We start from the raw sequence: 129,723 nt of genomic DNA, 5'->3' as shown, positions 1-129,723 counted from the left end.
GGCAGAATCGGAAGCCTCAGTGTCTGACAAGACAGTAACAGAATTCCCTGTAAGTGTGTGGGTGATGTCTGAAGCTGCAGCTGGCCCCTCCAGGAGGGAGATTATATTCTGTAAGTAAATACTTAAAGCCTCTTGTAATTCACCATTGCCTTCTGCCATAGGGGAAAGGAGCTCTTTGAGTCCCTGTAGTGGACAAGTGGTGTGGTGGCTGCAAGCGGTGTAGTGACCACAGGAACCCTCTCTTGCAGCTCAGCTGATGTGTCTACTTTTGCTAGTTATTCCCAGAGCCAGCTGTAGAATGTTTCCATCTCCCTGTGAAGAGCTGGTTATTGTCAGAAGTAGTGGTCAGGGTGGCGAGAGTCCTGAATACCAAAATTACTGAACAGTATCAACGTGGCAAAGCTCATCCTGCACTGTTAGTTACCCCTGCATGACACCCGCCTCAACCCCTGCTGGCTGGGTCTGATCCCTTGGCCATCCTGCAGGCACTGTGTGATTGCACTTGCACAGGGAAAAAAAGGCTCCTGTGAGTTCCTTCAGGACGCAGCTTCACCTGTGTCCAACTGGGTCGTCCTCAGGGAGTCCAAGTTCCGTGGCCATGCTTTGGGAAGAGATGACCTACAGCAGTCCTGGAAAGCAAACGCTGCCTCAGCTGTGCTGCCCTGGGCTTAGGCAAACGGACTGAAAGGTCATGCCAAGGCCAGGAGGTAGCCCTCCCACAGTGCACAGCATTGAGCAAGCCTCATAGAGGCTTCCCGGTGGGTTTTCTCTAAGCACAGGCACCTCTCAATCACCTCGAAATGCTGGCCTGGGTCGCAACAGTGTGGCCAGCAGCAGCAGGGAAGGGACTGTGCCCCTGCACTTGGCACTGGCGAGGCCACACCTCAGGTTCGGTCTGCAGTTTTCAGACCTTTACTACAAGGAGGGCATGGAGGGGCTGGAGCAGGTCCAGAAAAGGGAAACAAAACTGGTGGAAGGGTCTGGAGAAGGAGTCCTAAACTGATGAGCTGAGGGAACTGGGATTGTTTAGTCTGGAGGAGACTCAGGACAGACCTCAGTGCTCTCTACAGCTCCCTGAAAGGTTGCAGTGAGTTGGAGGTTGAGCTCTTCTGCCTAGCTTGAGATGATAGAAGGAGAGGAAATGCCCTGAAATTGTGCTAGGGGACAATTAGGTTGGAGATGAGGAAAAATTTCTTCACTGCAAGAGTGGTCAGGGATTGGAAGATACTACCCAGGGAGGTGGTGGAGTTCCTTATCCCTGGAGGTGTTCAAGAAAGTTGTGATCATGGCAGCTGGGGACATGGTTTAATTGCTATTAACCACCCCACCCCCCTGTATTCCCACCAGAAATAGCTAGAGAGGTCTAGACAAAAGCCTCCTTTGACTAGAGTGGCCTCCTAAATTCAGCTGTGCTGCTGAAATGCCACTTTCTCTCAAAAACAACTCCACTATACAGCCAGAAACCACATCTCTACACTTCTGTGAAGCTTGTCAAGAAACTTACAGACTTTTGGGGCTGTTAAAACATTCAAGCTAAAAGTAGGAGAGAAAAATCTTTAAAGATCATAAAATATGATTCCATTGTTGGCAGTGGCTTGAAACTAGAGCAGGGTAGAGTTAGATTGGATGTCAGGAAGAAATTTTTGTAGTGAGGGTGGTGAGACACTGGCACAGGTTGCCCAGGGAATGTCATCACATTCTGTGATTCTGTGCTCCACAACCTCCCTGGAGGTGTTCAAGGCCAGGTTGGATGAGGCCTTGAGCAACCTCTTCTAGAGGGAGGTGTCCCTGCCTATGGTGGGGGGTTGGAACTGGATCTTTGATCACATTCTGTGATTCTGTGCTTCACAACCTGCCTGAGCAACCTGTGCCAGTGTCTCACCACCCTCACAGCAAAGAACTCCTTCCTAGCATCCAGTTTCAATCTCCCCTCTGCCAGCTCAGACCTGTTTCTCCTCGTCCTCTCATGACAAGACCTAGGGTAACCATCCCAGGGTGCAGAGAGAGCTGGCAGCTGAGCTGGCCAAGCTGCTCTCCATCATTTTCCAGCAGTCCTGGCTCACCAGAGAGGTCCCAGGAGACTGGAAACTGCCAACGTGGTCCCCATCCACAAGAAGGGTGGGATGGAGGAACCTGGGAACTACAGACCTGTCAGCCTGACCTCAGTGCCAGGGAAACTGATGGAGCAGGTTAGCTTGGGGGTGATAAGAGCGCACCTGAGGGATGGCAAAGGGCTCAGGTCCAGCCAGCATGGGTTTAGGAAGGGCAGATCCTGCCTTTCTAACCTGATCTCCTTCTATGATCAGGTGACTGCTTGGTGGATGTGGGGAGGCCTGTGGATGTAGTCTATCTGGACTTCAGCAAGGCCTTTGACACTGTCCCCCACAGCAAACTGCTGGCTAAGCTGTCAGCCCATGGCTTGGATGGCAACACTCTGTGCTGGGTTAGGAACTGGCTGGAGGGCCAGACCCAGAGAGTGGTGGTGAATGGTGCCACATCCAGCTGGCAGCTGTCACTAGTGGTGTCCCTCAGGGATCTGTGCTGGGCCCCATCCTCTTTAACAGCTTCATAGATGATCTGGATGAGGGCATGGAGTCAGTCATCAGCAAGTGTGCAGATGACACCAAGCTGGGGGCAGATGTGGCTGGGTTGGAGGGCAGAAGGGCTCTGCAGCAGGACCTTGACCACCTGGACAGATGGGCAGAGTCCAAGGGGATGGCTTCAATAGCTCCAAGTGCAGGGTGCTGCACTTTGGCCACACCAACCCCATGCAGAGATACAGGCTGGGGTCAGAGTGGCTGGAGAGCAGCCAGACAGAGAGGGATCTGGGGGTGCTGATTGATACCCACCTGAACATGAGCCAGCAGTGTGCCCAGGTGGCCAAGAGAGCCAGTGGCATCCTGGCCTGCATCAGGAATGGTGTGGCCAGCAGGAGCAGGGAGGTCATTCTGCCCCTGTACTCTGCACTGGTTAGACCACACCTTGAGTGCTGTGTTCAGTTCTGGGCCCCCCAGTTTAGGAGGGACATTGAGATGCTTGAGCGTGTCCAGAGAAGGGCAACGAGGCTGGGGAGAGGCCTTGAGCACAGCCCTACGAGGAGAGGCTGAGGGAGCTGGGATTGGTTAGCCTGGAGAAGAGGAGGCTCAGGGGAGACCTCATTGCTGTCTGCAACTACCTGAGGGGTGGTTGTGGCCAGGGGGAGGTTGCTCTCTTCTCTCAGGTGGCCAGCACCAGAACGAGAGGACACAGCCTCAGGCTGTGCCAGGGGAGATTTAGGCTGGAGGTGAGGAGAAAGTTCTTCCCTGAGAGAGTCATTGGACACTGGAATGGGCTGCCCGGGGAGGTGGTGGAGTCGCCGTCCCTGGAGCTGTTCAAGGCAGGACTGGACGTGGCACTTGGTGCCATGGTCTGGCCTTGTGCTCTGTGGTAAAGGGTTGGACTTGATCTATGAGGTCTCTTCCAACCTTGGTGGTACTGTGGTACTGTGACCTTGTCAATAGTCCCTCCCCAGCCATCCTGGAGCCCCCTTCAGATCCTGCAAGGCCACTCCAAGGTCTCCTGGAAGCCTTCTCTTCTCCAGGCTGCACAGCCCCAACTCTCTCAGCCTGTGCTCAGAGCAGAGCTGCTGCAGCCCTCTCAGCATCTTGGTGGCCTCCTCTGGCCTGGCTCCAACAGTTCCATGTCCTGCTTGTGTGGGGGCTGCAGAACTGCACACAAGTCCCCAGGAACAGGCCAAGGTGACCAGATGGAAACCACTCCACTTCTTAAGTGCTGTAGCTCATTTTAAAACGCTTGGTCAATGACAGTTCCTGCAGGATGGATCTTTGGTGGGACGTGACAGTGCATAGTGATCCTTCATCAAGCCTCGTTGCCTTCACTGTGTAACAGCAGGCAGCACAAAGAGCCCAGGAGAGCATCACATGCAGTTCATCTGCTGCTGCTGAAGTGCTGTGTCTCAGGACTGCCATGCTAGTAAGCGCAGCAATGCTAGCTCTGCTTCAGTGGGTTTCCTCCAGCATCTTGGAGCAGTGGTGCCACAAGTACATTGCACCAAAGCTATTCACATCCTTACACAGAATGATTGAACTTAGCATCGAGTTCCAGGCTGCTCTCTAAACTGTTCAGTCTCACCTATTACAGGATCACAGGGTGGTAGGGGTTGGAAGGGACTTCCACTGATCATCAAGTCCAACACTCTGCCAGAGCAGGACCAGAGAATCCAGTGCAGGTCACACAGGAACACATCCAAACAGGGCTGGAAAGGCTCCAGAGAAGGAGACTGCACAACCTCTCTGGGCAGCCTGTGCCAGGGCTCTGGGACCCTCACAGTGAAGAAATTCTTCCTCATGTTGAGGTGCAACTTCTTGTACGGCAATTTCCATCCCTTACCCCTTGTCCTATCATAGGGTGCAACTGAGCAGAGTTTGTCCCCTCCCTCGTGATCCCCAGCCCTCAGATATTTATAAACATTGCTCAGATGCCCTTTCAGTCTTCTCTTCTCCAGACCAAACAGCCCCAGGTCCCTCAGCCACTCCTCATAGGGCAGAGCTCCAGCCCCACTTAATGCTGAAGTTATAATAGAGGTATGCATGCTCTGCATAGGGCAGCACAAGTCCTGGCCAGCTTGGAGTTGTTAACCAGCCCTGCAAACAGCCTCTGCTCGTGGTTCCTGCCTCTGGCTGTGCAAGCAGCACTGTGAGCACCTGAGTGCAGCACGGCACGGACTGCTCCCGTGGTTCTGCCAACCCTTCTCAGCTCTCACACCTGTGGGTGAGTGCTGAGAAGAGAAGGAGGAACCCTCCAAGAAGAAGCAGCTGCTCTGCTGGTAATATTTATTAAAAGGCATCAAGCCAGTATTAGGCAAACAGCCCCAAGGACTTACCCTGCTGGGTAGAAGAATGTGAGCCTCAGAAAGAAAAACCTTAACCTCAGCACCATGCAGGGCAACCTGCTGAGCTCCACTGCGCTTCCCACCCCTGGCAGCCTTTGTGGAGTCAAAGCAGCAAGCGTGAGCTGTTCAACATCTTCATCAGTGCTATTGATGAGGGGACAGAGAGCCTGCTCAGCAAGTTTGCTGCTGACACCAAGCTGGGAGGCTTGGCTGAGACAACTGCAGGCTGTGAGGCCATCCGGAGAGCCCTGGGCACAGAGCTGGGCACAGAGGAACCAGATGAGGTCCAACAAGGACAAATGCAGAGTCCTGCACCTGGGGAGCAATAACAAACTGCAGCAGTCCAGGCTGGGAGGTGACTGCTGGAGAGCAGCCCCAAGGAGAGGGACCTGGGAGTGCTGGGGGAGAACGCACAGCAATGTGCCCTGAGGCACACAGAACTCCTCAGCTGTTGCTGTGTTGCCTTCAGTGGTGGGCTTGCAAAGCTGACAAGTCCAGCAAAAGCTTTGTTACTGAAGTGGAAGCTCTCAGAGGTGCCTATGTCCTGTCTGTTGGGCTTCTCATTTCCAGAGAACCATAGAATCACAGAATCAGGCAGGTTGGAAGAGAGCTCCAAGCTCACCCAGCCCAACCCAGCACCCAGCCCTGGCCAATCAACCAGAGCAAGGCACTAAGTGCCCCAGCCAGGCTTGGCTGCAACACCTCCAGGGGTGGGCACTCCACCACCTCCCCGGGCAGCCCATTCCAATGCCAGTCACTCTCTCTGGGAAGTTCTTCCTAATATCCAGCCTCAACCTCCCTTGGCACAGCTTGAAGCTGTGTCCCCTTGTTCTCTTGCTGGTTGCCTGGCAGAAGAATCCAACCCCACCTGGCTACATCCTCCCTTCAGGTAGTTGTAGACAGCAATGAGGTCTGTCCTGAGCCTCCTCTTCTGCAGGCTGCACCCCCCCAGCTCCTTCCTACTCATTTGGGGAAGTTAAGAGCTGTTTTCCTGTTGCCTGCTCAGGACAGGCAGGAGACACATCCAAGGAGAGAGTGCTCTGTAACTGGAGTCTTAGCTGATGTAGGCAGCAGGCCTTAGCAGAGTGCCTGCTGCTGTCACTGGGCATCACCCAGTGGAGCTGGCTCCAGCCTCCTGGCACTCACCTTTACATCTTTATGACCATTGGTTAGGTCACCTCTCAGTCTCCTCTTACCCTCCTCTCCCAGCAGCGCAGCCTCTGCTCCCTCAGGCTCTCCTAGTAACAGAGATGTTCCATTGCCTTTAGCACCTCTGTGGCTCTGTGCTGGGCTCTCTCCAGCAGTTCTATGTCCCTCTTGAACTGGGGGGCCCAGAGCTGGACACAGTACTGCAGATGTGGCCTCACCAGAGCAGAGTAGAGGGGCAGGAGATCCTCTCTCGACTCCCCACAGCCCTTCTAATCCACCCCAAAATGGCATTGGTCCTCCTGGCCACCAGATCACACTTCTGGCTCGTGGTCACCCTCCCATCCACTAGGACCCCTAGGGCCTTTTCCCCTTCTCTGCCTTCCAACAGCTCAGTCCCCAGCCCACAATGATCCCTGGGTTTGTTCTTTCCCAGGTGCCAGACCCTCCATTTGCCCTCATTGAATTTCATTCCATTTCTCCCTGCCCACACAGCCTGTCCAAGTCTCACTGGATGGCAGCACAGCCTCCTGCTGTGGCAGCCACTGCCCCCTGCCTGGGCTCTGCCCTTGCCCCTCTTTCAGGGGGCAGAGCCCTTCTCTGCTTCATGCTTCTGAGCAGCAGAAGGGCAACAGACACTTGCCTGGCTTTTCTAGTGAGCAGAGAAGCAGCAAAGCACATTTCCCTCTGTTGTCATCCTAAATGGTTGATGTTTAGGGTCAGGGAAGTTTGGTTGGGTTCCCCCCACACCTCCTTTGTTATTGGCCTTTGAAGCAGAACAGTCCTACAGGAGCCGCGCGCTAAGAGCACTAAGAGCTCCCCACAGCTCCACAGCCCCTGGAGGTGAACTCCCTGGAGGAGTCTTTCCTAGGGGCTGGCTGTCTGCAGTCAATCATTTAGAGCTTGGCTAATGCTATGGAACTTGTCCTGAAGTTCTTAAGCACAGCTGCCAAAGACTAAGCAGCCAGAGCAGCACCAGTGGGCCCTCCTGAGAGCAGCACCAACGTAATGGTAATCATTTCTTTGCCTTGCCAGCAGAAATTGTGCAGAGTGATGCCTGTGGTAGGGAAATAACAACTGCTTTGCAGGATCCATCCCTTCCAGGCCTCATATCTACCCAACAGAAAAATAAAAATGAAAAAATAAACCTTCTGAAGGATCCAGGAAGGGATCCAAGAGAGGTTCCCATGTTTGTTTTCGGCATGAGCTCATCCCACACCCCTCACACGTTTCCTTCCTTTCAGATTTGGAGGCTTGACACAGGCAACTGCTCTGACATTTCATGCTGGAAGCCTGCCTTCACGAACCTATTCTGTGTTCCTAAATGGCTGCTGGGCTGCATACACTTCAAGCCCATCTGTTTGGATGGCAGCAGGCCTGCTTACAAGGTGATCTGCCAGTTCCACTCCATTTCCCCTGTGGAGATGCCAGCCAACTGTAGGCACTTGGCACAAAACTCCTCCTGCCCTGGCTGGGCAGCTCCGAGCCCTGCTGGGCCAGAAGCACTGCTCCTGTGTTCTGTCAAATCTGCTGGCACTGGGTGGCCCTGGGCACCTGAGGAGCAGCAGAAGGGAAGTAGCTTTGTCAGCACTGGGAGGTGCCAAGGACACTTGTGGCTGTGGTCCAGGGGAATGTTTGGAAGAGCAGCAAGCTGCCACAGCAGGGGAATTGTGGCTGCAAGCTCTTGGCAGGCAGGAGGGCGAGGGGAGCAAAGCTGAAGACACAGGCCACAGACAGCTCCACTTTGCTGCAGTGGTGCCTTTAAAAGAGACAAACACTAGGACACGTTTGCTCTGCAGTCTCTGACTTAGCTGAGGTTATGGGCTGGTGGTTTATCCATGCCCTGAAAAATGCTGCCAGGCTTGAGGTGCTTCTCTGTGCTTCCCTGAGGTTCATGAAGCTCTTCCAGAGGAAGGGAGCATTTCTTAGCAGGCTTCTGCCAGGCTGGCCTAAACCCAGTGGTTCAGCACCCACCTCTTCTGTGCTGCTTGCAGGTACTTGCTGAGCAGGGAGGAGGCCAGGTGAGAAATCCAGAGGCTCAGAAAAACTGTGTAGGATGATGTCATCTGGAGCTCAGCCATTGGAACAGGCTGCCCAGGCAGCTGGTGGAGTCCCCATCCCTGCAGGCGTGGCCATGGCACTTTGGCATGTGCCTTAATCACAGAGTCATAGAATGGTTTAGGTTGGAAGGGAGCTCAAATCTCATCCAGTTCCAACCCCCTGCCATATGCAGGGACACCTCCCACTCATCCAAAGTGGCCTTGAACACCTCCAGGGAGGCTGTGGAGCACAGAAGCACAGAATGTGATCAAAGATCGTTGATCAAGATCAAAGTGATTCTGTGCTCCACAGCCTCCCTGGGCAACCTGTGCCAGTGTCTCACCACCCTCACTGCAAACAACTTCCTCCTAACAGCCAGTTGCAACCTCCCCTCTGCCAGTTCAAACCCATTACCCATTGTCCTGGCATCACAAGAACATGTCAATAGTTGATGGCTGGACTTGGTGAGCTTAGAGGTCTCTTCCAGCTGAAATACTTCTGTGATTCTGTGACTTGGCCTGGGCCAATAGCAGGATTCTACACTGACATCTCCTTAAGCTCCTTCTTGAGGCAGAGATGGAAGAGAGAAGCACTAAAGCAGGTTGCTTAGCTAGAAGAGCCAAGAGTAGTGCAGGGGTGCATACTACTGCTGCTCTCCCTCCTTCCACCCCCAGTAAGGCAGAGACAAGCAAAGGGCAGCCCAGCCCAGCCTAGCACAGCCCATCTAGCACAGCCCAGCCTAGCACAACCCAGTCTAGCACAGCCCACCTAGCACAGCCCAGCCTAGTGCAGTCCAAACTAGCACAGCCCAGCCTAGCACAGCCCAGCCTAGCACAGCCGAACCTAGCACAGCCCAGCCTAGTGCAGTCCAAACTAGCACAGCCCAGCCTAGCACAGCCCAACCTAGCACAGCCCAGCCTAGTGCAGTCCAAACTAGCACAGCCCACCTAGCACAGCCCAGCCTAGCACAGCCCATCTAGCACAGCCCAGCCTAGCGCAGCCCAGTATAGCACAGCCCAACCTAGCACATCCCAGCCTAGTGCAGTCCAAACTAGCACAGCCCGCCTAGCACAGCCCAGCCTAGCACAGCCCAGCCTAGCACAGCCCAGCCTAGCACAGCCCAAACTAGTGCAGTCCAAACTAGCACAGCCCAGCCTAGCACAGCCCAACCTAGCCCAGCCCAGCCTAGTGCAGCCCAGCCTAGCACAGCCCAGCCTAGCACAGCCCAGCCTATTGCAGTCCAAACTAGCACAGCACAGCCTAGCACAGCCCAAACTAGCACAGCCCAGCCTAGCACAGCCCAGCCTAGCGCAGTCCAAACTAGCACAGTCCACCTAGCACAGTATCACAGTATCACAGTATCACAGTATTATCAGGGTCGGAAGAGACCTCATAGATCATCAAGTCCAACCCTTTAGCACAGAGCTCAAGGCCAGACCATGGCACCAAGTGCCACGTCCAGTCCTGCCTTGAACAGCTCCAGGGACGGCGACTCCACCACCTCCCCGGGCAGCCCATTCCAGTGCCCAATGACTCTCTCAGGGAAGAACTTTCTCCTCACCTCCAGCCTAAATCTCCCCTGGCACAGCCTGAGGCTGTGTCCTCTCGTTCTGGTGCTGGCCACCTGAGAGAAGAGAGCAACCTCCCCCTGGCCACAACCTCCCCTCAGGTAGTTGTAGACAGCAATGAGGTCTCCCCTGAGCCTCCTCTTCTCCAGGCTAACCAATCCCAGCTCCCTCAGCCTCTCCTCGTAGGGCTGTGCTCAAGGCCTCTCCCCAGCCTCGTTGCCCTTCTCTGGACACGCTCAAGCATCTCAATGTCCCTCCTAAACTGGGGGGCCCAGAACTGAACACAGCACTCAAGGTGTGGTCTAACCAGTGCAGAGTACAGCCCAACCTAGCAGAGCCCAACCTAGCACAGCCCAAACTAGCACAGCCCAAACTAGCACAGTCCAAACTAGCACAGCCCAAACTAGCACAGCACAGCCTAGCACAGCCCAGCCTATTGCAGTCCAAACTAGCACAGCCCAGCCTAGCACAGCCCAGCCTAGTGCAGTCCAAACTAGCACAGCCCAGCCTAGCACAGCCCAGCCTAGCACAGCCCAGCCTAGTGCAGTCCAAACTAGCACAGCCCAGCCTAGTGCAGTCCAAACTAGCACAGCCCAGCCTAGTGCAGTCCAAACTAGCACAGCACAGCCTAGCACAGCCCAGCCTAGCACAGCCCAGCCTAGAGCAGTCCAAACTAGCACAGCCCAGCCTAGCACAGCCCAGCCTAGTGCAGTCCAAACTAGCACAGCCCAACCAAGCACAGCCCAGCCTAGCACAGCCCACTCTAGCACAGCCCAGCCTAGTGCAGTCCAAACTAGCACAGCCCAACCTAGCACAGTCCAAACTAGCACAGTCCAAACTAGCACAGCCCAACCTAGCGCAGCCCAAACTAGCACAGCCCAGCCTAGCACAGCCCAAACTAGCACAGTCCAAACTAGCACAGCCCAAACTAGCACAGCACAGCCTAGCACAGCCCAGCCTATTGCAGTCCAAACTAGCACAGCCCAAACTAGCACAGCACAGCCTAGCACAGTCCAGCCTAGCACAGCCCAGCCTAGCACAGTCCAAACTAGCACAGCCCAGCCTAGCACAGCCCAGCCTAGCACAGTCCAAACTAGCACAGCACAGCCTAGCACAGCCCAAACTAGCACAGCACAGCCTAGCACAGCACAGCCTAGCGCAGTCCAAACTAGCACAGCCCAACCTAGCACAGCCCAACCTAGCACAGCCCAAACTAGCACAGCCCAGCCTAGCACAGCCCAGCCTAGTGCAGTCCAAACTAGCACAGCCCAACCTAGCACAGCCCAAACTAGCACAGCCCAACCTAGCACAGCCCAGCCTAGTGCAGTCCAAACTAGCACAGCACAGCCTAGTGCAATCCAAACTAGCACAGCCCAACCTAGCACAGCCCAGCCTAGCACAGCCCAAACTAGCACAGCACAGCCTAGCACAGCCCAAACTAGCACAGCCCAGCCTAGCACAACCCAGTCTAGCACAGCACAGCCTAGCACAGCCCAGCCTAGTGCAGTCCAAACTAGCACAGCCCAGCCTAGCACAGCCCAGCCTAGCACAGCCGAACCTAGCACAGCCCAGCCTAGCACAGCCCATCTAGCACAGCCCAGCCTAGCACAACCCAGTCTAGCACAGCCCACCTAGCACATCCCAGCCTAGCACAGCCCAGCCTAGCACAGCCCAGCCTAGCACAGCCCAACCTAGCACATCCCAGCCTAGTGCAGTCCAAACTAGCACAGCCCAGCCTAGCACAGCCCAAGCTAGCACAGCCCAGCCTAGTGCAGTCCAAACTAGCACATCCCAGCCTAGCACAGCCCAGCCTAGCCCAGCCCAGCCTATTGCAGTCCAAACTAGCACAGCTCAGCCTAGCACAGCCCAGCCTAGCGCAGTCCAGACTAGCACAGTCCACCTAGCACAGTATCACAGTATCACAGCATCACAGTATTATCAGGGTCGGAATAGACCTCACAGATCATCAAGTCCAACCCTTTAGCACAGAGCTCAAGGCCAGACCATGGCACCAAGTGCCACGTCCAGTCCTGCCTTGAACAGCTCCAGGGACGGCGACTCCACCACCTCCCCGGGCAGCCCATTCCAGTGCCCAATGACTCTCTCAGGGAAGAACTTTCTCCTCACCTCCAGCCTAAATCTCCCCTGGCACAGCCTGAGGCTGTGTCCTCTTATTCTGGTGCTGGCCACCTGAGAGAAGAGAGCAACCTCCCCCTGGCCACAACCTCCCCTCAGGTAGTTGTAGACAGCAATGAGGTCTCCCCTGAGCCTCCTCTTCTCCAGGCTAACCAATCCCAGCTCCCTCAGCCTCTCCTCGTAGGGCTGTGCTCAAGGCCTCTCCCCAGCCTCGTTGCCCTTCTCTGGACACGCTCAAGCATCTCAATGTCCCTCCTAAACTGGGGGGCCCAGAACTGAACACAGCACTCAAGGTGTGGTCTAACCAGTGCAGAGTACAGCCCAACCTAGCAGAGCCCAACCTAGCACAGCCCAAACTAGCACAGCCCAAACTAGCACAGTCCAAACTAGCACAGCCCAAACTAGCACAGCACAGCCTAGCACAGCCCAGCCTATTGCAGTCCAAACTAGCACAGCCCAGCCTAGCACAGCCCAGCCTAGTGCAGTCCAAACTAGCACAGCCCAGCCTAGCACAGCCCAGCCTAGCACAGCCCAGCCTAGTGCAGTCCAAACTAGCACAGCCCAAACTAGCACAGCCCAGCCTAGTGCAGTCCAAACTAGCACAGCCCAGCCTAGTGCAGTCCAAACTAGCACAGCACAGCCTAGCACAGCCCAGCCTAGCACAGCCCAGCCTAGAGCAGTCCAAACTAGCACAGCCCAGCCTAGCACAGCCCAGCCTAGTGCAGTCCAAACTAGCACAGCCCAACCAAGCACAGCCCAGCCTAGCACAGCCCACTCTAGCACAGCCCAGCCTAGTGCAGTCCAAACTAGCACAGCCCAACCTAGCACAGTCCAAACTAGCACAGTCCAAACTAGCACAGCCCAACCTAGCGCAGCCCAAACTAGCACAGCCCAGCCTAGCACAGCCCAAACTAGCACAGTCCAAACTAGCACAGCCCAAACTAGCACAGCACAGCCTAGCACAGCCCAGCCTATTGCAGTCCAAACTAGCACAGCCCAAACTAGCACAGCACAGCCTAGCACAGTCCAGCCTAGCACAGCCCAGCCTAGCACAGTCCAAACTAGCACAGCCCAGCCTAGCACAGCCCAGCCTAGCACAGTCCAAACTAGCACAGCACAGCCTAGCACAGCCCAAACTAGCACAGCACAGCCTAGCGCAGTCCAAACTAGCACAGCCCAACCTAGCACAGCCCAACCTAGCACAGCCCAAACTAGCACAGCCCAGCCTAGCACAGCCCAGCCTAGTGCAGTCCAAACTAGCACAGCCCAACCTAGCACAGCCCAAACTAGCACAGCCCAACCTAGCACAGCCCAGCCTAGTGCAGTCCAAACTAGCACAGCACAGCCTAGTGCAATCCAAACTAGCACAGCCCAACCTAGCACAGCCCAGCCTAGCACAGCCCAAACTAGCACAGCACAGCCTAGCACAGCCCAAACTAGCACAGCCCAGCCTAGCACAACCCAGTCTAGCACAGCACAGCCTAGCACAGCCCAGCCTAGTGCAGTCCAAACTAGCACAGCCCAGCCTAGCACAGCCCAGCCTAGCACAGCCGAACCTAGCACAGCCCAGCCTAGCACAGCCCATCTAGCACAGCCCAGCCTAGCACAACCCAGTCTAGCACAGCCCACCTAGCACATCCCAGCCTAGCACAGCCCAGCCTAGCACAGCCCAGCCTAGCACAGCCCAGCCTAGCACATCCCAGCCTAGTGCAGTCCAAACTAGCACAGCCCAGCCTAGCACAGCCCAAGCTAGCACAGCCCAGCCTAGTGCAGTCCAAACTAGCACATCCCAGCCTAGCACAGCCCAGCCTAGCCCAGCCCAGCCTATTGCAGTCCAAACTAGCACAGCACAGCCTAGCACAGCCCAAACTAGCACAGCCCAGCCTAGCACAGCCCAGCCTAGCGCAGTCCAGACTAGCACAGTCCACCTAGCACAGTATCACAGTATCACAGCATCACAGTATCACCAAGATTGGAAGAGACCTCACAGATCATCAAGTCCAACCCTTTAGCACAGAGCTCAAGGCCAGACCATGGCACCAAGTGCCACGTCCAGTCCTGCCTTGAACAGCTCCAGGGACGGCGACTCCACCACCTCCCCGGGCAGCCCATTCCAGTGCCCAATGACTCTCTCAGGGAAGAACTTTCTCCTCACCTCCAGCCTAAATTTCCCCTGGCACAGCCTGAGGCTGTGTCCTCTCGTTCTGGTGCTGGCCACCTGAGAGAAGAGAGCAACCTCCTCCTGGCCACAACCTCCCCTCAGGTAGTTGTAGACAGCAATGAGGTCTCCCCTGAGCCTCCTCTTCTCCAGGCTAACCAATCCCAGCTCCCTCAGCCTCTCCTCGTAGGGCTGTGCTCAAGGCCTCTCCCCAGCCTCGTTGCCCTTCTCTGGACACACTCAAGCATCTCAATGTCCCTCCTAAACTGGGGGGCCCAGAACTGAACACAGCACTCAAGGTGTGGTCTAACCAGTGCACAGTACAGCCCAACCTAGCACAGCCCAGCCTAGCACAGCCCAGCCTAGTGCAGTCCAAACTAGCACAGCCGAACCTAGCACAGCCCAGCCTAGCACAGCCCAGCCTAGCCCAGCCCAGCCTATTGCAGTCCAAACTAGCACAGCCCAGCCTAGCACAGCCCAAACTAGCACAGCACAGCCTAGCACAGCCCAGCCTAGTGCAGTCCAAACTAGCACAGCCCAACCTAGCACAGTCCAAACTAGCACAGCCCAAACTAGCACAGCACAGCCTAGCACAGCCCAGCCTAGCACAGCCCAAACTAGCACAGCACAGCCTAGCACAGCCCAGCCTAGCACAGTCCAAACTAGCACAGCCCAGCCTAGTGCAGTCCAAACTAGCACAGCCCAGCCTAGCACAGTCCAAACTAGCACAGCCCAGCCTAGCACAGCCCAGCCTAGCACAGCCCAGCCTAGGGCAGTCCAAACTAGCACAGCCCAGCCTAGCACAGCCCAATCTAGCACAGCCCACTCTAGCACAGCCCAGCCTAGCACAGCCCAGCCTAGCACAGCCCAAACTAGCACAGCCCAATCTAGCACAGCCCAGCCTAGCACAGTCCAAACTAGCACAGCCCAAACTAGCACAGCCCAGCCTAGCACAGCCCAGCCTAGCACAGTCCAAACTAGCACAGCCCAGCCTAGCACAGCCCAAACTAGCACAGCCCAGCCTAGCACAGCCCAAACTAGCACAGCCCACCTAGCACAGCCCAGCCTAGTGCAGTCCAAACTAGCACAGCCCAACCTAGCACAGCCCAAACTAGCACAGCCCAAACTAGCACAGCCCAGCCTAGCACAGCCCAAACTAGCACAGCACAGCCTTGCACAGCCCAGCCTAGCACAGCCCAGCCTAGCACAGTCCAAACTAGCACAGCCCAGCCTAGCACAGCTCAAACTAGCACAGCCCAGCCTAGCACAGCCCAACCTAGCACAGCCCAGCCTAGCACAGCCCAACCTAGCACAGCCCAGCCTAGCACAGCCCAGCCTAGCACAGCACAGCCTAGTGCAGTCCAAACTAGCACAGCCCAACCTAGCACAGCCCAAACTAGCACAGCCCAATCTAGCACAGCCCAGCCTAGCACAGTCCAAACTAGCACAGCCCAGCCTAGTGCAGTCCAAACTAGCACAGCACAGCCTAGCACAGCCCAGCCTAGTGCAGTCCAAACTGGCACAGCCCAGCCTAGTGCAGCCCAAACTAGCACAGCCCAACCTAGCACAGTCCAAACTAGCACAGCCCAAACTAGCACAGCACAGCCTAGCACAGCCCAAACTAGCACAGCACAGCCTAGCACAGCCCAGCCTAGCACAGTCCAATCTAGCACAGCCCAACCTAGCACAGCCCAGCCTAGCACAGCCCAGCCTAGCACAGCCCAGCCTAGGGCAGTCCAAACTAGCACAGCCCAACCTAGCACAGCCCAAACTAGCACAGCCCACTCTAGCACAGCCCAGCCTAGCACAGCCCAGCCTAGCACAGCCCAACCTAGCACAGCCCAATCTAGCACAGCCCACTCTAGCACAGCCCAGCCTAGCACAGCCCAGCCTAGCACAGCCCAACCTAGCACAGCCCAATCTAGCACAGCCCAAACTAGCACAGCCCAATCTAGCACAGCCCACTCTAGCACAGCCCAGCCTAGCACAGCCCAGCCTAGCACAGTCCAAAATTGCACAGTCCAAACTAGCACAGCCCAGCCTAGCACTAGTCCAAACTAGCACAGCCCAGCCTAGTACAGCCCAAACTAGCACAGCCCAGCCTAGCACAGCCCAAACTAGCACAGCCCAAACTAGCACAGCCCAGCCTAGCACAGTCCAAACTAGCACAGCCCAAACTAGCACAGCCCAGCCTAGCACAGCACAGCCTAGCACAGTCCAAACTAGCACAGCCCAGCCTAGCACAGCCCAGCCTAGCACAGCCCAGCCTAGCACAGTCCAAACTAGCACAGCCCAGCCTAGCACAGCCCAGCCTAGCACAGCACAGCCTAGCACAGCCCAGCCTAGTGCAGTCCAAACTAGCACAGCCCAAACTAGCACAGCACAGCCTAGCACAGCCCAGCCTAGCACAGCCCAGCCTAGCACAGCCCAGCCTAGCACAGTCCAAACTAGCACAGCCCAGCCTAGCACAGTCCAAACTAGCACAGCCCAGCCTAGCACAGCCCAGCCTAGCACAGCACAGCCTAGCACAGCCCAGCCTAGTGCAGTCCAAACTAGCACAGCCCAAACTAGCACAGCACAGCCTAGCACAGCCCAGCCTAGCACAGCCCAGCCTAGCACAGTCCAAACTAGCACAGCCCAGCCTAGCACAGCCCAGCCTAGCACAGTCCAAACTAGCACAGCCCAGCCTAGCACAGCCCAGCCTAGCACAGCCCAGCCTAGTGCAGTCCAAACTAGCACAGCCCAACCTAGCACAGCCCAAACTAGCACAGTCCAAACTAGCACAGCCCAGCCTAGCACAGCCCAACCTAGCACAGCCCAGCCTAGCACAGCCCAGCCTAGCACAGCCCAGCCTAGTGCAGTCCAAACTAGCACAGCCCAACCTAGCACAGCCCAAACTAGCACAGCCCAATCTAGCACAGCCCAGCCTAGCACAGTCCAAACTAGCACAGCCCAATCTAGCACAGCCCAGCCTAGCACAGTCCAAACTAGCACAGCCCAATCTAGCACAGCCCAGCCTAGCACAGCCCAAACTAGCACAGCACAGCCTAGCACAGCCCAGCCTAGTGCAGTCCGAACTAGCACAGCCCAGCCTAGTGCAGTCCAAACTAGCACAGCCCAACCTAGCACAGTCCAAACTAGCACAGCCCAAACTAGCACAGCACAGCCTAGCACAGCCCAAACTAGCACAGCACAGCCTAGCACAGCCCAGCCTAGCACAGTCCAAACTAGCACAGCCCAATCTAACACAGCCCAAACTAGCACAGCCCAAACTAGCACAGCCCAGCCTAGCACAGCCCAGCCTAGTGCAGTCCAAACTAGCACAGCCCAGCCTAGGGCAGTCCAAACTAGCACAGCCCAACCTAGCACAGCACAGCCTAGCACAGCCCAATCTAGCACAGCCCAGCCTAGCACAGCCCAAACTAGCACAGCCCAGCCTACCACAGCCCAGCCTAGCACAGTCCAAACTAGCACAGCCCAGCCTAGCACAGCCCAAACTAGCACAGCCCAACCTAGCACAGCCCAATCTAGCACAGCCCACCTAGTACAGCCCAGCCTAGCACAGCCCAAACTAGCACAGCACAGCCTAGCACAGCCCAGCCTAGCACAGCCCAGCCTAGCACAGTCCAAACTAGCACAGCCCAGCCTAGCACAGCCCAAACTAGCACAGCCCAGCCTAGCACAGCCCAACCTAGCACAGCCCAGCCTAGCACAGCCCAGCCTAGCACAGCACAGCCTAGTGCAGTCCAAACTAGCACAGCCCAACCTAGCACAGCCCAAACTAGCACAGCCCAACCTAGCACAGCCCAGCCTAGCACAGTCCAAACTAGCACAGCCCAGCCTAGCACAGCCCAAACTAGCACAGCACAGCCTAGCACAGCACAGCCTAGTGCAGTCCAAACTAGCACAGCCCAGCCTAGTGCAGTCCAAACTAGCACAGCCCAACCGAGCACAGTCCAAACTAGCACAGCCCAGCCTAGCACAGCACAGCCTAGCACAGCCCAAACTAGCACAGCCCAGCCTAGCACAGCCCAGCCTAGCACAGTCCAAACTAGCACAGCCCAACCTAGCACAGCCCAGCCTAGTGCAGTCCAAACTAGCACAGCCCAAACTAGCACAGTCCAAACTAGCACAGCCCAACCTAGCACAGCCCAGCCTAGCACAGCCCAGCCTAGCACAGCCCAGCCTAGGGCAGTCCAAACTAGCACAGCCCAACCTAGCACAGCCCAAACTAGCACAGCCCAGCCTAGCACAGCCCAGCCTAGCACAGCCCAACCTAGCACAGCCCAATCTAGCACAGCCCAAACTAGCACAGCCCAGCCTAGCACAGCCCAGCCTAGCACAGTCCAAACTAGCACAGCCCAGCCTAGCACAGCCCAGCCTAGCACAGCCCAGCCTAGCACAGCCCAAACTAGCACAGCCCAACCTAGCAGAGCCCAGCCTAGCACAGCCCAGCCTAGCACAGTCCAAACTAGCACAGCCCAGCCTAGCACAGTCCAAACTAGCACAGCCCAACCTAGCAGAGCCCAAACTAGCACAGCCCAGCCTAGCACAGTCCAAACTAGCACAGCCCAGCCTAGCACAGCCCAAACTAGCACAGCACAGCCTAGCACAGCCCAAACTAGCACAGCCCAACCTAGCACAGCCCAGCCTAGCACAGCCCAAACTAGCACAGCCCAAACTAGCACAGCACAGCCTAGCACAGCCCAGCCTAGCACAGCCCAGCCTAGACAGCCCAGCCTAGCACAGCCCAGCCTAGCACAGCCCAAACTAGCACAGTCCAAACTAGCACAGCCCAAACTAGCACAGCCCAGCCTAGACAGCCCAGCCTAGCACAGCACAGCCTAGCACAGCACAGCCTAGCACAGCCCAAACTAGACAGCCCAGCCTTAGCACAGCACAGCCTAGCACAGCCCAAACTAGCACAGCCCAGCCTAGCACAGCCCAGCCTAGCACAGCCCAAACTAGACAGCCCAGCCTTAGCACAGCCCAGCCTAGCACAGCCCAAACTAGCACAGCCCGGCCTAGCACAGCCCAGCCTAGCACAGCCCAAACTAGCACAGCACAGCCTAGCACAGCCCAGCCTAGCACAGCCCAAACTAGCACAGTCCAAACTAGCACAGCCCAGCCTAGCACAGTCCAAACTAGCACAGCCCAACCTAGCAGAGCCCAAACTAGCACAGCCCAGCCTAGCACAGTCCAAACTAGCACAGCCCAGCCTAGCACAGCCCAAACTAGCACAGCACAGCCTAGCACAGCCCAAACTAGCACAGCCCAACCTAGCACAGCCCAGCCTAGCACAGCCCAAACTAGCACAGCACAGCCTAGCACAGCCCAGCCTAGCACAGCCCAGCCTAGACAGCCCAGCCTAGCACAGCCCAGCCTAGCACAGCCCAAACTAGCACAGTCCAAACTAGCACAGCCCAAACTAGCACAGCCCAGCCTAGACAGCCCAGCCTAGCACAGCACAGCCTAGCACAGCACAGCCTAGCACAGCCCAAACTAGACAGCCCAGCCTTAGCACAGCACAGCCTAGCACAGCCCAAACTAGCACAGCCCAGCCTAGCACAGCCCAGCCTAGCACAGCCCAAACTAGACAGCCCAGCCTTAGCACAGCACAGCCTAGCACAGCCCAAACTAGCACAGCCCAGCCTAGCACAGCCCAGCCTAGCACAGCCCAGCCTAGACAGCCCAGCCTTAGCACAGCACAGCCTAGCACAGCCCAGCCTAGACAGCCCAGCCTCGCACAGCCCAGCCTAGCACAGCCCAGCCTAGACAGCCCAGCCTAGCACAGCCCAGCCTAGCACAGCCCAGCCTAGACAGCCCAGCCTAGCACAGCCCAACCTAGCACAGCCCAGCCTAGGGTTTGGTCCCTGAGTCTTAGGGAAGATTACTCTCATCGGAGCTGTGGACAGAGCACAATTGTTTCCATTTCCCGTAATGCTCCTGGCAAATGTTCCTGCAATGTTACTGTAGGGAATGTTAAACCCAATGTAGCCAAGGACAGAGTCTCCCCAGTGCCAAACAACTGAGGTAACCTTTGGTTTTATCTTCTTCAAACTGAAATGAAACAGAAGGTAACCACTTCTGGCTTTGAGCCAGTTGTAAACAAGAAAGCACTAAAATAGCTACATTGGCTTCATTCTGATTCCCAATTAACACTCACTCAGAATCAATGTGCCCCAGGTTGGAGTGCCAAAATAAAAGATGTGATGGTTTGGGTGTTCCCTGCCCCCCCTCACACTGTGGAAGTCACCCAGACTAGACTCAGCAGCTCTGGGAGTTGAATGAAGCTTCTATTTACAGCTGGCACAATACACAAGCAGATAGTTACAGTACATACAGCTACAGACAGAAATAGGCAAGGGAAAAGGTAACACAGAAACACAGCAGCCCTCCCAGACACCTGAGTGCCCAGGAGGGGCTCCCAACTGCCCTTCCACCTTCTCCCACCCCTCTCTACCTTACCCCAGTCCCAAGGAAGAATGGAGGCTTGGCTGGGAGGTTAAGAAGCAAAGTGGATTAATCAGAGAGAAGGCAGAGGCTAGAGAGAACTGCAGCTCAGAGCTCCCAGGCAGAAGTGCCTTATCTATGTTTGGATTCTTGTTCTTATACCTCTCAGCAAGCCTATGAGTGAAGTAGACATCACCACTGTTTCTCTTTCACAGTCTGTGATCTAATCCTTCTCACCAAAACATTCCAGCTAGCTTCAAACTAGCACAGGAATCCTTTACTCAGCCCTTTCATCTGCTCAGATCTGCCTGCACATGCTGGCAGCGTGGCCAGGTGGTGCCTGCTATCAAAACCTGGCTGCTTCCAGCTCTTTCCTCATTCTGCTGCTCCTTGGGGAAAGGTGCACAAGTGGAGCCCTCCTGTCAGTAACAATGTCCAGTGAGATCCAGGGTCCTGTGCACCTGGGCAGGCTGTTGGAGAGGTGCATAGCTCAGAATCACAGCATGGTCTGGCTTGGGAGGGGCCCCCAGAGCTTAGCCAGTCCAACCCCTCTGCACTCAGCAGGGACACTCTCAACTAGAGCAGGTTGCCTGCAGCCCTGTCCAGCCTCACCTCCATCATGTTGTGGTGGCTCAGTGAGACCAAAGAAAAGTGCCACTGGTGTTTGTAATGGAGGCATGTTGTTGGAAGCCCAACATGAACTCTGATTTAACACTCTTGGAGCCAATTTGACCCTCATTATAGGCAATCGAGAGCCCCCTGGGGAAGGCGGTGGGCAGAAATCAGAGCTGGTGCTGTGACCTGGCAGGCAAATACCAACCTGCTGCCTGGGGAGTGTGAGGCCCCCTGCAGCCTAGAACCCTGATGCCTGGCAGCTCTGCAACACCAGGACTGGGGCACTGAGCTGCATAAATAGCAAGGAATGGACATGGAAAAGGCCAAGAGCTCAGAAGAGTTGCAAAATCTTTCAGTGAGCAGCGTCCTGCTCCTGGACACATCAGAGGTGTCCTTCATAGAATCATCACAGACTCACAGAATGTCAGGAGATGGAAGGGACCTTGAAAGCTCCTCTGGTCCAGTCCCCCTGCCAGAGCAGAATCATCCAGAGCAGATGCCAGTGGAATGCATCCAGATGGTTCTTGAATATCTCCAGAGAAGGAGACCCCACAGCCCCCCTGGGCAGCCTGTTCCAGGGCTCTGTCACCCTCACGGGGAAAAATATCTTCTTCAAGTTCACATGGCACTTCCACCAGTGCCCCTTGTCCTGGCACTGGGCATCCCCCAGCAGAGCTGGCTCCAGCCTCCTGGCACTCACCTGCACATACTTATAAACATGCCTGAGCTCAGCCCTTAATCTCCTCCTCTGCCAGCAGCACAGCCCCAGCTCTCTCAGGCTCTCCTCATAAGGAAGATGTTCAACTTCCATGATCATTTTGTGGCTCTGTGCCACTCTATCAGGGAGTTCTGTGTCCTTCTTGAACTGGGGGCCCCAGAACTGGGCACAATATTCCAGATGTGGCCTCATCAGGGCAGAGTAGAGGGGCAGGAGATCCTCCCTTGACCTACTAAACACAGCCCTTCTAATCCACCCCAGAATGGCATTGCTGCTCTTGGCCACCAGCGCACACTGCTGGCTCGTGGCCATCCTGCCAGCCACCAGCACTCCCAAGTCCATCTCCCTGTGAGGAAGGGGAAATTACTTAGTGTGAGATGGCACTCTCCAAAATGAATATTGTTTCTGAGTGCTGAAGTTCAGACCTCTCACCACCCCCCGACCACTGGCGTTAATAACCATTGGTTCTTGCACGGTCAGGGCAGCATTTCACAGGTAGCAACCAGCACAGTACAGAAACAGTAACTGAGCTGCAAGAGAAGGTTCCTGAGGCCCAGTGCTGCTCGCAGCCAGCACACTGCTTGCCCACTGCATGGGCTCAAGGAGCTCTTTCTGCTTGTGGCAGAAGGCAATGGAGAATTACAAAGAGGCTTTCAAGTGTTCACTCACACAGTTACTGTTACCCAACTCATGGGGCTGGTCACAGACCCAGACAGTGCCCCAGTGCTTTCAGGGGACTCTGTCTTGTCAGGCACTGAGACTTGATTCTTCCCAGGCTTCTGGGAAAAGGAGGCAGACAAGCTCTGGCCTTGCCTCCTGGCCACTCTGGACCATCTGTGTATGTCCAGGACATCTCATCTTGGCAGGAGACTTCCAGGTGCAGGCAGGGTGCGATGCCATGAGCACTCTCAGCACGATGTCATGCTGGCTGTGCAGGCAGTTAGAGCCTGGTCCTGGCAAACTCATGCCAGTGGAGTTTGCAGGCAGACAAGAAGGTAAGCAGTGGCAGCAGGCATGAGTAGCACAGCAGAGCACACTGCGTTTACCTGTGTGCTTCTTTGACCAGTGTGGGCTGAGATCAAAGGCCCTTTGGACACAGAGCAGCCACCCAGCATGGCAGTTAGCCAAGCCTGACCAGATGAGGCCAAGCCACAGGCTTGCTTTGCCCAAATTTGGGAACAGGGCAGGCACAAGCTGCGTTGTGTGTGTGCCTTGCTCAGCACAGCACAAAAGCATGCCTGGGCAAGCCAGTACAGGGATAAGCATATTTCTGGCCCATCAGACCTACCACAGCTCTCCCCTTCAGTGCTCTGCAGCAGGTCAGTCCCCAGCCTATGCTGATCCCTGGGGGTGCTTTTTTCCAGGTGCCAGCCTCCACCCTGTGGAACTTCAGTCAGTTTCTCCCTGCCCAACTCTCAGCCTGTCCAAGTCTCTCTGAATGGCAGCACAACTCTCCAGTGTCTCAGCCACTCCACCCAGCTTGGTGCCATCAGCAAACCTGCTGACAGTGCACTCTGTGCCCTCATCCAGGTCATTAATGCATTGAATAATCTGGTCCCAGTAGTGACTCCTGGGGAACTCCACAAGTCACAGGCCTCCATCCAGACTCTGTCCCACTGACCACAGCTCTCTGACTTCTTTCCTGTAACCAGTCCAATCCGCCTCACTGCTCCATCACCCAGACTACACCACCTCAGTTTAGCTGGGAGGATGCTGTGGGAGACAGTGTCCTCTTCAAGCAGTGGAGAGAACAGCCTGGAAACAGGGCAAAGAGAGCAGAGAAGAAGGCAGCTCTCCAAAGAGGAGCCTGCTGGAGTTTTGAAGACCTCTGCTTTACTGCCAGCTTAATCCTATGGTCATAAAGATGTGAAGGTGAGTGCCAGGAGGCTGGAGCCTGCTCACAACAGCAAAGCCCCCGGGGACACTCGAGGGAAGCCATGACTGAGGACCTGCCCCCAGCACTCCTCAGACTCTGCAGAGCTTCTCTGTGCCTTTGCAAGGCCCCAGCAGCCACGGCAGCTGCTCCTCTGCCAGCCCAGCACACAGCAAAGCAGGCTTGGTGGCCAGACTGGTGGTGGGGAAGGTGAAGGGGCAGCAAAATGTGTTTAAGGGGAAAAAAACCAACAGGCTGCTTCCTGGAGCAGGCACTGGAGATGCTCATGAAGAACAGAAAGCATCTTGCACTTTGCCATGAAGCAATCATGCCTAAGAGCTTGCCATGGCACTGATGCACCCACCAGACCTGGCCATGCCAGGGATCTGGTAATGGATCATGCACTAATGATGGCCCCAACCCAGCCATGTTCTTCTGGGGTGAACACATCCTCAGGCACTGCCTGAGAGCTCCACTTGGCTCTTGTATCTGGGAGCAACAAGAGAGACTAAATAGCCACAGTCTGAAGGAAAAGCAGAGGGTCACTGCCTGCCTTGTGCCTCTGGCAGAGGAGCCACTTCTGAGCCTCGGGCAGAGGAATCAAGCATAGGAAGGAGCGAAACGAATTAAGGTAGTCCCTGAGGTTAGTTACCAAAGCTTCCCTTGAGACTCATAGTGGCCTGAAAGCTCTCCCCAGCAATTTCTGTGAACAGAAAGCCAAAGGTTCTAGGGGCACAGGGAACTGCTGGAGAGAGTCCAAGGCAGGTTGTGAGGATGCTGAGGGGACTGAAGCATCTGTGTGATGAGGAGAGGCTGAGAGCCCTGGGGCTGCTGAGTCTGGAGAAGAGAAGGCTGAGAGAGGACCTGATTGATGTCTATAAATAGCTGAGGGGTGGGGGTCAAGATGAAGGTGCCAGGCTCTGCTCAATGGCACCCTGGGGTAGGACAAGGGGCGATGGAAGTTCCACCTCAGCATAAGGAGAAACTTGTTTGGTGTGAGAGTGCTGGAGCCTGGCGCTGCCCAGAGAGGCTGTGGAGTCTCCTTCTCTGGAGCCTTTTCAAGCCTACCTGGGCATGTTCCTGTGTGCCCTGCCCTGGGTGATGCTGCTCTGGCAGGGATTGGACTGGATGAGCTCTAGAGGTCCCTTCCAACCCCTACCTTTCTGTGATTCCAAGAAAGCTTCATCCTGAGAACTTTGTAAGCAGTGAGTTCAGGGCTTTTAACTGGCATTTGGCTGTGTCACATTCTGCAGTACCTGCACAGCTCTCCAAGGTGGAGGCACTGGGGGCAAGCTGGAGCAGAGGAGGTGCCATGGAAACAGAAGGAAAAACTTTTTCACTGTGAGGGTGGCAGAGCCCTGGAGCAGGCTGCCCAGAGAGGTTGTGCAATCTCCTGCTCTGGAGACATTCAAAACCTGCCTGGATGTGCTCCTGTGTGGCCTGCCCTGGGTGATGCTGCTCTGGCAGGAGGGGGGTTGCCCTGATCTCTGCAAGTCCCTCCCAACCCCCACTCTGGCTTGTCCTGTGAGTTCTGATGTCTGTAGGTGCAGTTACAGACAGCTGTGCTCCCTGCCATGTCACACAGGGTGGAGCTGTCGTGGAACGCAGTTGCAGGGGAAATCCCTGGGCAAACAGGCGAGGCTGGCTTGTGAAGGGCAGGTGATGTACTGCTGAAACACGGAGCTCCCTTCCCCAGACTGAGTTCCCCAGGTGGATTCTGTGATGAGGCTGGAGTAACAGCTCAGAGAATGGTAAATAAAAGAGAGTCTGTGGTGTGAAAGCAATTTGAAGTTGTTCAGTGTTGATTTTAAGAGTTCCTCAGTCTACTCACAGGCACAGCAGCTCAGCAGGGTTTGGGAGCACTATTAGGGCGTTGTCCCTTTTCCCCGGCCAGGATCGGGCCCAAGCAGTCTCACGCCGAGCTGAGGCTGGAGCAGGCTGAGCAGTGGGAACGGGCCGTAGGTTGGGGGGTGGTGGTGGTGGTGGTGATGGTGGTGGTGGTGTTGGTGTTTCCGAGCGAGGCAGACACCACTTTGTAACGTTCCAAAGAGCAGTGCTCACCAGTTCCGACGACTTTGACGTTATTTGTGCAGATGGGTACTAAGTTATCATTAACCTGCACAATTGGGCAATTCTTACCAAAACAATCTGCAGGACCACCCAAAGCTCGGCCCCTCAGCAGGTGGTCAGAGTGCATGGGAACCAAGGCCGATAGCTGGAAAACACTGGCCCATGTTTGCCTTTTCTCCTCCCTAGGGAGTCAACTTCTCATAGGACTGGAAGATTGTTTTGGCTTTACGATGCTTTTGGCTTAAAATGTGAGACACTGTAACCTACGTGACATGGGTACCTTCTAGGGGCTTTGCCACCCTCCATGACATACTCCACCCCCTGGCTCACATTAAGCCAGGAATCGGAAAACAAGATGAAATACAAATTACACTCAACCATTATATATATATAATCAATATAACTAATACATAAGCATAACTATAATCTAAACCAGCCTAAGACAGATTAATTCCATATGCCCACCCCCTGAATAACACACAGCTTTATTGGATATTTACAAGGCAAGAAAACCTGGTATGTGCAAAAGCAATTCAGCAGTCTGGGAGAATCCATCGTGCACTGATGCAATGAGTTTTCCCACTTACATCAGCTGCTTCCCATGCATACAACCCATTTGGTTTTGACAGGGTCATAGGCACAACTCCAATCGAAGGTAAGTTTACCATTACTGGTTGTCCCACCTGTAATCTGTGTAGTGATTGTTGAGGGTGTTGAGACTTATCTGGTGGATGGTTGACATTCTCCACTGGCTTGTCAGGACAAAATGCTCTTATCTTAGGACTACCATAATTACCCCATCGGTTATTCACGATGAAGACTGCATATGGCAAACGTTTATCCCAGTTACCTTTGGATACAATAACATGTTTCTTATTCAGAGCATTTGTTCTCTCTACAATACCATCAGCTTGAGGATAGTAGGGAGTGTGGAATACCCATGTGATTCCCTCACCCTTAGCCCAGTCTTGTACAGATGACACTGTAAAGTGAGATCCATTATCACTTTGGATGTATTCTGGCATGGGCAGAATACTAAACCACTGCTTCAAAGCTTCAGTAGTCTGAGCTCCTGTGGCAGCACTAGTTGCTGTAGCCATGACTAATCCTGAAACCACTTCCACCCCCACCAGTATATATTTCTTCCCATGTGAGGGTTCAAATGGTCCCACATAGTCGACTTGCCACGTGCTCCACAATTTCTTGTCTCCTCTGATGTGTTGTGCTGGTGCTAGGTTGGGGTGATTGGCTTTCAGCCTAATCGTGCACTGTGGACAAGCTGAAATGATTGCCTCACAGGTGGTCATAGAAATTGGCCATCCTCTGGATCTACATTCGTAGTAGAGGTCTGCCTTTCCTGAATGACCTCTTTTAATGTGTAGCCATTCAGCCAATCTCCACCACTCATCCTTTTCATCATTGACCATGTTTATTTTTGCTAGGTAATCTGCCTGATCATTCCAGGTTGCAGCTGGAGTTTGCTGTTTAGAGTGCCCTTTAACCCAGCCTACTTTAAGGGGTCTGGATCGGCCTATCTCCAGTAGCCTTTTCCAGTCATCAGCCCTCCAAACTTCTACGTTTGAAACTTTCCACTGATTCGCTTCCCACTGGCAAATCCACTCAGTGGCACCTTTGAACGTGGAGTAGGAATCAGTGTAAATGGTTGTTGCTCCATGCTCTGCTGCTAGCATGAGAGCACGCAGTTCCTCTACCTGTGCACTGCCATCACCCTCCTCAGTGATGGTTTGGCCTGTGCTAATCTCCAAGGCAGGGGCTTTGTAATGCCACCTGAACCCCACCCTCCAAGAGGATGCATCTGTAAACCACACTCCTGACTTATCTGAGTCTGCGGTCATCTCTGGGGCCACCTAAATAGGAGAAGGCTTATATGGCTGACCAAGCAGTGCTTCATCAGGGTTTATGTGTTGCTGTAATTTGGATACCTTTGTAGGTCCTTCTCTCAGCGGCATAAGCTGTGAGATTCCCTCCAGGTAAGCATACCACTTTCTTACAGTGGCCTTTTGGGCAATCCCTCTGGTGGTGGAGATCCTTTAAGGATGGATTTCAGCAGTGGGAATGAGCCTTGCACTACAATGTCTTGTGTAGTGCGAAGCTTCTCTGCCTCTTTGACAGCTCGAGTTAGGGAAAGGAGTCCCTTTTCCCATTCCAAGTACTGTGTCTCGGTCTCTTTGAGTGTTGTTGAGGAAAACAAAAGAGCTCTGCTAGGACCATTGGGTCCCCTTTGAAATATTCCACAGTATGAGGCATGCTCGGAAAAACCCCATTCAGCCCTTAGGGCATCTTGTGGGTGTAAGGGCCCCAACTTCTGATAGGCCTTTAGTTCATCCTTGAGAACCCTCAGGCTCTCAGAATATCATGGAGTCCAGTCCCAAACTTTGTGCTTTTTAAGCAAATCATACAGAGGACGAGCACTTACGGAGAAACCTGGGATGTGTTTTCTTCAGTAGCCCAAGGTGCCCAATAATTGTTGCAGCTCCTTTCTGTTTTGGGGTATTTGGCCCTTTTCAATTTCCTGAAGGGTATCATCTGGTACAGACACTGCACCTGCTACCCACCAGGATCCCAGGAATTTAACCTCCTGACTTGGACCTTGGCACTTTTCCTTTGGCATAGTTAATCCTTGGTCAGTTAACAGTTTTTGGATATTCTCAGCTACTGCAGCAACTTGTTCTTTGTCATTCCCTCCCACCAAGATGTCATCAATGTAATGATACACTTTAACATCTTTAGGATGCTTAACAGTGTCAAGCAAAGCTGCAAGTGTGTTATGTGCAATAGTTGCATTGTGTTTGTATCCTTGTGGAAGGCTGTTGAATGTGTACTGAATACCTTGCCAGGTGAATGCAAACTGCGGTTTGTCCTTTTCTCTCAATGGCACCATGAAGAACATGTCTTTCACCTCAAGGGTTGCCATCCAAGCATGAGAGGCTGCTTGAATGGCTGTCACTGTGGATGAGAGACTTGGGACTGCTGCAGTGAGAGGAAGAGTGTTACTATTAAGTTTCCTGAAATCAATCGTTAATCTCCACCTGCCGTCTGGTTTTCGGACTGGCCAGACGGGTGAATTGTAAGGAGAATGAGCTCTGGTGACAATCTGTCTCTTCTCCAGATCAGCTATCACTTCAGTGATGCCCAGCTGCTGCTGGCAGTGGATACTGTGCAACACAGGTGATGTGTGACTTTGGCAATGGAGGAGCGGTTTGCAACAATCGAACACGAGCATGGGCTGACCTTCACCTCTTACCACTCACTCCATAAGTACCAAAGCTCCACAATGTTCCATCAGGAAGATGCCATCTTCTACCTGCTAGAACATCAAATCCAAGAATATTATGTTGACAGGTGCCTAATGCCACTTCTACCTGGGTACTTCTCTTCTCCCCGAGTAACCACAGCTTTGGTTTGGCTAAATAGCACGTTTCAGGTTGCCCTGTGACACCAGTTATTTTTACCCTCCTCCTACATGGCAGGATTCTTAGGCGTTTTGCCAGTTGCTCATTTAGCACTGTAATTTGTGCACCTGTATCTAGCAGGTACTTAACAGCAGTTCTGTCTGATCCTGTTGGAATCATGATATAGGGTTCAGGTTTCTCAGACCATTGACATGCAGAAACAAAGCGATGAGTGTGGCCTGAAGCATTCATTGCCACCCCTAGTTTTTTGGTTTGCTTTTAGCCCCGTGCTGATCAGACTGACCTGACTTGTTAGGAGGTGGTTGCAGAACTCCTTTTGCGGTCCTGTCCTACCTAATCTTCATCCTGGCTTTTCAGTGCCTGTTCTAACAACTCTTTCACCATCTGATGCACATCATCTCGTAACCCACCAATGGATTTCCTCATGGCACTGAGTTCAGCCTTCATAGGATCGTGCTCCACCTGTCTTCTCTTAAATATATCACAAGGTTTTACCCCATACTTTTGCTCTTGTATCGGGATTATACCCGGCCCATAACAGGGACTTGGTATCCAGGTCATACCAGAACTGAAGCGACGATTAAGCTCAGGGCTCCCTCTGGGACTTGATCGTGGGCTTGATTCTGGACTCCCTTTAGGGCTACCAGATGTTTTAGCATGTCACACTTCTTGTTTCTTTCCTCGTGATGCAGGGCTGCTCTTGCTGCCAGACTGCCTCTTCTGAAAGGCAGGTGCTGGTAAAGGTGGCTCGGTATCATAACCCAATACTCGCCCTAGACTAAATAATCCGCCGAGCAGCTCTCTCCACGTAGTGTGATGGAGTGAGCTCTGTCCTGACTGCGTGTTTTTGAACATGACCTCCTCAATTTGCACCTTTCTTCTATAGCATTCAGCTTTTAAAATGACCGGCAAACCCTTTACCAGAGGTCCAAGCCTATGTGGCTCTATCGGGGCATCCATAGGGTTTGAGTATAGCCCCCTCTGACTGACGGCTTGCATACACGTGATCTTAGTGACTGTTTCATTTAACTCATGAGCGTCTGTGACCCAGAATGTTGTGGGTTCATCCCTATCTAAAGGATCATAAGAACCAGCCCAATAAAAGATTCTAGAACTCAGTGCAAGATTTCCCTCAGGACCATCCCCAAGGAACACTTCGGGTCCCCAGCAGCTTCTCCCCACCTCTTCACGGGACAAGATGATCGCCTCGGCACCACTCTCCACCACCCGGCATACATAGTCAGTGATGGTTTCATGAGGCATGCGGGAATAGATTTCCCTAAGCTCACGCATCTGTAGCACCGTGTATGGTGTAGTCTTCGCGGCCGCGGTTTTATTCCCTCGTTGGCCTTGAACGGTTTCGGACGTGAAGAGAGGGTTTGCCGAAGAGGTTCTCACGCCTCCGTGCATCTCTCCCACCTCCGTGTCGCTGCCGGTAGACGCGGGGCCGGGCTGCGGCCCGGGATGGCGCTGCGCAGGCGCACGGCCTCCGCCGCTCCGTAACGGCGGCCCGGGGGGGGGGCTGCGGAGCCGAGCGCGGCTGGGATGGAGCCGAGCGCGGCTGGGCTGGCACCGCCGGCGCTTGCTGCGGGAGCGGCCGCACAGGCGGCTGTGGGGCTCGTCCTGGCTGCGCAGCTGATGGCAGAGCTGGCTGAGGAGACGGCATCGGCGCTGGCGCGGACTGAGGCTGGATCGACTGCTCTGTTTGCGTCTGAGCCGACACCCGGGTGGGCACAGCCGGCTGCGCTGGCGGCAGCGTGTGTCGAGCCGAGGTACGCGGCAGAGGGACGGGTGTAGACCGTGCCGGGAGCTGGCGTGGCTGGGGCGCTTGAGATAGAGTCCCTAAGTCATACAGCCCCGAGGCCGGCGTTTGGGCACGGGCCGGCGGCGGCGGTGAAGGCACTGGAACAGGTTGCGGCGCTTGGACCGGAGAAGGAGCGATTGGCAAAGCCTGGTAAGCTCCCGACTCTCTCCGGCGGACCGCGGGCTGCGGCGTACCGGCCATGGGCCGCGGCTGTGATGGCTGAGCCGTTTGAACAGGGCTAGAGGACGGCACACCCAGGGCAGCTGTCGGTTCCCGGCGGCGGGCCGCGGGCTGCGGCGTACCCGCACACGACCCAGCTCTGGACTGTGCCACTCGGGCTAGCACTCTGTCTAACTTTTCCTCCCTCAGTCTCATCCTGCCTTCAGTCACCGCGGGTTCCGCACGACAGCCTGTGCTCTGCCGGGCCGCCTCTGCGTCTCTCAGGGCTGCATCCCTCTCCTTTCGGAGCACCCTGACCTCTCGCTGGGCAGCCTCTAAATTCACACCGCGCCGGACATTTTCCACTCCCAAACTCCTAACCTCCGCTCTCAGCTCCTCGTTCTCCCGTCTCACCCTCTCGTTCGTCCGCTCCCAGTACCTTCGCTCTTGACGGACATAATCCTCTAACTCCTTCGAATCGTCTCTCAGCTTTCCTAATCTAAACCTAAGGTTAGCACATTCGCTGTGAGCATGAACCAGAAATGCCGCCAACTGCACAAAGTTCTCAACGTCCACTCCTTCAGCGTCCTTAAAGGCCACGTACAGCGCAATGAGCGCATCTGCTGAGTTATGGGCAGCTCGGTCTAAGCCAGCACCGGCAAACATGTCCACGGCTGTCCGTATATCAGAAGGCTCAAAGACAGATACGAACTTGGAAAGCAGATCTAATCCTACCGCTCCTGCAGCCTCTGCTGCCGCAGCCTCTCCTCCCTGTGCCATTATGAACTCTCTGCCGTTACTCTGTGTTTAGCCCACTACGGCAGTTTGTCGTGGAACGCAGTTGCAGGGGAAATCCCTGGGCAAACAGGCGAGGCTGGCTTGTGAAGGGCAGGTGATGTACTGCTGAAACACGGAGCTCCCTTCCCCAGACTGAGTTCCCCAGGTGGATTCTGTGATGAGGCTGGAGTAACAGCTCAGAGAATGGTAAATAAAAGAGAGTCTGTGGTGTGAAAGCAATTTGAAGTTGTTCAGTGTTGATTTTAAGAGTTCCTCAGTCTACTCACAGGCACAGCAGCTCAGCAGGGTTTGGGAGCACTATTAGGGCGTTGTCCCTTTTCCCCGGCCAGGATCGGGCCCAAGCAGTCTCACGCCGAGCTGAGGCTGGAGCAGGCTGAGCAGTGGGAACGGGCCGTAGGTTGGGGGGTGGTGGTGGTGGTGGTGATGGTGGTGGTGGTGTTGGTGTTTCCGAGCGAGGCAGACACCACTTTGTAACGTTCCAAAGAGCAGTGCTCACCAGTTCCGACGACTTTGACGTTATTTGTGCAGATGGGTACTAAGTTATCATTAACCTGCACAATTGGGCAATTCTTACCAAAACAACCTGCAGGACCACCCAAAGCTCGGCCCCTCAGCAGGTGGTCAGAGTGCATGGGAACCAAGGCCGATAGCTGGAAAACACTGGCCCATGTTTGCCTTTTCTCTTCCCTAGGGAGTCAACTTCTCATGGGACTGGAAGATTGTTTTGGCTTTATGATGCTTTTGGCTTAAAATGTGAGACACTGTAACCTACATGACATGGGGACCTTCTAGGGGCTTTGCCACCCTCCATGACAGAAGCTGTGCCAGAAGCTTTAGTAGAGCAGAGCTGCAGAAGTCTTCAAAATGTGCACAAGAAGTGCTGGGGGCTGAGATGCACAAATCCTGAACCCCTGCCCAAAGCAGTGAAGTAGCCTGCTGGAGTGATGGGGGCGAAGCATGGAGAGCAAGCAGGCAGAGCCCGCTCTAAGGGCTGAGGGCACCCAACCTTCACACTGCCCCTGCCAGCACGTGGGGGCTGCAGACCTGCAGCACAACACTCAGCAAACCCAGAGGGGAGCCCCAGGGTGCGCCTCCAGGGTGGGCCTGGTGCCTATGCCAGCAGCTCGGTGCTTGCTGGCAAGCATGCAGCCTGTCTGCAGGCGGCAGAGGCACCAGGGGCTGTGCTGCAGCGGAGGAGGTTCTCCTTCCTGCTCTCCAGCCCTTGCACTTCCTAATGGCTTCTACTGCTGTACCACTTGCTCCGGAGCTGCACCCAGGCCCACCTTGGCTCCTTTGCCCTGAACTCATCCTCTGCCTTGGGAGGAAGCAGATGGGTTGGAGCAGAAATGACAACTGCCTGAAAGACAGAGCGTGCTGGTTTGGCCCTGGCTGGGGGCCAAATGCCCACCCAAGCTGCTCTATCACCCCTCTTAGATGGACAACGAGGAGGGGAGAATATAAGCAAAGTCTGGGAGAAGGCAGAAGCAAAGCAGCAGCGAAGGCTTTGTGCAGAAGCAGGAGCAGAGCTGCTCCTCTGTGCTGCCCAGCACCCTGCGCTCGGGGCCTGGGAGCAGGGCTCCAGTGCAGTGCTTGCTCTGGAGGACAGACACCAGGGACTGACATCCCCACACTGCCTTCTTTCACTCACTGTATACATCTGAGCTGACACCACCTGGCATGGAGCATCCCCTCGGCTGCTTCGGGTAAGCTGGCCTGGCTCTGTCCCTCCCAAGACCGTGCCCACCCCACAGCACACTCTTGGGCTGGGCTCTTCTCACAGGTAGTGACAGAACAAGGGGGAATGGCCTCAAGCTGAGGCTGGGGAGGGTTAGATTGGACACTAGGAAAACGTTTTTCATGCAGAGTGCTCAGGGGCTGGAATGAGCTGCCCAGGAAGGTGCCGGAGTCACCCAGACTGGATGTGTTTAAGAGTGGTTTGGATGTGGTGCTTGGGGCTATGGTTTAAGGTGGATCTTGTAGAGCAGGGCTCTAGCCTGGGGCTTGGCCAGCCTGCATGCTGCTGTGACTGTGTGAAATGCTGGCAAAGCACAGCCTGAGCACTCCTTCAGGAGCAGCCAACCCCCAGCTCCAGCACTGCACACACTGGAAGCACTGGGAACAGCAGGGCCTGCAATCACAGCTGGATGCCAGAAACTGCCTTCCAATGTGTGCTTGGATTTTCTTTCTTTTTCTAAGATGCATTAAACCATGCCAGAAGTTATCTTTTGATGCCTGTTTGGTTTGGTTTCCTTTGCTTCCTGAGATGTGTTCAGATCGAACCCTGCCATGAGACTGAACAAGGCCTAGGGCAGAGTTCTGCACTTTGGCCACAACCCCAAGCAGCACTGCAGGCTGGGGACAGAGTGGCTGAAAGCAGCCAGGCAGAGAGGGACATGGGGGTGCTGGAAGAGAGTACCTGAAGATGAGGGAGCAGTGTGCCCAGGTGGGCAGCAGAGCCAATGGCATCCTGGGCTGGCTCAGGAGCAGTGTGGGCAGCAGGACAAGGGAGGTTCTTGTGCCCCTGTGCTCAGCACTGCTCAGGCCACCCCTTGAGTGCTGTGTCCAGTTCTGGGCTCCTCAATTCCAGAGAGATGTTGAGGTGCTGGAAGGTGTTGAGAGAAGGGCAGCAAGGCTGGGGAGGGGCCTGGAGCAGAGCCCTGTGAGGAGAGGCTGAGGGAGCTGGGGGGGTGCAGCCTGCAGCAGAGGAGGCTCAGGGCAGAGCTCATTGCTGTCTGCAGCTGCCTGGAGGGAGGCTGTAGCCAGGTGGGGTTGGGCTCTGCTGCCAGGCAAGCAGCAACAGGACAAGGGGACACAGTCTCAAGCTGTGCCAGGGCAGGTTCAGGCTGGGTGTTAGGAAGTTCTTCACAGCAAGAGAGATTGGCATTGGAATGGGCTGCCCAGGGAGGTGGTGGTGCCGCCATCCCTGGAGGTGTTTAAGAGGAGGCTGCACGAGGCACTTAGTGCCAGGGGCTGGTTAATCAGAAGGGTTAGGTGATAGGTTGAACTGGATGATCTCAGAGGTCTTTTCCAACCTGCACATCTGTGATCTCTAAACCAATGGTTCCTCCTTGTCACCTCAGAGGCAGCCAATGAGTTGAATCCAAACCAAACTCCAACCAGCACATCATGATCCAAGGAAAAGATTTTATTTTAGGGCTAAGATGTTGATAATAAATAAAGGAAGAGAATAATGTCATAACAGAGGCTCTCATGCACGTAACACACAGTAAGGCTGGCAGACACTGCTTGCTTGGGCAAATTGAGAAGAGGTATTTGGCAATCTTGTAAGTTTGAGTAGTTGAAAGGTTATAGACAAGGAACCCTCCCTGCTGCTTTTACATTTCTCTTGCAAAAACTCAACCACTCTTCAGACACCCACTGCCCCTCTGCCTTTTCTCTCACTCATGACATGCCTACAGCCAGGCCACAGTACACACAGCTGCCGAGAAGAGGACTTAGCAACTGCACTTGGTAATGCTCCTGAACATGCATCATCCTGCTGGCACCCTGTGCAAGCTCCTCAGGGAAAATGAGAGCTCAGGAGAAACTGCAAACCAAAGCTCCACTCATTCATACCCACCCCTGAAAAGGCCAGGCCAGGCCACACCTTAAGGTCCTGGGAGTAAGCAGGATCAGTTCGATAACCAAACAGGCCCACGCGGCTCAGAGGAAGCTGAGTCTGTTCTCTGCTTTAAGGATCTGACTGCAGACAATGCTTCAAGGACCTGATTCTGCAGACTCTGATCCTGCAGACAATGCTTCAAGGACCTGATTCTGCAGACTCTGATCCTGCAGACAGTGCTTCAAGGACCTGACTCTGCAGACTCTGATCCTGCAGATGTTTTAAGGACCTGATCTGCAGATAGCGTTTGAAGGATCTGATTCTGCGGACTCTGACCCTGCAGACAATGTGTTAAGGACCTGATTCTGCAGACAGTGCTTTTTGGATCTGATCTGCAGATTCTGCAGCCTCAGACACTTGAGATGGCAAAGCAATGCTGAGTGGTTGTGTGGTGTGGGGGCACTCAGCTTCCCAGGACCACAGCAGCCAAACCAAGAGACAGAACTGCTGTAATAGAAATCAATCTGATTAAAAAATTAAATATTCCAATTAACACTGAAAAAGTGTCGGTAGTCATTATTTACAGCTCGGCAGGGGCGGCAGAGGCGCTGCCCCGGGCCCCCTGCAGGCTCAGTTGAGGGAGGGGGAGCGGTCGGTGCTCCAGAGCAGCTCTATGTGCGGCCACTTGGTCTGCAGGCAGCGCTTCACGGGGGTGTCGTCCGTCTGCAGCAGCGGCTCCTCGAAGCCCATCACCACTGCTGTGCCCTCCACGTACATCACCTGCCAAAGCAAGGCCCTCTGCTCAGACAGCCTCACAAACTCGGCCATCAGGCAACTGCTCTCACTGTGCTGGAGGGGATTTGTGATGTCCAGTTTCTGCTTAACGCCCAAACCCCAAAGCTGGCAACTTCTGCACTGCTTGGCCTTTGCTTGCTTTCGGTTTAACTAAAGTGCAAGCTCCTGCAGCCGAGGCAGGGCAGCCTCAAGCACAAACCCAGGCTGGGTAAGCAGTGCCTGAGAGCAGCCTGCAGGAGAAGTGTCAGCTGGTGCCAAGGTGCCCAGCAGCCAGCAGTGGTGGCTGCAGCCCAGAGCCAGCTGTGTGCTGGCTGCAGCCAGAGCAGGGAGAGCAGCAGCACAGGGAGGGGATTCTGCCCTTCCAATCAGCTCTGCCCTCACCTGCAGCACTGCCTCCAGCTCTGGGGAACCAGCACATGGAGGACCTGGAGCTGCTGGAGAGGGTCCAGAGCAGGCCACAAAAATAATCAGAGGGCTGGAGAACCTCCCTTGTGGGGACAGGCTGGGAGAGTTGGGACTGTTGAGCCTGGAGAAAAGAAGGCTCCAGGGAGACCTTACAGCAGCCTGCCAGTGCCTGAAGGGGCAACAGGAGAGCTGGGGAGGGACTTCTTACAAGGCCTGTGAGTGACAGGACAAGAGGGAATGAATTGTGTAGGGCAGATTGAGAGTGGAGATGAGGAAGAAATTCTTCCCAGTGAGGGTGGTGAGACACTGGCACAGGCTGCCCAGGGAGGCTGTGGATGTCTCCTCCCTGGAGGTGTTCAAGGACAGGTTGGATGAGGCCTTGAGCAACCTGGCTGGTGGGAGGTGTCCCTGCCTGTGGCAGGGGAATTGGAACTGGATGATCTTTGAGGTCCCTTCCAACTCAACCCCTTCTATGAATGGAGCAGGAAAAGCCCAATCTCTTATAGTCCAGTGCCTGAAAATCCTGCCCAGGCTGCCTTCATTTGTCTCTTTGCTTCAGTAGGCAGGAAAAAGCCAAAACTGAGGGAAAAAAACCCAACAATCCAAAATCTAGGGATCCATTTCCCTTTGTCCTTGTGGTGGACACTCTTGTAAAAAGTCCCTCTGTAGCCTTCCTGGAGGATCCCTTCAGGCACTGGAAGGCAGCTCTAAGGTCTCCCTGGAGTCTTCTCCAGGCTGAACTATCCCAGTTTGCTTAAGCCTATCCCCACAGCACAGCTTAAGAGAGGAGCTCAATCCAACCAACGCACTCCAGCAGCCAACACAGCACAGGAGCACACAGCAGTTTGCAACTCCAAATGCTACCATGTTGGGGAAAAAAAACTCCGACTGAACTCTTGAAGAAGGCTTTCACCAGAGCCAGCATTTGGTCTGCAAGCACACAGCACTTCTGCACACTAACTGCGACTGGGGCCAGAAACCAGCTCTTAATCCTTACCTTTTCATTATAGTTTGATTGCTTCAGGCCATTGTAATGGTAAACAGTGAACGACTCCGAAAGCCTGGAGTCCTAGGGGAAGGAAGACAGTTGAGCTCGGGTGTGACACTCTGTGCCTCTCCTCCTTACAACCAGAGTTAAACAGCAGGACTAAAGAAATGGTGCAGAAAGTTACAGTTTCTTTTAGCTGAAGATTTTGTTCACCCTACTGTTCCCACCAGGAAAAAACACCCCAGAGAAGTCAGTAAATTAATGGGCAAAGCCCACAAGAGCAGCTCAGCAGTTTTTGTTTTCATCTGGGTGCTCTGAACTCTAACTTCAGCACTGACCATGAGAGTGCTAATTCTCAGCCATACATCTCATGCAGCAGCCACAGCCAAGTCTATTGATGCATTTCTTCAGCTGTGTTTTCCTCCACCTGGGTCACAACAACCCCATGGGGAGCTCCAGACCTGGGCATATGTGGTAGGGAAGCTGCAGCTTGGAGAGGGCCCTGGGGGGTGTTGGTTGGCAGTGAGTGAACATGAGGCAGCAGTGCCCAGGTGGCCAAGACAGCCACTGGCATCACAGGCTCACAGGACATTAGGGGCTGGAAGGGACCCAAAGAGCTCATTGAGTCCAACCCCCCTGCCAGAGCAGGACCATAGAATTGAGCTCAGGTCACACAGCAACACATCCAGACAGGCCTTGAAAGGTTCCACACAAGGAGACTCCACAGCCTCTCTGGGCAGCCTGTGCCAGGGCTCTGGGACCCTTAGAGGAAAGAAGTTCCCCCTTGTGCTGAGCTGGAACCTCCTGTGCTGCAGCTTCCATCCATTGCTGCTTGTCCTGTCCCAGGGAGCAGTGAGCAGAGCCTGTCCCCCCCTCCTGACTCTCAGCCCTCAGAGAGTTATAGACATTGTTTAAATCCCCTCTCAGTCTTCTCCAGACTAGGCAGCCCCAGGGCCCTCAGCCTCTCCTCATCAGGCAGTGCTCCAGTCCCCTCATCATCCTCAGGGCCCTCTGCTGGACCCTCTCCAGCAGATCCCTGTGCCTCTGCAACTGGGGAGCCCCAGGCTGGGGCTCCTGGCCTGGCTCAGAAGCAGGGTGGGCAGCAGGGCCAGGAGGGGATCATGCCCCTGTGCTCAGCACTGGGCAGGCCACAGCTCGAGTGCTGTGCTCAGCTCTGGGCCCCTGGCTGCAGGAAGGACACTGAGGGGCTGCAGTGTGTCCAGAGCAGGGCAGCCAGGCTGGAGAAGGGCCTGGAGCAGCTGGGGCTGAGCAGGGGCTGAGGGAGCTGGGGGGGTGCAGGCTGGAGCAGAGCAGCCTGAGGGCAGAGCTCATTGCTCTCTGCAGCTGCCTGCAGGGAGGGGGCAGTGAGCAGGGGGCAGCCTCTGCTGCTTGCTGCCAAGGGCCAGGAGCAGAGGAGATGGTTCCAAGCTGCCCAGGCAGGGGAGGCTCAGGTTGCACCTTAGGGAATCTTTCTGCCCTGGAAGGCTTCTCAAGCATTGGCAGTGTCTGCCCAGGGCAGTGCTGCAGTGCTGCACCCTGGAGGTGTTGCAGCAGCCTGTGGAGCTGTGCTTGGGGCCATGGCTTAGTGCTGAGGCTGCAGTGCTGGGGGGAGGCTTGGGCTGGGTGAGCCTGGAGGGCTCTGCCAGCTGGATGTGCTCTGTGAGTCTGTGGCACAAGGTTAAACATGGCTCATCCTGGGCCCCTAGCACAGCAGCACCTCCCATGTTTTGTTCTGCAGCCAGTGAAGGTTCAACAGCACAGGCAGAGCTCAGTGGCTGGGACCCACAGGCAGCAGGAACTGGCTCTTGCTGGGCAGCCTTTGACTTACAGGGTCCTGCTTTGTAGCAGATGAAGAGTTTTTCACCCAGCTCTCCAGGTGACTGAGCTGAGGGTCTGCCCAGGATCCCAATCTGCCCCTCTTCAGTCAGTGATGCCCTTCAGCAGCAGAAGCTGAAGCTGTTTCATCCCCCAGCTGCCTCTGTACTTAGGCACAGCAATGATGCAGGTTGTGCTTTGCCTTTCCCAGTTTGTGGCCTAAAATGGAGCAGTGGAGCCTTCCAGATTTGCAAGTGGAACACAATTGTAAGAAGTGAGACTGAACTGGATTAAATTGTAAAGCTACTTCCATTTCTGGATATGGAAAGGAAAGGAACCTCAGAGAGGCTCCTGGTGGTAGGATGAGGCAGGGGAAAGTGTGCCAGGGCAGAGGGAGCAGAGGACAGCAGTGGCCTCTTGGTGATGGTGCCATTAAAATGTGACTGTGTGCAACAGACTGAGAGCCTGGCAGGTTGTGACTTCCTCCCAGGCTAAACCAGACCTGCATCCTGCCTTTTTGTGAGGCTGTCCAAGAGGTTACCTTGAGCTGGGGACAACAGCAGCAGGAAATGCCTACAGCCTCTCCCTGTTTGCCAGCAGTGCAGCTGCCATGTGGCACTTGCTGCACAGGGTGGTCAGCTCTTCTCAGAAAACCCAGCTCAGGTGAACTTTCTGAGCAGGGCACCAGGGCAAATTCACATGCAAAATGATGATGTATTTGCTGAAGTGAACTTCAGAGCTGGTGCTACAGTGGAGCTTCCCTGGAAGGCTGCAGTGTGTGGAGCAGTAGCAGGAGTGATTTCCAAGCATGCAACCCTTGCTGTGAACAGCAGCTGAGGGAGGCTGATGGGAGTGGGTCAGAAGAGAAGCAGCACAGTGCTCTGCAGCAACACTGGCACTGATTACCTGCTCAGGGAAGAACTCTTGCAGAAAGGGCCCCAGTAATATGATGCCCAGGCCTTCGGGGTCTAATTTGGTCTTCATGAGGTTTACACTAAGACAAGAGAAAAAAACAGCATTTAACACAAAAGCAGAAGTAAGTTTGGTTTGTTCTTGCCTGCTGAAGTTGTGCTGTGCTCCCACAGCACTGCCTGCTCTGTTTTCCAGGGTAAGTCCAGCTGCAGCAGGATGGCTTGCAAGGTGCCAAAGCAGCTCTGCTTTTAACCAGAAGTCAGCTAAGTGATAGTTCTGATCACTTGCAACCTATAGACTGTAAACCCAAAGTGAGAGCCCCAGAGGCCATTTGCTGCCTTGTGAGCACTCTTGAACTCAGACTCACAAAGCAGTCACCTCCAACCACAGCTCTGAGCTGCCATCCAGCCTGCTGCTACACAGAGACCTGCAAAGCCACCAAGAGTGTCTCAGCTCACTGCAAGAAAAGGAAGAGCCATTGATCACTTCCATGGTGTGCCTGCTATCAAAGCAGCCACAGCCAGTAAGGAACAATCCCCATCTGTTAGAGGGCAGGAGGGCCCTGCAGAGGCACCTGCACAGGCTGCACAGGTGGGCACAGTCCAGTGCTAGGAGTCTGAACAGGCTCAAGTGCCAGGTGCTGCACTTTGGCCACAACAACCCCAAGCAGCATTACAGGCTGGGGACAGAGTGGCTGAGAGCAGCCAGGCAGAGAGGGAGCTGGGGGTACTGGCAGAGAGGAGCTGAAGATGAGGCAGCAGTGCCCAGGTGGGCAGCAGAGCCAATGGCATCCTGGGCTGGCTCAGGAGCAGTGTGGGCAGCAGGACAAGGGAGGTTCTTGTGCCCCTGTGCTCAGCACTGCTCAGGCCACCCCTTGAGTGCTGTGTCCAGTTCTGGGCTCCTCAATTCAAGAGAGATGTTGAGGTGCTGGAAGGTGTTGAGAGAAGGGCAGCAAGGCTGGGGAGGGGCCTGGAGCAGAGCCCTGTGAGGAGAGGCTGAGGGAGCTGGGGGGGTGCAGCCTGCAGCAGAGGAGGCTCAGGGCAGAGCTCATTGCTGTCTACAGCTGCCTGCAGGGAGGCTGTAGCCAGGTGGGGTTGGGCTCTGCTGCCAGGCAGCCAGGGACAGAACAAGAGGCCACAGCCTCAAGCTGTGCCAGGGCAGGTTCAGGCTGGATGTTAGGAGGAAGTTGTTGTCAGAGAGAGTGATTGGCATTGGAATGGGCTGCCCAGGGAGGTGGTGGAGTCCCCATCCCTGGAGGTGTTTAAGAGGAGGCTGCATGAGGCACTTAGTGGCAGGGGTTAATCAGAAGGGTTAGGTGACAGGTTGGACTGGATGGCCTCAGAGGTCTTCCAACCTGGCTGACTCTGTGGTTCTGTGACTGTTCCCTGTGGCACTGCAGCCTGCACCCTCCCTCAGGCTCACTGCCTTCCTGCTGCCTGCTGCCCATGTCCTCTGAGGCCAAACACCAGGCAGTTATGCCCTGGCATGATCCCAGGCAACCCCACTCCAGGTGTCTGTCACCCACTCCCAGTCCAAATCCAAGATCAGTTCCCTGGCTGCTGATGTGCAGCTCACAGCCCAGCACTATGTAATTAAACCCAAGGCTGTCTAATCCTGTGTGCAACCAATCTGCAGTCACTGTGGTGAGACTTGCCTGCTCCCCTGTCTTGCAGCAACCTCTGCTGCTCTTCCACAGCAGATTTGGTATCTGGAATACTTCTGACTCAGCAAGACGCCATCATATGCATGCCTGCCTTCAAAGCCTCACTGCTGCCAGCATGAAGTCCAGAGTGCTTCACAAATTCTGGGAAGCTCCTCTCATTGCCTCCCTCCACTAAGAAAAACAAAATAGACTTTCCCCCTTTGCTCAGTTCTTTATCTCCAGGAGCACTGCTGCTCCCTGTCACTCTTGCCCAGGCTGCCTGTCCAACTGCTGCCCAAGCACTGCTCTCCACCTCTCACATTCTCCTGCTGCTGCTGCCTGGGCCACGGCAGCTGACAGAGGTACAAAACCTGAAAGAGTTCAGTCATTTCCTCTCTGATGTTTCTCAACAATAGAGGAGTTTCTACTGATCTTGCCACTGCAGTGTCCCAGTGACTCCAACCAACCCAACACAGGCTCAGGGAATAGGAGTCTCCTGCAGAAACTCCTGGCACAGGGCTTGGCTCAGTGCCCTCTGCCCTGGGTAACAAACTGGCTGATGGCTGAGCAGCAGGGAATGGAGCTAACCCTGGCTGGTGCCCAGTGGTGCCCCCAGGGCTCAGCACTGGGCCTGTCCTCTTTCATCTCTTTATCTATGACCTGGATGAGGGCACTGAGGCAGCCTCAGTAGCTGTGCAGATGGCACCAAGCTGGGTGGCTGTGCCCAGCTGCTAGAGGGTAGGGAAGCCTTAGAGGGGGACCTGGGCAGGTGAGAGCCATGGGCCAAGGCTCACTGGGTGAAACTGACGCAGGCCAAGGGCCAGGTCCTGCCCTTGGGTCACAACAACCCCATGGGGAGCTCCAGACCTGGGCATGTGTGGTTGGGAAGCTGCAGCTTGGAGAGGGCCGTGGGGGTGTTGGTTGGCAGTGAGTGAACATGAGGCAGCAGTGCCCAGGTGGCCAAGACAGCCACTGGCATCCTGGCCTGGCTCAGAAGCAGGGTGGGCAGCAGGGCCAGCACCCCCTGTGCTCAGTCCAGGAGGCTCCTGCAGAGCATCAGTGACAGTTTCCTGGTGCAGGTGGCTGAAGAACAAGCAGAGGAGTGATGCTGCATCCTGCACTGCCAAGGTCTGTCAAGAAGCCTGAGGCAGGCCTGTGTGGGATGTGAGATGTGTGCTTCACACTCGTGTTCCACAGGGAATGGAAGGCACAGCTGGAACCAAAGCAGGGCAGGAGTGGCAACCAATCCTTCCCCTGAAGAGGAGATGATTGGCTGAACACTCCATGGTCTGATCATGGCTGTGCAGCAGTGCAGCTCTGCTGCCTGCCTCTTCCTTCAGCAGCTCCCCCTGGCTGTGCTATGCAGAACGGAACAGCCCAAGGCAACGCCACAAATGTCACCACGTGGCAAGAGAGAGGCCTTCTGCAGATCCATTGGGGTGGTAGAACAAAATGCTTCTCTGAGGCACTAAAATGCTTCTTTTCTTTCCCTCCCTTTAGGAAAAGCAATCTCCTGCAGCCTTCACCTCTGACTGCCACCATCTGATGCTTTCCTGTCTTGTACTTGCTTTGGGTTTCGCTTCCTGCTTGGCTCTTGATTCCAGCTTTGGCTCCTGTTCTCCACACAGGCAGCTCAGGAAACTTAGCTGCACTTTTTCCCATTTGAAAGGGCAGCAAATGGCATCAATCCATCCTCAGATGGCCATGGAGGGCAAATTGCACTCCCCACTGACACTCTAAGGGAACCAGCAGTTTAGGCCCTGTGGAGATTTGCTGGTGACACCAAGCTGGGTGCAGTGGCTGCCACACACCAGAGGGTTGTGCTGCCATTCAGTCAGACTCAGCACGGCTGAGAGCTGGGCAGGGAGAAATGGGATGAAATTCAGCAAGGGCAGGAGGAGAGACTTGCACCTGGGAAAGAACAAGCCCATGGAGCAGTAGAGGTTGGGGACTGAGCTGCTGGAGAGCAGTGAAGGGGAAAAGGACCTGGAGGTCCTGGTGGATGGAAGGGTGCCCATGAGCCAGCAGTGTGCTCTGGTGGCCAACAGGGCCAAGGGCATCCTGGGGTGCATTAGAAGGGTTGTGGTGAATAAGTCAAGAGAGGTTCTCCTGCCCCTCTACTGTGCCTTGCTGAGGCCACATCTGGAATATTGTGTCCAGTTCTGGGCCCCTCAGTTCAACGAAGACCTCAGTGAACTGCTTGAGAGAGCCCAGCACAGAGACACAGAAACGATGGAGGGAGTGGAACATCTTCCTGTAGGAGAGCTTGTGGAGCTGGGGCATGGAGCTTGGAGAGGAGGAGCCTGAGGGCTGCTCTCACTGCTGTTTATAGAGATGGAAAGGTGAGTGCCAGGAGGCTGGAGCCAGCTCTGCTGGGGGATGCCCAGTGCCAGGACAAGGGGCACTGGTGGAGGCTGAGGCAGAGGAAGTTCCATGGAAACAAGAGGAGGAATTTTTGCCCTGTGAAGGTGACAGAGCCCTGGAGCAGGCTGCCCAGGGGGGCTGTGGAGTCTCCCTCTCTGGAGATATTCCAAACCCACCTGGATGTGTTCCTGTGTGACCTGCCCTGGGTGGTGCTGCTCTGACAGGGGGTTGGACTGGATGAGCTCTGGAGGTGCCTTCCAACCCCTGACATTCCATGATGAACTCCACCACATGTTTACCTTCTTCTGGAGGTGTCTGAGGGGGTTGGCTTCTACAGGTCACCACCCAAGCCAGAGCAATTTTCAGCTGAATACTATCATCCTTTGACTCCAAAGCCAACATGAACACCACCAGACCACATTCTGCACCCGGGATGCAAGCAGGGGGGAAAACAATCAATCAATCAATCACATAATCCCCACCCCCCAGGTGATAATTAACATTGGATTATACTTACTATTCAGGATCTGAAACAAGGTCCAGAGCCTTCATTACATCTTCTAGCAGAGTGTCAGGTATAAAACCATTATCTGAAGGAGGAGTGAAGTTTCTGGTTAGGAAAGAAGGCTAAATGCTTGCCAGAGGTAGAAATGTGATTCCAGAGTACAAATGCTACCAACCTTTAGCTCTCAAATCTGCAGTCAGAGGATAGGGTGCTGGGAGGATCAGAGTTTTCATGCACTTCTCTCTCACAGTGAAAGGGGATGAGGAGTGCAAGACAGAGATACTACAATGCTTTACTCAACTTCCCTCACTACAGAGTTCTCAGAACACTTCTTCATGTCACTACTGCACTGAAAATTCCTTAAGTGCCAAATATTTCACTCCTCTCTTACTGGTCCAGGATGGAAGGGACCTCCAAAGGGCATTCAAAAAAATCCACTGCAGTCTGAGCAGCACAATGCCCTGTAGCATGGAACTTGAGATGGGTTTGAAGTGCAGGATTTGGGAAAGAACAAGCCTATGGAGCAGTAGAGGTTGGGGACTGAGCTGCTGGAGAGCGGTGAAGGGGAAAAGAACCTGGGAGTCCTGGTGGATGGAAGGATGCCCACGAGCCAGCAGTGTGCTCTGGTGGCCAACAAGGCCAAGGGCATCCTGGGGTGCATTAGAAGGGCTGTGGTGAATAAGAGAGGTTCTCCTGCCCCTCTACTGTGCCTTGCTGAGGCCACATCTGGAATATTGTGTCCAGTTCTGGGCCCCTCAGTTCAATGAAGACCTCAGGGAACTGCTTGAGAGAGCCCAGCACAGAGACACAGAAATGATGGAGGGAGTGGAACATCTTCATTATGAGAAGAGCCTCAGGGGGCTGGGGCTTGGAGAGGAGGAGCCTGAGGGCTGCTCTCACTACTGTTTATAAAGATGCAAAGGTGAGTGCCAGGAGGCTGGAGCCAGCTCTGCTGGGGGATGCCCAGTGCCAGGACAAGGGGCACTGGAGGAGGCTGAGGAGGAATTTTTTCCCTGTGAGGGTGACAGAGCCTGGCTCAGGCTGCCCAGGGGGGCTGTGGAGTCTCCCTCTCTGGAGATATTCCAAACCCACCTGGATGTGTTCCTGTGTGACCTGCCCTGGGTGGTGCTGCTCTGGCAGGGGGTTGGACTGGATGAGCTCTGGAGGTCCCCTCCAACCCCTCACACTCTGCAATAAACCCCACCACACGTTTACCTTCTTCTGGAGGTGTCTGAGGGGGTTGGCTTCCAGGTATCACTACCCAAGCCAGAGATATTTTCACCTGAATCACATTTCAGTGTAACAACCTCTGGCTTCAGTCAGAAGCAGAGCCCTTACCCTCAGGGTCATAGGTCTGGAAAACCCTCCTGGCTTGTTCTGAAGGTGCTTCGGGAGCAACCAGGGCCATGTCCTTAGGGGAAACAAAACAAGAAGACAACTTTCAGAATCTCCTGAATCCAGGCAGAGGTCACTAAGAAAATAATTAGCCATGGTGCACAGGGTTGGACCTCAACTGAATGGAAACTTCAATGCAACAGAAGGAAAAGGAAGGAAACTTGGTTACAGGGATGTGAAACGATTGAGAAAGACATTAAAGGGTGTTTCACCTGCATCTTGGGGCACAAAAGGTACAAAGAAGAAGACTATAAAGTCTATAGGTGGAGATTCAGCTTTACAGCCTTCTTCTTTGTACCTGAAGACAGAGTTCTGAAGGCACAGCTCTTCCATAAAGAACTCAGGCCCTTCACTGGCTCAGGGCATGTGGACACAGTGAAGCCTCTCAGTCGACATACTCCTTACATGGGATTCACTGAACTGCTGCAGAGCCCAGCCCAGAGCCCCCAAGCTGCTGCAGGCAGTGGACAGGAGAGAAAACTTCACTGTGAGGGTGCTGGAGCCTGGAGCAGGCTGCCCAGAGAGGTTGTGGAGTCTCCTTCTCTGGGGCCCTTCCAAGCCCACTTGGCTGTGTTCTTGTGTGCCCTGCCCTGGGTGATGCTGCTGTGGCAGGAGGCTTGGGCTGGATGCTCTCTGGAGGTCCCTTCCAACCCCTGACATTTTGTGGTTCTGTGAATGTGTGACCCTGGGGAACAGTGAGCATCTCCCCTATGGAGACAGGCTGAGAGCCCTGGGGCTGTTCAGTCTGGAGAGGAGAAGGCTGAGAGGGGACCTGGTCAGTGTCTATCAGTATCTGTGGGGTGGGGGTCAGTGGTTGGGGCTGATCTCTTTTCAGTGATGTGCAGGAATCAGTCAAGGTGCAATGGGTACAAACTGGAACATACAAAGTTCCACCTCAACATGAAGAGAAAGTTGTTTGGTGTGAGGGTGCTGGAGCCTGGAGCAGGCTGCCCAGAGAGCTTCTGGAGTCTTCTCTGGAGCTTTTCCAAGCCCACCTGGCTGTGTTCCTGTGTGCCCTGCCCTGGGTGATGTTGCTCTGGCAGGGATTGGACTGGATGAGCTCTGGAGGTCCCTTCCAACCCCTACCTTTCTGTGATTCCAAGAAAGCTTCATCCTGAGGACTTTGTAAGCAGTGAGTTCAGGGCTTTTAACTGGCATTTGGCTGTGTCACATTCTGCAGTACCTGCACAGCTCTCCAGGGTGGTGTCAGTGATTTGTCCTGGAGCTTCAGCCACGACTCTGAACAAACACCAAGCAGGTGTCCTGCTGGTGCTTGTGCTTGCAGCTCCGGCCTGCAGCTGTCATGGGCACACTGGTGGTGTATCCCACAATGAGCTCTGGAGGTCCCTTCCAACCCCTAACACTGTGATTCTGTTCTATGCTACTGCTGCTCTAAGCCAGCCACTTCAGGTAGAAACTCAGAAGAGCCTTGGGGAGATGAGCAAGGGAACTGCACCCCTCATCTTCTGACTCTTCACCAAGACTGGTGCCAGGAAAACCAGTTCAAAATGGGAGCTGTTAATGCTGCTGGCATCCTTCAGCTTAGCATGGGATTAGTTTCCAGTACCCAGGAAGCCTTGGAAGCTCAGCTAGCCCATGTGTTTGCCTAACAAACCCAGACCTCAGCTGTCCAAGTTGACATTTTGTGCCAAAACATATCCCCTGCTCCAGCCTTATGAATTCTATTTTGATGTATCCCCACAGAGGAAAAGCTCCCTACAAGGGAATTCCATCCACAGTTATTTGTAGCAATTATTCCCAGTCCTAAGCACATGTCCCAAGTGATATTTGACTGCCTGGCTCCTGTGAGGCACAGACCACTCACTGCATGTCACTGTGAAGGTTCCCCTCAGCAGTTCTTATAAGACCTAATGTTTACCCCCAGAGGCAAAACAATCTCTTTTGCAAGTTTTCATCAAGACATTGAAAAGAAGCTGGGGAAACAACAGGGAGAAAACAAATTCCTGAAGAGCAGAACATAAATGGCTAAGTTGGACTGACATTTTGGCTAGGGATTGTTAGAGACCTGTTGTCCTTGAAAGCCAGAGCCTGTCTCCAGAGGGACTGCTTCTAGGGGCTGAGGCATGGCAGAATCACAGGCTGCAGCACTGCCTTTCTTCTTAAAGGTTTGCAGGCAGTGTGAGCTGGCAGCACAGAAGGCCAGGGGCAGTCTGGGCTGCATCCAAAGCAGTGCAGCCAGAGATGGAGAGAGAGGATCCTGCCCCACTGCTCTGCCCTGCTGAGACCTCACCTGCACTGCTGGGTCCAGCTCTGGAGTCCTCAGCACAGGAAGGACATGGACCTGGTGGAGAGGGTCCAGAGGAGGCCATGAAAATGACTGTGGAGTTGGAGCAGCTCTGCCATGGGGACAGGCTGAGGGAGCTGGGGGTGTGCAGCCTGCAGGAGAGAAGGCTCCAGGCACACCTAAGAGCAACCTGCCAGGACCTGAAGGGTCTACAGGGAGGCTGCAGAGAGACTGTTTGCAAAGGGCTGCAGGGACAGGACGAGGGCAATGGCTGCAAAGCAGAGCAGAGCAGATGGAGATTGGCTGTGAGGAACAAGTTCTGCAGTAGGAGGCTGCTGGAACCCTGCAACAGGTTGCCCAGGGAGGGGGTCGAGGCCTCATGGCTGGTGCTATTGCAGGTGAGGCTGGGCAGGGCTGGAGCAAGCTGCTCTAGTGGAGGATGTCCCTGCTGAGTGCAGAGGAGTTGGGCTGGATGAGCTGTGGAGGTCCCTTCCAGCCCAGTCCATGCTGTGACACTGTGATTCCTTTCACTAACACAAACATTGCCCAACCCAGCTCCCAGCACCTCAGGTGCCTTTCTTTCCTTCCCTGAGCACAGGCAGATACTGAACTTTGGTTTTAAGTAGAATCAGAGAATTGATTCTGTTGGAAGAGACCTCTGAGATCACTGAGTCCAACCTTCACCCTAAGACCACCACAGCCATTAAACCATGCCCCCAGGTGCCATGGCCACACTGCTTCCAAGTGTCTCCCTTACCCAGGTGTGACAGCCTTTGCCTCCCCTGTACCACACAGTTACTTTTTAAGCACATATCTAAAAGCATTTGCATAGGAAGATTCCCTAAGCAGCAACTGGCACTGCCCTGCTGCAGTGCAAATAGAGATGAGACACACCTGAATGCATTTCATCCCCTGTTTCAGGTAAGGCAGCCATCCGTGGGGGGAAACACACTTAGGCACTGCAGTGGGGTGAGTCTGTGCTCAGAAACAAATGGAAGTATCACTCAAATAGCTAATCAGATATGCCACAGAACCACAGCATGGGCTGGGCTGGAAGGGGCCTCTGGAGATCATGGAGTCCAATCCCCCTGCCAAGGCAGAGTCAGCTAAAGAAGGTCACACAGGAGCACATTCAGGTGGGTTTTGAATGTCTCTGGAGATGGAGACCCCACTGCCTTTTTGGGCAGGCTGCTCCAGGGCTCCAGCACTCTGAATCAAAGAAATTCCTCTTCAGAAGTTCTACTTTCAGGTTAAGATGTGAATGAATGAATTGAAAGTCTGAAAGGAGAAGGAGAAACAAACAGCTGAGGAGTAGGGAGTGGGGCAGGGACTGCCTATGGTAAAGAAGCTTTCAAATCATCCTAACAGAAGTGAAGCACATTTGTAGAATCATAGAAAGGTTCAGGTTGGAAGGGACCTCAAAGCTCGTCCAGTTCCAACTGCCTCCCACTAGAACAAGTCTCCCAACCTGGCCTTCAACACCTCCAGGGAGGTTGTGGAGCACAAAATCACAGCATGTGATGGAAGAGCAAAGACTGCATTCTGTGACTGCTCCACAACCTCCCTGGAGCTGTTGAAGGCCAGGCTGGGAGAGGCCCTGAGGGACTTGTTCTAGTAGGAGGTGGCCTAGGTTCTGGGCTTCTTAAAAAACTCTGCAGGGAAATGAGTGGATGAAAAGAGGCTGGACAAGGAACTTAGTGCCAGGGTTCAGCTGATTAGAAGGTGTCCATGATAAGTTGGACCCAATGGCCTTGGAGGTTTTTCCCAACCTAGTTAATGCTGTCATTTGGTGAAAATGTCTCCTTTAAAATTCCTTGTCTGGAATGACTGCATGAAGGTCACAGAAATCCAAATGGCTTTGGCTGGAAAGGACTTAAAGATGACCTAGTTCCAATCCCCAAGGAACAGGCAGGGACACCTCCTGCCAGCCTACAGCTAATCTTTAAAAGGCAGATAAAAGTTTCCTTCTGAGCCAGCTGGAATGCAAACTCAGCAAATGGAAAGTAAGCAAAGCAGGAGCTTGGAAAGCAAGCAGGGAGCTGGAATGTTGCAGATAGATGACTACCAGAGGCACTTTTCTCACCCTGTCTGCAGATGGCACCAAGCTGGGTGGCTGTGCCCAGCTGCTACAGGGTATGGAAGCCTCACAAGGGGACCTGGACAGGTGAGAGCCATGGACCAAGGTTCACTGGGTGAAACTGAAGCAGGCCAAGGGCCAGGTCCTGCCCTTGGGTCACAACAACCCCATGGGGAGCTCCAGACCTGGGCATGTGTGGTTGGGAAGCTGCAGCTTGAAGAGGGCCGTGGGGGTGTTGGTTGGCAGTGAGTGAACATGAGGCAGCAGTGCCCAGGTGGCCAAGACAGCCACTGGCATCCTGGCTCAGAAGCAGGGTGGGCAGCAGGGCCAGGAGGGGATCATGCCCCTGTGCTCAGCACTGGGCAGGCCACAGCTCGAGTGCTGTGCTCAGCTCTGGGCCCCTGGCTGCAGGAAGGACACTGAGGGGCTGCAGCGTGTCCAGAGCAGGGTAGCCAGGCTGGAGAAGGGCCTGGAGCAGCTGGGGCTGAGCAGGGGCTGAGGGAGCTGGGGGGGTGCAGGCTGGAGCAGAGCAGCCTGAGGGCAGAGCTCATTGCTCTCTGCAGCTGCCTGCAGGGAGGGGGCAGTGAGCAGGGGGCAGCCTCTGCTGCTTGCTGCCAAGGGCCAGGAGCAGAGGAAATGGTTCCAAGCTGCCCAGGCAGGGCAGGCTCAGGCTGCACCTTAGGGAATCTTTCTGCCCTGGAAGGCTTCTCAAGCATTGGCAGTGTCTGCCCAGGGCAGTGCTGCAGTGCTGCACCCTGGAGGTGTTGCAGCAGCCTGTGGAGCTGTGCTTGGGGCCATGGCTTAGTGCTGAGGCTGCAGTGCTGGGGGGAGGCTTGGGCTGGGTGAGCCTGGAGGGCTCTGCCAAAAGGGTGGTTTGTGTTGTCCTGTGGTTTGGGAGCTGCACAGGACACAAAGTGCATTAGCAGACTCTCAGCTGTTTTTTTTTCCCTAGGTTCATCTCTGTTCAGACAGTTCAGTGAGGAATATTTGGAGCAAAGGGCAGAGTCCCCTCCCTTGCCCTGCTGCCCACACTGCTCTTGATCTCTCAAAGCTAACCAGATCGGATCCCTGAAGAATTATTTTACACCAATTATGAGACCTCAAAGTGTGCCCTCTGCTCACTGGGACAAAGCAAACCTTCTGAGAGTGTGTGAGGCCTGGATCTGCCTCAGGTCCCCACGGAACCACAGCTAACATACCTTGGCAAAAAAGACTGTGAGGTGTGTTTCACTGCCAAGGATCCAAATGGGGAATTTTGGAGATTTCAGATAGGAGCCAACCTGAAAAGGAACAACAACATCAGAAACACAAAGCAAACCCAGAGAAGTCATCTAGCTGGTGATGGAAGTAATGACAGCTGGGTTTGGGGAGTCTCAGTTACTCTGCAAATGTGCCTAAAATGCTCAATACAGTGATGGAAGAAACATTCTGATTTGATCATGGACTGCTGTTTGATAGGGAAACAGGAGAGGTTGTGCTCATTAACTGAACAAAGCCATTAGTGAGCTGGTGCTAGCCACGGCCCTTACTTCAGCCCTGCAGCCCTGCTTCCAATACTGCCTGCCACTGACCACTCCTCTGCCTACCTGGAGCTGTCTGGAGGGGACTGGACGCTTAGGAAGGCAGAAGCCACTCGAGCTGTTAGCTGGTTTCTGATGAGTCGATTCAGAACCGACATTTACTTCACAAAGGAAGGGACAGGCACAGTCAGCTCACCAATCTGCCGTGAACTACACAATGCCCTTTCACCCCGAGCTAAGCTAAAGGAATTCAGTAGAGATCAAAAGCAAGCAAAGAACAGCCAAAGAAAACGCCTGGTGCCATTAAGAGCAGTGTTTCACCAGCAGCACTCCTGCAGCACAGCACTGCCCAAATAAGCTTAGACCAAGAAATCCTCTGTCAGAACAGGAAGAAACAACCCTGCCCAGGCTGCACTTCAGGTGCTGCAGACGAAGGCACTTCAGCTCTGGAGCATTCCACAGCCACAATGCATCTACTGAGCAGCACTCGCAGCAGCTCTGCCCCTGGCTGCTGATTTCAGATGGAACAGAAGAATAAAACTGCAACATTCCTCACGTGGGGACCTCACAGCCACCCCCACAACTTGCATGAAGCACTACTTGAGTAACCCCCAGCTCCTGACTTGCTTTACTCACTCGGGGCACACGGGTTCTGGTCAAATAGCACCAAACAACATCACTCAGGAAGATGAATCTAAGGCTTTGATGGTGTGGAATTAGTGTCACTTGGCATCTGAACACACTTTGGAAGCTCCTCACTATCTCCAGCTGCACACAGTCCTGTCAGAGAAGCCCACAGTACCTTCATGAAAGGATGTTAAATGGCTCAGAAAACATTTTCTTTACCTTACAGTATCTCAGAGACTCCATCAGTGTCAAAAAGCCCACTGTTGCCTGCTTGTGGATGCCAAGGAGCTCTGTTCAAAACAAGACACAGCATTTAGTCCAGGGAAATCTAAGTCATTCGACTTGCCTTCAAACTTGGACAAGAGCCAAGGGGTCTGACACTCAGGCAGTTTTAGCAGCAATGGCAAATTGGCAGAGTGGAGTGAAATAAAATGCTTATGTTTTAGCAACTCCTCTGTTTCTGAAATGCAAGTACCAAGGGCAAGGTCTGAGATGTTCACTGCTGCTAGCCTGGTTGCACAGAATCCTAGGATGGTGTGGGTTAGAAGGCACCTTGAGGATCACCCAGGTCCTGCCCCAGGCAAGGACACCTCCTACCAGCCCAGATTCCATGTTCTCAGCAACAACCTCCAATGCAGACAACTAATCATTAACATCTGCCAGAAAGATGCTTTGAAAGGCCTACAGGGGAATGAATGGTAGGGATTTAGAGAAACAGCTGCTGAGCTGCAGAGCAGATCAGCCCAGGGTAAGGAAAGATGCAGCAACAACCACAGACCCACAGAGCACATCCAGCTGGCAGAGCCCTCCAGGCTCACCCAGCCCAAGCCTCCCCCCAGCACTGCAGCCTCAGCACTAAGCCATGGCCCCAAGCACAGCTCCACAGGCTGCTGCAACACCTCCAGGGTGCAGCACTGCAGCACTGCCCTGGGCAGATACTGCCAATGCTTGAGAAGCCTTCCAGGGCAGAAAGATTCCCTAAGGTGCAGCCTGAGCCTGCCCTGCCTGGGCAGCTTGGAACCATTTCCTCTGCTCCTGGCCCTTGGCAGCAAGCAGCAGAGGCTGCCCCCTGCTCACTGCCCCCTCCCTGCAGGCAGCTGCAGAGAGCAATGAGCTCTGCCCTCAGGCTGCTCTGCTCCAGCCTGCACCCCCCCAGCTCCCTCAGCCCCTGCTCAGCCCCAGCTGCTCCAGGCCCTTCTCCAGCCTGGCTACCCTGCTCTGGACACGCTGCAGCCCCTCAGTGTCCTTCCTGCAGCCAGGGGCCCAGAGCTGAGCACAGCACTCGAGCTGTGGCCTGCCCAGTGCTGAGCACAGGGGCATGATCCCCTCCTGGCCCTGCTGCCCACCCTGCTTCTGAGCCAGGCCAAGATGCCAGTGGCTGTCTTGGCCACCTGGGCACTGCTGCCTCATGTTCACTCACTGCCAACCAACACTCTCAGGTCTCTCTCCAAGCTGCAGCTTCCCAACCACACACGCCCAGGTCTGGCAGGACCTGGCCCTTGGCCTTGTTCAGCTTCACCCAATGAGCCTTGGTCCATGGCTCTCACCTGTCCAGGTCCCCCTGTGAGGCTTCCCTACCCTGTAGCAGCTGGGCACAGCCACCCAGCTTGATGCCATCTGCACAGCTACTGAGGCTGCCTCAGTGCCCCCAGCCAGGTCACAGATAAAGACATGAAAGAGGACAGAGCATAACTTAATAATTCTGACTGAGCACAACCTACCAATTCAGACTGACAAATCATGATGTAAAAAATCCCAAAGAGAAAGTTAAAAATGCCCTAGAGAAGCCATGGATCAAAGCAGGAAAACTGCTTCCCACAGACTGCTGTTAGAAAGGAGGTTACTAACTCACAACCTTGTAGAGGAGTAGGAATGAAGGCGAGGACTGAGTGAGAACACATGACATGATACAAATGATGCAGAAGGCAAATGATACAAATACAAGGCAATTATTCAAAGCCACCTTTGCTTCAGCTCACAAAGAGCTAGAGGATGTGGCCCACTCAGGAAGGTTAACAAGAAGACAATGGTGTGAGCTACAGAAGAAAAAGGAACAGACTGGCAAACCCCTGTAAATAAGAGAGATGTTCTTAAGCCTGCAGCTGCTAACGAAGTCATTACCTTACACTTAAGTAGCTGAAAAATAAGTCCCTGATCCATTAATGACTCCCTCTAGTGTGAGAGAAAATGGAAGCCTCAGGAGATCAGGAAACAGACACCAGGCAACTGCCAAACCAAAACAACAAGGAAAGCCTAGAGGAAAAATCCAGGGGAAAGGATGATTCGACCTTCTAAAAGGTCTGGAAAGAAAGTAATCAATTTGCATGGGCAAAAAAGGGGGCAGAAAAAAGGGAAAGACAAAAAAGGGATTAAAAAAAGTCAGATAAGATAGCACAAAAAGGCACAAAAGGCAGAAAAAGAGGAAAAAAGGGAGGTAAAAAAAGGGCAATCAACTGGCAGGCAGCACTGGCTGACCCAGGGCAGACTCAAATAACCCAACCTCCACAGCCTGAGAAGCAGGCTACAGCCAGGGCTGGAAGAGTTGGACTCAACATGCAAATGACACTCTGGCAGTGCTGGAGCTGCAGCAGTCAGCTTGGAGCACAAGCAGGGAGAAGCCCAAAGGCTGTGGAAGGAGATCACATTGCTGGTCACTGTCAAACCACTCTGCTGAGACCTCACCTCCAATACCACATCCAGTTCTGGTGTCCCCACTGCAGGAAGGACACAGATCTGCTGGAACAAGTCCAGAGGTGATCCAGGGGTTGGAGCACCTCTGCTTGAGGGCAGGCTGAGGGAGCTGGGGTGTTCAGCCTGGAGAAGACTCCAGGGAGACCTTAGAGCTGCCTTGCAGTAGCTGAAGGGATCCTGCAGGAAGGCTGCAGAGGGACTTTTTACAAGAGTGTCTTCTAAAAGGACAAAGGGAAATGGGTTCAAACTGAGGCAGAATAGGTTTAGACTGGATCCTGGGAAGAAATTCTTCACTAGGAGGGTGGCAGCATTCTGGAATGGATTGTCCAGAGAGGTTGTGGGTGCCCCCTGCCTGGAGATGTTCAAGGCCAGGCTGAACAAGGCCTTGAGCAACCTGGGCTAGTGGAAGGTGTCCCTGCCCACCGCAGGGAGTTTGGCACAGGTTGGAATGGTTAAGGTCCCTTTCCAACCCAAACCATTCTGTGGTTCCCTGTAAGATGAAACATAAAGAAACCACAGGAGCTCCCTAAGCTTCCTGATGGCTCTGCACTGGACTCGCTCCATAATCTCACAGAATCACACAATGGTTTAGGCTGGGAGCTCAAAGCTCATCCAGTTCCTCCCTGGGCAACCCCTGCCAGTGTCTCACCACCCTCACTGCAAACAGCTTCTTCCTAACAGCCAGCTTCCATCTCCCCTCTGACAGTCCAAACCCATTCCTCCTCATCCTCTCACAACAAGACCTTGTTCTCCCCAGCCCTCCTGGAGCCCCCTTCAGATCCTGCAAGACCACTCCAAGGTCTCCTCCAAGCCTTCTCTTCTCCAGCTGCAGAGCCCAAACTCTCTCATCCTGTCCTCAGAGCAGAGCTGCTACAGCCTCTTAGCATCTTGGTGGCCTCCTCTGGACTGCCTCCAACAGTTCCATGTCCTGTTTGTGCTGGGGGCTCCAGAACTGCCAATGTCTTTCCTGTGCCCCAGACTGGACACAGCAGTGCAGAGGTGGTTCCACAAGCAGCACACAGGACAGAACCATCACTTCCCCTGCTGGTTAGCCTGCTCCTGAGGCAGACCAGGCTGCAGCTGGCCTTCTCTGGCAGCGGGCTCGCTGACAGCCCATGTGCAACTCACTGGCCATAAGGACCTTCAGTCCTTTTCTCTAGAGCTGCTTCCTAGCCAGCCAGTAATTATCCCATCCCAGACGCAGGACTTTGGTGAATCCCATTAGGCTCCTTTTGCCTAGCCTGATGTGGCTGCTGTGAACAGCAGTCCCTAACCTGCAGAATGCATTCCTGCCTATTAGGTTATCAGGCTCCCTGGACTTGGAAGCTGCAGGTGACATTCCTACATGAACTGCTCTCAGAGACTCTGAAAGTGTGGTTCACTTCCTTCTGAGGTCTGCTTGAATCAAGGGACAGTAAACAAGGAGAACATCAGACCAGAAACAGCATATTCCAGAGGTATAGCTTAGCACAGAGTCACAGGATTATGGAATCATGGAATGGTCCAGGCTGGAAGTGACCTCTAGAGGCCATCCAGTCCAGCCCCCCTGCAGACAGCAGGGACATTCCCACTGGAGCAGGTCACCCAGGGCCTCATCAAGCCTCACCTTGAATGTCCCAAGGAAGGGGGCTCAACCACCTCCCTGGGCAACTTGTTCCAGTGCACCACCACCCTCATAGTAAAGACCTTGTTCCTAAGCATCTCATAGTATGCACAAGTGATGAACAAACAGAAACTAAGAGCAACTCACTCATTCCTGAACATTCTCTGTCTCCATCCCAGACGTTAGAAACAGCATGGCCTGTCAGCAGCAGGTTGATCAAGCTTTGGCTGTAGAAGAGATAGAACCAGGCTGTTACAAGGGACATAAGCACTCTGCAGAGCTAAACTGTGTCTCTAAGCGCTGCCAAAGCTGCTGCATTGCTGAGACAACTAAGCAGGCACTCTCTAACTGCATTCCTTCCATGAAGCTGTCATTCAGTGCTGCTAAGACAGACTCCACTCTTTCAACAACAACCTGGTACACAAACACAGCCCTGCATTCAAGAACTGTTCCTCCAAAAGTCAGCAGTGACATCAGCCACTGCCTGCCAGCTCGGGCACCAAAGAGAGCGAGCAGTGAAGTGTCAGATGTTCAGGTCAGGTCAGAACTGAATCCTTCTCACAGTTAAGAGAAGGAGCAGCTACAGAACCACCAAAAAATGAGCCCACTGAGCGGCTGTCAGGGGGAGCAAGTCTACTTTGCAGCTTACCTGCCATGACCATAAACAGGATCTATCAATGGCTCAGTTGCATCTTCAATCTCATTCTTAATGTTTTCAATACCCTAGAGAAGAATGACAAAATGGTTTTGCTCTCTGAGGGACGAGCTGCCACCTTTCCAACAACAGCAGGCCCTAGCAAGACACTAGAGGCTGATCTTAGGCCAGCTGATAACAAAACTTTCCACTTCTTGCCCTTGATATGTTAGGTGTATACAAGGAAGGATGGTTCCAAACTGCAGTTCTCCCAGATTAGGACAATAAACCCCTGAGACCAAACCTCTAAACCTCCCACAGCTTTTGAAGTTTTTCTGCTGGCCATGGACCTGGCGCCGAGGGAAGCCACCAGCAGCCTCCACTTACCTCAGCTGGGCTCAGTGCAGTGTTCTCCTCTTACAGAGAAAGGGTCACAGGACCAAGCTGTCTCTTAGCAAAGAAACAAGCCACAGCACACACCACCACCAGGGCACCCACAAACCTTTGTCAGTATTACAGAATAGAGAAAGAGCAACACTCCAAATCGGTTTGTCCACACTGAGTACTGATCCCAGACCGCATCCTTCAGCTCAGGGAAGCTTTTGAACGCTCGCTTGCTGGAGAGGAGAGAGCCCAACAGAAGAGAGAATGCTTTTAGGGGAAGCATTAGAATAGAGTCACAAGCACAAACAACAACTGGTAACACCCAACAGGAAAGTGGTCAACTGAAAGCAGAGTAAATCTGGTGTCATATAGGGAGTGACAGAGCAGCTGGCCTGGAGTTACTCTAACTGACCCAAAGCTGTCAGTGTTTGCCCATGAGAAGAAGAGAAATAATTCTGGAGCAATGTGCAAAGAGGGACATGGCTTTTGTGTGCAAACACTGATATGGGACCAGGGAGAGAGACCATGGAGTGGAGGGACCTAGTTACATCCTTAACTGTGTGAGCACTGATCTGAGCATCATCAAACAGATAAACACAAAGGAGGTGGCGTAGCTTGATAGGGTCTTGAAACACTCTCGTGGTGAAGAAGAATACTGTGTTCAAAGATGAAAACATTGGAGACCCCAGCCAAGAACGTGACCCACAGCTGATGCCAGGTGGATGAAAGGTAGAGATGTCAGCCTGAGAAAGACATCAGCCTTCCTCTCAAAGACCCCAAAAGGTGACCACCAGGTGGCAATGAGCATGTGCAAAGAGGTGGGACAGGATGGAGATGAGTTCCAGGAACTGACTGTAATAACTCCACCTATTCCCAGATCTAACTGCACTAAGCCTACCCCTGTGCTGAACAGGTATGGACTTGTAGTAGGAGCACTTCACCTGAGCAAGCTGAAGCGGTGCAAGGGCTCTGGAGGATGAGCTCCCCTTGTCAGCTGATGAAACAACTCTCTCCTGATAACACTCTGCCTGTTGTGAGGTCTCATTCTCTGTAAGTCAACACCAACCACAGCCTTACATGGACTTGTGAAAGAGCCAAGAGGCTTGGAGCAGTAATTCTACACGACAGGCTGAGAAGGGACTGGATGTGAGCACAGCCAGCTGTTCTGGCAGCCACAGCTCATGGCCTGTGGAGAGCAAGCCCCTTGCACTTCAGCAGCTAGGCTGTCCCTCAGGCTGCCCAAGCACTCACCACATTCCACAGCCACTTGCATCTGGTGAGCTCTGGGCAAAGCAAAAGCTCAAACCCACGAGGGGTACATGGACATCTCACAGACTGCCTGGCTGTAAGCTGGGGCTGCTGCCTGCCTGGCTGCTGAGGGGCAGCAGGTGATCATATGTGACAAAAGGGAGAGTAAGAGCAGAGGGAAAGAAGAGATCCACCAGGATTCCACTGAAGCAATACACTTCTCACTTCTTGGGATATGTAGAGCCAAAGACTGCTTTCCAGAACAGACACCCAGCCGGAATGCCTTGGTGACAGCTGAGCTCTCTGATCACCCTACACACACTCTGCTCTAGTCTTTCCCTTTGGATTGCTTGCAGGCTCCAAGTCTTCACAAAGCAACACAACAAACCCAACCCAAACACCTGCAAAATCCCACCTGCAGATGTGGACTCCTCTGCAGATCTACCCATGCATGGGCCTTCCTCTGGAGGTCCACCCACAGATGGGGCTTCCTCTGGAGATGCACCCACAGATGGGGCTTCCTCTGGAGATGCACCCACAGATGGGGCTTCCTCTGGAGGTCCACCCACAGATGGGGCTTCCTCTGGCTAACACCTGAGAACATTAAACTGCTTTTGATGGTGGCTACAGAGCACAGAAGGTGTGCAAAGCCAAGCCAGCTCTCAAATCTTCCACTCAGCTTGTTCTAAAGCCATGTGCCAGAGTGCTCATGTCCAGCAAGAAAGACGGAAAGCCTGTCCTGGGTACCACCAGTGCCAAGATTGATGGGGTGAAGGTGAGGGAGGGCAGGAAAAGGCACCAAAAGTTGTCTTTCTGCTGTGACAAGGGGCTTGAAGAACAAATTCTGGCAGTTACACAGGAACCAGTTTTGTGTCAGTTCTAGTCAGCAAAATTGTCCTTCTCGAGCACTTCCTTGCTCCTTATTTACTCTTTGGGGAATTTCTTTGTGCTCTTTACATTCCAGCTGTGACAACAAAGGGCCTTTGCCTTCAGAAATGAGCTAACTACAACAGCAAGCCCCGGATTTGCATCCTACAAAGAGAGCAGTGCTGACAGCATGCCACAGGAGTCATTCTTGTCTAGGAAACCTCCTTAGAGGCATCTCCCACACTATTCCAATCAGCAACGATACCAGCTGACAGGCTGCAGTATACACATCAGCAGCATTCCAAACAGCAAGCTGTGAAGATTCTACAAATACTGAGGATCTTTAACTGATAAATATTGAGGATTAGCATCTTTAGTTCAGAAGCTCTAGAGGGAGGTGTCCCTGCCTATGGCGGGGGTTGGAACTGGATGAGGTTTGAGGTCTCTTCCAACCTAAACCATTCTAAACACTGAGGAGTAGCATCTTTGGTGCAGAAATACTGAGGATTAGCATCTTTGGCTCAGACACACTGAGGAGTAGCATCTTTGGTTCAGAAATACTGAGGACTAGCATCTTTGGTTCAGAAATACTGAGGATTAGCATCTTTGGTTCAGAAATACTGAGGGCTAGCATCTTTGGTTCAGAAATACTGAGGATTAGCATCTTTGGTTCAGAAATGCTGAGGATTAGCATATTTGGTTCAGAAACACTGAGGGCTAGCATCTTTGGTTCAGAAACACTGAGGATTAGCATCTTTGGCTCAGACACACTGAGGATTAGCATCTTTGGCTCAGAAATACTGAGGACTAGCATCTTTGGTTCAAAATATTGAGGACTAGCACCTTTGATTCAGAAATATTGAAGATTCTCATCTCTAATGTCTAGATGCTGAGGATTAGCACCTTGAATTTCAGAGTGCCTCTGAATTAGCTGTCTCCTGCAGCTGCAGTGCAGAGGTTCTTTGGCCAGTCTCACTCATTCCATTGCTCCAGTTTTATTTTCAAGGCTGACGCTCAAAATAAAGATTCATTTCCAAACAGCAAAATGCAAAAGGAAAACCAAATCCCCCAAAGCAACACCTGAAATCCACACTGCCCCTGATGTGTAACACACAGAAGCAGCTGAGGACTGGGAACATCAGTGCTAACTTCAAAAGGTTGTATTTGAAATGTGCCAACATATTACTTACTGAATTAACGCATGATACCGCTCAAAGCCAAGCTCTTCCACAGCCAAGGCAGCTATACACAAGAGACACTTTTCAGCACTACACATGGCAAAGAAATGACACAAGATACACACAGCAAGCCAGTAAACTTCCAAGCTTTAATCATACTGCACAGTTTTAATCCTCCCTCCACATTTTCCTTTTGCAACCGATTAGTACAAACTCATTCACTGCAATGTTTAAGACTCCACCGCGCAAACCAGTGAGAACAGTTCTGTTTGGGCTGACCAACTGACACTGGAGTGTGGAGCCTGGAAAGCATCTGTCAGATGCTGAGCTGCTGGGCTTGCACCAAACTCCTCAAGCACCTGCACAGCACAGGTATCATTTTGCAAGGCAACAAGAAGGCTCATTTGCCAGAAAAGCAAGCGTGGTTATTGGGATCACTACCAGTGTAGGCAGGCTGTATTCTCCCTTCAAACACCCATTCCTGTGACCAAAATGTTGCTGGGTTCCCCCCACCCTTTTTGTACTTATATATTACAAGATTGTTTTGCAAGGGGTTGCACATCCTGCTTGTAAAGAAATTCTCATTGCTTTCTTCTCAGAATAGCCAAACTGCCTTTCAAATGGGGGCTGTGTCCCAGGTAGCATTAGTGTCCTCCCACATTCAACACAGGCTTTATGCCTCTGCTCCCTTCACAACATTTCCAAACCAAGGAGCTGAAATGACCTTTAAAAAGATATATTCTTTAACCAACAAGAAGTTACACTTGCTCGTTGTGCAGTTATCAAACTGGATTAAAGCACTGAAATGTTAACCCTGCAGCAATCTTTAGTGCCCTCTAGGTCCATTGAGGTTTCACCTTCCTGCTAGTGGGATGACACAAAAACCAGAGGGGTCTGCTTCCTGAGAGAGGCCACTCAGGGCTGAGCATTTAACTCGTGTCTGGGCATCTAGCTCCTGGATTTCATAGAATCATAGAATGGTTTAGGTTGGAAAGGACCTCAAAGGTCATCCAGTCCCAACCCCCTGCCATAGGCAGGGACACCTCCCACTAGAACAGGTCACTCAAGGCCTCATCCAACCTGGCCTTGGACGCCTCCAGGGAGCCTGTGGAGCACAGAAGCACAGAATGTGACCAAAGATGTATCAAAGATCACGTTCTGTGCTCCACAAGCTCCCTGGGTAACCTGTGCCAATGATTTGGCAGCACATAGCTCATTAAAGATCTGCTGCTCAGCTCTTCCCACCAGGGTTCCAGAAAGGACTCTTAATGCCCATGCAGACTGCATTTGGAAAGATCCCTTGGTTTGCCTGGGTGTAGATACAACTGAGAGAATACTTCCACCTTCTACTTCAGCAAGAAGGCAGCAGCAGCTTCGGAGTGTTGAGTCTCTTGAAAACTACAAGCTGCTAATAAGAAGTTACTTAAGAGCAAAACTAGACTTAAGAAAATGTATTTCTAAGATGTCATAAAAAACGAGAGGAGAGGAGAGCAATGAACCTGAGTTGGAAAAATGCTACAGGAGCTCCCCCTGCTCCAAGAAGATGTTTCTGCAAGCAGAAAGTTAGAGGGACTAAAGCTTGTGAAGCAATCTCTGCCCCTGGGAGCTTGCACTAGTGCAGCATGGGCAATGCTCTGTCACTGTCAGACTCCACAAAAGCAGATGCAAAATGCTGCTGCGTTCAGTGTGCTCGAATCCACCTCTTGCTCCCACAGCAGGGGGACAGCCAGTTTCATTCTGTCACTACAGAACAGAGTGAAATGGAAGAGAGCTGCTGCTGGAAACAAAGGGAAAGAAACAGAAAGCCTAAAGAGAAGGGGAGGTATACAGAGGCCCAGCAAGACTGAACACAGGCAGTGTTTAGTGGAGAGGAAAAGAGCAAACAGAGCTTTACAAGGAGCACAACTGGACAGGAGCTCTTTGGGCTGAGAGCCTGGCACACTGTGCCTGATCACAGTTAATGGGGTTACTATGCACTTATTCCCATATTCCAGTTGCAAAGCAGCAGCCTGCCATGTGGAATTGTGCTTGAATCTCTTACATCTCAGTGCCTGTTTCTGTGGTTATTGATTACAGCAACCAAGCAGGGAACAGATCAATTCCTTTGCAGTAGCAAAAACAGAACTCTGCATTATGAACAATACCTTCACAGAATCACAGCATGGGCCGGACTGGAAGAGACCTCCAAAGGGCATCCAGTCCAACCCCCTGCACTCAGCAGGGACATCCTCCACTAGAGCAGCTTGCCCACAGCCCTGCCCAGCCTCACCGGGAGTATCTCCAGCCATGGGGCCTCAACTACCTCCCTGGGCAACCTGTTGCAGGGTTCCAGCAGCCTCCTGCTGCAGAACTTGTTCCTCACAGCCAATCTCCATCTGCTCTGCTCTGCTTTGCAGCCATTGCCCTCGGCCTGTCCCTGCAGCCCTTTGCAAACAGCCTCTCTGCAGCCTGCTTGTAGCCCCCTTCAGGCTGCTATTAGGTTTCCACATCATTGCCTCTAAACTAACCAAGCAAGAAGCTGCTCTGTAGTTGAATAGCTGAGCAGGAAAAAACCCAACAACAAAATGCCTAGCAAATGTCTGGCAGTCTACTGCATATTGTATGCAAGGTAAAACACTGTTTGAAGTGTGGACCTTATACAAGAGGTACATACAGGAATGCAGAACATGAACAACAAAAAGATTGAAGTTGCTGATGACAAAAGCAGATTGTTCATGGTCAATGTATCCTGCTCTTCATAAGCACATTCCATGGTACTAAGGACAGGTCAGGTGGATCTTGTAGATTTGGCCAGAAATACAAAAAATGGAGATATTAAACAGGACTAATTCATTCACTAAGTGCTGGTGTTAAGAGTCAGTGATAAGAATTATTAACTGTGTTTAAAATGACTTTCTGATGAGTATTTTCTACAGCTAAAAGTTCTTCAGGACACATCAGCAAATGAATCACCAGGGCAGTAAAAGCCTATTACTGATTAGGCTCTGAAGCTTCATAATATGAACAAGAGCTTTGCAGGTAACTGGAAAATCCAGAGCAGTCAGAAGTGTGAGGGTTACAGCTGCCTCGCCCCTACCCTGTCAAGGCAGATTTACTGTTAGTTACTAAACATCAAAGCTGCAGATACAACTTCCTGGGCCACATTCAACAAAACCCCCAACTCACTCACTCTGGAGGGAGCTCCTGTGTGGGCACCTTCAGCTTTTTCAGTTCAGTGGCACTGCAGTTATCACAGGCTCACAGAATGTTAGGGGCTGGAAGCCGGAGAGCTTCCAGTCCATCTCCTCTGCCACAGCAGGACCAGAGAATCCAGCACAGGTCACACAGGAACACATCCAGACAGGGCTGGAAAGGCTCCAGAGAAGGAGACTGCACAACCTTTCTGGGCAGCCTGTGCCAGGGCTCTGGCACCCTCACAGTTGAGAAGTTCTTCCTCATGCTGAGCTGCAGCTTCCTGTGCTGCAGTTCCCATCCCTTGCCCCTCGTCCTATGGCAGGGCACAAGTGAGCAGAGGCTGTGCCTGTGCCTTCCTTGCTGACCCTCAGCTCTTGACACATTGCTGAGATCCCCTCTCAGCCTTCTCCTCTGCAGCCTAAGGAGCCCCAGGGCTCAGCCTCTCCTCCTCAGGCAGTGCTGCAGTCCCTTCAGCATCCTTGTAGCCCTCCCTTGGACTGTCCTCAGCAGATCCCTGTCCCTCTTGAACTGGGGAGCCCAGAGCTGGGTGTGTAATTCCAGTTGAGGCCTCGTTAGGGCACAGTTATTATTGTTTGAGCTTTTTAAAGCACATGGAGCACTAGAGAGAAGTGGATGGAGATGATTTGTAACATGAAGAGTTGCAGCACTGCTCACTGCTGGCTGAGCACGTAGAGATCTACTTGTCCAGCTCTTACTTTGCAGTTCTGCCATGCACTGCCAACCAAGACACTGCTTCCATCAGAGCTGGCACCTGTATAAGCACCTTCTCATGTGAAGAGCCTTTCATACTTCGTAAGGGACACACTGGGTACACAAACTAAATGAGAAAGAAGCTTATCTTCTGCCTGTTAGATATCTCCTATGAAGAGATTAAGGTGAACATCTGCAGGAGCTTGTGTGCACAGGCAGACTCCATGCCATGGCTCAGCAGCAGTCTGATGTGACTGCAGCTTGGTGCCACAGATGATTTTCACCAGACCCTTGGGGTCAGTAACTAACAAAGGAATCAAGACATTTGCAAAGAGCAGGTAACCAAACAATGCTCATCTACAACCACGTTCTCTTAGGCTACCAGAATGTGACTGGATTAAGCTGCTTTGCTACAGCACAGAAGCAAAGGGGGAAAAGCTCCTTCTCCAGAACAGGGAATCCAGAAGATGTTAGAACAGACAAAGCTTTGCAGAATCTCCTACAAAAGCTCTTATGAAATTAAGCACCAAGTGAGAAGTTAAAACATTTTTGCAGTGCTAAGCAGCAGATATTTTCCCAAATTAAAGGTATGTCAAGTCCCAATAAATTACAAAATGGAACCAAAAAGCTTATGGCAATTGCTCAAACTCCAGTATGTTAGAAGTGCAGAGACAGCCAGCTCCTTCCTTTGGACAAAAGGGATCCCTGTCTCTAGTACAGGCAGAACTCCTTCTGCTGCTAACGGCAACCCCAAACAAAAAGCAGCAGGCCCCTCACCAACAACCCAGCCTTCAGCAGGTGATGGGCAACTGACCACAGACCCAAACTTACAGTGTGGCTCCTCCTGACGACTGGACTCAGCAGGGCTGTCAGCAATGCTAGCCGTTTCCTCTGCTGTTTTGCCTCTTATCCACGTTGCCAGAGAGTAGGAGTCAGAATTACCAGAGCAGGCCATTTCCAAAATGTCACACAATGTGTGACAGAGAAGGTTCTTCTGCTCCTCTTCTGAAAGACCAGAAACCTGCATCAGTTCAGCTGCTGCTAATCAACGGCGTAGAGAAGCCACCAGCATCTGTTACATACATGAAGGTTGTCTACAGACTGGGGTTTCTTCTCTTCACCCGCTCACAGTGTTACATTACATGCTATCTCCATAAGGGGTTCATTACCTTGACCAATTAATGCTAATTAATGCTGGGGTTTAAATTTTAAAGCTGATTTTTTTTAATTTAGGGCTGAATTTTAGAGCTGTGCTCAGGAAAATGTGTTTGAATGGGATTCGGATTCCCTTCCTCAGGAGAGATCCCACTAAGTACTTGTGAAACACAGAAGGAGCAGGGAGGAGCAGAGCCCGCCCAGACAGAGTACAGAACCATAGAGCTGTCTCACAGAATGGCACAGGAGCACAGCCAAATAAAAGGTAGGAAATACACTCGACTCTTCCCACTGGGACAGGCTTGACCAATAATTACCATGGAAAAAGCAAAGAGAAGAGAAAGATATCAAAGAGGTCTCAGTACCTGGACAGTCTCTCCAAGATGACTTTTCGCTGGTAAAAAGCCTCTTCAAGAGGAATGCCTTTGGGATCCAAGCAGAAGAGAGTATTAGAACACAAGACAACACCAACTGCCACATCTCTTAAGCTCACACCAAAGCAGTGCTGTGTCTTATTAGAAGGGTTTGAAGTTGCTCAAGGCTCAGTAAGAGCCTGAGTCCACACTGCTGTCCCATTTTTCCCATTCAAACTAACCATAGAGGTGGCCTCATACTACAGCCATAGAATCACAGAGCCAACCAGGGTGGAAGAGAGCTCCAAGCTCAGCCAGCCCAACCTAGCACCCAGCCCTGGCCAGTCAACCAGACCATGGCACCAAGTGCCCCAGCCAGGCTTGGCTGCAACACCCCCAGGGATGGTGACTCCACCACCTCCCTGGGCAGCAAAATCACTCTCTCTGACAACAACTTCCTCCTAACACCCAGCCTGAACCTGTCCTGGCACAGCTTGAGGCTGTGTCCCCTTGTCCTGTTGCTGCTTGCCTGGCAGAAGAGCCCAACCCAGCCTGGCTACAGCCTCCCTGCAGGCAGCTGCAGACAGCAATGAGCTCTGCCCTGAGCCTCCTCTGCTGCAGGCTGCACACCCCCAGCTCCCTCAGCCTCTCCTCACAGGGCTCTGCTCCAGGGCCCTCCCCAGCCTTGCTGCCCTTCTCTCAACACCTTCCAGCACCTCAACATCTCTCTTGACTTCAGGAGCCCAGAACTGGACACAGCACTCAAGGGGTGGCCTGAGCAGTGCTGAGCACAGGGGCAGAAGAACCTCCCTTGTCCTGCTGCCCACACTGCTGCTGAGCCAGTCCAGGATGCCATTGGCTCTGCTGCCCACCTGGGCACTGCTGCCTCAGCTTCAGCCTACTCTCCACCAGCATCCTTATGTCCCTCTCTGCCTGGCTGCTCTCAGCCACTCTGTCCCCAGCCTCTAGTGCTGCTTGGGGTTGTTGTGGCCAAAGTGCAGAACCCTGCACTTGGCCTTGTTCAATCTCATCCCATTGGCCTCTGCCCACCCATCCAGCCTGGCCAGGTCCCTCTGCAGGGCTCTCCTACCCTCCAACAGCTCCACAGCTGCTCCTATCTTGGTGTCATCTGCAAACTTACTGATGCTGGACTCAATGCCCTGGTCCAGATCATCAAGGAAGATACTGAACAGAACTGTTAACATGATGGAGCTTGAACCTCGAGTAGGCTTCAAACACACAGAGTCCTTACGCGCAGAAAGCTCTCCAGACTCTCTGGACTGAGGTCATGAAGGCACAAATATTTTGCAGTATACCTCAGAATAGTACAAGACAACTCCCTCTGGAAGTTAAAAAGCCCACATCTTCCAACCACAGCCACTCCTGACTCACAGAGCAGATATAGGGCACTAGAGGTTGAGGGGGAAGTGGGTTTGGAGGCAGAAGCATCACTATCTGGGGGGGGTAACTGAAACAAATCAGTTTCCCCCTCGCATCAGAACGAGTACCCAGAAGAAAAAGAGGAGGGTGATTGTTATTGGTGATTCCCTTCTGAAGGGAACAGAGGGCTCCATATGCCAGCCAGACCCCTCCCACAGGGAGCTCTGCTGCCTCCCCGGGGCCCGGGTCAGGGATGGTACCAGGAGGCTGCCTACTGTAGTGCAGCCCTGACTGTTATCCCTTGTTAGTTATACAGGCAGGGGCTGATGAGGTTGATACCAGAGGGCTAAAAGCTATCAAAAGGGACTTTGAAGCACTGGGAAAAGCAGTTGAGGGAGCAGGGGCACAGGTAGTCTTTTCATCCATACCCTTAGTCACAGGTTGGAATGCAGAGAGGAGCAGGAAATCAGCCCTGATGAACAAGTGGCTCAGGGGCTGGAGCCACCAACAACATTTTGGGTTCTTTGATCTTGGGGAACTTTATATGGCCCCAGGTCTGCAAGCAACAGATGGGGCACAACTGAGTCAGAGGGGAGAAGGACCCTGGCAATGAGCTGGCTGGGCTTGTTGAGAGGGCTTTAAACTAGAGGGGAAGGGGAGGGGGTTAAAGACAACAGCACTGGAGACAAACCAAAGGAGGCTGAGGGTGGGAGGCCAGAGCCAGGTAAAGGCAGCAGCCCAGCTGAAGTGTAGCACACCAAGGCACACAGCATGGGGGACAAACAGGAGCAGCTGGAAGCCCTGGTGCAGGAGGAAAGCTATGATGTTGTCACCATCACAGAGACGTGGTGGGACGAGTCACACAACTGGAGTGCTGTCATCAATGGCTGCAGACTCTTCAGGAGAGACAGGCAAGGGAGCAGGGGTGGAGGAGTGGCTCTGTATATTAGGGATGCTCTGGATGTCATGGAGGCAGAGATTAAGGAGGATCAGGTTGAGTCTCTATGGGTGAGAATTAAGGGGAGGGCCAACAAGGCTGACATCCTGGTTGGAGTCTGTTACAGACCACTCAGGCAGGAAGAAGAAGTTGATTTATTATTCTTTAAGCAGCTGGAGGCTGCCTGAAGATCACCTGCCCTTGTTCTTGTGGGTGACACAAACCCTATGAGGAGAGGCTGAGGGAGCTGGGGGTGTGCAGCCTAGAGAAGAGGAGGCTCAGGGGTGATCTCATTGCTGTCTACAGCTACCTGAAGGGAGGTTGTAGCCAGGTGGGGTTGGTCTCTTCTGCCAGGCAAGCAGCAATAGAACAAGGGGACACAGTCTCAAGTTGTGCCAGGGCAGGTCTAGGCTGGATGTTAGGAGGAAGTTGTTGTCAGAGAGAGTGACTGGCATTGGAATGGGCTGCCCAGGGAGGTGGTGGAGGCACCGTGCCTGGGGGTCTTCAAGAAAAGCCTGGATGAGGCACTTAGTGCCATGGTCTGGTTGATTGGATAGGGCTGGGTGCTAGGTTGGGCTGGCTGAGCTTGGAGGTCTCTTCCAACCTGGCTGATTCTATGACTTTAACCTGCCAGACATCTGCTGGGATTTTAACACTGCAGAGAAGAGGCAGCCTAGAAGGTTCCTAGAGTGTGTGGAGGACAACTTCTTATCCCAGCTGTTACGTGAGCCTAGCAGGGGGGCAGCCCTGCTTGACCTGCTGCTCCCAAATAGAGAGGGGCTGGTGGGGGATGTGGTGGTTGGAGGCTGCCTGGGGTCCAGTGACCATGAAATGATAGAGTGTTCAATACATGGAGAAACCAGGAGGGGATCAACAGAACCTCCACACTGCACTGCCCAAGGGCAGACTGCAGCCTATTTAAGGAAGTAACTCAGAAAGTTCCTTGGGAAAGAGCCCAGGCAGGCAGGAGCTGCTTCAAGAGAGAACTCCTGCAGGCACAGGAGCAGCTGTGCCATTGAGCAGGAAGGTGAGCCGAGGAGGGAGGCAGCCAGGCTGGATGGGCAGGGAGCTGCTGAAGGCATTAAAGATAAAGAAGAGAGTGTATCACCTTTGGAAAAGAGGGGAGGTGTCCCAGAAGAGTTCAAGGATGTTGCTAGGTCTTGTAGAGGAAAAATGAGAGGCAAAAGCTTAGGCTGCCACTGCTGGTAAGGAGAACAAAAAGTGTTTCTGTAAGTATATCAATGGTAAGAGGCAGGGACAAGCTCCAGTCCTTATGAGATTGAGAGGGGAACATAGTGACAAAGGATGAGGAAAAGGCAGAGCTGGGGGTGTGCAGCCTGCAGAAGAGGAGGCTCAGGGCAGAGCTCATTGCTGTCTACAACTACCTGAAAGGAGGTTGTAGCCAGGTGGGGTTGGGCTCTTCTGCCAGGAAGGCAGCAACAGAACAAGGGGACACAGCCTCAAGCTGTGGCAGGGGAGGTCTAGGCTGGATGTTAGGAGGAAGTTGTCAGAGAGAGTGATTGGCATTGGAATGGGCTGCCCAGGGAGGTGGTGGAGTTGCTGTCTCTGAGGTGTTGAAGCCAAGCCTGGCTGGGGCACTTAGTGCCATGGTCTGGTTGCTTGGCCAGGGCTGGGTGCTAGGTTTGGCTGGGTGAGCTTGGAGCTCTCTTCCAGCCTGGTTGGTTCCATGATTGTATGAAGTACCTCTGCACCTCCATGTCCCTTGCTTTCCACCAACACTAATGCTGCAGCTAAAACAACCACACAGATATGCTCCAAGTTAGGAACAAGGGAAAAACAACTTTGAGAAGCAGATTTTCCATCTCTCTATCTCTCTTAGGTGCTACTTCAGGAATTTGCAGCACCTTAAAACCAGCTGCATTCTGCATCAGGTTTCAGATCTCCCCTTACATCTCTCCCTGCTTTCCTGTCGCAGATCTTCTGCACACCTTCTGCAGTGATTCCAGCAGCAGCAGGCACTGCAGCAGCTGTCTGATCCCTTTCTCCTTCCCTAGCTGGCACTGGGGTCACTCTTAAACACGTTTTAACTCCTTCACTTCCAGGAAGCTGAACTACATATAAGGCTGGCAAAGCACTGTCTATAAGAACATTGGCTAGGGCCAACACTTCCCTCAAGAAGCCCACTGGTCTCTGCTCTCCTCACAGATCCAGAAATCAAACACTGGCAATTTTAACAGCAGAGGGCAGAGCTCTGTGCTTGGCTTGGTGACCACAGAGCTGGACAGAGCCAGGTTACAGAGTGCAGTCCAGAATGAAGTATTTGCCTGTGGATTGTTTGCAGTCTAAACAAGTGGTGCTCTGTCCTGGGTTAGCAGGCTTTTGGTGGCACCAGCACTTAGAGTCATAGAATCAGTCAGGGTTGGAAGGGACCACAAGAATCAGCCAGTTCCAACTGCCCTGCCATGGGCAGGGACACCTCACACTAGATCAGGCTGTCCAGAGCCTTATCCAGCCTGGCTTTAAACACCTCCAGGGATGAGGCTTCCACCACCTCCCTGGGCAACCTGTGCCAGTGTCTCACCACCCTCATGGTGAGGAACTTCTTCCTAACATCCAGTAAGCTACTAACTTCCAGCTTTGTTCCACTTAGGGCATCCTGAAGCAGTCTTGACAGAAGTTTGATGACTATCACACTGCACACTCCAGAGGTGCAAGGCAGCCCCTGAGGTTAGCTGCCTAGTTCAGGATCAGATCTATCTCTGCTCAGTGACTTTAATACATCCTGTTGGTGGGCAAGGCTTTGGCTTAGACATAGACATACCTGAAGGCTTTGATCTGTGTGTAAGAGGAGCCCAGAGCAGGGTACCAGAGCAAGTGATCTGGCCCATGTCTGCCTGTCTCTGCAGAGTGCTCCTAGGGAGTGAGAAGCAGTCAGAGCTTAGATAAACTGTCCTAGCAGAATGGATCCAGCCTCCAGGTCACCTGTGTCACACAGCAGTCGGAACTGCCCCACAGACACCACTTCAAAGGCTGTGCATGAGATACAATGTGGTAAGTAACCAAACCACCACAGAGTTGATTGAGCCTAAGTGAAACTCTAAGCACATATTCAGAACAGAACATTTCACCCATATCCTTTGATTACTCTGCTGAGTAGGAGTTGGAAAGTGCAACATTTCTGCTCCTCTTACACAGCAAACCTCCTCAGCTAGAAGAAATGGTCACTACAAGTATTCCCAAGACACCTTGCTAAAGCAGCCACTGGGACACAGGTATTACCCTTCCTAAAGGCAGGGGATAGGAGGCATGAGAAAGGGTTAGGCTCACATTTATATCTGCTCTTTTACTTCTCCCCTTTGACCTGCATTTCCCACTGTAAAGTTCCCTCTGCTTGGATCAACCTTCTGCACCTTCTCAAACAAATCCACTTCTGCAAATGCATGGTTCAGAGTCAGCCCATCTCTGCCTTTTTAGCAAGTCTTTTGTCTCCCCCACTCTCTAAATAAGAAATCAAAATACAACTCACCTGATTTCTTTTAATATTTATTTTAGTTCACACAGATAAGGAAGCAAAAAAACAAATTTGGGGCTTACTAAACAGGCTTGGGGCAGTGTGGCTGGAAAGCTGTCAGCAGAAAGGGACCTGGGGACTTCTAACTGACAAGCAACTGACTATGACCCAGCAGTATGATAGGCAGCCCAGAAAGCCAAAGCCATCCTGCTTGGATCAGAAATGCTGTGCCCAGCAGGAGCAGGGAGGGGACTGTCCGCTTGGACTCTGCTCTGCTGAGGCCACACCTTGAGTGTTGTGTTCAGTTTTGGACACCTCAACACAAGAGAGATGTGGAGGTGATGGAGGCAGTGCAGAGGAGGGCAAGGAAGCTGGGAAGGGCCCGGAGAGTAAATCTGGTGAGGAGAGACTGAGGGAGCTGGGGATGGTTAGTGTGAAACAGAGGAGGCTAAGGGCAGAGCTCATTGCTGTCTGCAGCTACCTGAAGGGACCTTGTGGAGAGGCTGCTGCTGGTCTCTGCTCACAGGTCACTAGTGACAGAACAAGAGGGAATGGCCTCAAGCTGCAGCAGGGCAGGGCTAGACTGGACATTAAGAAAAAGTTTTTCATGGAGAGAGCAGTCAGGGACTGGAATGAGCTGCTCAGGGAGATGGTGGAGTCAGCAGCCCTGGATGTGTTTGCAGGTCGTTTGGATGTGGTACTTGGGGCTGTGGTTTAGGGTGCACTTTGTAGAGCAGGGTTATGGGTTGGATTTGGTGATCCCAGGGGACTTTCCAACAGGAATGTTGCTGTGATCCTGTGAAACCGTTGCTGTAACAAATGCAGCTTACCTGTACAGGGGCAATCACTGCACAAGGGCCACCTTCAAATTGTTCTAATGCAGTGGATTCAGATTCACTAAAGACAAACCCTGTCAAATGAAAAACGATGATGTTTAGTGTAGCAGGCAAACAAGCAGGCTTCTGTGTGCTCCTGCCCTCCCTTAGTCACCTCCACACCTTAGCTATGCTCTCCAGACTCTTTTTATCCCCCACCACTGCAACAGAATGTAACTAAGTGTTCTGAAGGAAAGAAGTGATGAATACAGGGAAAACCAGAGAAATTAATTATTGAATCTCAGCAATGAAGCCCTGACCACAAGCAGCCAACAGGAAGGGTTTGGAATGAAAGGGTTTGCAGCACTAAAACTTTCCTTAGAGCCTTGACTGGACACTTGAAGCGTTGCTTTTGTTGCATTAAGACTTATTTCTATTCTATTCTACCTCTTACTAACAACTCTGTTAGGGTGGTAACATTTTGTCTCAGTGTGAAACAATCTTTGGGTCACCTCTGAACACTTTTGTTCCTATGAAGGGCACAAGACAGCTCCTGTTGAGCCTGACCTATGCTGCGTGACCCAGACAGTCACTTGGAGCCACGGAAGCAAACTCTGCAAGGTGCTCTTGCAGAGAAGGACACTGTCTTTGCTGAGATGCAAGACCACACATCCCCCCATCTTCAGCTCCTGCTTCAGCTCTAGCTTAGAGAGACAACCTGAAGGCTTTGTTCCCACCCTGCCTTTACACTTGGCCTCAAGATTGGGTTGCTCACAGCTTGCACTTCTGGCTGACATAGATGGGGATCCTGCTTCAGTGGGAGGCTGTGGACCAGCTGACCCCCAGAGGCCCAAGCTCTGCCACTCTGTGACTGTGACAGATGCACGCCCCTGGACAATCACCTTGATGAAGTAACACAGAGTAGGTGACACTGTGTGTTGCTTTCTAACTGCTGCCCAGGCTGTGCCGAAGGACTGAAGCTCTAGAGCCACGAACTCAGAAACCATCCAAGTGCAGCCAGCACAAGCAGCAGGTGGGGGCAGAGAGAGAGGGGACACATGCACATGCTCACAGCAGCACTCAGGCCTGTCCCATCTGCCTCCTCCCAGCTCTGCTGTCATTACATGCTGCAGGATCCACAGCATCCCAAACCCAGCTGGAAACTGCAACCAGGGAAATGCACTCCCACATGGCAGCTCCCACACTGCATGGCAGGGAGCTGACTCCTAGCAGCACAGCTGCATTCCCACACTGCATGGCAGGGAGCTGACTCCTAGCAGCACAGCTGCATTCCCACACTGCATGGCAGGGAGCTAACTCCCAGCAGCACAGCTGCATTCCCACACTGCATGGCAGGGAGCCCACTCCTAGCAGCACAGCTGCATTCCCACACTGCATGGCAGGGAGCTCACCCCTAGCAGCACAGCTGCATTCCCACACTGCATGGCAGGGAGCCCACTCCTAGCAGCACAGCTGCATTCCCACACTGCATGGCAGGGAGCTCACTCCTAGCAGCACAGCTGCATTCCCACACTGCATGGCAGGGAGCTCACTCCCAGCAGCACAGTTGCATTCCCACACTGCATGGCAGGGAGCTGACTCCTAGCAGCACAGCTGCATTCCCACACTGCATGGCAGGGAGCTGACCCCTAGCAGCACAGCTGCATTCCCACACTGCAACTTCCACACTGCATGACAGGGAGCTCACCCCAGCAGTACAGATACATTCCCACACTGCAGGCTCCCACACTGCATGGCAGGGAGCCCACTCCTAGCAGCACAGCTGCATTCCCATGCTGCATGGCAGGGAGCTGACCCCACACAGCACATTCCCACACTGTATGGCAGGGAGCTGACCCCACGCAGCACATTCCCATGCTGCATGGCAGGGAGCTGACCCCACGCAGCACAGCTGCATTCCCACACTGCACGGCAGGGAGCTGACCCCACACAGCACAGCTGCATTCCCACACTGCATGGCAGGGAGCTGACCCCACACAGCACAGCTGCATTCCCACACTGCATGGCAGGGAGCTGACCCCACGCAGCACAGCTGCATTCCCACGCTGCATGGCAGGGAGCTGACCCCACACAGCACAGCTGCATTCCCACACTGCATGGCAGGGAGCTGACCCCAGGCAGCACATTCCCACGCTGCACGGCAGGGAGCTGACCCCAGGCAGCACATTCCCACGCTGCATGGCAGGGAGCTGACCCCAGGCAGCACATTCCCATGCTGCATGGCAGGGAGCTGACCCCAGGCAGCACATTCCCACGCTGCACGGCAGGGAGCTGACCCCAGGCAGCACATTCCCACGCTGCATGGCAGGGAGCTGACCCCAGGCAGCACATTCCCATGCTGCATGGCAGGGAGCTGACCCCAGGCAGCACATTCCCACGCTGCATGGCAGGGAGCTGACCCCAGGCAGCACATTCCCACGCTGCATGGCAGGGAGCTGACCCCAGGCAGCACATTCCCACGCTGCACGGCAGGGAGCTGACCCCAGGCAGCACATTCCCACGCTGCATGGCAGGGAGCTGACCCCAGGCAGCACATTCCCATGCTGCATGGCAGGGAGCTGACCCCAGGCAGCACATTCCCACGCTGCATGGCAGGGAGCTGACCCCAGGCAGCACATTCCCACGCTGCATGGCAGGGAGCTGACCCCAGGCAGCACATTCCCATGCTGCATGGCAGGGAGCTGACCCCACGCAGCACATTCCCACGCTGCACGGCAGGGAGCTGACCCCAGGCAGCACATTCCCACGCTGCACGGCAGGGAGCTGCCCCCAGGCAGCACATTCCCACGCTGCAGGCTCACCCAGGCAGCAGAGAGCACTGTGTTTCGCACCCACATTTCATCAAGAGCCGAGAGGTTGTCAGCAGTGTGAAAGGATTATTTTTGTTTCATGGCTCAACGCTCACAGCTCTTACAGTGCCTTAAGAGCAGCTGCCGAAGGCTCCACATTGGTTTTCCAATGGATTGCAGCAGATGTGCCTGACAAAGATGCCTTTGGCACCCCAAGCCCAAGCACACCCCAAACCCACCTACTCAGATCCAGCATCACATCATGCGGCAGCAGAGCTCCACCAACCCCCCCTGAAGCCGAGGTTGCCCTGGTGCCATCTCCCCCCCCACTGGCATAGCTTAGTAGAAACACCAGCAGTCCTTCCACCTGGCTGAATTAGTCTGTGCAGGCACAAGAAAGCACATTCAGGGGTAAGTACTCCTCTACTTTGCAGAGCTACTGCATGCACACTGCAACCAGAGGGCTTGCAGCAAAACAACATACTTGGATGTGGCACCACGAAACCACACTTGAGAAGTCTTGAATTTGTTCCATTTCTTCAGGCTTTTTACAGAAAGCATGAAGTGTCTCAGCTCAGCCCTGCCCTGCTTTTCAAAACAGCTTCCTAAAGGCAAAGAAAACCGAGCATGAACCAAGGGAGTGAATGAAAGCCCAGGGCAGATGATGCCAAACTGATGTGGCACAGATTCACAGAGCTGGTTTGGCTGGAAAAGCTCTTCAAGATCATCAAGTCCAACCACTAATCCAACACTGCTAAGCCACGTCCAAGAGTACCACACCTACACAGCTTTAAATACCTCCAGGGATGATGATTCAAACACTTCCCCAGGCAGCCTGTTCCAGTACTCAACAGCCCTTGCAGGAGATGAAAGTTTTCCTCATCTCCAATGTCAACCTGCCCTGGCAGAACTGGAGTCCATCTCCTCTGCTTCCCTGGCACAGCCCAAGCACAGGCGAAACCCCAAGTGTGATACCTAAAGAAACACTTCATTTCCTTTGACCTCAGTGCTCCTCAATAAACACCCAGGTTCTAAGTGCTCCTCAGCAAAGGCATTCAGGGATTTTGGCCTTACTCACTTTTTTTTGGAGCCTTCTACAAACCTCAAGTCAATTCAGTCAAAACTCTGGAACCACTGGTCTGAAGTCTAACTGGCTTCAAGTCTACCTCAGCCTGCAAGTGCACCTCCTTACCTTGTCTTGCCCTCCACAATCCTCACACCTTGGGCAATCTCAACAACTTCATGATCTTCCCTGACTGGTAGGAATGGCCTGGGCAGCCTTTAAACTACCAACATCTGTAATCCAGAACATTCCACCTAATCCACTAGAAGCCCAAAGGGAGGTTGCAGTGAGGTGAGGGTTGGTCTCCTCTACCCTGGCATAGTGGAGTAGTGCATCCAGCTCTGGGCTCCCCAGTTCAAGAGGGACAGGGATCTGCTGAGGACAGTCCAAGGGAGGGCTACAAGGATGCTGAAGGGACTGCAGCACTGCCTGAGGAGGAGAGGCTGAGCCCTGGGGCTGCTTAGGCTGCAGAGGAGAAGGCTGAGAAGGGATCTCAGCAATGTCTGTCAAGAGCTGAGGGCTGGGGGTCAGCAAGGAAGGCACAGGCACAGCCTCTGCTCACTTGTGCCCTGCCACAGGACAAGGGCCAAGGGATGGGAACTGCAGCACAGGAAGCTGCACCTCAGCATGAGGAAGAACTTCTCAACTGTGAGGGTGCCAGAGCCCTGGCACAGGCTGCCCAGAGAGGTTGTGCAGCCTCCTCTGGAGCCTTTCCAGCCCTGTCTGGATGTGTTCCTGTGTGACCTGTGCTGGATCCTCTGGTCCTGCTGTGGCAGGCGGGGTGGACTCAAAGAAATGGGAAGGGATGGTGGCAGGTCCCTCTCCAGCACGGCAGGAGAGGCAGGTGAGTCCTGTCCCAATCCCCCCAGTCTTCCCAGTTGCCCACACACAACAGGTATGGGCCAGATGAATGAGGATGGAGGTCAATGCCTATGCCCTACCCAGGCCCACCACTTACGACCAGCCTAAACAGGAAAAAGAGAAAGGTGGCAGTAGTGGGGATTCCCTTCCCAGGGGAACTGAGGGCCTGATGTACAGGCCAGATCCACCCCACAGGGAGCTCTGCTGCCTGCCTAGGGCATGGCTTAGGGACATTTCTGACAGACTTCCCAACCTGGCACCACCATCAGTGCTGCTCACTACTGGTTACACAGCCTGGGAGTGATGAGGCAATGGACAGCAGTACAAAAGCAGCTGAAAAGCCTTCAGAGTGTTGAGGAGATTACTTGAGGGCTCAGAAGAACAGGTGGTGTTCTACTCAATCCCTCCAGTGACAGGAGATACCAGAGGAAGGGAAAAATCCCATGGGATTAACACATGGCTTAGAGGTTGGTGCCACCAGCGGAACTGAGCTTTTGACGGCGGGGAAGTTTTCCTGGCACCAAGCCTAGTGGCAACAGATCACAGGATGTTAGGAACTGGAAGGGATGGATCCATCTGTCCCATGCAGGGCACAGAACCCGTGCACAGGACCTGGCTGGGCTCACTGACAAGGCTTTAAAGCAGCTGTAATGGGGGACGGGGATGTGGCTGGCCTTGCCACCAAGAACCCTGGGGGTAGTGGCCCAGCACGTGAGCAGCAGACCAGAGGGTCTAGCTCCCTTCAGGGCTGAAAACTACCCACTCGGCCCCGTCCCTGCAGCGTTCATGCACCAATGCCGCAGCGTGGGCAGCAAGCAGGAGGAGTCAGGCACCCAGCTGCAGTCACAGAGACATGGTGGCACAGCTGCGTGGCTGGAGTGGGGCCATGGGTGGCTGTGTCCTGCTCAGGAAAGACAGGGCAGCAAGGCGAGGTGGCAGAGATGCTCTTTATGTGAGGGAGCAACTGGGACGTGTCGAGTTCTGTCCAGGGATGGGTGAGGCCTGAGCCTGTGGGTGCCAATTAAGGGACAGGCCAGCACGGGTGATACAGCTGTGGGTGTTTATTACAGACTACCTGAGGAGGATCAGGACGCTGAGAGGCCTTCTACAGGCAGCTGACAGCAGCCTTGCAATCCAAGGCCTGGTTCTCATGGGGATTTTAGCTATCCAGGTATTTGCTGAAGGGCAGCCACAGTTCAGGAGCTTCTTCCAGTGCATCGATGCTAACTGCTTGATGCAAATGGTGGAGGAGCCAACTAGGAGGGGAGCAGCTTATCCTTGGCACTGTCCTTAAGCATGCTAAGGACAAGAGGGTCATTAGGAGCAGCCAACATGGCTTTGCCAAGGGGCAGTCGTGTTTGACCAACCTGATAGCCCTTGATGAGGACATCAGCAGGTGGACAGATGAGGGCAGAGCAGTGGCTGTGGTCTCAGTAAAGCATTTGGCACTGCCTGCCACAGCATCCTCCTGGCTAAGCTGAGGCAGTGTGGTCTGGGTGACCAGGGAGTGAGGTGGATGGGGACTGGCTGAAGGGAAGAAGCCAGAGAGTTGTGGCCCATGGGATGGAGTCCAGCTGGAGGCCTGTGCCTAGTGAAGTCCCTCACAGGTCAGTACCAGGACCAGCTCTGTTCAATATATTCACATATGACCTGGACAAGGGCACAGAGGGCACTGCCAGCAGGTTTGCTGATGGCACCAGGCTGGGTGGAGAGGCTGCCACACTAGAAGGCTGTGCTGCCATTCAGGCAGACTTGGACAGGCTGGAGGGTGGGGCAGGGAGAAATTGAATGAAATTCAACAAGGGCAAGGGGAGAGTCTGGCACTTGGGAAAGAGCATCCCCAGAGACCAGTATAGGCTGGGGACTGAGTTGTTGGAAGTGAAAATGATCTGGGGGTCCTGGTGGATGAGAGGTTGAGCATGAGCCATCAATGTGCTCTTATGGCCAGGAGGGGCAATGCCATTCTGGGGTGGATTAGAAGGGCTGTGGTTAGTAGGTCAAGAGAGGTTCTCCTGCCCTGCTGAGGCCACATCTGGAGTACTGTGTCCAGTTCTGGCCCGTCCAGTTCAAGAGGGACACAGAACTGCTTGAGAGAGTCCAGCACAGAGCCACAAAGATGATTAAGGAAGTTGAACATCTTCCTTATGAGGAGAGCCTGAGGGAGCTGGGGCTGTGCTGCTGGCAGAGGAGGAGACTGAGAGGTGACCTCAGCAGTGCTTATAAAGATGTGCACGGCGAGTGCCAGCTCTGCTGGGGGATGCTCAGGGACAGGACAAGGGGCAATGGTGGAAGCTGAGGTGTAGAAGTTCCATAGAAACACGAGGAGGAATTTTTTCACTGTGAGGAACAGGCTGCCCAGGGGGCCTGTGGAGTCTCCCTCTCTGGAGGTACTCAAAACCCTCCTGGATGTGGTCCTGTGTGATCTGGTCTAAGTGATCCTGCTGTGGCAGGGGAGTTGGACTGGATGTGCTTTTGAGGTCCTGTGATCTCCAGAAGACCCTTCCAGCCCCTAACATCCTGTGCTGCTGTGCTTCAGGCTCTGCCCAGCAGAACACTTGGGTATCCCATTACCACCCAAGTACAGGTTTCCAACAGGTCTCAGTGTTTCATCCCTCCTCTAGAGCTGGCTGTGGAAGGACAGACACATCCTGTCTAAGGCTCTGCATACTCAAAGTGCATTTTTGGACTTTTTCTGGCAGGAGAAAAAACAAACAAACAAAAGAAAGGAGCATTTACAACAGGCTTAAAGAGTATGGAAAGGTCAGGAGAGGTTGAGAGGAAGGCTGTTAGCAGGTCACAGATGCAGAAGCCTCAGCCAAAGTGCAGCAGTCTGACAGAGACAGTCTGGCCCCTGCTTTCAGAGGGGTGGCAAAGGGCTCTACAGAGCCAGTCTGGCCTGCTTTCAGAGGGGTGGCAAAGGGCTCTACAGAGCCAGTCTGGCCTGCTTTCAGAGGGGTGGCAAAGGGCTCTACAGAGCCAGTCTGGCCTGCTTTCAGAGGGGTGGCAAAGGGCTCTACAGAGCCAGTCTGGCCTGCTTTCAGAGGGGTGGCAAAGGGCTCTTGCCGCCTTTCCTTCTTGCCCAATTTAGTGGGAGCCACCAGGTAATGTGGATACTTCTCTCAAACCCTTCCAGGACTTCTTGGCTCATTACCCAGAACACATTAGATGGAGTTTTGTTGTAAATGAACTGCAAGGCTCCTTCCAACCCAAACTATTCTATGCATTTTCAGTGTGTGGCATCTTCTACTCTCCTGCCAGTCTGACAGTGTGAAGTTGTTACTCACAGGCAATGACACAGACAGTCCTTCAAAACACTCAATTCCTGCCTCAGCGTGCCCCACAACAGGCTCTGCCTCCTTAAGACTGGACTCATCATCTCAGGAAAAGCACACCTGACAGAAGAACCACATAAATGTTGATCTGTGCATACTGCATAGAGCTTATACCCCGTTCATGCAGCACACAAAGGACCTGGGCAGCCTAAACCAGTGAGTTGTGGTTATTTCGCCTGACCAGAGAGCATCACCACCCCAAGCCTGACACACTACTCCCAGGGAGGAAAGAGGAACAGAGTCCACCAGTACAGAACGGAGCTTGGAAATTCCTCCCTAGAGAAGGCTGCTGGGCAGCTCCTCTCAGCAGCACATCGCTGCTCTGTTCTCAGGGCTGCTGCAGCCCCACACCACAGCATGGCTTGCACTAGCAAGAAAGAGCACTTCCTGCTGCAGAGCTAACTGCGGCTGCCTCCTCAGCACAAGCCCTCGCTCAGAGCCCTCAGCACTACTTTCTTTGAAGACTTCAGCTCTTTCTCCAGGTGATGTGCAAATTCCTGGCAGCAGATCTGGCTTCTAACTTCTTGCTTAGTTTGTGCAGATGCTTTAAAAGCAGCCCACAGACCGTGAAAAGAACTCACCAAGGGTTACTTTGCTGAGTGTCACTGGCAGCAGTAAAGCAGAGGCTTCAAAAGGAACTCTCTCAAAAGATCTGAAGAGGCAACGCTTAGGGCCGATGAGCAACAAGTAGGCAGAGGTGGACCCAATAGGTGCAACCACTTCCTCCAGCTGTCTGCACAGCCTACACTTGTCTATACCCTAGTGAATAACAAAGGAGAAGAGCTTTGCTTGCTGATTGCTTGCCCTGAGCCACATGGAACTCCAAGGGAAAGCAGACAAATGCAAGTGTTCTGTACAGCAGTCACCACAACAACTCAACACCAGTGACTATTTTTCTCCCACTACCCAAATGAATCATAGAATGGTTTGGGTTGTAAGTGACCTCAAAGCTCAGCCAGTTCCACTCCCTGCCATAGGCAGGGACACCTCCCACTAGAACAGGTCACTCAAGGCTTCATCCAATTTGGCCTTGAACACTTCCAGGGAGGGAGCATCCAAAACCTCCCTGGGCAACCTGTGCCAGTGTCTCACCACCCTCACTGCAAACAGCTTCTTCCTAACAGCCAGCTCCAATCTCCCCTCTCACCATTTAAACCCATTCCTCCTCATCCTGTCATTCCCAGACCTTGACAGTAGTTCCTCTCCAGCCCACCCGGAGCCCCCTTCAGATACTGGAAAGCCACTCCAAGGTCTCCTGGAAGCCTTCTCTTCTCCAGGCTGCAGAGCCCAAACTCTCTCAGCCTGTGCTCACAGCAGAGCTGCTGCAGCCCTCTCAGCATCTTGGTGGCCTCCTCTGGACTGGCTCCAACACTTCCATGTCCTGCTTGTGTGGGGGCTGCAGAACTGCACCCAGGACTGCAGGTGGGGTCTGAGGGGAGCACAGCAAGGGGGCAGAATCCCCTCCCCTTACCCTGCTGCCCACACTGCTCTTGCTGCAGCCCAGCACAGGGTTGTGTCTGGGCTGCACTCACACTGCATGCTCCTGTTGAGCTTTTCACCAACCCAGACCCCCAGGTCCTGTTCCTCAGGGCTGCTCTCAGCCATTCCTCACTCAGCCTGGAGTTGTACTTGGGATTGTGCCCACCCAGGTGCAGGATCTTGCACTTGGCCTCGTTGAATGTCATGAGGTTGGCCTGGGCACAGCTCTGCAGCCTGTCCAAGTCCCTCTGGATGGATCTCTGCCCTCTAGCAAGTCGACTGTGCCACACAGCTTGGTGCCATCTGCAGACTTGCTGAGGGTGCACTGATTCCTCTGTCCATGTCACTGACAAAGATGTTAAATATCATCAATCTCAGACTTCTCTAACTGCCATTTCCGTGTAAGACTTTCAAGAGTGACAGGGGTATTCTTTCTGCTCAAAATGTACCTGCCTTTCCTGCTAGCCTTCCTGCCTTGGTCATGGTCTGACAACATCACAGCTCCACTGACTTAAAAACAACACTACAGGATCTAGCTCCTCAGCCAAGGACGCAATAAAAGCCAGTCTGGGGATGTTTAAATGCACTAGGCCAGAAAGTGAGCTCCAGGCATGCAACAAAACCTGAAATCTGGAAAGAACAGGGAAGAAAACCAAAGTTGTAAATCTACTGATCCAGCTCTAAGCCTGGAAGCTGGAAGAGGAAGCAGAGAAAACAAACCTTTTCACAGTGCACATTACACACCCTAACACAAACTCTTGTATTATCAGCTTCACCCTCTGCTTTTGAAGTAAACAGTTGTTTCAAAGAGACTGTCCCATACTTTTCCTTCCAAGGAAAAGTGAGAAAGCAGCTCAGGCACTTCTGAAAGGATGGTGTGCTCACACCTGCCAGACACTCACCGCCGTGCAGACCTGGTGCTGCACGCCTTAGAGCTGCTCTGAAGGGCAGCTGTATAAAGGGAGTTTGGATCCCTAAAGAAAATCACTCCTGACATGGGTGCTTCTTTAGGATTCAGTCCTCCTCCTAACTCTTCCCAAGTCACCATAAACCTGTGCCAGGAAATGCCGAAGTGGAACCTACACTGCATCTGCACCCCGCTCCTGTGCCTGCTCTGAGCATCCTGGTGAATGGCATCGGCAAGCTGCCAACTGCAAATTCTGCTGCAGCCAGGGAGAAAGCTGTCAAAGGCACAACACTAAAACCCCAAACCCAGCAACTGCAACAGCAGCTACACAGCCAGCCCTTCCTCCAGCCAGGAAGCAAAACAATGCTGCCAGTGCAGCAAAGCAAGGGAATGTGTGGCCCCAACTCCAAACAGCACAGCCAGGGGAGCTGGCTCAGCTCTGAGCACTGTCCCCAGCTCCAAACACCACATCCACATCAGCTGGCTCAGCTCTGAGCACCATCCCCAACTCCAAGAAGCACAGCCAGGGGAGCTGGCTCAGCTCTGAGCACTGTCCCCAGCTCCAAAGAGCACAGCCAGGGGAGCTGGATCAGCCCTGATGGCTGACCTCACACCTGCAGCTCTGGCCAAACAAATGCCCTGGGTAAACATCTCAGCACACAGGGAGGATGCCTGCAACGTTGCTGTCTTTCCCAGGAAGCTGCCAGCTTTGAGATGCTCAGCACCCTCCCTACACTTCTCTCCCCAAGTGTAAATTACGGTTCTCAACTTCCAGGGGTTTGGAAATGACCAGACAACATTCAGACAGCAACTGAAATAAATACCAGTGTGGGCACTGCTCTCAAAGCCTACCAGCACCAAAGCAGTTTGACAGTTCCTGTGCACACGATGTGAAACAAAGGTCTCCCTTTTCAGCTTCGAAGTCCCTGGAAATAACAAAGCTTGGGGTTTCCATCTGGGTTTTCAGAGCATTCCTGCTAAGTCAGCACCGAGAAGGTCCCTTCACAGCAGGCAGGCAGAGCAGCACCTCTCCAGCACCACGGGAAGCTGGGAGGATGTTCTGCTCCTACACAACACAAGCCTGGCTCCTGATTCCCAGCACAACACCACACACCACAGGAACTTACTGTCGTGTGCCTGTGTTACACAAAACTGACCAAGCAGGACACAGAGAGGGGAAGAGCCTCACTACACAGCACAGCTACAGCACTTTCCCTAAAGACACAGAGGAAATCACAGCTTCTGGCCAGGAAGCACCAAAACCACAAGAGGCCCTTTCCATTGATGCTCTATCTGGTTCCAACTATGGGGCACCACAACACACAGCTCAGGAAAAGCAGAAACTGCTAAAACCTCACAGACAAATTATCTTGAGAGGGTCAAGTTTGGTAATCTGACATTAATTACACTTTTTAACACCAAGTTTTTGTTGTGACTTTGCACACATCTTGTAGTGAAGCAGTAGCACTGTTTCAAAATGTAGAGAGACATTTTAGGAAGTAGTTATATTTCAGTAAAGCTAATGGCTTTGCTAGGGAATTGGCTTATGAGCCTCCCTCAACTTAGGAGGAGCTGGGCATTTTTTCCCAAGTATTCCTCACTGAACTGTCTGAACAGAGATGAACCCAGGGAAAAAAACAACAGCTGAGAGTCTGGTAATGCACCTTGTGTCCTGTGCAGCTCCCAAAACACAGGACAACACAAACCACCCTTTTGGCAGAGCCCTCCAGGCTCACCCAGCCCAAGCCTCCCCCCAGCACTGCAGCCTCAGCACTAAGCCACGGCCCCAAGCACAGCTCCACAGGCTGCTGCAACACCTCCAGGGTGCAGCACTGCAGCACTGCCCTGGGCAGACACTGCCAATGCTTGAGAAGCCTTCCAGGGCAGAAAGATTCCCTAAGGTGCAGCCTGAGCCTGCCCTGCCTGGGCAGCTTGGAACCATTTCCTCTGCTCCTGGCCCTTGGCAGCAAGCAGCAGAGGCTGCCCCCTGCTCACTGCCCCCTCCCTGCAGGCAGCTGCAGAGAGCAATGAGCTCTGCCCTCAGGCTGCTCTGCTCCAGCCTGCACCCCCCCAGCTCCCTCAGCCCCTGCTCAGCCCCAGCTGCTCCAGGCCCTTCTCCAGCCTGGCTGCCCTGCTCTGGACACGCTGCAGCCCCTCAGTGTCCTTCCTGCAGCCAGGGGCCCAGAGCTGAGCACAGCACTCGAGCTGTGGCCTGCCCAGTGCTGAGCACAGGGGCATGATCCCCTCCTGGCCCTGCTGCCCACCATGCTCCTGAGCCAGGCCAGGATGCCAGTGGCTGTCTTGGCTTTCAGCATCACACATACACCTACTGAAGCTTCACAACTTGTGCTGAAAGCCCCAGATAGTAAGGGACAGAGAACATCCTCCTGTTTCAACCAACTTTAACCTGAGACTTGAGGCCACTAAAATTGATTTTTCAATGCATAAATTCCACTACCATTGATTCACTTTCTCCAGTCATTCAGAGGTGTTTTTACTGCAGCCTTCATAACCTTTAGCAGAACTCTTCAAGGCCCACAGTAAAAAGGCACAGACAGGCTGGAGAGTGCCCAGAGAAGGGACAGGAGAGCGCTCAGAGGGCTGGCAGCCTGCATGTGAGGGAAGCTGAGAGCTGGGCTTGTTCAGCCTGGAGAAGGCTCAGGGGAGACCTTACTGCCACGGACCAGGACAAGAAGGGTGGCTGCCAGCAGGATGGAGCCTCCCTTTGTACAAGGAGTCCCAAGGAAAAGCCAAGGGCTGGTGGGGACAGGTCTCTGCTGGGGAGATTCCCACTGGGCTGCAGGAGGAAATGTGTGCCCATGGGCACAGCGAGACACTGGAATCCCAAGGGGTTTCCCTGCACTGCACAGTTCTCAGACTCAGCCTGACAGAGCACTAGGCCAGCTCATTCCAACCGCACTGTCACCCAGAAAGGCTGGAGCAGAGGATCCCTGGGGTGCCCTCCTGCCTGGCACCCTGAGATAGTAAGCAGTAGGTTACCATTCCCTTCCTTCGGCCAGGGCAGACACACAAACTGATCTCTTGCACATCTTATCTCTGTACTACGTCTTGCAACTGCAGTTTAGGAAGGGTACCAGAAGCCTCCATGGCGAAGAAACAACAGCTCGTTACACAACCTACGTAGGGAGAACCCTCCGCGGAACACCCCAAGGTCCCGAGGCTGCTGCCGCTGCGGCTGTGGCCGGGCCCTCACGGCAGCACACCCCCTCCTCAGCCGCCACACGGCTGTCCGAGCCCGGCCCCGCTTTCGCCAGCTCCCGATACCCCCTGCCCGCCGCGGGCCCCAACGCAGCCCCAACGGCAGCTCCTGCGGAGCGCGGCACAAGCCCCGGCGGGCAGGCGGGCAGCGGCGCCGCGGGCGAGCGGCCACCTCCTCCCCCTTGCTCCCCTCGGCTCCCCGGAAGGTCTGCCGCAGAAGGCAACCGAGCTGCCAAAACCACTACTGAGCCGGTGAAACTGCTGCATCATCTCTCCGGTCGGCCGCACGCCGGGCTGCCGGTGACACAGGCACACGGAAACCGCTGGCCGCGCCCGGCGCCTCCCGCCGCTCAGACACACCGACACGGACAGACAGGCGACGCGGACCCCGCGGGGGGCGGCGGAAGGCGCTGTGGGTGTGTCCGCGCAGGTGGGCCGAGGGCGGCGGGGCGGGCCGAGGAAAGGCCCCCGAGGGAGCAGGCCGGGCAGGCACGGCGGCGGGGGAAGGGCCGGGCGGGGAGCGGGGCCGGGCAGCGGCGCACGGCAGGTACCTTGCGCCCAGCGGCAGAAGATGGTGTCGGCCAGCCCGCGGGGCCCGGCCTTCTTGCCCCACACCAGGTGGACAAGCTCCTGGCCCGCCTCGGACATGGCGGGGCGGCGGCGGCCCGGGGGCGGCCGGTCCCAGCGCTTCCCGGCGGCGGAGGCGGCGGCGGCCGCGGGCCCTGCGCAGGGCGGGGCCGGGGCGGGCGGGCGCTCGCGGGGGGCGGGGCCTCGCCGGGGCGCTGCCGGAGCTGCGCGTGCGCGGGGCCCGCACCGCCTTCCCGGCAGGCACCGCGGCTCGGCCGGGCCCGGGCGGGAGCTGCTGTGGGGCGCTGGGCTGGGCCGCGCTGGGCTGGGCCGCGCCGGGAGCGGCCGCGGAGCGCTGGGCTGGGCCGCGCCGGGAGCGGCCCCCGGGGCCGGGCGGGAGCGGCCGCGGAGCGTTGGGCCGCCGTGGGACCGCTCTTCGGTGTCACCGTGAGGAAGCTGACAGCACTGGGACGTCATTAGCGTTTGGAATGCACCATCTCATGCTTTGCAGTGTGAGCCTGCACCACGGAAGGCCAAAGGCAGCGTCCAAGGCAGCGTGGCCAGAGATGGAGAGAGGGGATCCTGCCCCTCTGGAGTTCTGCATCCAGCTCCGGAGCCCTCAGCACAGCAAGGACATGGACCTGATGGAGCAGATCCAGGCAAGACCACAAAAAGGCTCAGGGGTTGGAGCAGCTCTGCTGTGGGGACAGGCTGAGGGAGCTGGGGATGTGCAGCCTGCAGAAGAGAAGAGCAACCTGCCAGGACCTGAAGGGGCTACAAGGAGGCTGCAGAGAGTTTACAAAGGCCTGCACTGAGATACAGAACTTCTTGTGGTTAATATCTTGCTTACAGGTCTTCAGCATGAGGTGTGAGAGAGTTGAGCTGTGGCTGTCCCCTGAGCAGCAGGGCAATACCAGGTGTGTAGCTGAAAGATTGGAGAGAAGTCTCCATAGCACAGCAGGGCAGTGGTGCAAGCAGGACTCAGCTAGGGCAGCAAAGTCCAGGCTGCCCAGGAATGTCCTGGGGGGCATTCAGAAGTGTGTGTCCAGCGGATCGAGGGAGGCTCTGTGCTGCCCTGCTGAGGCCTTACCTGGAATATTGCATCCTGCTCTGGGCTCCCCAGTTCAGGAGGGACAGGGATCTACTGGAGAGAGGCCAAGGGAGAGCTACAGGGATGCTGGAGGGACTTCAGCACTGCCTGAGGAGGAGAGGCTGAGAGCCCTGGGGCTGCTTAGTCTGCAGAGGAGGAGGCTGAGAGGGGATCTGAGCAATGTCTATCCAGAGCTGGGGGTCAGCAAGGAAGGCACAGGCACAGCCTCTGCTCACTTGTGCCCTGCCACAGGACAAGGGGCAAGGGATGGAAACTGCAGCACAGGAAGCTGCACTTCAGCATGAGGAAGAACTTCTTGACTGTGAGGGTGCCACAGCCCTGGCACAGGCTGCCCAGAGAGGTTGTGCAGTCTCCTTCTCTGCAACCTTTCCAGCCTACCACCCTGTGAGCCTGTGAATAGGAATGCTTTTTGAGGAGGAGGAAAGAAATACAACTCGGCCTGTCTGGTCAGGCTGCTGCACTTGTTGTGAGGAAGTAAACTTGTGATGAGTGCTTAGGATGCAGTCACTGCACTCAGTGCAGTCCAGAAGGTAGTGTGGAATGAGGATGCTTATCCTACAACTGTAGAAGAAGAGTTGGATGGCACCACCCAGGGGCACCAGAAGACTGAAAGAGGTCCTGCTCCACGCACTCCTCGATCATCGTTTCTGTGAGAGCATACACTCACATTGCAGAAACACAGAATGGGCTGACTTGGAAGGCACCTCCAGAGCTCATCCAGACCAAGCCCCTCTGCACTCAGCAGGGACATCCTTAGCTGGATCAGGTTGCTCAGAGCCCTGTCCAGCCTCACCTGGAATATCTCCAGGGATGAGGCCTCAACCACCTCCCTCGGCAGCCTGTTGTAGTGTTCCAGCACCTTCACTGTAAAGAATGATCTCACAATAGTTCATCACACAGTGCTCAGTGCTAATGATACTACAATTACCTCATTACACAATGCTCAAGAGGTGCAGTTCCTGGTGGGTTGTTTTGCCCCCTCCCCTGATGAATGTCCAGAGTGTATCCCTGTCATTTAGAGACAGAGCTCTGCCTTGTGCACTGCCTGTGGTATCAGCAACTCAGCAGCTTTTCCAAGAGTGCAGAGTGAGATCAGCTCCATTCAGGGCTATTCCTAACAGACAACAGCCTGGCATCAGGTTTCCCTGACACACTGGAAGAGGAGGTAACAAGCTACAGAACACAACCCAGTTGTTTTCTCTTCAGTGTTAGATCTCCTTGAGGCACACACCAAGTCTCTTCATCTTTGGTCATTACCCACGAAGTACTCTGAGGTCTTTGAGTGAAGATACTCACCAGTGGGTTTGGTTTCTCCATGGGAGGAGCAACCCTCACTGCTTTCTCCACTCATGTGCACTGCAGGGACCTTATCCGCTCTCTTCAGCATGTAGAGGTTAATTAGGACGAGTGCCCTTTGCCTGCAGTGGCACAAACCTGCACCCATACTGAGGAGTTCCTTAGCCTCGGAGCTGAGAGCCCAAAAAGGTGCTCTAAATTAGTGCAGCTTCCTTCTGCCTCGTTGAGGGGAAGAATGCTTAGCTGTGGCTGTGGACATCAGCTGCCACTGCTCCTGTGAACTCGCAATATCAGACTGAATCTTTCCAACTTGACCTGGAACGACAGAGAGCTACAGTTTGGTGCAGCAGCAGGGACAGGGAGGTCTGAGGCCAGTGCTGTGTTGTGTAGGAATTTCATTGTTAGAATGTCTCACCAGTTCTTCAGGTTGCTGGTTTTGTTCACCAAGGGAGATGCTAAGAGCTCAGTCAAGTCTAATATATCACAGAATCACAGTCTTAGGGTGGGAAGGGACCTCCAGAGATCATCCAGTCCAGCTGCCCTGCCAAAGCAGCCTAGGGCAGGTCACACAGGAAGACATCCAGGCAGGCTTGGGAAGTCTTTAGAAGAGACTCCACAACCTCTGGGCAGCCTGTTCCAGGCCTCCAGCACCCTCATACCAAACAAGTTTCTCCTCATGTTGAGCTGGAGCCACCTGGGCTCTAGCTTGTACTCATTGTTCCTGTTGCTGGACACCACCAAGCAGAGCCTGGCACCCACCCCTCAGATACTGACAGACATTGATCAGATCTCTCTCAGCCTTCTCCAGCCTAAGCAGCCCCAGGGCTCTCAGCCTTTCTTCACAGCAGAGCTGTTCCAGTCCCTTCAGCATCCTCGTAGCTCTCTGTTGGACTCTGCAGCAGATTCCTGTCTCTCTTGAGCTGGGGAGCCCAGATCTGGACACAGTATTTCAGCTGTGGACTTAGCAGGGCAGAGGAGAGGGGCAGGAGAACCTCCCTAGCCCGGCTGGCCACACTTGTCTTGCTGCACCTCAGGATGCCATTGGCCCCACCAGGGCACACTGCTGCCCCATGCAGAACTTGCTGTGCACCAGCACTCCAAGGTGTCCAAGGAGCTGCTCTGCAGCAAAACAAGCCCCTGTCTGTACTGGTGCATGCTGCTGTCCCTGCTGTATGATGCCATCCATCCTGCAGCTTAGAAGCTGTGTGCTGCAGGCTGAGCACGGTATGCAAACCAGCACACAGATACAGGGGCAAAGTCTCTCTGAGCCCACCAAGCAGAGGTCTGCAAAGCTGATTCCTGTAGGCTCTGGAGGGCCTGAGCTGTGCTCAGTAACCATCAGACTTTTCTGCCTCAAGATGTTTAGAGCTACAAAAATGAAGAATAAAAACCGCTGCTCTAAAGCATTGCTTGGGTATCTTCTGAGCAGAGCTGAGTGTTTTTCAAAGCCTTTAAATGCTTTTCCCCCCCTTGTGTTTTAGTGTTGGGCTGCCATCATCTGGTTGCTTTGGCGACTTCACAGGCAAGTTTGCTTTTTTATTTTTTTAATCTGGAATAATAGTAATAAAAAATTATAGTAATTTATACTAACATCATTATTAGTGTTGTTATTTAGAACTCATTATGTAATAGTGTATATTATGAATCATATATAAGAATAGAAATCTGTAATATAGATGATATAATAAAACTAATTCCTATTTCAACAATATCTAATGTTATAATGTGACTCTGTTTTATTATTATTCATTACAATAATACAATAACACAATAATCAAATCATCAAAGAATCAGAGAATCAAGCAGGTTGAAAGAGACCTCCAAGCTCATCCAGCCCAGCCTAGCACTCAGCCCTATCCAATCAACCAGACCATGGCACTAAGTGCCCCAGCCAGGCTTGGCTTCAACACCTCCAGGGATGGTGACTCCACCACCTCCCTGGGCAGCCCATTCCAATGCCAATCACTCTCTCTGCCAACAACTTCCTCCTAACATCCAGCCTGAACCTCTCCCACCACAACTTGAGACTGTGTTCCCTTGTTCTGTTGCTGGTTGCCTGGGAGAAGAGACTGACCTCCATCTGGTTATAACCTCCCTTCAGGTAATTGTAGACAGCAGTGAGGTCTGCCCTGAGCCTCCTCTTGTCTAGGCTATAATTAATTGCAGGCCCTTTCACTTTGCTCCTTTTGATTGCAAAACCTGCATCCAACAGGATGTTAAAGATCTTCTCCCCCTTCTCGAAGACCTCCTCTGCTGTCTCACCCCATACAATGATGTCATCGATGTACTGCAGGTGTTCAGGAGCTCCACCCTTCTCCAGTGCGGTCTGGATGATGCCATGGCAGATTGTAGGGCTGTGCTTCCACCCTTGAGGCAGTCTGTTCCAGTGGTACTGGACTCCTCTCCAGGTGAAGGCAAACTGTGGCCTACATTCTTCTGCAATGGGGATGGAGAAGAAAGCATTAGCAATGTCAATTGTGGCATACCATTTGGCCTCTTTCGTTTCCAGTTCATACTGCAGCTCCAACATATCAGGCACGGCTGCGCTGATTGGAGGAGTCACTTCGTTCAGGCCTCGGAAGTCCACAGTCAGTCTCCATTCCCCATTCTCCTTCCACACTGGCCATATCAGGCTGTTGAAGGGTGAGTGGCTCTTGCTGATGCCAAGCTGCTGCTCCAGGCGGCGAATCAGCTGCTGTATGGGTAGCAGGGAGTCTCTGTTGGTGCGGTATTGCCTGCGATGAACTACACGAGAAGCAATAGGTAACTTAACATCTTCCACCTTGTGGGTACCAACCACGGAAGGGTCATCTGACAAGCCAGGCATGATAGACAGCTGCTCTTTGTCTGCAGTCTCTACAGCTGCTATGCCAAATGCCCACTTGTTCCCTTTGGGGTCTTTAAAATACCCTTCCTGGAGAAAGTGGATCCCCAGGGTGCAAGGTGCATCAGGGCCAGTTACTATGGAGTGCTTCTCCCACACATTCCCAGTGAGGCTTATCTCAGCCTGCAGCACAGTCAACTCCTGAGACCCCCTTGTGACTCCTGCAATTGTAATAGTTTCTGTCCCCCTGTGGCTGGAGGGGATCAGAGTGCACTGGGCACCGGTGTCTACCAACGCTCTGTACTTCTCGGCTTCAGAAGTGCCAGGCCATTTCACAAACACGTCCCAATATACTCTGTTATCCCTGGCCTCCGCCTGGCTGGAGACAGGGCACCTCTAATGCTGAGCAGTGTGACTGCATGAGGCACATGGACCTGAGTTACTGGCTTCACCACCCCTTGAGCGAGAGGGCTGCCTGCGGGACACTGGGGCAACCCCTCTTCTGGAGGAGTTATCCCCTGTGTTTGTCCCCTGCAGGTCCCTCACTCTGGCCCATAGAGCTGAGGTGGGCTGGCCATGCCATCTGTCCATGTTTTCCCCATGCTCACACAGTATTCTCCAGAGTGAACCCCTGTGTGTACCCTGTCTGCTCTGGGCTGGTATCCTTCAGGGAGGAGGAGGAGGAGTACGGCAGCGTGTGTTCCTGACAGCTGAGACCTGTACCCATTCAGAAGGTGAGGAGCAGTCATCCTCTGCCTTCTGCAGCTCAGAGACAGAGGCTTTCAGCTCGTTCATCTCCTGGGTGAGGGTTTCCACAGCTGAGGTCAGGGCCCTTCTGGAGATGCCGTCTTCATACTGCCTCAGGTCATTCACAAACTCTCTGATTGTGGGAAGGTTGTTGGGGTCTCTGCCCAGCAGCAGTGCTCCCAATGTGTGTGCGCGTGTGGAAGGGGCACACTGGGTCAGTTTCTTTAAGAGGGCTGGCTTCATGTGGACATCATCAGGGTCCAAAGGCATTAGGCCATCTCCATAGATTATCTCCTGCACAGCCATTTGCCTCAAGTGCGTGATCCCCTGTTCCATATTAGCCCACTTAAGAGGGTGGAAGATCATGTCATCCTTGGAGGGGTACCTGTGTCTCACAGCTGTGAGGAGTCTGGCCCAAAGTGTGTGGGTGCCATCCAGCCTCCCCAGCTCTTTATCCACACCCCCATCCCTCCACAAGGACCCCAGCTGCTTAGCTTCTCTCTGATCTAAGTCCACAGTTTCTGCTTCTCCATCCCAGCAGCTCAAAAGCCAGGCTAAAAGGCTTTGCCTGTTTACCCCAACAGAGTTCAGGAAACAGGCATGCACCTGTACAGGCAGTGCTTAGAACATTCCCAGACCATATCAATCACTAACCACAAAACATGGTAATGTAGAAACTTCAAGATCCACAACCAAAACAGCCATCCAAATGCTTGGATCATCAAAACTCTCAGAATATCTATTTCTTAACTTCCAAATCTTGCCTAAAATAATGCTTTCTGCCTAGCCCCACATTGAGATGCCAAATCAATTGTCTGGGTTCTAGTTTCAATTCCCAGAGACTCAGATAAGTTTGATAGAACCAAGAACAATTTTATAAAGTGCCCTTCCCTCTTCCCCTTCTTTCCCAAAAGAAAGGGATCAGATGGAGAGAGAGAGAAGGAAGCACAGCCAAAGAGATGAATCTCACTGATTTGGAAGTTAAAAAGAAAAGTTTAACAATAGCTTAAAAAGGTGTCTGAGGTAGGGAAGTTACAAAGGTTAGGGAAGGGAAAATAGCAAATACAGAATGTACAAACACAACCTGAGTGTGCTGGTGATGGCCACGTGGTGAAACGAAGAGAGACCAGGAGCAGGTGGTGATGGTGGTAAGCAGGGAGTGCAGAGAAAGAGTGAAATAGGAAGCCCCCCTGCTTTTATGGGACAGGCAGGGGGAGTGGGATAACCATCACCTGGTGGTGTGCAGACCCACCCCTGGGGAGGGGTCAAGACCACCTTGGGTCAGGGTTACTCCCCCTGAAGGGTTAACCCTATGCACAATCTCTGGCTCCCTTTCTGTAGGCAATTTCCAGCCACACTGCCCAAGCCTGCAGCATTGCTTGGGGGTGTTGTGGCCCAACTGCAGGACCTGGCACTTGGCCTTGTTGAGGCTTATCCCATTAACATTGGCCATGGATCCGATCTAGCCAAGTGCCTCTGCAGAGCCTTCCTACCCTCACAGTGGTCAGCACTGCACAGCCCTTAGCTCACTTTTTGCAGTGGTATTGCTGTGTTGTTTAAAGACAAACTTATTGGGTTTGGTGTTTCCCCCCCTCCCAAAGCACACTGAGGTTCCCTACTGCTTTCAAACAAAAGGATCATACAGAGAGAGGCAACATTTAAACAGCAGTTATTACAGGCTGCCCAGGGAGGCTGTGGACACCTCCTCCCTGCAGGTGTTCAAGGTCAGGCTGGATGAGGCCTTGAGCAATGTGGGCTGGTGGGAAGTGTCTCTGCCCATGGCAGGGGGTCTGGTGCCAGATATCTTTCAGGTCCTTTCCAACCCAAACCATTCTGTGAATCTATGAATTATCCTGACATGGTCCCAGGGTTATGGCTGATAAACCCCCAGTGCCTGCCAGCCTCGGAGCCCAGCACTCTTGCTGCAGCTGTTTGGCAACTTTTGCCATGGCTCTGTCTGTAGTGCAGCAAAGGTGGAGCTGTGCGTTGCAGGCAGCATCCTCGCCCAGAAGGGTGTCTGTGGGTGGGGTGGAGGAGCAGGAGCACAGCCTGGTGACCAGCCTGGCTGCCTTCTGCCCTGGCCTCAGCTGCTGCTGTAGCTGCTGGGTGCTGGCCATGCTGTGCCCCTCCCTGATGACCCTGGTACCAGTGCCAGTGGCAGGTGTGCTCCCCAGTGCCAGAGGCAGTGCCCTGAGATGTCTCTCTCATGGGTTTTATACCCCAGCCCAGGCTGTCCCTGCCTTCTAGGTGACATTTAGCCTGATTTGGGAGGAACACTGAGGAGCAGTCAGAGCTGTTTAGCACGGAGCCCATTTTCCTATTTCAGCCCTGGGGGGTCAGCTTTCCTACCAACATCCCACTCAGTTAATTAGACAAAAGCCTTCACTCGGGCAGCCTGGCCCTGGGAGGCTGATTTGCAGTTGGGTTTCTGTTACCTGAGCCCTGCCCCAGCAGACTCAGCCAAAACAGGGCTGTGAGAGCTTCCCAGGACTCCTTCAGCTCTCTGGCAGCAGCTCGGTGGATCTGCACTGAACACAAACAGTGCTGATTGTGAAGGACCTTGGTGTGAAAGCTCTAAATCACCCTGGCTGCTGCCCCCTGGCAGCTGGGCAGCACACAGCCTGGGCTGCAGGAGAAGCAGCGTGGCCAGCAGGGTGTGAGGTGGTTCTACCACTGTGCTCTGCTGACACCTCAGCAGTACTGTCCTCAGCACAGGAAGGACATGGACCTGGTGGAGAGAGTGCAGAGGAGGCCACAAAGATGCTCAGGGGGTTGGAGCAGCTCTGCCATGGGGACAGGCTGAGGGAGCTGGGGGTGTGCAGCCTGCAGAAGAGAAGGCTCCAGGCACATCTAGGAGCAACCTGCCAGGACCTGAAGGGTCTACAGGGAGGCTGCAGAGAGACTGTTTGCAAAGGGCTGCAGGGACAGGACGAGGGCAATGGCTGCAAAGCAGAGCAGAGCAGATGGAGATTGGCTGTGAGGAACAAGTTCTGCAGCAGGAGGCTGCTGGAACCCTGCAACAGGTTGCCCAGGGAGGTGGTTGAGGCCCCATGGCTGGAGCTATTGCAGGTGAGGCTGGGCAGGGCTGTGGGCAAGCTGCTCTAGTGGAGGATGTCCCTGCTGAGTGCAGGGGGTTGGGCTGGATGCCCTTTGGAGGTCCCTTCCACCCAGCCCATTCTGTGATTCTATGGCTCACAGCAAATGCCTTTGGGTTATGTGCTGCAGTTCTGGGGAGGAAAAGGGAAACATTGGCCACATAATTGGCCAGAATGAAGTCTGTAATGATGACAGCTGTTAGGGATGCCATTAAATAAAGATTGCCAAGTACCCACACAGTGATGCTCAGAGTGACAAGTGGCTGGGCCAAGCTGGGTGTGACAGGGATGAGCTGACAACTTGTTGTGTTGTCACTGTGCAGTGGCAGTGCACAGGAGAAGAGACAAAAAGAGTTAAAGTTTGACCAGTGTAAGTAACTTGCAGCAGAAGACAACTGCTCAGTTTCAGTCAAGCTGAACCAAAACACACTCATTGTACTGAAATGCTGGGAGAGTTAAAGGTGCAGAATTTGCTCCACGTTGGGCAGAAGCTGCTGGTTTGCAGAGCAGCTGCCCCCCTGCAGGAAACTGCACCAACGTGTCCAGAGCAGCTTGCTTTTTGTCTCAGAGAGGTGAGAGTTAGTTTCCTGGGGATTCCTGAGGGAATCCAAGGCTGCTCAGGGTGCTGGCAGGAGAAGACAAAGAGACTCAGAAAGTGGTCTGGAGCATCACTCTCTACGTGTGGCAGTCAAAACCCTTCGCCAGTTTCAGTGTGGTGCTCTCTGGTGGTTTTTTTTCTAACTTCCTCAGTTTTTCTGTCCCAGATTCCTCTTTCCCAGCCCAGGAGGAGATAGTTGGTGACCTATTGCTCCACTCAGACACACACAAGTCTCTGGGGCTGGCTGGTATGCACTTGAGGGTACTGATGGAGCTGGTGGAGGTGCTCAGCAAGCTGCTTCCCGTCATTTCTCACCAGCCCTGGCTCAGTGGGGAGGCCCTAGATGATTGGAGACTGGCCAACGTGGCACACATCTACAAGGAGGACCAGAAGGAGGACCCAGGGAACTACAGGCCTGGCAACCTGACCTCAGTGCCAGAGAAGGTCAAAGAGCAGCTCATCTGCAGTGCCATTATGCAGCATGTGCAGGGCAACCTGGGCACCAGGCCCAGGCAGCAGGGGTTCATGGAACCATAGAATCAGTCAGGGTTGGAAGGGACCACAAGGAGCAGCCAGTTCCAACCCCCCTGCCATGCCCAGGGACACCCTACCCTAGAGCAGGCTGCACACAGCCTCAGCCAGCCTGGCCTCAAACACCTCCAGCCATGGGGCCTCAACCACCTCCCTGGGCAACCCATTCCAGCCTCTCACCACTCTGCTGCTCAACAACTTCCTCCTCACCTCCAGCTTGAACCTGCCCACCTCCAGCTTTGCTCCATTCCCCCCAGTCCTGCCACTCCCTGACAGCCTCAAAAGTCCCTCCCCAGCTTTTTTGTAGCCCCCTTCAGATGCTGGAAGGCCACAAGAAGGTCACCTGGGAGCCTCCTCTGCTCCAGCCTGCACAGCCCCAACTCTTTCAGGCTGTGCTCACAGCAGAGCTGCTGCAGCCTCTCAGCATCCTCCTGGCCCTGCTCTGGACACTCTCCAGCATCTCCACAGCCCTCTTGTCCCAGAGGCTCCAGAATTGGATGGGGGACTCCAGGTGGGGTCTCAGCAGAGCACAGCAGAGGGGGAGAATCCCCTCCCTGGCCCTGCTGGCCACACTTCTGCTGCTGCAGCCCAGGCTCTGCTTGGCTCTCTGGGCTGCAGGTGCACACTGCTGGCTCCTGTGGAGCTTCTCCTCCAGCAGCACCCCCATGTCCCTCTCCTCAGGGCTGCTCTCCAGCCAGGCACTGCCCAGCCTGGATTGGTGCTTGACATTGCCTCCACCCAGCTGCAGGACCTTGCACTTGGTCTTGTTGAGCCTCCTGAGCTTGGCTTGTGCCCACCTCTGCAGCCTGCCCAGGTCCCTCTGGATGGATCCTGCCCTCCAGCCTGGCTGCTGCACCACACAGCTTGGTGTGGGCAGCAAACTTGCTGAGGCTGCACTCAGTGCCTCTGCCCATGGCACCCACAGAGATGCTGAACAAGACTGGTCCCAGGACTGATCCCTGAGGGACTCCACTTGTCACTGCCTGCACTGTGACATGGACCTGTTGACAGCCACTCTCTGGGTGCAGCCATCAAGCCAGTTCTCAAGCCCCTGTGTCACCAGCCTGGAGACCAGGCTGTGGTGTGGGACAGTGCCCATTTTTTTTCCTTTTTTTCATGAAGATCCATGAGGGACAGGTCCTGCTTGCCCAGCCTGAGCTCCTTCTGTGCCCAGGTGCCCGCTGAGTGGGTGAAGGGAGGTCTGTGGTACTTCAGTCAGGCCTTGGCACTGCCTCCCACAGCATCCTGGAGGTCCTGGCTGCTGTTGGCTTGGCTGGGTGGATGCTCCCCTGGGTAAGAAGCAGGCTGATGGCTGGGTCCAAAGCATGGCAGGGAAGGGAGTTAGCTCCAGCTGGTGGCTGGGCACAAGTGGTGCTCCCCAGGACTGAGTGCTGGGGCCAGATGTGTTTAGTACCTCCACTGATCATGTGGGTGAGGGGATCCAGGCACCCTCAGTGAGCCTGCAGAACGTGTCAGATTAGGGGGGGTGTGCTGATCTGCCTGGGGCTCTGCAGAGGGGCCTGGCCAGGCTGGCTGGGCCAAGGCCAGGTGTGTGAGATTGATCAAAGCCAAGGGCTGAGTCCTGCACTTGGGTCACAACAACCCCATGAATGCTCCAGGCTTGGGGCAGAGTGATTGAAACTGCCTGGCTGAGAAAGACCTGAAGGTTTTGGTTGACAGCAGCTGAAGATGAGCCAGGGTGTGCCCAGGTGGGCAAGGGCACCAGCAGCTGAAGATGAGCCAGGGTGTGCCCAGGTGGGCAAGGGCACCAGCAGCTGAAGATGAGCCAGGGTGTGCCCAGGTGGGCAAGGGCACCAGCAGCCTGGCCTGCACCAGCAGGAAATGATTGTTCTCCTGGGCTGGGCACTGGTGAGGCCACAACTTGAGTCCTGGGTTCAGTTTTGGGGTACTCACTACAAGAAGGACATTGAGGAGCTGGAGCAGGTCCAGAGAAGGGCAACAAAGCTGCTGAAGGGTCTGGGGAACAGGGCTGGGGAGGAGCAGCTGAGGGAGCTGGAAGGGTTCCTCCTGGAGAAGAGGAGGCTGAGGGCAGACCTCATTGCTCTCTACAGCTCCCTGAGAGGAGGTTGGAACCAGGTGGGGAATAGGTCTGCTCCCTGGGAACAAGGGGCAGGAGAAGAAATGGCCTCAGGTTGCCCCAGGGAAGGTTTAGGCTGGATACCAGAAGAAACTGCTTCCCTGAAAGGGTTCTCAACCACCGGCGCAGGCTGCCAAGGAGCATGGTTGGATGCCCATGCCTGGAGGTGCTTCCCAGAGGCAGAGCTGTGGTGCTGAGGGCCATGGCTTAGCCCCAGCCTTGTTGGAGCTAGAGCATGGTTGGACTGGGTGAGCTCAAAGAGCTTCTCCCATGCACAGATTCTGTGGTCCTATGAGGTACTTGACACAGTACAGCTCCTCCCTTTGTGTTCTCACCTCCTTCTCACCCCCAGTATTACGTCCAGTGGCATTTGCCTTTGTTTGATGTTCCACCCTGAACCATTGTGTTGTCTCCTTCAGTGCTCATACCACTGTTACTGCTTGATTCATTCCTGGGAAGGTCTCTTCTTCCTCTGTGGCATTTTGTCCTTTCAGTCTGCCAGGAAAATTCACTACACCTCTTTTCACAGAGGCAGCTGAAAATCCTCCCTTCGTGTTGACCCCTTTCTGCCAGGCTCTATGAGTTCCTTGGGTCTGTGGCACTTTGGTGTCTGCAGTGCATTCTGCTAAAGCCCCACAGGCTGCTGACATGGTAGGGATGCATAAGGCAGAATGCAAGGACAGGAGACTCACAGGGAGCCTCCAGGCTGAAAATGGATTCATGCAGAGGAGAGGCTTGGCCATACCTAGGAGAGGTCGGAGGCTAATGCTGTGTTGTGTGGAAATGATTTCGTGTTCAAGACTTCTCACAGCTGCTGCCTGCTGTATAGCTATGACCACAGGATCCCAGGATGGCAGGGGCTGGAAGGGACCTCAGGAGATCTTCCAGTCCAGCCCCCTGCCACAGCAGGTCCAGAGAACCTAATGCAGGTCACACAGGAACACATCCAGACAGGGCTGGAAAGGCTCCAGAGGAGACTGCACAACCTCTCTGGGCAGCCTGTGCCAGGGCTCTGGCACCCTCACAGTTGAGAAGTTCTTCCTCATGCTGAGCTGCAGCTTCCTGTGCTGCAGTTCCCATCCCTTGGCCCTTGTCCTGTGGCAGGGCTCAAGTGAGCAGAGGCTGTGCCTGTGCCTTCCTTGCTGACCCTCAGCTCTTGACAGACATTGCTGAGGTCCCCTCTCAGCCTTCTCCTCTGCAGCCTAAGCAGCCCCAGGGCTCAGCTTCTCCTCCTCAGGCAGTGCTGCTGTCCCTCCAGCATCCTTGTAGCCCTCTGCTGGACTCTCCCCAGCAGATCCCTGTCCCTCCTTAACTGGGGAGCCCAGAGCTGGATGCACTACTCCATGTGGGGCCTCAGCAGGGCAGAGTAGAGGGGGAGGAGAACCTCCCTGGATCTGCTGGACTCACTCTTCTGAACGCCCCCCAGGACCCCCCTCTGTGTGCTGCTTTCTGCCGCGTGCCCTGGATGCAGTTATGGGCAAGCCTCTCCAGAGTGTCGCTCTGCTGAGCCAGGGCACTCATGAGGGACACAAGTGTGAAGCCTCTGAGCCATCTTGAGCTGTCTGGCTCACAGCACATGGAGCTCAGCGTGGACAAAGAACAGGCAGCAGCTCTGCACACAGGGCAGCAGCCTGGGGCATGCCTGCCAGCATGTGCTGCCCAGGGAAGCACTGTGGGACAGCGCTGGGCTCCTCAGCCTCGCTCCTGCCAATGGGGCAAGGTACAAGGGTGTGGTTAGGGGCCTGAGACAGGCAGGCAGGAGGAGACACCAGGAGAACTGGGGCTTCCTAAGGCTGGGAAAGAGAAGGCTGTCCTGAGGGTCACTGTGCTGACCAACGGCAGGCGTGAGGGACACAAGGGCCAAGATGCAAAGCTCCCACCAGGGGAGGAGATGTGGGGCAAGGGAGGCCATGAGCAGGTTCCCTCAGGTGAGGTTTGTGCCAGAAGATGAACTCCTGCTTCCTCCCCACAGGAGGCTGCCGCGGCGCGGTAGGGGCTGGGCGCCTGGGCACAGCTGCCTGCGCCTGGCCCCCAGGCAGCCCAGCTCCACCCCGAGCAGGATGCGACCTGCGCCTGCTGCAAGCACCGAAGGGAGCCTGTTCGCCGCCCCCGGGCCGCTAGAGGGTGCGGAAGCTCTGGCGATAGCTGCAGGAGAGCTGCTGCCTGGAGCCAGCTCAGTGCGAGGCAGCCGCAGCGCAGTGCTGCGGTGAAGGCAGGAAGGGTCAGGGAGCTTTGCTGATTTGCAGCCGCTCAGCATCTGCTCCGCAGCAGCAAAGCGAAGGGTTCCTCACGGATGGCTTCCCACGGCAGCCCTGGCCTGGCCCTGCTTTAGGGACTGCTGCCGCTTGCACTGGCAGCTCCCACCCTGAGCACAGCACACAAACTGCTGTGTTAGTGAGGGCTCTTTCCTCCTTTCCACCTGCAAAGTGATGCTGGCAGCTTGGATTGCTTCCACCCTTGTCCTTTATGGCTAGAGAATAAAGACTGCTAAAATCGCCTGCCCCTCCTGAGGAAAAGGGCCTGTGGGAGGAGGTCTGAGGTGATGAAAAGCTCAACATGAGCCTGCCCTGTGAGTGCAAGAGCAGTGTGGGCAGTGGCCCCTTGGCTCTGCTCTCCTCACACCCCACCTGCAGTCCTGGGGGCAGTTCTGGAGCCCCAGCACAAGCAGGACATGGAAGTGTTGGAGCCAGTGCAGAGGAGGCCACCAAGATGCTGAGAGGGCTGCAGCAGCTCTGCTGTGAGCACAGGCTGAAAGAGTTGGGGCTCTGCAGCCTGGAGAAGAGAAGGCTTCCAGGAGACCTTGGAGTGGCCTTGCAGGATCTGAAGGGGGCTGCAGAAGGACTGGGCAGGGACTATTGACAAGGTCTGGTGATGACAGGTCAAGGAGGAATGGGTTTGAAGTGGCAGAGGGGAGATTGAAAGTGGCTGTTAGGAAGAAGTTGTTTGCAGTGAGGGTGGTGAGACACTGGCAGGGGTTGCCCAGGGGGGCTGTGGAGCACAGAAGCACAGAATGTGTGAATCTTCTGTGCTTCTGTGCTCCACAACCTCCCTGGAGGTGTTCAAGGACAGGTTGGATGAAGCCTTGAGCAACCTGTTCTAGTGGGAGGTGTCCCTGCCTATGGCAGGGGGTTGGAACTGGCTGAGCTTTGAGCTCCCTTCCAGCCCAAACCATTCTATGACTCCTCCTGCCATTCACAGCTGCAGGAGGTGACTGTGGTCTAGAAGTCTCTGGATGACCTCAGAACATCTCCTCGACACCACATTCCTCTCTTAGTTAAAAACTGTCACTCAACACCACCAACCTGTGCTGGCTAACCCAAACTATTCCTAAGACAAAACACTTGGAATGATTTATGTTCCTCTTGGACCATGGGCCAAAACTGCAAGGACTAGAAAGGGGTTTATGTGAGATGTTGCCACGAGGTGGAAAGAAGGAAGTTGCCCTGGTCTGGGTAAATTCCATTATCTTTGGGTTTTGTGAAATTACCAATTCCAGAAAGGTCTGAAGTTATTTTTGTCCTTACTTCCCTTCTGCCTCTTTGAAATACACTAAATAGCTTTTGGTCCCAGGGGCCCCAGAACTGGGCACAGTGCTCTGGGTGGGGTCTGAGCAGACTGGAGCAGAGAGGCAGAATCCCCTCCCTGGCCCTGCTGCCCACACTGCTCTTGCTGCAGCCCAGGCTCTGGTTGGCTCTCTGGGTGCCAGAGCACACTGCTGGCTCCTGTTGAGCTTCTCATCCACCAGCACCCCCAAGTCCCTCTCCCCAGGGCTGCTCTCCAGCCAGGCACTGCCCAGCCTGTATCAGCACCTGGGATTGCCCTTACCCAGCTGCAGGACATTATACTTGGTCTTGCTGAACCTCATGAGGTTGGCTTGAGTCCAGCTCTGCAGCCTGCCCAGGTCCCTCTGGCTGGATCCTTGCCTTTAACTGTCAGCCACACCACACAGCTTGTGTTGTCAGCAAACTTGCTGAGGGTGCACCTGATGCCACTGCCCATGGCACTGAAGATGTCAAACAAGACTGGTTTTAGCATTGATCCCTGCGAGACTCCACTTGTCACTGCCTCCACTGGGACATGGAGCCACTGTTGTCTGTGGGTGCAGCTGCCAAGCCAGTTTTTAATCCACTGAGGTGTCCATCACTGAAGCCATGTTTTCCCAGCCTGGAGACCAGGATGTTCTGTGGGACAGTGCTGAAGGCTTTGCTCAGGTCCAGGTAGATGATGTCAGTTGCTTTCCTCTCATCTGTTGATGTCATAGAAGGCCACCAGGTTTGTCAGGCAAGACTTGCCCTTGGTGAAGCTGTACTGGTTGTACACCATCACCTCTTTGTTGTTCTTCTGTCTCAGCAGTGCCTCCAGGAGGATCTGCTCCGTGATCTTAAGAGGGCAGAGAGGTGATGCTGGCTGGCCTAGAGTTCCCTGGCTCCTCCTTCCTTCCCTTGTTGACAGTGGGGCTATGACCTGCTCTTGGGAAACTACTGCAAAGTAATGCTCCATCATTTTCCAGCAGTCCTGTCTCACTGGAGAGCTCCCAGGAGACTGGAAACTGCCAACGTGGTCCCCATCCACAAGAAGGGTGGGATGGAGGAACCTGGGAACTACAGACCTGTCAGCCTGACCTCAGTGCCAGGGAAACTGATGGAGCAGGTTAGCTTGGGGGTGATAAGAGCGCACCTGAGGGATGGCAAAGGGCTCAGGTCCAGCCAGCATGGGTTTAGGAAGGGCAGATCCTGCCTTTCTAACCTGATCTCCTTCTATGATCAGGTGACTGCTTGGTGGATGTGGGGAGGCCTGTGGATGTGCTCTGTCTGGACTTCAGCAAGGCCTTTGACACTGTCCCCCACAGCAAACTGCTGGCTAAGCTGTCAGCCCATGGCTTGGATGGCAACACTCTGTGCTGGGTTAGGAACTGGCTGGAGGGCCGGACCCAGAGAGTGGTGGTGAATGGTGCCACATCCAGCTGGCAGCTGTCACTAGTGGTGTCCCTCAGGGACCAGTGCTGGGCCCCATCCTCTTTAACAGCTTCATAGATGACCTGGATGAGGGCATGGAGTCAGTCATCAGCAAGTGTGCAGATGACACCAAGCTGGGGGCAGATGTGGCTGGGTTGGAGGGCAGAAGGGCTCTGCAGCAGGATCTTGACCACCTGGACAGATGGGCAGAGTCCAAGGGGATGGTGTTCAATAGCTCCAAGTGCAGGGTGCTGCACTTTGGCTACAACAACCCCATGCAGAGATACAGGCTGGGGTCAGAGTGGCTGAGAACAGCCAGACAGAGAGGGATCTGGGGGTGCTGATTGATACCCACCTGAACATGAGCCAGCAGTGTGCCCAGGTGGCCAAGAGAGCCAGTGGCATCCTGGCCTGCATCAGGAATGGTGTGGTCGGCAGGAGCAGGGAGGTCATTCTGCCTCTGTACTCTGCACTGGTTAGACCACACCTTGAGTGCTGTGTTCAGTTCTGGGCCCCCCAGTTTAGGAGGGACATTGAGATGCTTGAGCGTGTCCAGAGAAGGGCAACGAGGCTGGGGAGAGGCCTTGAGCACAGCCCTACGAGGAGAGGCTGAGGGAGCTGGGATTGGTTAGCCTGGAGAAGAGGAGGCTCAGGGCAGACCTCATTGCTGTCTACAACTACCTGAGAGGTGGTTGTGGCCAGGAGGAGGTTGCTCTCTTCTCTCAGGTGGCCAGCACCAGAACAAGAGGACACAGCCTCAGGCTGTGCCAGGGGAAATTTAGGCTGGAGGTGAGGAGAAAGTTCTTCCCTGAGAGAGTCATTGGACACTGGAATGGGCTGCCCGGGGAGGTGGTGGAGTCGCCGTCCCTGGAGCTGTTCAAGGCAGGATTGGACGTGGCACTTGGTGCCATGGTCTAGCCTTGAGCTCTGTGGTAAAGGGTTGGACTTGATGATCTGTGAGGTCTCTTCCAATCTTGGTGATACTGTGACACTGTGAGAAAGCTGCTTCCTCGGCACAGCAGTGGCACTGCTGCTGACTGCTGCTGAGAACTGCCCACAGAGAAATCCACAGGACTGTGGCAACTCTCACCTCAGTGGCTGGCTGTGGAAAACAGAGGAGACAGGCTGACAGCCAAGTGTCTTGTTGGGCCCCTGGAAAGGGCTGGAGTTGAAATGGTTTGTGTTCAGTTGTGTGAAACTGGTGGTGCCAGAGCCTGTTCTGCTCTGCGACACATGCTGCACCCCTAGCTGCTGCTCTGCAGGCCAGCGTGGTGCACAGCACCCGGGCACACGCTTCAGATCAAACCCTCTCTCCATCACCTCTCCCTCTCTCCCCTGTGAAACTCTGCTGCCCTCACTGCCACCACCTATGGACAGAGCAAACGAGGGCAGCTCTTCCCTTCCCTTGACATCTTCAATCTGGAGCAGCGCAGCCCAGAGCACAGCTGAGGAGCTTGTCTGGAGCTGTGAAGTTAGGTTTGTGCTACACTGGGGTCACACGAGGAAAGAGGAACATATTGGGGTTGGCACCTCCTCATGTGACATTGCCAAAGTGATGTGCAGCTTGGTGTGGCAGCAGTTTTACTGAGCTGTGTGTATTTCAGTGGAGAAAGCTGTTCTCCTCACGGCTGCTGCCCTCTGTGGAAGCCTGCCTTGGGATTGGGCTGCTGCTTGCCTGCGTTCTCCCTGCCCAGCAGAAGTGGCGAATGGAGACCTGGGCTAGAAAAGAATCGATGGAGCAAGGGAGAGGCTGCCAGGTGCCCGTCTGACAGAGCTCCTACAGGGCAGGTCCTGCTGGGACAGAGCTCCTACAGGGCAGGTCCTGCTATGACAGAGCTCCTACAGGGCAGGTCCTGCTATGACAGAGCTCCTGACAGGGCAGGTCCCTGCTGTGACAGAGCTCCCGTTTTGGGCAGTCCACACTTTTGGACAGCTCCTACCTTTTGCAGGGCTCTCAGTTTAGCTCTCTCCCTGCCTGTGGACTGTACCCTGCAACTTTTGCACCACTCTGTGCAAGCTGGGCAAGCCCTGGGGTGAGTTGGAGGGAGCTGCTGGCAGCACCTGGCCCCAGCTCCTCACGGAGCACAGCGCAGCTGATTTGCTGTCTGCCATTCCCAGCTGGGCAGACCCCAGCAGTTTGCTCTCCCCTGCTGCTGCTGAGGCAGTGTCGCTTCCACGATCATCCCACTTGTGGAAGAAGTGCTTGAGACACTTCTGACTTTGGCAGCTTTTCCACCTGCTTGGACTTTAGCCATTTGGATCCATGATTGGACATTGCCTGCAGCATCAGGAGGCAGCCAAGCTGCAGAGGAATCCAGCAAGGGATCATCTCCAATCTCCTATCTCACCTCCATGAGTAAAGCCTGCTGCTGCCTTAATTCCCTCCTCAGCCTGATGGATAGTGGGGTCAAGCTGTGTTTGTAGCTTAGCCTCTTCCATTTTCTGCCTTCCTAAATCTCTGTATTTGCCCATGTCCTTTGAAGACCTGCTGGCTGAGTTAGAGCCTGGAAGTGAACCAGGCCAGTTCTGTATGTAGTTTAGGGCAGAGTTTTCAGGAAAAGAAAATAATTCTAATTTTATAATTCCTGACTCGACCACATTCATTCCCTGCCTCACAAGAGAGGGACAAGAGGTTGTGACCAGGAGAGGGACACTCCAGCCCAGTGTAAGGGCTGAGAGCAGACAGATGTTGGCATAGGTCAAAACTTGCCTGATCGCTGCCTTCAGCATCTGGGTCTGGATGGATCTGTGCTGAGCAGGGCGTTGATGTTCTCCCGTGGCTCCTTCCAACCTAATGATTCTTTGTAAGCACTTCATGGGATGGTAGCCATTGAATGCATGTTGGCTAAGGCAGGCTATGGGCTGAGTCAGGAGAAATCTGTCCCTGCTCATGTTTAGAAAGAAGAAGGCTGACAAAGTTTCGTTTTAAAGGGGACAACATAAAGATGAAAGAACCAAAGTGAAAGGAGAAGAAGTGAGTTGTGGGTTTCCATTTGCACAGGATGTTACTGGAGCCTTACAAGTGCATGACCAGTGCCACAGAGAATCACAGAATCAACCAGGTTGGAAGAGACCTCCCAGATCATCCAATTTACCTCCTCTGTGTCTTCTCAAGATTTTATCTGCTACCTTCTTTTCTCTCATCAGAACTTGTTAGGACCTGGGTTCACTTTCTGGCTGCAGGCAGCCACATCAGATCATTGTCTGCACAAAACAGTGGTGATCCAGCTCCAAACCAGACTCCTCCCAGCCTAACTGGAAGGCTTTTCAGTAACTTCTAATTACCAGGCTAATTGTATGGATGACGATGATGATGATGATGATGATGATGATGATGATGATGATGATGATTGTTCTGCGTATTCCTGCTGCTAAGAGAAATCTACTAATAGTTTTGGAGGGCTTATCTTCAGTGTAGAGGTGAAGTAACTTTACTGAAGCTAAACTGCCTTGAGTCAGCAGCTGTGTGCAGAGGTAGTATAAGCTACATATTGAGTGCTTTGATTAACAACTTAGCAGTTTCCTCGTGAATTGAAGTCCTTTGGTGCTTCCCACCCCATTACTAGCTAGGAAATTGCCAGCCTTTGAGACTTCCCCCTCTGAGAACTGCTATTTCAAAGCCTGCAGAGAAAGCTTTGTGTGCAGGTAGCAATCAGCTATGGACCCATCTGTGTTTCCTCAGGCTAAAGCACCAGTGAGGAGTGCACACAGGTGCGCTTTAGCACCAAGGCTGAAGCAGTGTGCAGTGCAGGCTCAGGTCTGAAGTCTGACTGCAGGCAGGCTGTCCGCTGCACGTTGGCAACTGATCTGTTTCTCGCTTTCCTTGGTGCTCTTGTGGTGTTTTTCTTCACCCCCCAAATTATGTATTTCTTGTCTCAGTTCTGTTCAGAAATAAATGGTAGTTATGGAGACATTATAGCCTGGACGTGGGATTAAATACACAGACAGCTCTGGGGGAAGCTGGATAAATCACAACAGTGCACTCCATCAACTTCCAGTTTTATACCCACAAGATGAGGCATTAAGTACAGCTCCTACCTTGTAAAATGAGGGAAGGGAAGCAGTAAGGATTTATGGCACCCAATAAACAAAAGGAAAGAAAGGGAATAGAATTTAAGAACTAATGCCCTAACTTAAAACAATCCAGAGATGAATATTAAATATCTCTGCTGTATATCTAAAGCCATTCTGGCAATAAATAACAGGAGAAAAAACCCAGTGTAAATCACAGGACCTAGTTTGCTTCTCACATGTTGTTTGCTGTCAGATCAGCCAGGCCCTGTAGGAGACTACAGAACCTTTCATGATGCCCTCCCTTGACCTGGATTTGTGTAGGTAAAAGCTGAAACAACCTGCTACCTTGATCTTTGTCTGAAGCCCTCACCAGGCTCAGGCTTTTAATCCCAGACTCACAGCATGTCAGGGGTTAGAAGGGACCTCCAAAGATCATCCAGTCCAACCCCTGCCAGAGCAGCATCACCCAGAGCAGATCACACAGGAACATATCCAGGTGGGTTTGGAATATCTCCAGAGAGGGAGACTCCACAACCCCCCTGGGCAGCCTGTTCCAGGGCTCTGTCACTTTCACAGGGCAAAAATTCCTCCTCATCTTTCTTGGAACTTCCTCTGCCTCAGCTTCCACCATTGCTCTTGTCCTGTCCCTGGGCACCCCCCAGCAGAGCTGGCTCCAGCCTCCTGGCACTCACCTTTACAACTTTATAAGCACTGCCGAGGTCACCTCCCAGTCTCCTCCCGTTCCAGCAGCACAGCCCCAGCTCCCTCAGGCTCTGCTCCTAACAGAGCTGTTCCATTCCCTTCAGCAATGTTGTGGCTCTGTGCTGGGCTCTCTCCAGTAGTTCTATGCCTCTTTTGAACTGAGGGGCCCAGAACTGGACACAGCCTTATCCAGCCTTGCTGCCCTGCTCTGGGCACGCTGCAGCCCCTCAGTGTCCTTCCTGCAGCCAGGGGCCCAGAGCTGAGCACAGCACTCGAGCTGTGGCCTGCCCAGTGCTGAGCACAGGGGCATGATCCCCTCCTGGCCCTGCTGCCCACCCTGCTTCTGAGCCAGGCCAGGATGCCAGTGGCTGTCTTGGCCCCCTGGGCAGTGCTGCCTCATGTTCAATCACTGCCAACCAACACCCCCAGCTCCCTCTCCAAGCTGCAGCTTCCCAACCACAGGTCTCCAGGACTGTAACTCCCCATGGGGTTGCTGTGACCCAGGGGCAGGACCTGGCCCTTGAACTTGTTCAGCTTTACCCAATGAGCCTTGTCCAGGTCCCTCCCTACCCTCTAGCAGCTGGGCACAGCCACCCAGCTTGGTACCATCTGCAAGAGTCAGTTTGCAGAATGCTTTTGTCTAGAATGAATTTAGACCTATGGAAAAGTTAGTGCAGGCTGTTTATAAGTGTTCTTATTACAAAAACAAACCAAAAAGAAAGAAAGAAAAGAAGGAGAAGGAGAAGAAGAAGATGGAGAAGCCCAGGATGTTCTCTTGCTGTTAGAGTGATTAAGCAATTTACGCTGCAGAGACCCATTTCTGAACCTGAGCCCTCAGACCGAACTGCTGCGTTTGAACACCGGGAGGGTATCTCCTGCTCTCAGCTTCCTTCTCTTTTGATGGAATGTGTCACTGATAAAAGAGAGTTCAAGCTTCCCTAAACCAATTAAAATGTTTTTGCCTCAGGTGGTAAATAAAAGCAGATGATGGAGCTAAAGCAGCCTGGGAGAGCAGCAATCAGTAGAGGAGTTCAGTATTGAGCACTATCGAACACTGTAACAATAACACATGATAAATCACTCTGAGAGCCACGCTGGGTACCTGTTCTCAAGGACAAAGCATACTCACAAGGAGCAAAAGGACAATTTAGTTATTTTTATGATGTAGCTTAGAAATTATTGACAGTTCCTTTTTCCAGCAGCTTCAGCTTGCTGGCCTGCAAAACACTGATGGGAGAGCTTTTGATTCTGGGCGGGTTGGATGTGAATAGGGTTGATTGAAAGCTTGTTCTCAGACACATGCTGCAGAACACTCTCCTTTCAAGGGCACTACCCTGAGTTTTAGGCATTGAATGTCTAGATTTGATAAGTGTGAGCTGTATTTAAGCAGAACTTATAGTGGAATCATAGAATCATAAGATCGGTCAGGGTTGGAAGGGACCTCAAGGATCATCCAGCTCCAAGCCCCCTGCCGTGGGCAGGGACACCTCACACTAGATCAGGCTGCCCAGAGCCTCATCCAGCCTGGCCTTTAAACACCTCCAGGGATCAGGTTTCCACCACCTCCCTGGGCAACCCATTTTAAGGTCTCACCACCCTCATTGTAAGGAACTTCTTCCTAACATCCAGTCTGAATCTACCCATCTCCAGCTTTGTTCCATCCCCTCCAGTCCTATACCTCCCTGTCAGCTTAAAAAGTCCCTCCCCAGCTTTCCTGCAGCCCCATTAAGATCCTGAAAGCTCACAATAAGATCTCCTAGGAGCCTTCTCTCCAGACTGATGAGTCCCAACTCCTCACAGCAGAGCAGCTTCAGCCTGGTGGCCTGCTCTGGGCACCTTCCAGCACAGTTACGCTGACAGCATGCAAGGCAGCCACAACAGTCAGCTTGTGTTGTTCCTCTGCTGTCTTTTCCTTTATGCAACCAATTCACTGAAAGAGAAGTGGGGAACATTTGACCAAATCTCCGAGCACGTTCCTGGCAGTTCCAGCACACTCAGGATTTCACCCAGAAGAAACAACAGGAATCCAAACAGTCTGCTCCTCCTTTCCTTTTTTTCTCAGTGGGATCCTGTGTGAGAGGTCAGTTCGATGCAGTTTGTTCATCCAAGCCCATGGAAGATAAAAGGTGACAAAATGGAATGGAAATGAATGGAAAACAAAGACTGTGTTGTAAGAGTAGAGATTATCTAAGTTAACAATAGAAAGTGGTTAAGAATAGGAATTAAGTCAAGACTAGAAACTGTTGCAGTTAAGAACAGACATTACTTAAGAATAGAAATTAAGAACAGAAATTATTTTGGTTGAGAATAGAATTTGTTTAAGAATAGAAATTATTTAAGTTAAGAATAGAAATGGAATCATAGAATCATAGAACCAACCAGGTTGGAAGAGACCTCCAAGCTCCTCCAGCCCAACCTAGCACCCAGCCCTGGCCAATCAACCAGACCATGGCACTAAGTGCCCCAGCCAGGCTTGGCTGCAACACCTCCAGCCACGGCCACTCCACCACCTCCCTGGGCAGCCCATTCCAATGCCAATCACTCTCTCTGACAACAACTTCCTCCTAACATCCAGCCTGGACCTGCCCTGGCACAGCTTGAGGCTGTGTCCCCTTGTTCTGTTGCTGGCTGCCTGGCAGCAGAGCCCAACCCCACCTGGCTACAGCCTCCCTGCAGGCAGCTGCAGACAGCAATGAGCTCTGCCCTGAGCCTCCTCTGCTGCAGGCTGCACCCCCCCAGCTCCCTCAGCCTGTCCTCACAGGGCTCTGCTCCAGGCCCCTCCCCAGCCTTGCTGCCCTTCTCCAAACACCTTCCAGCACCTCAACATCTCTCTTGAATTCAGGAGCCCAGAACTGGACACAGCACTCAAGGGGTGGCCTGAGCAGTGCTGAGCACAGGGGCACAAGAACCTCCCTTGTCCTGCTGCCCACACTGCTCCTGAGCCAGCCCAGGATGCCATTGGCTCTGCTGCCCACCTGGGCACTGTTGCCTCATCTTCAGGTACTCTCTGCCAGCACCCCCAGGTCCCTCTCTGCCTGGCTGCTCTCAGCCACTCTGTCCCCAGCCTGTAGTGCTGCTTGGGGTTGTTGTGGCCAAAGTGCAGAACTCTGCCCTTGGCCTTGTTCAGTCTCATCCCATCCAGCCTGTGATAGTGCTTTGAGATGCTGTTGTAGCTGCACTCCTAAACAGGATTTTGGAATATCTCCTTTCCAGACACTAGCTCTACAGTTCTGTTGGAGCAGATGTTCTCTGCCCTGGTGATCCTGGTATCCTCTCCCTCAAGCGGTGAAAAGTGGAATAGATGAGAAAAGCTCCCCAAAAGTGTATTTTTTAGGTACAGTTTAGTTGCACTGGGCATTAGCAGTGGGCTACCTAGTAGAAAGCAAGATGCACCTCATCACAAGTGCCATGGGTTGCTCCTTGGAATGCTCCTTCATGCCACATCCAAGGACATCCTTCAGAGCTCTCTGAGACTGCCTGCACGGAGGCTGGACCTGGCACAATGTTGTCCCTGGGTCCATTCAGCAGTATCTCACTAGAAGCAGTGCTGCAGGCAGCGTTCCTGGTCGGGAAGAAACGAGAATGGGATTACCTCACAGGCTGGGTTGAACCTGCTGCTGTTACTCACACCATGCTGAAGCCATGCCAGCTTCAAACAGGGAACTGCTGTCTGGAGCAAAGTGTAACAGGGCCTAAGTTCAGGCTGCAGCATGGGAGGCTTCCTGCTCAGGTTGCTGCTGCTGGCTTCTGTGTTCTTAGGTGTTGGCTCCTAGCTGCAGCTATGGCAGTGGAAAGAGTGGGAGTCAGGTAGCAGCTGGGTTGTTTTTTCTGGTGTCTGCTGGGGTTGGTTCTCTTCTCCAGACTACAAAGCCCCAGGTCCCTCAGCCTCTCCACATCAGCCATGCCCTCCAGTCCCCTCATCATCCTCACAGCTCTCCACTGGACCCTCTCCAGCAGATCCCTGTCCCTCTTCAACTGGGGAGCCCAAAGCTGAAGGCAGTGCTCAAGATGAGGTCTCAGCAGGGCAGAGTAGAGGGGGAGGAGAACCTCCCTTGGTCTGCTGGACACACTCCTCCTAACACACCCCAGATCCCATTGGCCTCTTGGCCCCCAGGGCACATTGCTGTGCCATGGATGTTCTCCCCCAGCACTCCCAGGTCCCTCTCCTTGGGGCTGCTCTCCAGCAGTCACCTCCCAGCCTGGACTGCTGCAGTTTGTTATTGCTCCCCAGGTGCAGGACTCTGCACTTGTCCTTGTTGGACCTCATCTGGTTCCTCTGTGCCCAGCTCTGTGCCCAGCATCTCTCTGGGTGGCCACACAGCCTGCAGCTGTCTCAGCCATGCCTCCCAGCTTGGTGTCAGCAGCAAACTTGCTGAGCAGACTCTGTCTGTCTGTGCCCTCAGCAATGTCACTGATGAAGATGTTGAACAGGACTGGCCCAGCCCTGATCCCTGGGGGACACCACTGGTCACAGCTCTCCAGCTGGACCTGGCACCATTGATCACCACCCTCTGAACTCTACCTCACAACCAGTTCCTAACCCACCTCACTGCCTGCTCTTCCATCCCACACTTCCTCAGCTTGCTCACTGAACTGCCATGGGAGATGGTGTCAGAGGCCTTGCTAAGGCCAAGGTAGACTCCATCCACTGCTCTCCCTGCACCTACCCATTCAGCTGTGCATCACAGAATGCTACCAGGTTAGCCAAGCAGGACTTCCCCTTGGTAAATCCATGCTGACTGCTCCTGATAACCTTCTTCTCTTCCAAGTGCCCTGAGATGCCCTCCAGCAGGAGCTTCCAGGGCTGGAGGTGAGGCTGACTGCTCTATAGTTCCCTGGAACCTCTTCCTTGCCCTTTTTGAAGCCTGCAGTGCCATTGGCTCTGCTCCAGCCCTCAGGCACCTCTCCTGTCTGCCACCAGTTGGCAAAGATGATGGAGAGTGGCAGAGCAATAACCTCAGGCAGTTCTCTCAGCACCCTTGGGTGCATCTCATCAGGGCCCAGGGACTTGTGAATGTTCAATGTGTGTAACTGATCCCTAACTCAGTCTGCATTGAGCAGTGGGGAGCATTCCCTCCTCCAGGCTTCCTCTCCTTCACCCAGGGTCTGGAGTCCATAGGGGAGCTCAGCCTTAGGTGCAAAGACTGGAGCAAAGAAGGCATTCAGCAGGTCTGCCTTCTCTGCACCCTCAGCTCTCAGGCTGCCTCCTGGCTCAGCACTGCCCACACCTTCCCTCTGCTTTCTTTTCCTGCTGATGGATTTGAAGCAGCCTTTCTTGTTCTGTTTTACTTCCTTTGGCCAGCTTCAGTTCCAAGAGGGCTTTGGCCTTCCTTGTTGCTTTCCTACAAGCCCTGACCACTTCTCTATAGTTCTCTCCAGTGACCAATCCCTTCTGCCATGAGTTGTGAGACTTCTTCTTCCCTGAGAGTTCCTTCAGGAGCTCATTGCTCAGCCATGCAGGTCTCCTAGCACAGCTACCTGATGTTTCCCTCAGGGGCATGCAGCTGGCTTGGGCTTGGAGGAAGTAGTCTTTAAAAATTAGCCAACTTTCTTGGGCTCCTTTCCCTCCAGAGCCTTAGCCCATGGGATTGCTGCCAGCATGGCCCTGGGGAGCACAAAGTCAGCTCTGCAGAAGCCCAGGTTGCAATGCTCCTTGTTGCTCTGATTCTGCCCTGTAGAACACTAAACTCCTCCATGTCATGGTCACTGTCCCCAAGGCTGTTCACAATGTTAATGTCCTCAACCAGTCCCTCTTTATTAGTTCATGCAAGGTCCAGCAGTGCAGCTCTCCTTGTTGGCTCCTGCACTACCTGCAGCAGGAAGTTATCACTGATACACTGCAAGAGCCTTTGGGACTGCCTGTGCCTGGCTGTGTGATCTGCCCAGCAAACAGCAGGGTGATTGAAGTCTCCCATGAGCACCAAGGAGTTAGCTCTAGAGGCTACCTCCACCTGTCTGTAGAAGGCCTCATCAATGTCTTCCTCTTGGTCTGGTGGTCTACAGTAGACCCCTACAACAATTTCATCTCCTTTTCCACATCCCCTAATTCTTACCCACAGGCTTGCAATCTGTTCTGCCCCTGCCTTGGGCAGAGCTCAGCACGTTTCAGTTGCTCTCGCACATAGAGGGCAACTCCCCCACCTCGTCTGGCTGCTCTGTCCTTGCTGAGCAGTCCAGAGCCATCCAGGGCAACATTCCAGCCTTGGGAGCTGTCCCACCATGTCTCAGGGGTGGCAATTATATCACAGTCATTTAGCCTGACACAGATCTCCATCTCCTCCTGCTCATTCCCCATGCTCCCTGCATTGGTGTGTAAGCATTTCAGGGAGGGAGTTAGTCCATCAGCTTCCACTCCTGCTGTCCTGCCATTCCCAGCCCCTTCCATGGCCCCCAGCCTAGCAGTAAGCTCTGCATGTGCTGATTCCTCATTGCTTGATCCACGTGGCCCAGCTCTGCAAGATTTAAAGAGTTCTTGTGAGTCCTCAGGGTGCTGCAGGGTAACAGGCTGAAGGCTCCTGTTAGCCTCCCTCCCTGATATGCCATCTCTTGCCTCTTCTCCAGCACACAACTCACTGTTACCTACCACTGGAGCTGCCAGTGGAGCTGGTTCTCTGGTGCCTGCTGGGTTGGTTCTCTGGTGCCTGCTGGGTTGGTTCTCTGGTGCCTGCTGTTTTTCCCTGTTTCACTGTGCTTCTTCTGCAAACAGGCTGGGCCTAGGTCGTCATTCATTGCAGTATTAGGTCAGTTAGCTGATTAGCTAAGGTAATTATGCATGGTGATTATGAGATCCTAAACTCTTATCTTTTGTTCCCAACCCTGAGTTGTGTGTTTCTGGTCCCCTCCCTTTCATGCTGGTGGAGCAGGCAGTTTGGCTCTTGTGCCAGAGCATTCCAGATGAAAACTCCTCTTCCCTGCTGGAAAGCTTCCCTTCAGAGCACATGAGTTTGTCATCTCTGCTCTTGAGAATCTACCCTGAACCACCAGGCTCTGCAGGACACAATACATGTGGGCTGCTGAAGGTGAATTCTGCTGGACCCCAGACTAGCTAAAAGTCATTAGAAGCTGATGTGGAGTTAGTGACTGTGGCAGACCCCCAGAGCTCCTGGGGGACAGCTTTCAGATTCGGGTTAAGCTCTCGGAGGGCAGCAGCCTCCAGCAGAACACGCAGGCTGCAAATGGAAGTGCAAGGCAGTTTGATTAACTTCTGCTGCTGCTTGGGAAAGCTGAGGCAGAATTTTCTCTCTTTCCCAAAGGACAGCCAAGGCCAAGGACACTAAATATCCTTCAGGAAGAGACTATGATACCCTCCTAGCACAGCACTGCGCTGAGTGCGACGGGCAGCTTCCCTTACCTGTTGGTTCACCTCTGAAAGGAAATATTTGCCTGCACAGGTGGGAAAGAGCAGCAACAAAATCACAACACACAGCAGCAGCAGCTTCATAAAGTGCCTTTGGTTTGTGCTTTTCTTCAGTGCCACTGCTTGGGGGCTGAGGAAGGGCTGAAGGGTTTGGGTTTGTGTGCAGCGCATTAAGAGAGTAGAGGCCAGCACTGCCCCAGGCAGTCCGGCAGGGATGGCCATGCCGTGTGGGACAGATGTGACAGAGCCAAGGAACGGGAGCAGGCACAGAGCCCTAGGGTGGCCTGGGTTGGAAGGGACCTCCAAAGGTTCTCTGGCTCAGCCCCCTTGTTTGGAAGCCCCCCCCAGACTCACCAGACTCAGCCAGCTGGAAGTTACTGACGCAGCTGTATTTGTAGGCACAAATACACAGCGCTTCAGACACTGACACCTGTGTACAACCTGGCAGTGATGCAGAGATGCAAAATCCTTCCCAAGCAACCAGGCTGCACAGGAGGGCTCCTGACCAAGCCCCTCTCCTGCTTCCAGCCCCCTCTCTTATTTCAGAATCTCTGATGTGCAAGGGCTGAGATGCAGAAAGCCGACAGGAGGTTAGAGGAAAAACGTTCATTTGGGCTGGCCAGGCTCAGGCAGAGTTAATGCAGCACAGCAGCCAGAGGCACTGACTTTGCTCCTCTTGCTTGGTTTTCTGCCTCTCAGCAGAACCTCTGAGGGGTACAGACATCACTGTGATTTTCTTCTCACAGCCAATGATCTAATTTCTCTCATTAAAATATTCCAATTAGCCCCAAACCAGCACAGTTGGAAGGGACCTCCAAAGGCTGTCTGGCTCAGCCCCTCTGCAGTAAGGTGAGTTGCCCTGACCTGTGGCAGGACCTTGAGGTTCACCTGCTGAGCTTGTTCAGGCCCCATCCCTCGGGGCCAGCACTCAGCTTGGTGTCACCTGCAGACTTGCTGCAGGTGCCCTGCATGCCACAGTGCCATCGATGGCGACACTGAGCAGCACCTGGTCACTTGATTCCCACGTTTGGTGCCCTCATCCGGGATGGCAACAGGGCAGCTCACTGCCGTCTTTCTGTCCCCACTCCTGTTCTGCTTACATCAAATCCTTGGCAGTTTTAGAGCAGCTCAGGCCTGCTGTGGATTTGGTTTCTGAAGAAACATATTTCCAGTCTGTAACATCTGAAACATTCCCACCCTTAGTGGAGAATAGGAAATGACAGAACTGGCTTCGTGCGATGTGAAGTTTCAGAGCCACAGAACTGGCAGGGCTGGAAGGGACCTCAAGGATCATCCAGTTCCAACCCCCCTGCCATGGGCAGGGACACCTCACACTAGAGCAAGTTGTCCAGAGCCACATCCAGCCTGGCCTTAAAAACACCCAGGGGTGAGGCTTCCACCACCTCCCTGGACAACCTGTGCCAGTGTCTCAGCAACCTCATGGGGAAGAACTTCTTCCTAACGTCTTATCTAACTCTCTCCACTTCTAGTTTTGCTCCATTCCCCCCAGTCCTATCACTACCTGACACCCTAAAAAGTCCTTCTCCAGCTTTCTTGTAGTCCCCTGCAGATACTGCAAGGCCACAAGAATGTCTCCTGGGAGCCTGCTCTTCTCCAGACTGCACAACCCCAACTCTCTCAGCCTGTCCTCACAGCAGAGCAGCTCCAGCCCTCTGCTCCTCCTCATGGTCCTGCTCTGGACACATTTCACATGCTTGTGCAATCCTTCTGCTCTCTCATTTACCAAAGCCTGTGCTTGAAATCAGTCCAGTTTGCTCTTTTTCTCCACTGCTTGAAGGGATTGTTCTGGTGCTGACACCTGAACTGCTCCTGCTGCTCCCCTGTGCTGATGCTGTGCTTGTTTTTGCACTGGCCACGACTGCTTCTCTGCCTCTGATTGAATGCTTGCTTGGCACACAGGAGAGGAAGGCACATGAGCAGTGGTGGAGGCAACACTTCTATGTCTCTTTTTTGACTTGAGCAATCAGTCCTTGAGGTATTTCTTCCGGGAGGAGCTGTTGGCAAGTCAGGTGTCTTAGTACTACCCTTTTGATCTACAAAGAGTGCTCAGACTGACCGGAGCAGTGAGCCTCTTTCAGCCAGCACTTAGCATGACTCCTGCTGGGCTTTTTTGGGGACTAGAATCCCAGTGGCTCAGGACATATTGTTGATTTATTGATTCTTTCTTTCTGTGCCTTTGGTCTTTGAGCCTCAACTGCAGAACTCTCTCCCCCTGCATCCTTCACCTGCTTGCTTCGTGTTCTTCTGCTCCATGAAGGAGCTCAGTGCAGCTCTTTATCTGCCCGCTAAGGAAGTGCTCAAGTGGCCAAAGCGAAGCCCTTCCAAGGACAGGCATTTGTCTGAGTGCACAGTGCACAGTCAGGGCATGGCTGGTGTGAAGGCTTTAAATCACAGCATGGACTAGGCTGGAAGGGACCTCCAAAGGGCATCCAGTCCAACCCTCATAGCTCTGCTTTGAGGACAGGCTGAGAGAGTTGGGGCTCTGCAGCCTGCAGAAGAGAAGGCTTCCAGGAGACCTTGGAGTGGCCTTGCAGGATCTGAAGGGGGCTGCAGGAGGGCTGGGGAGGGACTAATGACAAGGCCTTGTAATGCCAGTACAAGGAGAAATGGGTTTGAACTAGCAGAGAGAGCCCCAGATCTCTCAGCCTGTCCTCATAGCAGAGCTGCAGCCCTCTGAGCATCCTCGTGGCCTCCTCTGGACTGCCTCCAACAGTTCCATGTTCTTCTTGTGCTGGGGGCTCCAGAACTGCACACAGAGCTCCAAGTGGGGTCTGAGGAGAGCAGAGCCAAGGGGCAGAATCCTCTCCCTTGCCCTGCTGCCCACACTGCTCTTGCTGCAGCCCAGCACAGGGTTAGCTTAGAGGAAAGAAGAGGAAAGAAGAAGAAAGAAGAGGAAAGAAGAAGAAAGAAAAGGAAGGGGAACAGAGCCTTGCCATCCCTTCAGATTAGCAGAAATTCACAAGCAGCAGGCAAAATACAAGCACTCAGAGGAAAGGAGGGGAACAGAGTCTAACCACCCCTGCAAATTAGCAGAAAGGGACTTGTATATTTATGCTATCCCAGGCATACCAGCAATACTAAATACCATCAGATTTCAGGAGTGAATTAAGTGGACACCACCACTGTGTGTGTTTGGTAACAACACCCAGACAGAAGTGTGCTGTTCCCAATTAACCATGGGGGTGGTGGTGAAATGAGTTCCATTGTTGCCCAGGTGAAAGGGGCTCACTGCTAACCAGAACGAATTGCTGCCTCCGAGTGGCTGCTGCCCTGCTGTGTGCCTGTAGCTGAGCACAGCTTAATGCATTTTGTCCACGATGTGATTTTTGTCTAGCTCACACAATGTCAGGGCAATAGCAATGATATTCTAATATCAGTGCAAGCGGAAGAGATGCATATTGATGAATAATGGTCATATGTTTTTGAATCTCCTTGCCAAGTCGTATTAAAATGACAAATAATTGCCATTGCTGCAGAGAAATGGTGCAGGCTCTGTAGTCAAAAAGCACATTAGGGCCCCACGGCCTCCATTTGTTATCCTTTGTCAGGAAAACATGGTTCTTTAATGAAAGTGAGTGGAAGGACACTGATTGAAGACACTGACACTAAACCTCTCTCTCAGCAGGAGCCATGCCGGGAGTATTAATAAGCAGATTGAAAGGTTAAGACCCAGCTTTGAAACTCTGGAAACACAGCAGAATCTGCAATGACTCCCCCCTCGGAATATGGGGGAAATCACAGCCTAAAATGCATCGTGGAAGCCTTCTGGCCACAGGAGGACAGAGCAGATCGAAATTGCTTCCCAGACAATTCAGGCAAATGCCATTTAAAATCTTGACCCAAATATATTTGTGTTAAAGCCTTCCTTTTAATTCTTCCTTGATAAATGATCCCTTTCCTTTCCATTATCCCCTCTTCCTTTTCTCCCAGCACTCTACAAGTGCTCACAAATTCAAACCCAGGCTTTTCCTGGGCAGAGTGCAAGGAGCTGAGAAAGTCAGGGCAGGAAGATGCAGCACAAGGGAAGCACAAAACAGTAACCTGGGGCAGTAAGCATTCGGCACCTGGGACACTCATGAGGGTGAAGGACCAGCAGGATGAGAAAAGGCCACTTGAATGCACCATGCCCTGCAGTCATCGCTTGCTAACTACTGAAAGCCCAGAGGCGGCAGCCAGGGTGAGGGCAGAGGCTGAGACAGGCACTGCCCGAGGTGGCTGAGCTCGGTGCAGGTGTGGTGCCTGGGCCGGGGGCAAAGCACAGGTGTGCGTGGCTGGAGCTGCTGGGCCCCTGCTGGCAAGCCTTTGCCTCCCGGACACTCAGACGGAGCTGCACGCACTGCGCGATGGCAGATCCTGGCCACCTCTGCCAGTTTCTGTGCCTTCTGCAGCCCCGCTCGGCTGTGCACGGAAAAGCCCTGCCAAGAGCTGGGTGGTTTGGGCACTGGAGGCCAAGGCCACGCAACAGGAGACAGCAAAACAGCATTGCCTCTGCGCCAGCAGCCAAGCCAGACAAAGCACCCGCAGCTGCGAGGCTCTGGTCCAGCTCAGCAGAGAGATCCAGCGGGCTGCAGTTCACGCTGCAAACGAGGTCCCCTGGCTCTGAACATCTTGCCATCAGGGCTGATGAAGTGGCAAACCATTGCACACCCTGCAGGAGGGCATTTAAGGGCAAATTTCGCTCCAGTTGAACGGCTCTGATCATTCCAGAGGAGTTTTAAGTCTAAGGCTAAGAGTGGTGAGGGCTCACTCCAGACCAGCAAGCTGAAGGCCTGGGTCTATTTTCTGATGCATGCTGATATTACTAAATGCTTGTAGTCTTCAAACAGGCTGTTTTCATGCATGCTGCTGGTTGAGACTGTTTGCCAGCTTGTAGAAACTCCTAAACTGTGCTGAGGAGAGGGCTGAGACAGGTAGCAGGAAGAAGGGCAGCATCATACCGTGGACTTTGCTGGCGGCTGCAAGCAGAGGAGCTCCAGCGCCCAGCGGTGCTGTGTGCTGTATCCGTAGGCACAGGCTGCTTTCCTCACGAAGCATTCGGCCAATGCAACTTGATGCTGCTGTATGCTGGATGTAGGGAAACTGTGAAGGGACTACAGATCAAATGGCCACAGGAAATCGTCTCAGAAACGTCTGTGAGATAACCCAATCCAGACGGAATTGGGTAGTCTGCAATGGTCTGATCAACAGAGAGCAAGAACAACACTGGCAAGCCAGAGCCCACACAAGAGAGGGGGCAGCAGAGTACACGTGCCTGTGCTGCTGAGACAAGGGAGCCCCTCAGCTCAGTTCTGGCTCTTCTCCTGGTCAGCTAGACTCCATGTATGTTGGATCCTGAAGCTTTCTGCTGGACCTCACCATGAATTCCTTCCCAGGGGATTTCCAAGTGTGTTATTAGCTAAAAGGTGTAGTTCTCTCCAGGGACTGCTTCTCATATACAAACAGGGAGAGCTTAACCAGTTTCATTCCCTGTGCCCTGTGTAGCCACCCAAGCCTGCTCCAGCAGAGCCAGTACCTCCCATGCAGCACACACACCCAGGCAGTGCCCATGTGCTGACCCTTCTCTGGCATACTGCCTTCATCGTGGGCACCTTCACTGGAAAGCCACAAGAGAATGAGAATTAACCCCTGAGGCCACAGGACTACCACACAGGCACCACAGGGTCAAGTGGTAAGCAGCTGAGAGCTGGTTGGCACAGGCTGGAAGATGGACTGTGTGTCCCAGGGCACTGCAGGTGTCAGTCAGTCTGCTCTGCTTGTGGCTGTGTGCTCTTGGCATTGCCTGCAGTGCTGCCTTAAGCAGTGTGGATGTAGCTTTGGTTGGTCGAAGGATAACTCTGAAACTGGCCACAGAATCACAGGATGTAGAGGTTGGAAGGGACCTCCAGAGAGCATCCAGTCCCCCCCCCTGCCAGAGCAGCATCCCCCAGGGCAGGGCACACAGGAACACATCCAGGTGGGCTTGGAAAGGCCCCAAAGAAGGAGACTCCACAACCTCTCTGGGCAGCCTGCTTCAGGCTCCAGCACCCTCACAGGGACAAAGTTTCCCCTCCTGTTCCCATGGCACCTCCTTTGCTGCAGCTTGCCCCCAGTGCCCCTTGTGCTGCCCTTGGCCACCCCTGGGCAGAGCCTGGCTGCATCCTCCCCACACTGCCCTGCACATCTTTAGCTCAGCACTGAGGGCAGCCCTCAGGCTCCTCTGCTGCCAGCTGCCAGCCCCAGCTGCCTCAGCCTGGCCTCACAGGAGATGTTCACTGCCTGCAGCAGCCTGGGGGCTCTGGGCTGGTGTGCTAGTTAGAAGCTAGCTAGAATGTTCAGGTGAGAAGAGCTAGATCACAGGCTGTGAAAGGGAAACAGTGGTGATGTGTACTTCACTCATAGGCTTGCTGAGAGGTATAAGAACAAGAATCCAAACATAAATAAGACATTTGGTCACTGCCTGGGCTTTGAGCTGCATCTCTCTCTCTCTAACCTAACCTGATTAATCCACCTGCTTCCTAACCCCCCTGTCTGACCCTCCATTCTGCCTTGGGCACAAGGCAACATCTGGGGTAAGGTAGAGAGGGGTGGGAGAAGGTGGAAGGGCAGTTGGGAGCCCCTCCTGGGCACTCAGGTTTCTGGGAGGGCTGCTGTGTTTCTGTGTTACCTTTTCCCTTGCCTATTTCTGTCTGTAGCTGTATGTACTGTAACTATCTGCTTGTGTATTGTGCCAGCTGTAAATAGAAGCTTCATTCAACTCCCAGAGCTGCTGAGTCTAGTCTGGGGGGGGGAACACACACACCCCCAAACCATCACAAGAGGCTGCTGCTGGGCTCTGCTCGCAGGTAATGTGAGACAGAACAAGGGGGAATGGCCTCAAGCTGAGGCTGGGGATTGGATATTAGGAAAAAGTTTTTCCTGGAGAGAGTGGTCAGGGACTGGAATGAGCTGCCCAAAGAGGTGCTGGAGTCACCCAGCCTGGCTGTGTTTCAGGGTGGTTTGGATGTGGTGCTTGGGGCTGTGGTTTAAGGCGAATCTTGTAGAGCAGGGCTCTAGGTTGGCCTTGGTGCTCCTGAGGGGCTGTGCATGCTGCTGTGATCCTGTGATTCTGTGGCCTTCAGGACCCAGGAATAGGCTTGCCTTTTTTTTTCCTGAAGGGAGTCAGCCTGGAGGGAATTTAAGCAATCCCAGTGGAGGATGTGTGTGGTTGTGTGTGGCACTGGCATCCGCAGCAGGGCAGCTTCTGCCTTCTCCCACACTACAATGGAACAGACTCCTACAGCTGCCCTGTTGGCAATGGGTTACCTCTGTGGCTGCCAGGGAGACTCATCCAGTGGGCAACCCAACTGCAGGAATATCCTGAGCCTTCAGCTAGGCTCTGGCAGTCACTAAAGACACTCACAATGCCCTGCTCATGCTAGTTTGGTATTCACAGGCACACGGCAATGTGCATTTAGGTCTGTTCCAAAAGGTATTGTTGGAGCCAACAGTGTCCAACCTTGCTACAGTGAAAGGATCAGCACAGAAAGGTGTCTGTGGTTCCCTCCCATACCCCAGGTGTGCAAATGCTGCTTTCCCTGGCGAGGCAGCCAGTTAGCTGTGAGCAGTGCTCAGTGACACAAACAGCTCCCCCCTTGTCTTCGTGCCTCTTCCAGCCAGCACCTGCTTTTGTAGCTGAGGGACCTGGGGCTGCTCAGTCTGCAGAAGACTGAGAGGGGATTTAATCAATGTCTACAACTATCTGAGGGCTGGGGGGGGACAGGCTCTGCTCACTGCTCCCTCAGACAGGACAAGGAGCAATGGATGGAAGCTGCAGCACAGGAGGTTCCAGCTCAGCACAAGGGGGAACTTCTCTCCTGTAAGGGTCCCAGAGCCCTGGCACAGGCTGCCCAGAGAGGCTGTGGAGTCTCCTTCTCTGGAGCCTTTCCAGCCCTGTCTGGTTGTGTTGCTGTGTGCCCTGAGCTAGATTGTGTGGTCCTGCTATGGCAGTGGGGTTGGTCTGGATGAGCTCTTTGGGTCCCTTCCAAGCCCTGCCATCCTGTGAGCCTGTGATAAAGTCTCTATCATTCAGTGATGTGCTAAGAGCTTTCAACAGCCAATGTATGAACAATTTGTTCTGCTTGGCTCTTGGGCTCTGTCTCTGTTCGCTCCTCCTTTGCTTCTCTCTCTGATCTCCTCCACTCACCTTGGCTGACAGCTAACGCTGAGCCTTGCTGCTTGTTCTCTGTCTGGGGCTTGCTTTGTCCAGGGGGCAGCTTTGGATTGCTGTGTGACTTGTCAGTTGTGTAATGGTAAATGAATGCCAATATATTGTGTGTATGTGCTTGGAAATGTAGCTCTGCTCTAGCCAGAGCTTGAGATTGCTGCCGTGCTGGCTGAGCTGCTCTAGGAAATTTCAGCTGGGGGAAGGCAAGTTCCTAACCCACCGTGGTTGGCTCATCAGCACCTGAAAGTGAGCCAGCAGTGTGCTCAGGTGGCCAAGAAGGCCACCAGCATCCTGGTCTGGATCAGTAATGGTGTGGCCAGCAGGAGTAGGGAGTAGAACAAGGGGGAATGACCTCAAGCTGAGGGTTAGATTAGGAAAAAAGATTTTCACAGAGAGGGTGGTCAGGGACTGGGATGAGCTGCCCAGGGAGGTGCTGGAGTCACCCAGCCTGGCTGTGTTTCAGGGTGGTTTGGCTGTGGTGCTTGGGGCTGTGGTTTAAGGTGAATCTTGTAGAGTAGGATTCTAGGCTGGGCTTGGTGATCCTGAGGGGCTTTGCCAGCCTGCATGGTGTTGTGAGTGCGTGATCATCCTCTGTTTTGGGCACTGCTAAGGCCACAGCTTCAGACCTGGGTTCTGTTTTGGGCCTCACTGCTCTCTACAGCTCCCTGCAAGGAGACTGCAGTGAGGTGGGGGTTGGTGTCTTCTCCCAAGTATCAGATGGTGGAGGAGAGGAAATGATCTCAGGTCGTGGCAGAGGAGAGTTAAGTTGGAAATTAGGTACAATTTTTTGCTGCAGGAGTGGTCAGGGATTGGCAGAGGCTGCTCAGGGAGGTGGTAGACTCCCCATCCCTGGAGGTGTTCAAAGAACCTGTGGCTGTGGCAGCTGCGGACGTGGTTTAGTGGCTGCGAGTTTGCTTGTTCAGTGGCTGGACCTAACCTAGGCTGATGATCTTAAGGGTCTTCTGCAAACAAAGGCCTTCCATGATCCTGTGAATCAGGGCCAGAAGAGTGAACTTTAACTCAAAGCTTTTGGTGTCTCATCTCATTCCTACTTAAGATATGTTTCCCCCTTCCATTTCAGAAGGAATAGAATCAAACCCAAATTAATCACAGAAATAGGTTGGAAAAGACCTTCAAGACCATCGAGTCCAACCTAGCACCCAACACCTTCTAATTAACTAACCCCTGGCACTAAGTGCCCCAGCCAGGCTTGGCTTCAGCACCCCCAGGGACAGTGAATCCACCACTTCCCCAGGCAGCCCATTCCAATGCCAATCACTCTCTCTGACAACAAATTCCTCCTAACATCCAGCCTAGACCTCCCCTGGCACACCCTGAGGCTGTGTCCCCTTCTTCTGTCGCTGGTTGCCTGGCAGCAGAGCCCAACCCCACCTGGCTACAGCCTCCCTGCAGGCAGCTGCAGACAGCAATGAGCTCTGCCCTGAGCCTCCTCTGCTGCAGGCTGCACACCCCCAGCTCCCTCAGCCTCTCCTCACAGGGCTGTGCTCCAGGCCCCTCCCCAGCCCTGCTGCCCTTCTCTGGACACCTTCAGCACCTCAACATCTCTCTTGAATTGAGGCTGATTTTGAGTGGATAAAGAAGTCAACAACTGCCTCTGCTTGCCAATGAAGGAGAATCGCCCAAGCCTGCCTACAGACCCTGCTTCTGCCAATGCAGGATTTGCTCCAAGCTGGAGAATGCTCTGGATGGGAGGATAATGAAGGTGTCAGCCAGACTGGAGGGAACTGAATAATTAAAGAAGCCTGTAAATGATGTTGCCATCAAGTGCTGGAGGATATAGCCCTGCTGCAGGAAGAGAACTGCCTCTCATGTATCTGATGATATTAAAGATGAATATTGGCTGCATAATTAGGTTTTCTGGGAGGTATGGTGGTAGATTAGAGGTAGCTCATGCAATAATGTCTATTATCCCACTTTGATTGAGCAGTTCTATCACCACTTGTGTTCCTGCCTCTCTAGCTGACATATTTCTAGAGTAAGTGCATCTGAGAAAGTGCAAGGTTGTAGTTGCTCTCTGCAAGCAGCGTTCTGCTCTTTCCTTCTTTCTCTTCATTCCCCTTTGCCTCTTTCCTTTCCCCCTGTGATTTAATGGGAACCATGCACAGAAGCCAGGGCAGGCAAAGGCACCCAAACCTTGTTAGCATTTAATCTGTCTTCAGATAAATGCAGTGTGGATGGTGCTGGGGCCCTGTCCAGCAGCCACCTGAGGAACTTGCTCACCCATTTGTCACTGCCTGTCCACTGCCATCAGCTGCTGAAGGCTCTGATCCGGCACATCCGCGCCCGACGAAGGCAATCAAATTAAGCCACAGGGCTTCAGAAAATTGCTTTCATATTCAAGCAGTGCTGCACACACACAGACACCCTGGGGATGATTTTCCTGCCCCCAGGAAAATATATTGCTACTGCCACAAGCCTGTCTTTTGGCACTTTGTCACTTACAAGTGATGATGAAATTGCAACAGAGAGACTTCTTTTTAATCTCACAGGTCATGGTTTGTGCTCTGGACAGTCCTCCCTTTGTCCTCTCATTCAGCTGAGTTGAGGTGGAAAGAGCCTTCTGCTTGCCTCTGAACTTCTGCTGAAAACACCAAATCTGAGAAGTCAGCTTCCATGTGCCCTGGGATTTTTTAAGGTGACCTCTTCCCTTGGTGTTTCTCACTCAGCTGAGAAGCTCTCTGCGCATCTGCCGCAGCTCCCTTCCAGGGCAGCCCTTCTGACTGAGAGGTTTGCATCAGGCTGCAGCCTGGGGACAGGCATCTCATGCCTTTGGTCCTGTGAGCACCACCAACCGCGGCACAGCATCAGCACTGCACTGCTGGGCTGGTACTGGAGCCCTTCCTGGGGCTGAGCAGGGGCTGAGGGAGCTGGGGGGGTGCAGGCTGGAGCAGAGCAGCCTGAGGGCAGAGCTCATTGCTCTCTGCAGCTGCCTGCAGGGAGGGAGTAGTGAGCAGGGGGCAGCCTCTGCTGCTTGCTGCCAAGGGCCAGGAGCAGAGAAGGACAGCAGGGGGAGGTAGCCTGCAGTATGCTCTGCTCTGCCTCTGCCCAGGCTGTACAGGAGGCTGCTCTCATCCTCCCCTCGGCATCTGACAACCAGAGTGCAGAGACAAGAGGGGCAGGGAACAGGTGGAACCAACACTGCTGTCATGGGTTTTGTGGGGGGGTTAAACACACTGCTTAAGCAAATCAAGGGATGCTGCCAGTACCTAGGACAGGTTCTCTGACTTTTCCCTCTTGTTTTGGTCCCTCTGATCACCACTGAGTGAAGGCTGTGGAGGCATTGCAGGATGCAGAAGTCAGCTCCTGCCATGCCCATTACACACAAGGGCTTGAAGTGTGTGTTCAGAGAAAGTAAGAGCCAGACCACCTAAAGATGTCACACAGAAGGCTCCCAGCAGAGCTTCACAGCCTAAGAATGAGTCTGCAGTGGAGAGCAACATTTGGCAGCACTTATTAGGTCTGAGATGTTTGGAGTTGAGGTCATAGAATCATAGAACCAACCAGGTTGGGAGAGAACTCCAAGATCATCCAGTCCAACCTAGCACCCAGCCCTGGCTAATCAACCAGACCATGGCACTGAGTGCCACATCCAGGCTTTGCTGGAACACCTTCAGGGACGGTGCCTTCACCACCTCCCTGGGCAGCTGTCGTGGAGGACTTGAAGGCCTGAAAATAGGCTTATTTATGCCTTGCCTTGCCTGGACGTGTTTTTTTCTGCCCACACATTAAATGGATAAAAGGGGCACAGTAGACCTGGTGCCATAAAGTCTGGTCTGCCCAGGAGCCCTATTTGTAGGCAGGCTGTGTGAGCCCCACACGCCCAGCTCCTGCCTGCCTAGTGCTAGGCCCATGTGCTCCCCACATTTGGAAAGCCCAGGCCTGTGTCACTTTTGCCTGATATGGTATTGTTTGGCTGACTGCCAACCTGATTGGTCATCCTGGTGGCCCAGGGGCCATTACTCTCAGCCCACAACCAATAAATGGGGGTGCACAGGTAAACAGCCTGCTCAGGACTCCCTGCTCACACTCACTCACATTCAGGCTCCGTTATTAGGCTTAGACTCACCAGGTTCTTGCTTATGGCTGTTTGCTTTGCTGTTATTACAGACACAGGATCTGCCACAGCCTCCCAGCCAGCTGTGCACACCTGCACGCCACTGTGGTGAGTTCCCAGGACCAGATCCTGCACTGCCTGCCTGTACCTATGGAGCTCAGACTCCAGTGCAGCTGTGTGCCCTACTGCACCCTGCTGCCTTAGCACTGCCTGCTGCATGCCACTGCTGCTGGGTTACCAGGAGCAGGCCCTGGATTGTCTGCATGTGGTCAGCCTATGTAGCCAGCGTGAGACCATGCTGAGACAGCCTATGTAGCCAGCGTGAGACTGCATGGCATCCTACTCCTGCACCTGAGGTCCTGCCAAGAATCCCTGGATAGAGCATCCAGAAGAAGCCGGGAGACAAGGGCAGAGATTGCATCCTTTGCCTGGAGAACAAGGTCAGAGACTGTCATTTCCCCACAAGCCAGGAAGATTCTCCTTTCCCCTCAAGCCGGGAGGATTCCAGCCTCAAAGTCCACAGGCAAAGACTCCCCTGAAGTTTGGACCCTCCAACAGCTCC

The 129,723-nt window shown here is 53.7% G+C and overlaps 1 protein-coding gene and 1 long non-coding RNA gene across 3 annotated transcripts; one reads left to right on the top strand and one right to left on the bottom strand.

Moving 5' to 3' along the window:
- The first annotated feature begins 30,653 nt into the window (after window positions 1-30,653).
- LOC135185540 (uncharacterized) lies at window positions 30,654-32,082 on the top strand. Its single transcript, XR_010306527.1, has 2 exons — window positions 30,654-31,056; window positions 31,276-32,082. It is a non-coding gene; the product is annotated as an uncharacterized LOC135185540 (long non-coding RNA).
- A 2,905-nt stretch (window positions 32,083-34,987) lies between these two features.
- Window positions 34,988-87,708, bottom strand: MINDY3 (MINDY lysine 48 deubiquitinase 3). Of its 2 annotated transcripts, XM_064162300.1 has the most exons (15): window positions 87,540-87,708; window positions 73,333-73,412; window positions 66,726-66,783; window positions 66,037-66,210; window positions 61,333-61,384; window positions 58,146-58,260; window positions 57,659-57,732; window positions 57,157-57,236; window positions 52,935-53,005; window positions 51,768-51,848; window positions 46,190-46,262; window positions 44,864-44,936; window positions 40,335-40,422; window positions 37,623-37,694; window positions 34,988-36,205 (listed from the first exon to the last, which is right to left on the bottom strand). In XM_064162300.1, the coding sequence occupies exons 1-15, from the start codon at window positions 87,634-87,636 to the stop codon at window positions 36,056-36,058; spliced, it is 1,338 nt and encodes a 445-aa protein (XP_064018370.1). In that variant the 5' UTR covers window positions 87,637-87,708; the 3' UTR covers window positions 34,988-36,055. The 2 variants fall into 2 exon arrangements, with proteins under 2 accessions (XP_064018370.1, XP_064018371.1); XM_064162301.1 differs by lacking the exon at window positions 37,623-37,694.
- Between the last annotated feature and the right edge of the window lie 42,015 nt (window positions 87,709-129,723).

Source organism: Pogoniulus pusillus, chromosome 23, assembly GCF_015220805.1.
Source record: "Pogoniulus pusillus isolate bPogPus1 chromosome 23, bPogPus1.pri, whole genome shotgun sequence".
Taxonomy (NCBI): Eukaryota; Metazoa; Chordata; class Aves; order Piciformes; family Lybiidae; genus Pogoniulus; species Pogoniulus pusillus.
This window is presented reverse-complemented; position numbering and strand designations above follow the sequence as displayed.

Coding starts and splice junctions, on each gene's coding strand:
- MINDY3 (XM_064162300.1), bottom strand. CDS start 87,636: ATGTCCGAGGCGGGCCAGGAGCTTGTCCACCTGGTGTGGGGCAAGAAG. Junction 66,784..73,332: donor CAGTGATTGCCCCTGTACAG/GTAAGCTGCATT, acceptor TGGATCCCAAAG/GCATTCCTCTTGAAGAGGCT. Junction 36,206..37,622: donor AATCAAACTATAATGAAAAG/GTAAGGATTAAG, acceptor TTGCTTTGGCAG/GTGATGTACGTGGAGGGCAC.